At 39.2% G+C, this 144179-nt stretch overlaps 1 protein-coding gene, 3 non-coding genes and 3 pseudogenes across 4 annotated transcripts; 2 read left to right on the top strand and 5 right to left on the bottom strand.

The window, feature by feature from the left end:
• Positions 1-58577: 58577 nt before the first annotated feature.
• LOC148548424 (uncharacterized) lies at positions 58578-89679 on the bottom strand. The gene is made up of 3 exons (XM_088495615.1): positions 89556-89679; positions 89381-89482; positions 58578-59518 (listed from the first exon to the last, which is right to left on the bottom strand). Exons 1-3 carry the CDS (start codon positions 89677-89679, stop codon positions 58578-58580), a joined length of 1167 nt encoding a protein of 388 aa, XP_088351741.1.
• Positions 78298-78405, top strand: LOC148548425 (small nucleolar RNA R71). The gene has a single exon (XR_015897113.1). It is a non-coding gene; the product is annotated as a small nucleolar RNA R71 (small nucleolar RNA).
• Positions 89680-91626: 1947 nt separating the features above from the next.
• Positions 91627-92262, bottom strand: LOC148548423 (uncharacterized; annotated as a pseudogene).
• Positions 92263-96487: 4225 nt separating this feature from the next.
• Positions 96488-97802, bottom strand: LOC148548422 (uncharacterized; annotated as a pseudogene).
• Positions 97803-99492: 1690 nt separating this feature from the next.
• LOC107611129 (protein-tyrosine-phosphatase MKP1-like) lies at positions 99493-108718 on the top strand (annotated as a pseudogene).
• A 7151-nt stretch (positions 108719-115869) lies between these two features.
• On the bottom strand, positions 115870-115977 carry LOC148548421 (small nucleolar RNA R71). Its single transcript, XR_015897778.1, has one exon. It is a non-coding gene; the product is annotated as a small nucleolar RNA R71 (small nucleolar RNA).
• A 19140-nt stretch (positions 115978-135117) lies between these two features.
• Positions 135118-135225, bottom strand: LOC148548420 (small nucleolar RNA R71). The gene has a single exon (XR_015897543.1). It is a non-coding gene; the product is annotated as a small nucleolar RNA R71 (small nucleolar RNA).
• Between the last annotated feature and the right edge of the window lie 8954 nt (positions 135226-144179).

The following is a 144179-nucleotide window of genomic DNA, read 5'->3' as shown; positions in this document are numbered from 1 at the left end:
GGGTTGTCAACACAAACTTAAAGCAAGGCGTGATCCAGAAGGCAAGGGTAGAAAACCGACACTACCACTCAAAAGAGGTTGGACTCTGAAGTACCAAAAGCCCTAGAAAAGCACGATCTCATGGAAAGATCCGAACTCAAGCAGGGGCACTGTTCATACCCTGGGTCAAGCTGTCCGACCCGGGATGTTTAGCGACAAGCTGACCGACCTCTTCAGGTCAGACTATCCGACCTCCTAGAAAGTTGGCCCATGACCAACCTCTTGGAAGGTTGGCCCATTACCGACCTCTTTACAAAGAGCTCGGCCAAATCGCCGTAAGAGGCCCAAGCAGGCCCAAACGAAGGGACACAGCCCAATCTAAAGGCAGCCAAAGCCTAGAAAGATAAAGGCGGTTCCCTAGAAGATAAGATGACCTCACTCAAATATAAGATAAGATAAGATAAGATAACTAACTTATCTTATTTAAGAAGGTCACTCTACACCATTATAAATACACTGGAGCACCCAGGTATAACTCATACTCTGATTCTACTAAAAACCTGCTTAATACCCTTGCTAACTTAAGCATCGGAGTCCCTTGTAGGTACCCCCACCCTCCGGTGGCGAAGGATCAGCAGTGCAGCCAAGCTCAACAAGTCGGATACGATAGCTCCGGCCTCCACTCATAGCCGGACCCATCATCTCCGATCAGCACAGAAGATCTCGACCGAGATCGACCTACAATTTCAGGTAACCCTCGGAATAGTTACCTAATTCCCTTAGTCTAGGCCAAGGGTATAGAAAATTACTCTAATAGTAGTAGAAATATTTTATCAAACACCTAGAGTACAATAAGAGTAAACATTACAAAATACAAGAATTAATAAAAACCATAGCTAACACAAACAAGAAATCAACAATAGCAACTAAGATATACATAAAAAGACATGGAAACAAAAAATTGCATTAAAGAAAATAAAAATTCAACAAGGGTTCATGAAAGTAAAAATGGCAAAATAAGGAAATTAACAAGAAAATCCAAGAGGATTAAGACAATAGAACAATAAAATATAAAGAGAGTTGAACTAAAAACAAGAATTAAAAGTTGGATCTAAGAAAGTTTGACCTAAACTACCCTAAATTCTAGGGAAAAGGGAGAACTTCTTTCTCTAGAATTCTAACCTAAAGCATGATGAAAAAAACTAAACTATGACTACTCCCCCCCCCCCAAATTCCCTTTCAATTCTTGGGTTCAAAAGCATCAGAAATGAGTTTGATTTGGGCCTCCTTGAGCTCAGAAATCGCCCTCAGTGTTTTGCCTTTAATGAGGTCACATGCCGCTTGTCACGCATATGCATGGGTCACGCGTACACGTCGCTGGCAATTTCCTTCCCACGTGCACGCATGGGCCTCGTACACATGTCGCTGGAGATTTTGAAAATCCCATTTCTTCATGAATTTTCAATTTTTGCATGCTTTTTCTTCATTTCTTCAACCCAATCTTTACCTTCTAAACCTGAAATCACTTAACTAACATATCAAGGCACCGAATGGAAATAAAGTGAATTAAATTTATCAATTTTAAAGCCTAAAAAGTATGTTTTTACTCTTAAGCACAAATCAGGAGAAATTCACAAAACTATGCTATTTCATTGAATAAATGAGATAAGTTGATAAAATCCCCCAAAATTAACACAAGATAAACCACAAAATTGGGGTTTATCACCGACATACTATTGGCGATTTTCGACTCCAAAAATCTAAACCCTCATCTAGTGATGGGGGACCGGGAGAACGGTCGGTCCCACGTAGGTAAATCATCATCTTTATCTTTCCTTGTTTGCTTTCCTTGATTCCTATTCTTCCAGGGTTTTTGACACCCTATTTATTGACTTCGTTACTTGTGTTTTTTTGCGTAGTTTCCATGGCTGCCGAAAAAATACTATGGCTGCGTTGATAGCCAATTTTCTTGGTGGAAGTGATGACGAAGACTCCTCGGTGACTCATTCGGAGGTCTCGGGTCCCGATGTCATTGGAGAGGGCAGTGGTCGGTTTGTTGCAGAGGATCAAGGTGATTCCCAGCCTTCTGGGAACGCCCAAACCGAGTACCTTCCGGAGGACGTGGCTGTGGAGGAGCCGATTCAAGAGTGGGAGGTTGGTCCCAAGGCTGACTCCGATCTGGTCATTGTGCCCAACCCCAAGAAACGAAAGGGTCCCACGGGGAAGACTCTGACGGTGATGGAGAGGAACTTTGACGCCAGTCATTTTGTTGATTCTCAGATTCTCCCTAGGACTGAAGGATTCTTTCAAGAGGAGGACTTTGCTGCTTAGGTGAGGTAGACCTATCGTAACCTCCTCCGAGCCTGAGCCATTGCACAGAAGGTGGAGCCCGTTCTGGCTCAGTGCCAGGCTCTAGAGGGGAAACTTCGTGCCTCTTAGAAAGATATTACTGAGTTGAAAACCCAATATGCCGAGAAAGAGAAAAGGGCGAAGGAGGACGCTGATCAAAAAATTGGTGGAACGTGACCTCTCCATCTCCAAGGAACTGAACACTGCCCGGCGTCAAAGCTATTTCTTCTGAGGCCAATGTTAAAGAGCTAGAGAATAAATTAAAAGAACTGGAGAAAAAGCACAACGAGGTTGAGAGGTTGGCCCAGGCCACACATTAAGAGGTCGCTTCCTTGAAGAAGAAAAATAAAGACATTGTGAGGGATGCCAAGAAGGTCGTTAAGGCTACCGAGGACGAGATCAAGGCCCAGATTGCCGTCTTGGCTCCCGATCTGGATACCTCCCTGGTTGGGGCCTTCAAGATGGTTCAGGATGGCGAGATTGTAGACATTCCCAAGAAGTCGGGAACTCCTCAGTATTTTTAGTCACAGTTGTTTTGACTTGTCTTTCTGTAATTTTAATTTGTTGTTTTAACTTGTTGGGCTGATGCGATGCCCTTGTTTTGTAGTACTTTTAATTTGTTAGGCCAATGCGATGCCCTTCTTTGGTGATACTTATCACGACTTGCTTTATATTGTTCTTGGCCCGACTAGTTACCTTTGAAGAATATTTGTAGCTTTCTTATTTTCGAGCTTTATCGTTTGGCCGGTAGGCTGTATATTTTGCCTTTGTGGTATTCTTTGCTTCGGCTGAGGCTCCCAGGGTGATCAGTCTCGGTTAGCTGTGGAAGGGAAAAATAAAGATAAAACATGTAACTTTAAAATCAGTAAAATTACACAATGCAAGTGTTCATGGTATTTATAATGAAACGAGATAACAAAGTAAAATAGAAAAGCAATGAACAGTAGTGAATGAAGTATTTATAATGGAACGGAACAAGGAAACAAAGTAACGAGCGAGGTAAAAAAAAACAGTTAAACCGGGGTCGTCTTTTAAAGGTAGAATCTTTTCAAGTTCGCTGCGTTCTACGTTCTTGGCACCACGCTCCCATTCAAACTTTCCAACTTGTAGGCCCCTTTACCGAGTACTTCTCTTACTCTGTATGGGCCTTCCCAATTAGCCGCTAGTTTGCCTTCTCTCGGAGTAGGTAACCCAATGTCGTTTCGCCGCAGCACCAGGTCATCTGGTTTGAAGCTCCTTTTTAGAACTTTGGCGTTGAACCTTAAAGCTACCCTTTTCTTTAACGCAGTTTCTGTTAAATGGGCCATCTCCCTGGTTTCGTCGATCAAGTCCTTCTCCACTGCCTTATCAATGCCCCCAAGAAGTAGCCTTGGGCTCGGTTCCCCAATTTCCACAGGAATTACCGCGTCGACCCCGTAGGTAAGCCGGAAAGGCGTCTCCCCAATAGATGATTGCGCGTTGTCCTATATGACCATAGGACCGAGGCCAACTCGTTTGCCCACAAGCCCTTTTTCTGGTCTAATTGTTTCTTTAGGCCTTGGAGGACGATCTTGTTTGCCACTTCTACCTGGCCATTGCTCTGTGGGTGCCCGACTGAGGAGAACTTCTGTTTGATCTCCAATCATGAGAGGCCAAACTTTTTATCCATGAACTGTGTCTAGTTATCCGAGATAACGACCTCAAGGATTCAAAACTTGGAGACCACTTGCCTCTATATGAACTTCCAACAGTTTGCCGACGATATACTGGCCAATGACTCTACCTCAATCCACTAGGTATAGTAATCAACGGCCATGATTAGATACTTAACCTAACTGGGATCCACCGGGAACGAACCTAGGAGGTCAACTCCCCACTGAGCAAAAGGTCGGGAGGCCATCATTGAGGTTAACTCCACCGCTGGGGACTTGTGAAAGCTGGCATTCTCTTGGCATCTTCTACACTTCCTCACGAACTCTTGTGCATCCGACATCATGGAAGGCCAATAGTATCCAGCTCTAACAAGCTTCCTAGCCAACGCCTTTCCCCCAATATGGTGGCCACAACATCTTTCGTGGACTTCGCTCAAGACGTAGTCCGTTTGGTCGGGGCGCAGGCACTTCAGCAGGGGTTGATTAAGCCCTCGTTTGTATAGCTGATCCTGTATCACTACATACTTGGTCACCTCCCGTCTTACCGTTCTAGCATCCTTCTCGTCCTCAAGGAGCTCGCCGTTCTCCAAGAAACGGAGGATCGGATCTATCCATGAGGGAGGGCTCAGTGCTTGTGTTACGTAGAGAGTTACCGACGACTTCTTTACCAGCCCTTGAATCAAAGATCGGTTTCCCGTGCCTGGCTTTGTGCTTGCCAGCTTCGATAGGAGGTCAGCTCTCGCGTTTCTTTCTCTAGGTACATGTTGAATCATGACCTCTTCAGAATCTTTGCACAACTTTTTCACTTTTTCCAAGTACTTCTGGTGTAAGAAGTTACTAGCTTGATATGTCCCATTGACCTAGGAGGTAACGATTTGGGAGTCACTATTGACCTCAACTCACGATGCTCTGACTTCTTTGGCTAGGAGCAAACCCCCTATCAAGGCTTCCTATTCCGCTTGGTTTTTGGAGACTGGGAAGTCAAACTTAACTGATTGCTCATAAGTCATCCCAGCTGAGCTTTCGAGGATTATTCCTACCCCTCCGAATGCTTGGTTGGAGGCTCCGTCAACATGGAGCTTCCACTGTGTGCTCGTGTTCTCGGGAGCGTCACCAATTACCTTGACCAAGAAGTCTGCCGTCGCCTGGGCCTTGATCACGTGCCGGGGTTTTTAGTGTAAGTCTTATTGAGATAGCTCAACCACCCATGTCATCATCCGGCCTGCCAGGTTGGGTTTTTGTAACACTTGGCAAATGGCTTGATCGGTCCTGACGGTGATCGGGTGTCCTTGGAAGTATTGCCTTAACCTCCGGGAAGAGGTTAGTAAAGCATAGGCCAATTTCTCCAACTTGGTGTATCTTAGCCCCACTCCTTGGAGCGCCTTGCTAATGAAGTACCCCGGCTGTTGAATTTTATCCTCTTCTCGGACAAGGACTGCCGCCAAAGCTTGGTCTGTTACTGCCAGGTACAAGAACAATGTCTCCCCTTCTTTTGGCTTGCCGAGGACAGGGAGCGCTGATAGTATCCTTTTGAAATGACTGAATGCCTCTTCACAGGTCAGGGTCCATTCAAAAGCTATTACCTTTTTCATCAGATTGAAGAAAGGGAGGGCATTTGCCGCTGAGGCGCCAAGGAAACAAGATAAGGCGACAAGCCTCCCAGCCAACCTTTGCACATCCTTGTGTTCCCTAGGCTCGTCATTTGTAAGATGGCTTTACACTTGTCTGGGTTAGCCTCTACTCCCCTCTACGTTATCATGAAGCCAAGAAACTTTCCGGCCTCCATAGTGAAAGCGCACTTGAGGGGGTTGAGTATCATGTTATGCTTACGGAGAGACTCAAAGACGGTCTCTAGGTCTCTGACCATGTCACTTGGCTCTCTAGTTTTTACCAGAATGTCATCAACATTAACCTTAATCGATCTACTAATAAGGTCACTAAAAACCTTGTTCATCAGCCTCTGGAAGGTTGCTCCGGTGTTTTTTAGTCCGAACGGCATCACTTTGTAACAGTAAGTAACAGTGGGCGTTATAAACGCCGTCTTCTCCTTATCAAGTCGGTGCATGGGTATTTGGTTATACCCAAAGTATGCATCCATGAAGTTTAAGAATCACTATCCCGCTATTGCATCAACCAGAGCATCAATGTTTGGAAGGAGAAAAGAGTCTTTTGGACACGCTTTGTTAAGGTCCGAGTAATCGACACACATCCTCCACATCCTGTTGGCTTTCTTGACGAGCACCACGTTCGACAGCCAAGTCGAGTACTCAAGCTCCCTGATGAACCCGACATCTAAGAGGCTGGCCGTTTGCTTGGCTACCTCATTAGCTCTTTTCTGCGGCATTTTTCTTCTTCACTGTGCTATGGGCTTAGCATCCGGTTTTACAGCATGCCGGTGAGACATGAACTTGGGGTCCACCCTTGGCATGTCGGCAGGAATCCAGGAAAAAAGATTTTTGTTTGCTCTGATAGTTTCATGAGAGGTCCTTTTAGGTTGCAGGAGAGGTTTCTATTCACAAAAGTGAACTTTTCCTCCATGTTCCCAACTCGAAACTTCTCTAAGTCCCCCTTGGGTTCTGGCCTTGGTCTGTCGTCTATTCTTGCATCCAGATCGGCTAGGAAAATCCCAGATGCCTCCTTTGACTTCTTCCTCAGGGAAAGACTGGCGTTGTCGCACGCGACAGCCGTTTCTAGGTCTCCTCTGGTGGAACCAATAGTTCCGGCATCCGTGACAAACTTCATGGCCAAAAACTTGGTGTATATTACAGCAGAGAACTCATTGATTTTCTTCCTTCCTAGGATGACGTTGTAGGCTATGGAGTCTCTCAAGACAACAAACTCCATCATTACCATCCTCTTTCCTTCACCTGACCCTATACAGACCAGAAGGATAATTACCCCGTCGGGTTTTATGTAGTTGTCCCCAAGGCCTATCACCCCACGTTGATGGGTCTTGAGGTCGGTTTCTCTAAGTCCCAAGGCATCGAACACGTTTCTAAACATGATATTTGAGCCAGCGCCAGCGTCAACGAGAATTCGTTTGACTAGACCCATCCCAATTCTTGCCGTGATCACCACGGGTGGGTTTTTCTGAAGCTCGCGAAGCCATTGATCCTCCGGGCCAAAGGATATCCTCGGGGGGGTCCTCGGATTGAATCCTGTGGCTTCTTGATGACACGGCTAAAAATTTGGCGTCCTTTTTTGTTGCCTACTTAGACTTGGGGGCGCATCTCGCCCGATCACAACGTTGACAACTACCGTAGGGGCGTCGTCAGCGTTCTGAGCTGGCGTTTGCTTTGGTTTCACAACCCGGCTACGATCTTCCTCGGATCATTTGCGTTCCCTTCATCTCAACTCCCTTATGAATTGGAAGAACTCAGTTAGCTTCCCCTTGCGAATGGCTTGCTCCAAGGTGTCCTTTAAGTCAAAGCAGTCCTGCGTCTTGTGGCCATATCCTTTGTGATAGTCGCAGTACAAGCTTTTGTTCCTGTCTGTCCTGTCTTTCAATTGCCAGGGCTGTGAAGGGGGTGTAGTTTATGAATTTTCCCACCTGCGGAAATGACTTAAACTGTTTTGCTGGTGCCCCTTCCTTGAGGGCCTCTTTCAATCTTTTAACGTACCCGGCCTGACGAGTAGGTGGATTGGTCGGCTGCCATTTGTTGGCTGCAATAACTTGGCTAACCTCCTCATCGCCGATGTACTCTCTTGCCACATTCTGGATCTCTTGCATGGTCTAGACGGGTTTAGTGGTAAGGTATTTTCTGAAGCCTTCATTCAGCAAACCATTCGTCAAGCACAGGTTGGCTACCGAGTCGGTCAAGCCATCGATTTCCAAGCATTCGTCATTGAACCTATCCAAAAATTTTCAGGTCGGTTCCTCATTTTTCTGGGTTCCTAGAAGGTTGATCGGGTGTCTGGCCTTGGCGATCACGTGGTAAACTGTGCCAGGAAACTGCGACTTATATCCGAGAAGGCCGTAATGGACCCCTGCGGAAGCGCGTTGAACTAATAAATCGCCGGGCCTGCTAACGTTACCGGGATAGCTCGACACCTCACTGCGTCGCCGACACCTCACTGCGTCGCCGACACCTTACAGGTTCATCCTGGCCTCGAAAGTCGTCAGGTGTTCTTGGGGGTTTTGGGTGCCATCGTACCTCATGTCCGTCGACTTGTCGAAATATTTTGGTAGCCAGACATTAAGGATGGAGAAGTGGAAATGGGTAGCTCCCATGATGATGGGTTCTCGTCGTCTTCTCGATCTCTCTCAGTGGGTCTCTTCGTGCCCTTCGGATCTGTTCCGAGGGTTACCTGAAACTATAGGTTGATCTCGGACGAGATCTTCTCTGTGGGTCAGCGCTGATGTGTCCGACTCGTGGGTGGTGGCCGGAGCTGTCGCGTCCGACTTGTTAGACTAGTTGGTGATGCTGATCCTTCGTCACCGGAGGGTGGTGGTACCTGCAAGGGACTCCGATGCTTAAGTTAGCAAGGGTATTAAGCAGGTTTTTAGTAGAATCAGAGTATGAGTTATACCTGGGTGCTCCAGTGTATTTATAATGGTGAGGAGTGACCTTCTTGGAGATAAGATAGTTATCTTATCTTATCTTTATTTTTGAGTGAAGTCATCTTATCTTCAAGGGAACCACCCTTATCTCTATAGGCTTGGGCTGCCTTTGGATTTGGGTTGTGTTCTTCTGTTTGGGCCCTTTTGGGCCTCTATAGTGATTTGGCCGAGCTCTTAGAGAAGAGGTCGGATGTTCCTGACCAGAAGAGGTCAGTTGGCTTGTCGTCGATCATCCCGAGTCGGACATCTCGACCCAGGGTATGAACAGTGCCCCTGCTCGAGTGTGGTCTTCCTTTTGAGATCGAATCTTTCTCTAGAGAAGCCAAGCTCGAGCATTGTCGATTTCTTCCTTGTAGAGTTTCTGTTCATATCCTGGGTCGAGCTGTCTGACCCAGGATGTTTAATGACAGGTCGACCGACCTCTTCAGGTTAGGACTATCCGACCTCTTCTCAAAAAGCTCGGCCAAGTTACCAGAAAAAGCCCAAATAGGGCCCAAACAGAGGAACACGACCCAAATTCAAAGGCAGTCCAAGCCTATAGAGATAAGGACGGTTCCCTTGAAGATAAGATGACCTCACTCAAAGATAAGATAAGATAAGATAACTATCTTATCTCCAGAAAGGTCACTCCTCATCATTATAAATACACTGGAGCACCTAGGTATAACTCATACTTTGATTCTACAAAAAACCTGCTTAATACCCTTGCTAACTTAAGCATCGGAGTCCCTTGCAGGTACCACCCCCTCCGGTGACGAAGGATCAACATCACCCACAAGTCCAACAAGTCGGACACGGCGGCTCCTGCCACCACCCACAAGCTGGACACATCAGCACCAGCCAGCACAGAAGATCTCATTCGAGATCAACCCATAGTTTCAGGTAACCCTCGAAACATTAGCGCCATTGCCGGGGACCTGAAAGTCATCCCATCATCATGGTGGACAACCTTGACAATGACCACAACTCTAATTTAGAGAACAGAATGCCACATAAGAATACGGAGGTCACAATAGACGATACTCCTCAACCCAACAAAGACAAAATTTCTCCAAACACGGGAGCCATGGAGGCACTTCAGGATCGCCTAAAACAACTCGAAAAGGAGGTCGAATATCAACGGGAAGCCGAGAGAGACCTACGAAGGGAAATTAGACGATGACGCAAGTTAGAGGACAAGCTCCTAAAGCTCGAAGCGGATCTCAAGGCCAAAACTACTCGATCCAGCCACGAAGATAGCTCGTGTAAGGACCAAGACCCATTCACCAAAGAGATCATGAAGACCAAAATCCCAAAAGACTTCAAACCTCCCAACATGACTCTATACGATGGCACAGCAGATCCTAGCCATCATCTCAGTAATTTCAGAAGTAGAATGTACCTCACTGACGCCTCAGATGCAGTCCGCTGCAAAGCCTTCCCAACTACCTTAACAAAGACAACAATTAAATGGTTCGACAACCTGCCTCCTAGGTCTATCTCAAGCTTTGACGACTTAGCCAAGAAGTTTCTGGCCAGATTCTCCATTCAAAAAGACAAAACTAAGCACGCCCCAAGTCTATTAGGAATCAAGCAAGGAGATCGGGAAAGTCTCCGCAGCTACATGGAAAGATTCAATAAAGCATGTCTAGACATACAAAGTCTGCCAATGGAAGCAGCGATTATGGGTCTCATCAATGGCTTGCGAGAAGGACCTTTTAGTCACTCGATATCGAAAAAACAACCCACATCCCTAAATAAAGTGCAAGAACAAGCAGAGAAATACATCAACATGGAGGAAAACTCTCGACTGGGAGAGACCTCAAAGTTCGGATTCTCATACTCCTCCCGGGATAAGGACAAAGAGTCCAAGAAAAAAGAAGATCAGCATGGAGAAAAGATCAAGAAATACCATAATTACACTCCTCTTCGGGTGTCTCTTGTAGATGTCTACCGAGAAGTATGCCATACTGAAAAGATACCCCCAGCTTGCCCACTCAAAAGCAAGAGAGGAGGAGGAAATCGGACTGAATACTGTGAGTACCATCGAATCCATGGACATCCCACCAACGAATGCTTCGACTTAAAAAATGTCATAGAAAAACTGGTGAGAGAGGGAAAATTAGATCGGTACTTAGCCAGCAGGGCAGACGAAACAAGAAAAAGAAGAAAGGACGAAGATATCGGACGAACTGAACGACCACCTCGTACACCGAAGAGACTGATAAACCACTATTTTATGGTTTATCTTGTGTTTAATTGAATGGTTTCATCAAGTCTTCACCCACTTATTCATACTAATTGCATGATTTTATAACTCCTTCCTAATATTATTTTATGATTGAAAACTTGCTTCCTAAAGATCTTTAATTAGTATATTTTAATTCTCCTCTATACCATTCGATGCCGTGATCCGTGTGTTAAGTGTTTCAGGCTTCATAGGGCAGGAATGGCTTAGAGAATGAAGAGGAAGCTTGCAAAAATGGAAGGAACACAAGAAACTAAGGAGATGACCATCGAACACCGACGCACGCGCATGGCTCACGCAAGCGCGTGGAATAGAGAAAATCGCAACGACGCGAGCGCGTGCTTGACGCGTACGCGTGAATTGGAGTCTGCACGAATGACGCGAACACGTGGACGACGCGTACGCGTTATAAGGAAAATTGCTGAATGACGCAAATGCGTGGACGACGCGTACGCGTGACCTGCGCGATCTGCAGAATTAACAGAAAATGCTAGGGGCAATTTCGGGTCGTGTTTTGACCCAGTTTTCGGCCCAAAAACACAGAATAGAGCCAGGGAACAAGCAGAGACTCAACACACACACATAGACAGAGATACACATTCATATTAGGATTACTTTTAGTTTTAGATCTGAATCTAGAGAGAGAATTACTCTTCCTCTAGTTTCTCTTTACATTCCTAGTTATTGTTTCATGCTTTTGGATATTGAATAGTCATTACCTCCGTTGAAGACATTATTCTAGTTTGTTTCCTTACTTACTCTTTTATTTATTCCATATTCTTAATTCTTGTTTAAAGTGGTAATTGGATTATTTTCATGGATTATTAGTGAAAAGTATTATTTTATCTTTAATTAATTTATTATGTCTTCTTATATTTTTCTGAGTATTATATTCATGTCAATGGAGTAGATTCCATACTTGACATGGGGATTGATTAAAAGGAGACACTTGAGTTGGAAGGCTTAAGTGCTGATTAAATTGGAAGTTGTTGGCTAGTTCTGTATTCACTAACGCTAGACCTTCCCAAGGGAGAGGACTAGGATTTGCAAATAAGGATTAGCTCAATCACTTGAATTTCTTTTATTTAGTAAGGGTTAACTAAGTGAAAATAACAACCTTTTTGATACCACACTTAAGAGATCCCAACAAGGATAGGACTTCCAATTAACCATTCCCCCAGTCAAGGCTTTTTATTAGAATATTAATAATCATTCTTAGTTTTATTGCTTTAATTTATAATTATTTAATTGCTTATTATCCAAACTCAAACTCTCTTGAAAATTTCTGATTAATAAGTTAGCACCCTTTCCTGCAACTCGTTGGTAGATGACCTGGAACTCATACTCCCAGTATTATTATTTCTAAATTTCGTGACAACTTTTCTAAATTGACAAGGCGGATCTTAACTGAAAAAGAACTATACTCTCAACGCATTCTCTATATTGATTTCTTAATTGGCCGACTTCTGCCTGCACGTCAGTTTTTGGCGTCGTTGCCGGGGAGTTGCAATTGTGTGCTGAATTATTAATTAGTGTATATATTTTATTTTATTTTCATATTTTATTTCTATTTTTACCATGAGCTATATGTTTCTTTCATTGAATGATGCGTTCACTACCTGATTCGAGCTTAGCCGCGTTTGATCCTGAAATTGAAAGAACTCTTTCACATATTAGGTGAGCTCGACGCAGGATAGTCTCTGAGGGTGGTGAAGTGATTGTTATCGATTCACCAGTCTCATCTGAGGGCGAATCTGAACCGCCATCTGAGAACAAAACAAGCTCCTTTACTAGTGATTCAGCTAATTCACGTGCAGATAGAATGGCAGCACCTAGGAGGATTACTCTCCAGGAGGCTGGAGCCCCAGATTTTACACTGCTGCTGTATCAAGTGCTTCATCCAACTCTGGCTGCAGATTTTGAACTAAAGACTGCACTAATTAACTTGATGCCCAAGTTTCATTGCTTACCTGCTCAAGAGCCTATCAAGCACCTAAGGGATTTCCAGACAGCCTGTTCTACTGTTAGGCGTAATGGTGCAGATGAAACTTCTATTCTGTTAACCACCTTCCCGTTTTCTCTTGAGGGAAAGGCTAGGGAGTGGTACTACTCCCAACCTGAAGCGACTGTTACCAACTGGGATACGCTCAGGAGAGAATTTTTGGAAAAATACTTTCCAGCTGAAGTCACAGATAGACTGAGAAAAGAGATCTCCTGCATTGTTCAAGGAGAATTAGAGACTCTTTATGAGTACTGGGAGCACTTTAAGAACCTTCTAGATGCATGCCCCCATCACATGATCGACAAACTGGTGTTGATCAGCTACTTTACACAAGGCATGAAGCCTCAGGATAAAACTACACTGGATGGTGCTAGTAATGGTTCTATGAAAAAGTACAAGACCGCAGATGAAGCATGGCAACTGATCAGCGACTTAGTTGAGTCCACTAGGAATCACAGGCACAGGCACAGCCACTCAAAAGCTGTTCAGAGGTTTTCTCTAGCATTGAAACTACTGCTCTTACACATAGTATATGTGAAATGACCAACCTACTGAAGCAAATGCAGTTAAACCAACAACAACAAGCTTAGCCTCACCCACCACAACAGAGCCAACAGTTAGTCCCACAGAGAGTATGCGGAATCTATGTTGATTATAGTCATTATACTGATGAATGTTGATAAACCCCAATTTTGTGGTTTATCTTGTGCTTATTTTGGGAGATTTTATCAACTTTTCTCACATTTATTCAATGAAATAGCATGGTTTGTAATTCTCCCTAGATTTGTGCTTAAGTGTGAAAACATGCTTTTTAGGCCTTAAAATAGCTAAATTTAACTCACTTTAATTCCATTCGTAGCCTTGATATGTTTGTTGAGTGATTTCAGGTTCATAAGGCGAGTATTGGATGGAAGAAGTGAGGAGAAAAGCATGCAAAGTGGGAGAACTCATGAAGAAATGAAGGAACCGCAAAGTTGTCAAGTCTGACCTCTTCGCACTCAATCGACCATAACTTGAGCTACAGAGGTCCAAATGATGCAGTTCCAGATGCATTGGAAAGCTAACATCTGGGGCTTCGAAATGATATAAAATTTGCCATAGTTGCCTGACGTATAGAGGTGCGCACGTGCCATGTATGTGTGCACGCCGATGCAGCACATGATTCACTAAAAGTGAAATCGTGGCCAGCGATTTCGCAGCTCATTTTGGGCCCAATCCAACCCATTTCTGATGCTATTTCATGCAAAATTCAAGCTTGGGCAAAGGGGGAGCAATTGTTTGGAGTTTTGGCATCATGTAGTTTAGTTTCTAGAGAGAGAAGCTCCCTCTTCTCTCTAGAATTAGGTTAGGTTAATCTCTTCTAGATCTAGGTTCAATTACATGCTTTCATCTTGTTTCTTCTACATTTTCATGCTCTAGTAGTGTAATTCTCTTATTCTCTCTTGTTATTTTCCCTTTTTGCTCTCTTTTGTGATGATGAACTCTTGATGGATTTGGATCTCTTTTATGAAATTTATGTTTGATGTTCTTTTAATTGTTGATTTGAGTTGTTGATTTACTTTCCTTGCAATTAGTTGTTATTAGATTTTATTATTCTTGCAATTTATGATGTTTACTTTTATTGCACTCTACATGTTTGATGAAATATTTTCTTTAGTTTTTGAGTAGTTTTCTTGACTCTTGGCCTAGGCTAAGGGAATTGGATAAACTTGAGTCATTGGGTATAATGGATTGGTAATTTGAGAACCCTTGGTGATCAATTTGATACCCATTGACACTAATCCACTACTAAGTCAATTAGTAGATAGGTTGGGACTTATGAGTTGATGTGATCAAATCTATTTGACATACTTCAAGCTTAGGAGTAGATCTTACGTACTTAAGGCTTTTGGGAAGTAGACATAATGTATTGGCATCTCATAATTATCAATATTTGGTTTGTTGACAAGGATGGTGACCTCAATTTCCCATGTCTTAGCCAAGAGTTGTTTACCATTTCTTTATTAGTTCTTATCTTTTTACTTTCTTGCCATTTATTTTCTTGCCCTTTTATAAACAAAACCCATTGTTTTCTTCATAGCCAATAATTGACCATTTCATTGCAATTCCTTGTGAGACGACCCGGAGTTCAAATACTCCGGTTAATTTTCATTTGGGGTTTGTTACATGTGACAACCAAATTTTTGATTGGGAGAATTGTTTGTTGGTGTAGAACTATACTTGCAACGAGAATTCATTCATTTGTGTGAAATTCTATACCGACACAAGAATTCACTCATCAAATGTCTGCAGCTCCAACAAGAAGACAACACTGTGGCAGCTACTCATAACTTCTATGACCGCCCGAATCAATGATACAATCAACAAGGCGGCAATTACAACCAAGGTGGAAACTATAACCAAGGATGGCAGGATAACTCCAACCAGGGTTAGAGAGATAATTCCAACCATAGCTGGAGGGACAACTATAACAGAGGAGGCAGAGATAACAATGGAAACCAGAGGTGAAATAACAACAACAGACAGCAGAATCAAAACCAGCCTTACAGAGCACCTCACCTAAGACTATCTCAAGGATCCCAACATAACCAACAACAAGTTTCTCAAATCACCTAGCTTAATTCCTCATCAAATGACGAGATGCTTCGTTCTCTTGCACAAGGACAACAAGACATGCAGACACAGTTGAACTCCACTTTAAATGGTCTAAATGCCACTTTACAAGCTCTCGCCTCCAGGATAGATTCATTACCTAATTCTATTAACCAACCCTCAAGCTCCAGTAGAATTCCTTCTCAACCCCTACCTAATCCCAAAGGTGGCAACAATGCCATCACATTGAGGTCCGAAATCACACTGCAAGAAAGGAACCATGAAGAGCCAAGCCCACCAGAACACGCCCCAACTGAGAATGTGGTGGAAGTGGAAGATGCTGAAGAGGAAGAGGACGTACAAGACATAGTTGAAAAAGAAGCAGCTCAACCAAGGAACGGAGAACCAAAGGAAGCTAAAGCTGTACAAGACGCCATCCCTATCCCATTTCCACACCTTGCAAAGAAATCCAAGAAGCAGATGGAACTTGATCCCAAAATGGTAGAAATATTCAAAAAGGTTGAGGTAACTGTTCCCCTTTTTTATGTCATTCAGCAGGTACCTAAATACGCAAAGTTTCTAAAAGATTTATGCATTCATAAAAATAAAATTAATGAGTTAGAAACTATTCCTTTAGGTAGTTCTATATCTGCTTTAATGGGAGGTATACCTGAAAAATGTAGTGATCCAGGTCCATGCATTGTTAACTGTACCATTGGAGGTGTAATATTTTCTGATTGCATGTGTGACTTAGGAGCGTGTGTTAGTATAATGCCTTTGTCTATATATGATACCTTGAGGCTCCCTCCCTTAAAAAGGTCGGCAGCTCATTTTGTGTTAGCAGATAAGAGCATTATTACAGTAGTTGGAATTGCTGAAGATGTATTAGTGAGCATTAAAGGGCTCACATTTCCTATTGACTTCTATATCCTGGAAATACCCCCTAATGACTCAGGAAGACCATCCTCAATCCTGCTTGGAAGACCATTCCTGAAGACTTCAAAGTTCAAGCTGGATGCATTCTCAGGAACTTACTCCTTTGAAAAAGATGACAGAGCAGTGAGTTTCAATTTAAATGAAGCTATGAAGCACCCTCCGAAAGATCATTCTATCTTCCAGTGCAACATTATTGATGAAACTGTAGCTGAAGTTCACCAAGTAGAAATAGAAGAGAAGCACATGGAGCAAGGTCCAAGTGTGGGGACACCCTATGAACACAATGCGGACACTTTGCCATTATCTCTAGCCCCGAATGATCCAGAGCCCAGCCAAGAGCATAAATTAGAATTAAATCCCTCCCTCCACACCTCAAGTATGCTTACCTTGAGGATAATCAGAAGTTCCCAATTATCATTGCAAGGGAACTCACTTTTCAACAAGAAGAGCAACTGCTCAGTGTGCTGAGAAAACATAAGAAAGCAATTGGATGGAGCTTGCCGGATATAGTAGGCATCAGCCCTCAAGTTTGTAAACACAGAATATTCTTAGAAGAGGAAGCAAAGCCTGTCCTTCAGCCTCAAGGAAGATTAAATCCAACCATCTTAGAAGTTGTCAAGAAAGAAGTAACCAGACTACTTGAAGCAGATATCATTTACCCCATCTCAGACAGTGAATGGGTTAGTCCAGTACAGGTGGTGCCCAAAAAGTCTGGAGTCACAACAATAAAGAATGAGCATGGAGAGCTCCTGACAACTAGAGTGCAGAATTCCTGGAGAGTTTGCATTGACTATAGGCGTCCCAACCAAGCTACTCGCAAGGATCACTACCCCTTGCCATTCATTGATCAAATGCTTGATCGCCTGTCAGGTAAACCCCATTATTGCTTTTTAGATGGTTATACAGGCTACTTTCAAATTCATATAGCTCCTGAAGATCAGAAGAAGACTACTTTTACATGTCCCTTTGGAACGCATGCATATGAAAGGATGCCCTTTGGCTTGTGTAATGCACCGGCTACTTTCCAAAGATGCATGATGAGCATCTTTTCAGATCTTATTGAGAACTGTATGGAAGTATTTATGGATGATTTTAGCGTATATGGTGATTCATTTAACCTTTTCCTGGATAGTTTATCTAGAGTATTAGACAGGTGTGTTAGTACAAACCTTGTATTGAATTTTGAAAAATGTCACTTTATGGTAAAACAAGGAATTGTACTAGGACATGTGTCTAATACTGGTATTTCTGTAGATCCAGCAAAGGTAGATGTCATTTCTAGTTTACCTTACCCCTCCTCTGTGAGGGAAGTCTGTTCGTTCCTTGGCCACGCAGGTTTTTACAGGAGATTCATTAAGGACTTCAGTAAGGTAGCATTGCCTTTATCCAGACTGCTGCAGAAAGATATTGAGTTCGAATTCAGTGAAGATTACATGAAAGTCTTTGATAAGATGAAAATCGCCCTGAACCAAGCTCCAATGTGAGAGGACCAGACTGGAGCCAGCCATTTGAAATTATGTGTGATGCCTCCAACCATGCAGTAGGAGCAGCGCTGGCTCAGCGCAAAGGTAAAGACCCTTTTGTAATTGCTTATGCGTCTAAGACTTTAGACGCTGCTCAGTCTAATTACACTACTACCGAAAAAGAACTTCTAGCTATTGTTTTTGCTCTGGATAAATTCTAAGCCTATTTACTTGGTACCAAGGTGGTAGTGTACTCAGACCATGCAGCTCTAAAATATTTATTAGCTAAAAAAGAGTCCAAACCAAGGCTAATACGTTGGATACTGTTGTTGCAAGAATTTGATTTAGAAATTAAGGATAGGAGTGGTAACCAGAATTTAGTGGCAGTCCACTTGAGTCGCCTTGAGCACATTAAGCATGACTCTACCCCTATCAATGATACTTTCCCATTTGATAGTTTGCAAGCAGTATCTGAAGTAGTTCCTTGGTATGCACCTGTAGCTAATTATCTAGTTAGCCATACTTTCCCTCCCAATTTTACTAAGCATCAAAGGGACAAGCTGAAAAGCGAGTCTAAATATTTTATATGGGATGATCCATATTTGTGGAGGTGTGGTACTGATCAGGTAATTAGAAGATGTGTACCACAATCAGAATTCCAGTCCATTTTAGAGGCATGCCACTCTTCTAAGAGTGGAGGACATTTTGGCCCTCAAAGAACAGCTAGAAAAATCTTAGACTGTGGGTTCTGGTGGCCTACTCTTTTTAAAGATACTGCTAAATTTTGTAAATCTTGTTCCCCATGCCAAAGGTTTGGTAATATATCCAAGAGGGATGAGATGCCTCAACAGATTATGCTTTTCTATGAAATTTTTTATGTTTGGGGCATTGACTTCATGGGACCCTTTCCAAACTCTAATGGTTACCTTTATATATTGTTAGCTGTAGATTATGTTTCTAAAAGGGTGGAAGCAATTCCTACCCGTACTGATGATGCTAACATTGTTGTTTCCTTTGTTAGAAACCATATTATTTGTCACTTTGGATCACCACGAACAATCATGAGTAATCAAGGCACTCACTTTTGTAACAGGAGACTGACAGAATTACTGAAAAAGCATGTGATTGTTCATAAAGTAGCAACAGCTTATCATCCCCAAATCAATGGACAAGCAGAAGTGTCTAATAGGAAGATTAAACACATTCTAGAGAAGATAGTAAAACCTCATAGGAAGGACTGGAGTGCCAGGCTACAAGATGCACTCTGGGCATATAGAACAGCGTACAAGACACCCATTAGGATAAGCCCCTTCCGCTTAGTATACGGAAAGGCTTGCCACCTTCCAGTGGAAGTGGAACACAAGGCTTTCTGGGCTATGAGGGAGTGCAATATGAATTTTGAAGAAGTTGGTATTGAAAGGAAGCTGCAACTAGTAGAATTGGAGAATCTTCGCCTAGAAGCATATGACAATTCCAGGCGATACAAAGAAAAGATGAAGGCTGTCCATGACAAGCACATAAAAAGGAGAGAATTCAGACCAGGAGAGCTGAGGCTCATGCCAGGTAAACTAAGATCAAGATGGGAAGGTCCCTATAGATTAGAAAAGGCAGAGCCATACGGAGTTTTTCACCTCCGTCATCCTTCTAGCTCTAAATTCATCAAGGTCAATGGACATCGCCTGAAGCTTTACCATGGAGAAAAGATTAAGGATCACAAAGAACTAGAGGTTTTCCTCTTGGAAGACCCACCAACAGAAGTAGAATGAGCCTAAAGAACGTCCAACTTAAGGACGTAAAAGCAAAGTGCTAGGTGAGAGACAACCCACCATGGTATGATCGTTCAGTTTCAGTCTTAGTTTTATTTTACTTTATTCTATTTTTATTTTTGTTAATGACTCTTCTCATAATCTCTGCATATAGCCTGCATTTGCACTTGCATACTAATATATATATATATATATATATATGCACGCGACCGCGTCGCTGACGCGTCCGCGTCATAGATGCATTCGGAAGAAAAGAGAATTGAACAGAAAGTCATGCGAGAGCATGGCTGGAGGCGTGCCTTAAGCACAAATATGCCCACGCGACCGCGTCGCTGACGCATTCGCATCATGTTGAAAAATAGCCTCCCACGTGACCGCGTCACCCACGCGACGGCGTGGCCCTACAAAATTGACGTAAAGAGGTGTATGGCAGAGAGTTATGATGGAGCTGGGCTGGACTCGTGCTAGAAACACAAACCCTATCACGCGAACGCGTGCCCCATGCGTCCGCGTCGTATTTCAAAATATGGCCATTCACGCGACCGCGTCACCCACTCGAACGCGTCACTCAGATTTTTGGCAAAATGCGTATAAAACAGAGAGTTGTGCGTACGCGAGGCTGCACTCGTGCCAGTAGCACAAATCAGGCCACGCGATCGCGTCACCCATGCGTCCGCATCACATGCGACGCACAGCTTACACAGATCAGCGCCAAATATCTTATCATTTCTTTCCCCAAATCAACATCTTTTCCTATCCCTTCTTATTTCTTTCTTCTCCCTTCTTCCTTCTTTATTCTTTCTCACTTTTTACTTTCCCCCCTCATTATTTTTCACATCCATTATCAAGGTTCTTTTCTTTTCTTCTTCCTATTTTAGTTTTCCATTATTATTATTATTTTTATTTATGTTTTCTTCTTCTTTTTCTTTTTACTTTCATTATCTATATTTTCTTTTTTATTATTCCTATATTTGGTGTTCGAAATTTATTTGGGTGATTATTTTCTTTTACATTTTGCTTGTGGATTATTGTGGAATTGTTTGACAATTAGTATTACTTCTTAAAGGGTTGCTTGCATATTCAATTTAATATTTTCAATAACATATTTACCATGCATGCTAAGTGTTTGTGAAAAAGCCCGTATGGCATCATGCATTACTTTTATGTCATTCTACTACTCTAATGCCTGTTTTTCACAAAACTTCTTTTATATTTTATTGATTAAATATAATTGTCAATACAAACAGGTTGTTAGTTTGAAAGAGTTGATAATCTAACTTGAGCATTTGATGCTTGATCTATGCTACTCATGCCTTTGCCAGGATGCCAATAAACATGCATTTAATTGTCATCACCTGCACTTGCTATATTTCCAGTGATGAACTTTTTCACATGTAGTCATGACCATGTATTAATGACATCCTTCTTTACCGTGCATTGATTATCACGCATCCTGTCCTCTTCCTTGCTCTAACCCTTGAAGTTTTAAAAGTACTTACCCTTTCCCTTTCAGGATGGCTACCAAGAAGGGTAAAGAGAAAGCTACTCCCAAACCACCAGCAAGGAAAGGAACAAAAAGAGCACTAATGGCAGAGCCATCTTCAACAGCGATGAAACCCTCAACAAAACGAATCAAGAGGATCATCAAGGTCGATGAAAAAGAAAAAGCTTTTCCAGCAAAGGACACTGCGCGGTTCACTAACCGCTACTGTGAGCAGATGTTCCCTATCCTGGCTGAGAGGAATTATAACAATGAGCACCTTCTTATCCTCTCGACTAACATTACTGAATTTGTTGAGTCCCGCATTGAGCGTAGACAATGGGGATTCCTACAGAGACAGCCACGGCAGGTTAATCTATCATGGGTAGTTGAATTCTACTCCAATTTTCACATGCCAACCCTACAGTCTGTCTATGTCCGTCAGAAGCAAGTCCCCATAACTGAAGAAGCCATTCAGCACGCTTTAGATCTTCTCCCTGCTCCAGAAGGATTGGACGTATTGTAAGAAGCCTCACTCAAGCGTAGACATACCAATTTGACTGGGATGCCGTTCTCAGAGTTATCGCACAACCTGGCAGCATATGGATCTACGGATACCATCGGTCCCGACCTAAGGGCATATTGGCTTCAGCACTCACCTTGGAGGCTCGAGTATGGGCACAGATCATGTCCCATTACGTCTTTTCGAGCACTCATGAGTCCTCCTTCACTGCAGACATGGCTGTTCTACTCTGGTGTATCCTTACAGACCAGCACCTCAATTTACCAAGACACATTCGGCATGCTATGGAACACGTACAAATTGCGGGCAACTTACCTTTCCCCGCCTTGGTTTTAGATCTAGTCGCAGCAGCCGGAGTCTCCTACAGAGCCGAGGACACCAAAGCCATGATTCCACGGGATGATCAGTACGTCCCTAACGGGAAATATATCAAACCCCCAGCAGCCAATATCAACTGGAGCACAAAACTAGCAGAAGATATCCCTTCTTCTACCACATCACAAGCACCTTCAACAAATCAGCTACTCCTACAGATAATTCAAAAGTTAGACCGGCTTGAGCAGAAAGGAGAGCAGAGGGAGCGCCGTAACAAGCACCGATTTACATACCTCAAGGAGCTGATTATTGGTAACCACCCACCTAAAGAAGACCCAGATACCCCAGACTCCACTTCATTTACCAGCACAGGGAACCATGACGGTCCCAATGGTGGAGATGCTGCTACCAGCCCCCATTTGTTCCTGACAGATGGCACCGAGGACGGTGCAAAGCTTTAAGTGTGGGGAGGTCGGTCAATACCTAACTTCCGAAGGTAATTTCTCTTCCTTAACACCAATAAAATAGGATATTTATTTTATTTTTTTCTTCTTTTGTTAGGATAGGATAAATTGCATAATAATAGGTATTTGCATGCATGTTCTATTTGGTTGAAAAATTAATAAGTTTCTTTTTAAGACCCTATTTTTGAAAATTTTCACTAATTTAAATTAAAATTTTTGTGTTAAAATTGTTAGAAGTTGTAGTTGGAACATAGTCTAAAAAGCTAAGAACACACAACCTGTGAGATTTGAGCCTAATTACATGGTTACATTATTTAACCATAAATATTATTCTTGTGTGTTTACTTCTCTATGATTGTAATCTTTATTTTGTTCCATCCTATATGTCCAATGTTTAATGTGTTATATGCATGCGTATGATTGAGGCCATTAATTGTTTTATCTCACTTATCCCAAAATAGCCTACCCTTCCTTTTACCTTGTTAGCCACTTTGAGCCTTTTAAACCCCATTTATTCTATATTTTACCACATTACTAGCCTCAAGTGGAAAAACAATTAAATATTCTAATTGAATCTTTGGTTAGCTTAAGATAGAAATTGTGTGTCAATTAAGTGTGGGAAGATTGTGGGAACATGGGTTAATAAGGGAATGTGTCATGAAAAAATAATGAGAATTTGGGTACCTACTCATGTGAAACTAAAAAAAATTGAAAATCCATTTGCATTGATAATGTTATGTTTATTTTTATGCTAAAAAAAATCCAAAAATACTCAAGTAATTAAGTAATTAAATAAGGGGACAAAATTATTCCAATGCTAAGTTAAGTTAATGAAAAGATCAATGCATATGTGATAAAAATTAAAGGAAAAGTTTATGCATGAGTATGTAATGCAAATGTGAGAATTTTGGGTAGCTAGGCATGAACTTAAAGTATATAGAATGTGTATATAGGTAAGAGATTATGTTAATCAAGGATTCAATTTATAACTCACTTAGCCATATATATACCCTCACCTTTACCTTGGCCCCATTACAACCTTGAAAAGACCTCATGATGTTTGCATTGGTACATTAAATATTTGTTGATTGATTAGGTCAAGAACAAAGTTTAGAAAGCATGATTAGAGAAGAGTAGAGTGATTACCCTATACACTAGAGAGACTAGAGTGCATATACACCACCAGTGAGGGTTCAATGCTTCATTCTATGTTCCCTGCTTTCATGAGCTGTCTTCTTACAAGTTACTTGTCTTTACTGTATAGTTTGAATTAGTGGAGTTTGAGTTATTTTTGTCTTGAAAAATTTATATATTTTAACCAAGTAGACAGAATCATGTAGTTGCATTCATATACATAGGTTGCATTGCATTGCATGAGTCTTACTTTTCCCTACTGTATTATTTTATCTCCTTAAGCTAAGCATGAGGACATGCTAATGTTTAAGTGTGGGGAGGTTGATAAACCACTATTTTATGGTTTATCTTGTGTTTAATTGAATGGTTTCATCAAGTCTTCACCAACTTATTCATACTAATTGCATGATTTTATAACTCCTTCCTAATATTGTTTTATGATTGAAAACTTACTTTCTAAAGATCTTTAATTAGTATATTTTAATTCTCCTCTATACCACTCGATGCCGTGATCTGTGTGTTAAGTGTTTCAGGCTTCATAGGACAGGAATGGCTTAGAGAATGAAGAGGAAGCTTGCAAAAATGGAAGGAACACAAGAAACTAAGGAGATGACCAGCAAACACCGACGCACGCGCGTGGCTCACGCGAGCGCGTGGAATGGAGAAAATCGCAGCGACGCGAGCGCATGCCTGACGCGTACGCATGGATTGGAGTTTGCACGAATGACGCGAATGCGTGGACGACGCGTACCCATGACAAGGAAAATCACTGAATGACGCGATCGCGTGGACGACGCGTACGCGTGACCTGCGCGATCTGCAAAATTAACAGAAAATACTGGGGGCGATTTTGGGCCGCATTTTGACCCAGTTTTCGGCCCAGAAACACAGAATAGAGCCAGGGAACAAGCAGAGACTCAACACACACACATAGACAGAGATACACATTCATATTAGGATTACTTTTTGTTTTAGATATGAATCTAGAGAGAGAATTACTCTTCCTCTAGTTTCTCTTTACATTCCTAGTTATTGTTTCATGCTTTTGGATATTGAAGAGTCATTACCTCCGTTGAAGACATTATTCTAGTTTGTTTCCTTACTTACTCTTTTATTTGTTCCATATTCTTAATTCTTGTTTAAAGTGGTAATTGGATTATTTTCATAGATTATTAGCGAAAAGTATTATTTTATCTTTGATTAATTTATTATGTCTTCTTATATTTTTTGAGTATTATATTCATGTCAATGGAGTAGATTCCATACTTGACATGGGGATTGATTAAAAGGAGACACTTGAGTTGGAAGGCTTAAGTGCTGATTAAATTAGAAGTTGTTGGCTAGTTCTGTATTCACTAACGCTAGACCTTCCCAAGGGAGAGGACTAGGATTTGCGAATAAGGATTAGCTCAATCACTTGACTTTCCTTTATTTAGTAAGGGTTAACTAAGTGAAAACAACAACCTTTTTTACACCACACTTAAGAGATCCCAACAAGGATAGGACTTCCAATTAATCATTCCCCCAGTCAAGGCTTTTTATTAGAATATTAATAACCATTCTTAGTTTTATGCTTTAATTTATAATTATTTAAATGCTCATTATCCAAACTCAAACTCTCTTGAAAATTCCTGATTAATAAGTTAGCTCCCTTTCCTACAACTCGTTGGGAGACAACCTGGGACTCATACTCCCAGTATTATTATTTCTAAATTTCGTGACAACTTTTCTAAATTGACAAGGTGGATCTTAGCTGGTTAAGAACTATACTCTCAATGCATTCTCTATATTGATTTCTTAATTAGTCAACTTCTGCCTGCACGTCAGAGTCATGTCCACATGATACACGGAGGATTTGCAGGAGGAGGAATCTCCAAATCATCTCGCAAAAGACATCTTAAAGAAGTATATCATGTTGAGGGAGGAGAAGAAGCACCCGACATCCCCACTATCACTTTTACTACAGAGAACGTAGTTGGCATCATCTCAGGACATGACGATCCCATGGTCATCACTATCATATTGGCCAACGCTAATCTCCACCGCACACTGGTAGACCAGGGAAGCTCGGCCAACATCTTGTTCACAACCGCCTTCGACAAACTCGGCCTAGAAGAAAAAGAACTTAGAGCATATCCGAATAGCCTATTCAGGCTGGGAGACAATCCAATCCAACCACTTGGATACATCTCACTTCATACAACCTTTGGAAAAGGAAACCGATCAAGAAAACTCAACATAGATTACATCGTGGTCAACGTAAGTTCAGCCTACAATGCCCTAATAGGGCGGACAACATTAAATCAGCTCGGCGCAGTAGTCTCGACTCCACATCTGTGCATGAAGTTTCCAACCGCAGAAGGAATAGCTACGATAAAAGCAGACCAGAAGACAGCGCGTCGCTGTTATAATGAGAGTCTAAACCCTAGTGGCAGAGGAGAAGAATTCCATACCATCGAATTGATTTGTGTGTTAGAAAGAACATGTTCACCCGAGATGGTTTTCTTCTATTAGGATTTTTCATTTCCTATTAAGAAAAAACACAATCAACAAAAAAAAACTAGCAAATAAGACAACAAAAACACATTAATTCTACTTCCTCTTTAAGTATTTCAACAAATGTTTTCAATACTGTTGTATGTTGACTTGTATTCTTTGCTCTACTAGCTTTATTCTTCTTGCTTTGTTCTTTTAAAATCATAAAAAGATAATTGAATAATTAAGCCTAAAAATACACAAACAAAATTAGTTAGTATAACTAAATAGAATGTCAAGAAAATTACATGCAAATATTTAATATACCTTAATCATATAAAAACTCCAAAATTGTACAAGAATCTTCCAATAATCATGTGGAACGGCACAAGGACAATTCTTCATATTGTAAGCTAGTGCCATGTTCTCCTTAAAATATTGTTTTTTCAACCAACTTTTATATGTCCTCCAAGATGAACCTAAGGTTTTGAAAACCCACCCTTTATCAAGTACTCAAATGTCAAACTTTTCCTACACCATAATGATCATAGACATGATAATTAATATTTAGTTTTTAAAACCAATCAAGAAAGAAAAACACTTAAGCTAAAAGAGTAAAAACGTAACACAATGATAGCTTCTCACAAATCTTCCCAATTATCTTTAAGTCCACGCTAGCTTATGTTTGTCAACGGAGCAAGGTGTGCATTTCTAACCAAAGTCCCCAAATGACTGCTTAACTTGGCTCGATTACAACCAAATGGTTGATCACGCTTATTTAATCTAATTGCAGCTGATCCTCATAGCTTAAACCATGAGTTTTAAGACATTTTGACGGACCCCTTTTCCTCTTGGTTGTTGGTCCTGGAATCAATAAATAAAAAATAATTATGCAAAGAATAATACACATTTATTATTAGTATTAAACTAAACATAAAACATAATTATTACTTATCAATATCATTAGCTTCAGGTGTTAAAGCTGGTCTTATTTCAAGAATAAGAAAGTCAAAAAGAGAGAGGAGGAAATTTCTGAAATACATCTATTTATTCATTCAATCTAACCTTGTAAAAATGCAATTTCACCTAGATCAAAACATAGTAGAAAGCAGAGCACCTAAATCGTAGATATAGTAACTACCTAAAATATCTAATAACCATTTTCACACTATATAACAATAAAAATCACATATCATTAGTAAATCAATTACTCACAACACTCAAAATATATAAAAAAAATACAATAGAGGCACACTTACTATCATCATTGGCATGTGGTACTAAAGGTGTTTGTGAAGAGCTTGATGCACTGTCCTCTAGCTCACCAATGATATTAACCATAGACCCACCTTTCAATCCTCTATTTTTCTTCACAGTGGATATTAATTGAGATTGATGAGGACCTAATCTAATTTGCTCTTCTTGTTCATAGATGATATCTCTTATTGAGATGCTTGACCTTAAAGCTTTGTCTTTCTTGTTTGCCATAATCCTATAACAACTATAGAAGGTATGTAGGATAAAATCTCAAGGCCAAATATAGGAGAAGTACCTCCCCAAACTTTCTACCAAACAATTAGTAGAAGAGATCAAAGAACACTTGATAATACAAGTTTCTTTTACAATTTTGAGCCCACTCATTGGCATTTGTGCACAACAAAAGAGTAGAGAAAAAAGTGGTACCGGGCTTATGAATTGGGGTTCGGGATTTGGGTTCGATGCAAAAGAAGCATGAATCTTGTTCTAGCAGAACGAAGGATACTAGATGTACAAATTTCAGACCAAGCAGCTTCAATTCAAACAGGTCCAAACCTTCTATCTAGCCAACTGATAATTACATGACATTATTCATCAAAATCTGATTCTCCATCAGTTTCTTCAAATTCACTGTATTCCTACCAATCATCAACAAAAAAAACTATTTTCATAACAAGGTAAACTACACATATTTTGCTTCAATAGTTTTTCTACTTAGTAGTATGAAAGGTCCACTGGTTAAGCATTAAAGGGAACATTATGCTGGGTGCATCAAAATTCAAATAATTGAACTAGCTGGATAACACAGGCATTTACCATTCAGTTATGATAAAAGTCTATCCAAACCTGATTAAAATATAATATATACAAAATTCCACATACATGACATTATATATTTTATATATAATGCCTAAAAGATAAGTTTGAGATAAATAAGGCTTCAAACCAATTTTCCAAAGCTACATATCTACCATTCAAACAGAAAAGTATGCACTCAAAAGTACATGATTTCCATTAAGTACATCTTCAATATAATTATCATTAAAAGATATTAAGAAACAGCTGACTTCCATGGGATGGAGATTAACCAATAATGCCTAGTATTTTTTTATCAAGTGTTCATCTTCATCATCATCATTATACAAATTACAAATGACCAACTCCATAAGGAACTATAACTTTTGATTAGATTATACACTTAGGACTCATCATTGTATGCAAGATGACAAAAAATACACCAAAACATAAGCAATTAGTCTTGGATCAATTGTTCATTACAACACTAAACGAAATGACAGCATCCATAACAAAAGATAACCTTTGACCAGATTATACACTCATCATATTATACAAAACAAAAAATCCAGAAAAGAAACTGTTCACACCCTGGGTCGAGCTATCCGATCCGGGATGTTCAATAACAAAGCGACCGACCTCTTTAGGTCAGGCTATCCGACCTCTTCTCAAAGAGTTTGGTCAAATCGACAGGAAAGCCCAAAAAGGGGCCCAACTTAAGGAATACGACCCAAATCCAAAGGCATCCCAAGCCTATAGAGAGAAGGGCAGTTCCCTTGAAGATAAGCTGACCTCACTTAAAGATAAGATAAGATAAAGATAAAATAACTAACTTATCTTATCGAAGAAGGTCACTCCACACTATTATAAATACACTGGAGCACCCAGGTATAACTCATACTCTGATTCTACTAAAAAACCTGCTTAATGCCCATGCTAACTTAAGCATCAGAGTCTCTTGCAGGTACCCCCACCCTCCGGTGACGAAGGATCAGCAGTGTAGCTAGATCAACAAGTCGGACATGACAGCTCCGGCCGCCACTCACCAGCCGGACACGTCATCACCGACCAGTAAAGGAAATCTCGTCCGAGATCGACCTCCAGTTTCAGGTAACCCTCGGAACATTGGCACCATTGCCGGAGAACCTGAAAGTCATCCCATCACCATGGCGGACGACCATGACAACGACCACGATTTGGATCTAGAAGATAGAACACCGCACAAAAACGCGGGAAATACGCTGAAAGATACCCCGGAATCTAACGGGGACAAAAACTCATCAAATCCGGGAGTGATAGAAGCGCTTCAAGATCGTTTAAAGCAACTTGAAAAAGAAATCCAGTACCAACAAGAAGTTGGGAAGGATCTACAAAGAGAGGTAAGGCGACGCCGAGAATTAGAAGATAAACTTCTAAAACTCGAAACCGATCTCAAAGCCAAAGCTACTCGGTCCACCCCTGAGGATAACTCTCGCAAGGATCAAGATCCATTCACTAGGGAAATCATGAAGACCAAAATCCCCAAGGACTTCAAATTTCCGGATATGACTTTGTACGATGGCACAACAGATCCCAACCATCACCTCATCAATTTTAGAAGTAGAATGTACCTCACCGACGCCTCAGATGTAGTTCGCTGCAAAGCTTTTCCAACAACTCTCACAAAGACAGCAATTAGATGGTTCGACAACCTACCTCCAAAGTCCATCTCAAGCTTTGATGACTTAGCCAAAAAGTTCCTGGCCAGATTCTCCATCCAAAAAGATAAGGCTAAACACGCCCCCAGCCTATTAGGAATCAAGCAAGGAGATCGGGAAAGCCTTCGCAACTACATGGAAAGATTCAACAAAACATGCCTAGACATACAAAGCCTACCAACAGAGGCCGCCATCATGGGCCTCATCAATGGCCTAAGAGAGGGACCTTTTAGCCAATCTATATCAAAGAAGTACCCCACATCTCTGGACGAAGTGCAGGAACGAGCGGAGAAATACATCAACATGGAAGAAAATTCTCGACTAGGAGAAACCTCAAAATTCGGATTCACCTACCGAGACAAAGATAAAGAGTCCAAAAAGAAGGAAGATCGACAAGGGAAAAAAATTAAAAAATATCATAATTACACCCCTCTTAGGGTGTCCCTGGTGGATGTTTACAAAGAAGTCTGCCACACAGAAAAAATACCCCCAGCTCGACCACTCAAAGGCAAAAGAGGAGGAGGAAATCGGAATGAATATTGTGAATACCATCGAGTCCGTGGACACTCCACCAACGAATGCTTCGACTTAAAAAATGTCATAGAAAAATTAGTGAGAGAAGGAAAACTAGATCGGTATCTGGCGACCCGAGACGATGAGCAAAGAAAAAGGAGAAGAGATGAGGAGGTTGGATGAACCGAGCGATCACCTCGAACACCAGAAAGACATGTCCATATGATACACGGAGGTTTTGCAGGAGGAGGAATCTCCAAATCATCTCGCAAAAGATATCTCAAAGAAGTATATCATGTCGGAGGAAAGGAGGAAGCACCTGACATCCCCGCAATTACGTTTACCAAGGAAGATGCATCCGGCATCATCTCAGGACACGACGATCCCATGGTCATCACCATTATACTGGCAAATGCAAATCTCTATCGCACACTGATAGACCAAGGGAGCTCCGCCGACATCTTATTCAAAACTGCCTTTGACAAGCTCGGCCTGGAAGATAAAGAACTCAAAGCATATCCAAACAGCCTGTTCAGACTGGGAGACACTCCAGTGCAACCACTGGGATACGTCCCGCTTCACACAACCTTTGGAAAAGAAAACCAATCCAGAACACTCAAAATAGACTACATCGTGGTCGACGTGAGTTCAGCCTACAACATCCAAATAGGTCGGACAACATTAAATCAACTCGGCGCAATAGTTTCAACTCCACATCTATGCATGAAATTCCCAACTGCAGAAGGGATAGCTACGATAAAAGCAGATCAGAAGATGGCGCGCCGCTGTTATAACGAAAGTCTAAACCTCAGAGGCAGAGGAGAATAATTCCACACAATCGAACTTGGTGGAGTTCAGAGGCGAGAAGAACTCCGTCCACAACCTGAAGGTGAAATAGAGAAAGTCCAGATCGGAGACATCCCGGACAAAACAACCAATATTGGCACGACTCTAAAAGGAGACATAAAAGAATCACTCGTACAGTTATTACGAGACAACGTCAACCTCTTTGCGTGAAAGGCTGCAGACATGCCAGGCATAGACCCCGAGTTAATGTGTCATAAGCTAGCAGTCTACCCTGGGTCTCGGCCAGTACAATTGAGGCGTAGAAAGCTCAGACCCGAAAGATCCCAAGCTGTGGAAGAGCAGGTAAAAGCTCTACTAGAGGCAGGATTCATAAGAGAAGTGAAGTACCCACTATGGTTAGCTAATGTAGTCTTGGTGAAAAAATCAAATGGGAAGTGGCAAATGTGCACCGACTATACAAATCTCAACAAAGCCTGCCCAAAAGACCCTTATCCATTTCCAAGTATCGACACTCTGGTAGATGCTTCCTCCGGATATAAATATCTCTCGTTTATGGATGCATATTCCGGATACAATCAAATCCCCATGTATCCACCCGATCAAGAAAAAACCTCGTTTTTAACACCAAAAGCGAATTACTGATACATCGTGATGCCTTTTGGTCTCAAGAACGCGGGAGCTACTTATCAAAGGCTAATGAATAAAGTCTTTTCAGATCATATCAGAGAAGTCATGGAAGTCTACGTGGATGACATGTTAATAAAGACACAAAGTGAAGAGACATTATTGTCCGACCTGGTCCAGGTGTTCAACACTATAAGGAAGCATGGCATGCGACTTAATCCTGCAAAATGCACCTTTGCAATAGAAGCAGGCAAGTTCTTAGGTTTTATGCTCACACAAAGAGGAATTGAGGCAAATCCAGATATATGCCAGGCTATACTCAACATGAAGAGACCAACTTGTGTCAAAGAGGTTCAACAACTCAACGGGAGACTAGCAGCCTTATCCAGATTCCTAGCGGGATCAGCGATAAGATCTCTTCCCTTCTATGCTACTCTAAGGAAAGGAAAGAAGTTCGAATGGACAACAGAGTGCGAACAAGCCTTCCAAGATTTCAAAAGATTTCTAGGATGGCCACCTATTATATCTCGGCCACGAGAAGGAGAACCACTCATATTATACCTCGCGGTAGGGAGTCGGGCAGTAGCCTCAGCACTAGCTCAAGAAGAGGACAGTGGGCAACAACCCGTATACTTCATCAGTAAAGCATTACAAGGATCCGAGCTGAACTACCAAAAAATAGAAAAGTTTGCCTATGCTCTCATACTAACATCTCGACGACTTCGCCTATACTTCCAAGCTCACACTATTAAGGTTCGGACCAACCAGTCCATAAAAGGGATATTGCAGAAAACAGATCTAGCAGACAGAATTTTACAATGGGCAGTCGAGTTATCCGAGTTTGACCTCCAATATGAAGCTCGGACAGCCATAAAATCACAGTACTTAGCCGACTTCATTGCAGAATTTACAGACACCCCGGAAACCCCCACAGAATGGAATCTCTACGTGGACGGTTCCTCGAATAAGACTGGAAGCGGCGCAAGTGTGATAATTGAAAGTAATCAAGGAACCCAAATCGAACTCTCTCTCAAATTCGGGTTTCCTGCCTCAAACAACCAGGCGGAATATGAGGCACTACTAGTTGGTTTAAAGCTGGCTAAAGAGGTCGGAGCTCAAAGACTCATTATCTTCAGCGACTCACAGGTGATCACTTCACAAATAACGAGGAGCTACCAAGCCAAGGACCCCAATATGAAAAAGTACCTGGGCAAAACCAGGGAATAGCTCGGACAATTCCGGGAATATGAGATCCGCCACATACCCTGCGAGCAGAATGCCCGAGCTGACGCACTCTCAAAACTAGCCAGCACCAAACCAGGATGCAACAATAGAAGCCTCATCCAAGAAATACTACAGAACCCGTCAATCTCGGAAGAGGAAAAAATCCTAGCCATAACAGGTCTAGATCAAGGATGGATGACTCCTATAATTAACTACCTCAAAACAGAAACTCTTCCTACAGATGAGAAGGAGGCAAAAAGGTTAAAACGGGAGGCACAATACTACACTATCATAAACAATACTCTATACAAAAGAGGAATTTCAATACCATTGTTAAAATGTGTACCGACTTCCAACACGAAAGATGTTCTAGAAGAAATACACAGTGGCATCTGTGGCAATCATCTCGAAGCACAAGCGCTCACCAAAAAAGTACTCCGGGCAGGATTTTATTGGCCAACTCTACAAAAGGAGGCCACAGAGTTCGTAAAGACATGTCCACCATGTCAAAAACATGCCAACTTTCACATCACCCCGCCAGAGGAGCTCATAAGTGTAACCTCACCTTGGCCATTTGTAAAATGGGGACTCGACCTTCTCGGACCTTTTCCTCAGGGATCGAGACAAGTTAAATTCCTCATATAGGGGTAGACTATTTCAAAAAGTGGATCGAGGCAGAACCCCTAGCTAACGCCACTTCTCAAAGAAGTCAAAAATTCCTATATAGGAACATTGTCACAAGGTTTGGGGTTCTATACTCCATCACCACAGACAATGGCACATAATTCACAGATGCAGGCTTCAAAAAATTAGTAGCCGACTTGAACATAAAGCACCAGTTCACTTCCGTCGAACATCCCCAAGCCAATAGACAAGCCGAAGCTGCCAACAAAGTCATATTGGCTGGGCTAAAACAGAGATTACAAGACGCAAAGGGAGCTTGGGCCGAAGAGCTCCCACAAGTCCTATGGGCATATCGAACAACGCCACATTCCACCACAAAAGAATCACCCTTCCGATTAGCATACGGGACGACGGCAATGATCCCAGTGGAGATCGAGAAGGGTCGCCTAGAGTGGTCCATTACAATGAGGAAGTCAACTCCCAACTTCAAAGGGAAGAGCTTGACCTACTTCCTGAAATCCAGGAAAGAGCTCGGATAAAGGAAGAAGCACTAAAACGTCGAATGGCTTCCAGATATAATCAAAAGGTAGTGCCAAGAAGTTTCACTGAAGATGATCTCATCCTAATCCGAAATGATATTGGAATAACTCGACCTGGAGAAGGAAAGCTGGCAGCAAACTGGAAAGGACCCTACCGAGTCATCAAAGTACTTGGGAAGGGCTACTACAGACTATCCGAACTGGATGGGCGAGAGCTTCCTAGGTCGTGGCATGCCTGCAACCTAAGAAGGTACTATAGCTAGAGACGGTAAAAGATCTCAGCATAAGATGCACTCTTTTTCCTGAAAAGGTTTTTTAATGAGGCACCAAGTTGAGATCCAGAAATTATCCGACTCAAAAGGATAAAAACTCCGTATGTACATATTTTCATTTTCTTTCAAAATATATTAGACGTTCTACAAGTTTTCAAGATGCATTAATCTGAAACATTCATCGTCCGATTATAAAGCAACAAATTGGCAGAAAGTGAAAAACAAATTCACTGCACGATCACAATAAAGACCAACAGAGATGAAAACCAAATTCATCTAAAGGTCGACTAAACGAGGATTGAACTCACCTTCTACAAATCGGCAAAGATGAAAACAGAATAATGCAAGAAGTTATCGAAAGTGATCCAGAGAAAAGACCTGACGAGGTCTTAATGGATTGCTAAATAATAACTTAAAGACTGGCCGACGTTAAGAAGTCGGACCAAGTCAAACCAAGTTATAAGTAAACCCTGGAAAGAGGTCTGGCCAACCCTATAAAAGAGGATTACTTTAACTTAGAAGGGCTCGACATGACGAAGTTGGCCCAAGACATAAAAGTTATAAAATTAATCTCTGAAAGAGACATGAACAATGTCCAAGAAAGAGGATTACAAAAATAACTTAGAAGGGCTCGACATGATGAAGTCGGCCCAAAACATAAAAGTTATAAAAGTAATCCCTGAAAGAGACCTGAACAAGGTGCAAGAAAGAGGATTACAAAAATAACTTAGAAGGGCTAGACATGACGAAGTCGGCCCAAAACATAAAAGTTATAAAAGTAATCCCTGAAAGAGACATGAACAAGGTCCAAGAAAGAGGATTACAAAAATAACTTAGAAGGGCTCGACATGACGAAGTCGACCCAAAACATAAAAGTTATAAAAGTAATCCCTGAAAGAGACCTGAACAAGGTCCAAGAAAGAGGATTACAAAAATAACTTAGAAGGACCCGACATGACGAAGTTGGCCCAAAACATAAAAGTTATAAAAGTAATCCGTGAAGGAGACCTGAACAAGGTCCAAGAAAGAGGATTACAAAAATAACTTAGAAGGACCCGACATGACGAAGTCGGCCCAAAACATAAAAGTTATAAAAGTAATCCCTGAAGGAGACCTGAACAAGGTCCAAGAAAGAGGATTACAAAAATAACTTAGAAGAACTCAACGCGAAGAAGTCGGTCCAAAACATAAAGCTACCAAAATAATCCCTGAAAGAGACCTAAAAAGGGGTCCAAAAAAGAGGATTATCAACAATAGCTCGGACAAAACCAACATAATGAAATCGACGACCTTAGTGTTATACAACGAAAAGTTCCAGCACTACCAAAAACCTAAAAAAGGCACCAAGATAAGATAAATATCGACATGATATTAAAGGCGTGGAGATATAATAAAAACAAGTTCAAAGAGGCTACCCAAATCAGCCCCAAGAACTTGGAAGCTATTTTTTGTTTTTCAAAATAAGGTTGCTAAACAAACAACTAAAAAGTGTCAACAGTCAGCAAAACATCAATTCCAAAATAAAGAGTTTAATAGCCCACAAGCCGGGCAATATACACAAACAAAGAGAAATTTCAACTAAGATCTGAAGCCTTCTCGGTAGCATCAGCACGAGGTGAAGGAGGGTGAGCTTGGAGAGGCACTGCATCCACTGTGTCATCATCCCTATTCAAAATTTGGCAATCAGGATCTAATTCTGGAGGAACTGTAGAAGTCGACACTTTGGCAGCAGGCGCAGAGAGAGGTTCGACATCATCATCATCTGGGTCGTCAGGGACAATCTTACCATCTCTCACAATATTGTCCAGGCTGAAGAGAGTAAGGTCGACCTCAGGAGCAAGAACTCGAACCTGCTCCTTCAAGTTCTCATAAGCAGCATTTACGCTGCCAACAAGGTGACCCTGGAGCTCGGAGTAATCAACTCGGGCAGACTCCAACTCCTCCCTCAGACGCATTACCTCCTGATAGGATGTGACGTAACTGTCTTTATGCCTCAATGCCGTGTCCTCGGCCAACCTCACGGAAGCCGCCAAGGCAAGAGAGCTAGCCTTCTCGCTCTTCAGCTCCTTCTCCAGTTTGGTCACTTTCACTTCAAGCTCCTCCTTCAAGCCCTTCACCCGATCAAACTCCTGTTTAGCCTCCTCCATGAAGGCTTTGGTAGCATGAAGGGAAAGATTTTAGGCAGTTCGATACAGGGCAGCTCCCATATGTGCCATCTTAATGCTGCTCCAAGTTATAAAATCTAAATGGCGAAGGAGTGATACATCATCCATAGGGAGGGCACCATAAGGACCGATCTGCTGATCGACAAACTCCACCGCATTAAAGTTAGGAGCATCAAGGTTGAAAGGTTCAATTGTTTTTTGTTTTTTGTTGGGAGGAGCACCAGAGATAGCGACAGAAGTCTGTGGAGGGTCGGCCAGACGAACCCGAGGAGTAGGGATCACCTTCTTCGGCCTAGGTGAACTTGGCACGGGCGGCTTCACCTGAACTTGAGAAGATCCCTCTCCTGCCACCTTGGCCGATATATTTTGAGCAGCAGTAGCCTTCCTTGCCTTTTTGAAGGCCTTCATAGAGTCATTATTTTTAGACATCTCTGAAAAACAGAATCAACCACAGTAACGGGTTACAAACACAAAAAGATGAAGCAAAGCTAAAAACAAGTATAAAAACAAGTCAAACAGTACCCAAAGCAGTTCGAACCAGGGACGGGTCCCCCAGAAACCTTTTTGTATCAAGGTGGGGCGGTTCCCCCCATATATCTTCAAGAACAATTACAAAAGCCCGTTCAACCTCGTCAAGCATCTCCAATTACGAGACACTGACACATTCTTTTGCCATTCTAGAGGAAAAGCAGGCTCATCATTCCCATCAAGAAAAAAGGGGCGGGCCCCCTTAACAGCTCGAGCTTTAAAGAAATAGTTCTTAAAATCCTTAAAGGACTCATCATACATGGCAAAAACTTTATGTCCCTGGGCAGACCTAAAAGAAACCCAAGAAGCTTTCTTTTTGGAAGAAGCCCCAGGCTTGGCCGAAACAAAAAGATAAAGGAAAAGAGTTTGAGAAGGTGTTACGCCTAACTCCTGACAAAGCAGCTGAAAGATCTTGACAAAACCCCAGGAATTCGGGTGAAGATGAGATGGGGCAACGTTACATGACCACAACAAGTCGGTCTCAAAAGCAGTAAAGGGAAAAGTAATGTCCAACTGGCTGAAGAAATACTCATAGGCATAGAAGAAGGGACGCTCCCCCGCAACCGAGGTTGGAAAACAAACCCTCTCGTCAGAGTCGGGTGCTACAAGCTCATAATCCCTCTCCTGGGCACCGCTTCCACAAATCCTATGATGTTTTCTCAGCTCTACACAAAACTCAGCATCCACCATAGAGACACACATTAAGACAAGGGAGTCCAGCCAATCGGACATCCCCTCAGAAACTTTAGAAGACATCTCTATAATATTTTTGCGAGAAGACATGGCTAAACTAGTCCTACAAACAAGAAAAGAAGATTGGATTACTAAAAAATATCTCGGACGAAATCAGAATAACTCGGCCAACATAATCCAGTACAGTACAAGCAACAAAAGGAAATCCCAAGACCCATACCAAAATGATCTAGGGGCATCCTTTGGAGGCAGTTGACAGGACAAGGACTCAGGAAAACCTACAAGTCTACATCTCTACACATCTTAACAGGAAGATAACACTCTGAGAAGAAATCCACGAGCTACAAATCAAATAAAGTCATCAAAATAACTACCTCCCAAATTCACAGTCGCAGACGGAACTACCAAGCAACGAAAGTATCAACAAGGAGTCATCAAAGACGCCACCTTTTTCAGAAAATAAACACCCCAAACAAACAAGCCACTAGAGAAAATCATTAATTTCTACAAAGGATCATCAGTAAAATCATCAACAGAGCGAAAGTCATCAAAAGGAGCAACCTTCTGGGCAAAGTAAAATAGGTTCATAAAAAACTAGAAAAACATGCAGCACAACGACAAGTGAGCATGACAATGTAAAAAGATTCAAGCTTTCCAAACATGCATTCAAAACCAAAACTTTACCAAAGAACCGAAGGAAAAAACAACAAAAGAAGCACAAAGAAAGAAAAACCAACCTGAACGAAGGAAGAAGCTTCGAAGGAGAGTGAAGATAGAAAGATAGAATCGCCCAGAAAATCGGCAAATGACGCCGCAACGCAAGAAAGGCAAAATGTAGGCGAAAACAGAAAGCGAGAGAGTGAAGGGAGAGGTTACAAAGAAAAATGAAGAAGAGAAACCGTTTCTGATTGCAAAATTCAAAATAAAAAGCCAAGGGAAACGGGGCAATTAAAACCAATTAATGAAGGTATTAAACTCTCACACGTTCCCAAGAACAGAGCGCTGATATAAAAGCGCGCACTTTCAGAGGAAAACGTTCCACATTCAAAAAATTTCTACAAGGAAAGAAATCGACAAATGCTCAAGTTTGGCTTCACTAGAGAAGGATCGAAGTCAAGGACTCGACCTCAAAAAAAAAATCGAGCTCAAGTAGGGGCACTGTTCACACCCTGGGTCGAGCTATCCGATCCGGGATATTTAGTAACAAAGCGACCGACCTCTTTAGGTCAGGCTATCCGACCTCTTCTCAAAGAGCTTGGTCAAATCGACAGGAAAGCCCAAAAAGGGGCCCAACTTAAGGAATACGACCAAAATCCAAAGGCATCCCAAGCCTACAGAGAGAAGGGCGGTTCCCTTGAAGATAAGCTGACCTCACTCAAAGATAAGATAAGATAAAGATAAAATAACTAACTTATCTTATCTAAGAAGGTCACTCCACACTATTATAAATACACTGGAGCACCCAGGTATAACTCATACTCTGATTCTACTAAAAAACCTGCTTAATGCCCATGCTAACTTAAGCATCAGAGTCTCTTGCAGGTACCCCCCACCCTTCGGTGACGAAGGATCAGAAGTGTAGCTAGATCAACAAGTCGGACACGACAGCTCCGGCCGCCACTCACCAGCCGGACACGTCATCACTGACCAGTAAAGGAAATCTCATCCGAGATTGACCTCCAGTTTTAGGTAACCCTCAGAACAGAAACACTGCATGAAACTGAAACAATTCATATAACTTGCACTACTGCACAAATATTGTCAAAATAAAAAATCAGGTTTCATCCATAACATAAAATTTATGTTAGAGAGGCATCAAGCTTAGTTTTGCTCGATTGAAAGGTCAGTATTGCCCATTAGGAAACAAGGTGCTAAAAGAATCTTACAACTCTCTAACGGAACCTTTGAATGCCATTTTACGATATTCTGCAGATGAGTTGGTGGTGTTTTCATGATGAGAAATAGGGGATGGTGAGATAACAGTAAAATGCAACAAATAAACACATTCAAGAATTGAATTCAAAAATTGGAAAGACTTGAACAGAGAAATAACGATTCAAGAATTGAATTTTAACACAGTACCGATTCAAATTGTTTCTATACCAACAACTAATCACATTAAAGTATTTTGGGTACACAGGGACATTCCAATTTGGTAAAAGGAAAGTAAAGTATCATAAGTAGCCAAGTATGTGGTGTCAATCTTAACTAATATAACAATATTCACACACAGGCCTCCCATTTTTCCCAGTTAGATTTTATTGGCTTCACCTACTCTAGAAGCCGTTTTGGTATGAATGGATCATATAATTCCTAGATTTCTATCACACAATCCTAATACTAGTACTACTCTCTTCCTATTTCTCACTGTAAAATCATGAGGACCAAGATCACATACAATCGGGTCCCAACTCTCAAGTATAGGACACAGGGCTGAACAAAAATAGAATACATGAAATAATGCAGCCAGCATGTGACAAGATTACATGTGGCACTCAATAGTGATAATGATAAAAAAATTATTTTCGTTTAATTAAAAAAATAAGATAAATTAAGCACTACTAATCTTTATTTTATCATTTTAACAACTAGATAAAATAAGCAGAATAGATTATTCATTTGGATCTTTTCTATTTGTCATTGTTCGATCGGCATGAAGAACATAATGAAGCAGCCATTTAAGAACATGGTAAACAGAAAAAATAGTAACAGAATCTACAACCCAATAATGGCGATTCGCAATGTCCGAACCGCCTCGGTAGCGACTAAATCATCGTAGAATATCCGCCTTGGTGCTATAGCCTCTTGTGTAATCTTATTCTTCAAGGGACCGAAATTCTCTTCCCCTTAAAACAGAACAATATAGAAAACATAATCAATTATATAACATAATTCAAGTATTAAAAGACTATAAGCAATTAAACTTCACTTCATTTCTATAGACTACTCAAATAACTAATGCCTAATTATTCAATAATCATGAATAAATTTTCTTCTGCATTTTCCTAGTATCCTATTTTTAAGAAGTTGGTTAATTCAACTCTAAATCTAATATTTTTATGCAAAGAAGAAAAAAGAAGGAATGACAAGAGATGTTGGTGTTCAAAGCACACCTCAATATCTTAGTTCAAGCAGTCCTAGCCCTGCTTCAACACCTTCAATCATAGAAAGGGCAAAAATAAAGGTGCAGATTCACCTAATTCAAATGCCAAAACAAAATCTTAGGAAGAGGTATGTGTATGTGGTATGAAGTTTTAGTAGAATTTTCTTTTGCATTAATTACACTTCAATTAACAGCTCAAACAATTTAGGATTATGATTCCTTTATCTTTGATCATTAAGTTAGCAATGAAATTAGTGAAGAGTATTTTAGTGTTTAAACTTTAAATAATGAAGATACTAATTAGTCTATAGTATTTCCCTTTATGCAGGTGTTGGTCAATTTAATTTTTAATTTTCTGTATTTAGTATTTCTAACTTATTAGTGGCTTTCTCTTTTTCTGACAACTCATTACTTACTACTACACTGTCTTCATCATTAGTCTCAAGCAAGCATGGTTTACAAGACCTGAATTTGTATAAGTTGAATTATTATATCAATTTGATGTAGGATTGAATGTAAAATTAGCATTAACTAAAAAAAATATGATCCAAAATGTCCAAAAAATGAGTCCAAATTATTTCAATTCTCAGTAATAAATAACAGCAGAATGAACTTGCTTACTCGAAAGGGCCTAAATTCCCAAACTGAAGAAAACAAGAAAGAAGATAATGGAAATTTAACTTACAAGTAGAAAGTGATTGAGGAGGCAAAATGAGATCCAGAGATTCAAAGTGCTGAGAGATTGAGAAGGAGATAGAACAAGATGGAGAGATTCAGAGCACTGAGAGTGAGAGTGAGAACATGCGATGCTTACAGAGATCTTCCGGCATGGAGAACTGGTAGCTACCGGTGGGCTTCCTCTTAAATTTTCCCCTTCTCATCGCAATTCTGATTCAATCACTCACGTACACTACGATCAGATTAGAATATTGCTACTCTTCTTCTGCAAGTAACTTTTTGGAACAAAATTAAAAAGAAATCGGAACAAGCATAAAACAAAAATGAAACAATCAGAATCGAGAATAATCAAACCCTAGAACTAGATTGAGATTGAGAAAGGTTTGAAGGAGAATAAATCACGATCCAAAGAAAGAGAGGAAGAGATTGTGATGCTAATGGTTTTTTGATTCTTGATTTCAAAGGAAATAATGATTGTGAGAACCGATTGGAAGCAATGAGTGAGAAAACACACAATGGTTCATGAGAGAGTTTTTGGGAGAGTATGAACCAATAATTAACTATATTTATTATCGTTTTATTATAAATGTTTTCTAAAATATATTTTTATCTACATTGCTAACATTTAAACAAATGTTAAGAGACAAACATAACTAAATATATAAAATGTAGTAGTGGGTACCTTCATTAGGATCTCTAATACGACTTGGTGCGAAACTTAAGCTAATAATCAGCTTCCTCCTATTGATCCTTCCAAAGCCTTGGATATCCCAGGATTGTCCGTAAGAGTTATGGACAATGGACAATCTAATATGTTTCATTGTTGTCTCCAATTTTGTAGTAATAATTATTTTCAATTTGTAATGGATCTGCCGAGTGATGTTTGGTTGTGCTGCTATTTCATAATTATCTTTTGCTATTTGGTTCAACCCACTAGCCACTTTTGATCATGGAACATGCCCGAAGACTAGAATTGTATATATTCTTTCTGGGTCATACTTAATACATATATTATTGTTGATTTGAATACTGCAGTATATATAAAAGCACTATATATTCTAATTCCACTCTTTTCACCGAAAAAGAAATAGCAAACTTATATAGTAATGGGTGTAATGATCTTACAACTTTTGATTATGTGCATATTTTATAATTCATGCAACTTTTAGGCTATATGGGACTTCTTGTGATTTTGTTTAATTGTTTTTTTTATTTTGTTCAATTGCTTTGGTGATAATTAGGAAAATGAAAGAGCAGTACCTATTGTTTTGTCTAATTGGTTGTGCACAGTACTTATTATTCTGCTAATAATTTTTAGGGTTTTTTACTGTTTGTCGCTGTAAAAGTTCTGTAATGGACTTGAAATGACAAGTGGCTATTCTATTGTTGACAATAGCGGTTACTATTGTCCTATACAAGATTTTTCTGTGCTACTAGAAGAAATGTAAACAAGTTTAGGAGGATTTTATTCAACTAGATTGGAGACTAAGAAATGTTTTAAATCCCGCTAGAGAACAAGACAATTTCAGTAAGTATTTAGGCTTTATATCTTAAAAATTTGATACTTTATATTTATCATATCCTTCACTGTTTTAAATTTTCAGACAACTACTGGGAATTTATTGCAAGTTCTTCTCTTGAAGCATTGGACCATATCAACATGAAGGGGCAGAGTGAATTCTTCTCTCTCCGCAGGATTTAGTGAATTGCATTGTTAAGATGGAAGATGACAAGATGGATGGATTTTAAATAGAAAATACATTCCATTTGATAAACAAAAATTGCATGGTGTTCGAAGAAGATTGTCCATACGTAGGAGTAGTCCAAGAAGACTACATACACTAGTTTTTCAAGGTAAAATCCACCTTAAGGAAACTCTTGTATGTAGTCTTCTTGGACTATTCCTACGTATGGACAATCTTCTTCGAACACTATTCAGTTCTCGCTTATCCAAAGGAATATATCTTCTATTAAAAATTCATCCATTTTTTCATCTTCCATCTTATGCAATTCACTAAATCCTACCGAGAGAAAATCGACTCTGCCCCCTATACGGTGCAATACTTCAATAGAAGCACGTACAGTAAATGCTTAACAATTGTCTTAAAACGGTAAAAAATATGATAAATATAAGAAATCAAATTTGTAAGATATAAAGTCTAAATACTTAACGAAATTGTCTTGCTTTCTAGTCGGATTTAAATTATTTTTTAGTCTCCAATATAGTTCAATAATATCCTCTTAAATTTGCCTACATTTCTTTTAGTAATCCAAAAAACTTGTATATAAGACAACAGTGACCACTATTGTCAATATAGAATAGCTACTTATCTTTTCAAGACCATTACAAAACCTATAGCAACAAACAATAAGAAAACCTAAAAATTATTTACAGACTATACACAACAAATTACACAACAATAAGTACTGCTCTCAATAAAACTCGCTTTCAACTTCACTTTAAAAAGTCTTCCCAAAAAGATTCAAAACTATTTTTACTTTGCAATCGAAACAAAATCACTTATTTTGGACCAATTACTTTAAAATTCATTAAAAACACCCCAAAACACAATCCTTTCATTGGTTAATCAAAATCAATTAAAATAATTCTTAAATCCAAATTTTTTAAATAACATTTCGAACAAAGTCTCTAATTTTTTTAAAAATTTCAACATCTCTTCTAAAATTGGGACTATGTCACCCTTCAAGGATTACAACCAAACCAAACCAGATATCTCTCAACTGTCCAAATCATTTCCAATAAATTATTATCACAACAACACCAACTCAACTCAAGGAAATCATCAAAATCCAAAATTCAAGCAACCAATCCCATCAATCACTATAATTCAGCTGCAACACGTTCAAACACTCGATAGTCATTTTATCACACTCAACTCATGATTTTTCAATCCCACAACAAACATAGTGTTATCAGGCAACCACTAAGCAAACATTCTCATTCAATCAGTAAATCAAGTAAGTAAACAATCACATTTATCCAAAACAATTCAATTCAATCCATGAGACTCACGTAATCATAACAATACATTTTTTTGTATAAATATCGACTTGTAGTAATAATTATTTTCAATTTGTAATGGATCTGCCGAGTGATGTTTGGCTGTGCTGCTATTTTATAATTATCTTTTTCTCTTTGGTTTAACCCACTAGCCACTTTTGATCATGGAACATACCCGAAGACTAGAATTGTATATATTCTTTTTGGGTCATACTTAATACATATATTATTGTTGATTTGAATACTGAAGTATATATAAAAGAACTATATATTCCAATTCCACTCTTTGCACTAAAAAAGAAATAGCAACCTCATATAGTAATGAGTGTAATGATCTTACAACTTTTGATTATGTGCATATTTTATAATTCATGCAACTTTTAGGTTATATGGGACTTCTTGTGATTTTGTTTAATTGATTTTTTGATTTTGTTCAATTGCTTTGGTGATAATTAGGAAAATGAAAGAGCAGTACCTATTGTTTTGTCTAATTGGTTGTGCATAGTACTTATTATTCTGCTGATAATTTTTAGGATTTTTTACTGTTTGTCGCTGTAGAAGTTCTGTAATGAAATTGAAATGACAAGTTGACAAATTCAGATCAGGAAGTTTATTCATAAAGAAGATAACAAAAATCACAACTTTCAGAGTCTTACATTTTTTAACATGATTTCTTATAGGAGAAGTAACAGACATATTATTATATGTAGCATTTTTAAATAACTTATGACCGTCAAACATAGGTGCATAATCATATTGTTTTATCAATTTTTAGCAAATTGATGGTGGTTTGATATCTAGTGATTTGGGAGTAAAATCTACTCTTCTTTGCAGGCACCAGTTTTCTAAAAGTGCATCAAAGCGTCTTCGATTAGACCGGAATTGGGAAAGAAAAACAAATTAAAATTGATAAATCAAAGAAAAAGAATAAAAGGAAGGTTTTCGAAAAGAAAACATATTGAAAACAGTAAAATTTATGTTGAATTTAAAGGAAAACGATAAAATGCCTTTGACTGGATCAAAAGACTTTAAATTAAAAATAAACAATGCAGAAATATAAATTGGACAAAGATGAAGATAAAGAATACTTGGAAAATAAATTTACTTAAAACATAAACTTTACAGAAAGATAAACTGAAAGAATGAAAAGATGGAAGGAACCCTACAGAAAAGTTACTCGATTGCAGACTCAGGAATTTCTTGGGATGTGAGTATGCTTGAGTGTTTTCTGGGTAAAAGTTCCAACTTTTATTCCTTAACACTTCTTAGTATTTATAGACTAATCTTACATAACTGACAATTAATTTACAATTAATTACAATTAAATACAAAATTACAAATTTGAAATGCAATCCCTCTTGGTAACCGTTCCCGCTGCGTGATTGTAGATATTCCCCATGATTTTCTCGTGTAATAGAAGCCACTAACTTTCTCACTTCTATGACAATTCGACCAGCTCATCAAAAATCTTACTCAATTTCTCGAATTGAATCTCCTATTTGATCAGACCTACTCGATTAATAAAACAATCGAAATCCAAATCAGTGCCAATTACTTCCAACCTCATGCTCATGTGTATATCTTCTCGAGAGACCATACCTGACTCATTCCGAATCAATTCATTCTTATCGAAAATATTTTTTCGATCAACACATATATCATAGAATCAAGCATAGTAAGTGTAGAAGAGGATTTTGGAACAAAGAATTTTTTACAAAACAAATTATTTTCATCAAATTACACATGTCCAGAAATAAAGACCTTACCAAGTTACCATTAGGTGATAAGAATTTATATCCTTTATATTTTGACGAATATCCTATAAAATTACATTTATGAGACCTAGATTCAAGTTTGTTTTTATTATATGCATAATCTAAAGGTAACATCAATGTTCTGAAAACCGGTTCGAACCGGCTGGTCGGACCGGTCGAATCATGAACCGGACTGAAAAACGGTTCAGACATTCATCAAAACCGTGAAATTCAAAAACCGGAATTGAACCGACGAACCGGCCAGTAACCGGTCGGTCGAACCGAACTATGACCCGGCCGGTTTTTTAGATGGCAACAAAACGTTGTCGTTTTTTGTTCTGAATCCCTAAATCACCAAAACTCCAGATGCTGAGATCCCTAAATCACCAAAACGCCTTCCCTTCGCTGCTTCAGTGGTTCTCATTCTTCGAGCAGGCTTCGCTGAAGCTGCTTCCAACGCTTCACTGAGTCACTGTCACACTCACACCGTCATACGGGTCGAGGGCTCGCCGTCAAGCCACCGCCTTCGAGCCACCACAGAGCCGTCGAGAACTGAGAAGTGAGAAAACTTCACTCACACACGGGTCGAGCCACCGCCGTCGAGCCACTGCCGTCGAGCCACCGCCGCAGCCGTCGAGAACTGAGAAGGTGCCTTTGCTGTCTCCCACCGCCTCACACTCACTCTCCATGTTGCATGTTCTGCCTTGAAGGTGCCTTTGCTGTCTCATTGTCTCCCACTCTCCTTGTTTTATTTTTCTTTGAACTGTGTAGTGTGATTACTCAAACTGGATGATTTTACTTTGAATTGAAACTGATCTATAATTCAGCATGATGAACACCGAAACTGTGAATTTTGAAATTCTGTCTCCCTATTTTATTTTTTCTTTGAACTGTGCAGTGTGAAACTGTGAACTGATTCAAGATTCAACTGATTGGAGGGAGCTAAATTGTACTGTGATTTATTGACTAGTGAGTGATTACTGAAACTGAACTGTGATTCAACATGATGACTGATTGTTGTTTACTGATTAGTGATTAACTGATTACTGAAACTAAACTGATTTTGGTTTGTTTACTAAAGTGGATTTTGTTGTTTGTTGAATAATTGTGAATAATTTTGAATAATTTTGGATGTTGTTTGTTTACTGAACTGATTTTGCTCTTCCTTTTCTTCCTGTTGGCGCTCTCCCTCTTCCGTTTCTCTTCTCCTTCCCATTCACTCTCGCCTCCAATCCAGTAACTATCTAACTAACTACTCTCCAATTTTGTTCCACTTATTTATTTATTATCATAATTTGATTGCATGATTGTACTTTGATATTATTTAATTGAAGTTAGAACTATGCTTTTGGATTGTTCATATTCTTAATTTGATATGGGATTAGGTGAAATTTGTGTTGATTTTTTGCCTTTATTCTATTTGCTACTTCAGCTTCTGCAAATGGAGATATTGGGGTTGAATTACCTGGTGATCAAGCAAAGATTATATTCATGGGGACTGGAACTAGTGAAGGGATACCTAGAGTTAGCTGCTTGACTAATCTTCAGAAAAATTGTTTGGTACAATGAAGAAAAAAACAATCTTTGTGGAAAAAATAATTAAGATTTTGCTGCAATGGAAGTGAATGTTCAGGGTTTTGTTAAGATTTCTATATTTCATGATTGTTGTAGGTATGTTCAAACTTCAAAGGCTGCACAGCCGGGCAATAAGAATAGGAGACTTAAACATATAAAGATTGCTCAGCCGGGCAAATTGGTAGAATGTTTTTTAACATATAAAGACTTGCTGGAATACGTACTGGATTACAGTAAGCAGACAAGAGATGATTTAGTTAAATTGTTTGGGATATTTTGATGCAGCAATGAATCATATTAAAACTTTAGACCTATGCAGGTAGTAATTAGAATAAGTGAGGTAACGGTTGAGAACTTAGGTTGGGAATATAAGGTGCTCCTAATGGTCTTTAGGGACATGTAATTACAACTTTAAGGTTTATATTAGACTATAATTATGTTTTAATGTGTTTATTTATATTTTATTTATTATTTTATTAGAAAACGATTTTTTCGATTCAACCACAGTCGAACCGGTTGAATCTATAAACCAGTTAACTAGTAGCTAAAACGGTTCGATGACCGGTTCCGTTTTCAACACTTCCAAAAACTCTTAGCATATAATAATTCGATTTGTATGAGAATAACAATTCATAAGAAAATTTATTTGACAGATTCAGATTAGGAAGTCTATTCATAAGGAAGGTAGCAAAAATCACAACTTCATCCCAATATATAAGTTGCGTGGAGGTTATATAAAATATGGTGAATGATACGGTGTAAATTGATAAAAATATCTATATCTATAAAAACCGCGTGGCTTAGTTTTTAAGTGACAAGTGGTGACTTATATGCTGATTTTACCAAATTCAAATCCAAAAACTGTTATACCTTAATTGATAACTGACAATACATAAAGTAATTTGTCTGCTTAAAATGTAATTAACCATTAGAGTTAATTTTTTTTAGATACTGAACCAAACAAAAGTTGGACCAATCATAAATTTTATCTAAAAGTCTAAAACAACTAAATGTTAGCTTTCTTCACTTTTTTTTTGTCGTTATCTCTTTTTTTTTTTCAACATTTTATTTTACTTTTTTACATTTAAATATAACAAAATAAAAATTTGTTTTGACCAAAAAATAAAAATCTATCGACATCCTCTTCCTAAACTAGGCAACCTCTTTTTATTTCATCTCTTCTGTGTATGTTATTAACTATTAAGATTATGTCTATTATAATTATTTAGAATTTTAAATATTATTTATAAAAGAATTCTAATTTTCAAGTAAAATAAAATTTATGTGATATAAAATAATTATTTCTATTAAATAACTTGGTCTCATTTTTATTAAATAATAAGTCTTTTAATAACTATTAATTGGTACACTATTAATGAAATATTCTTCTCAAAAAAATTTGGTCAAAGATTTAATTAAGTTCTTAATTGTAAGTACTCTCAATTTTTAAAAAAATATTTCGTTAATTCTAACATTTTTATATTGGTAAGGACCTAATTATAAAATTAAAAACAGTATAAGAACCCAATTAAAAAAAATATAGACTTAATTACAAATTTGATGAAATTATAAAAACTAATAAAATAATTAAACCATAATTAAATTAATTCTTCAAAAAAATTATAATATTATATGTGTATAGAAAAAAATTATTTATTTTCATAAATACAAAAATCAATTTAATAGTGAGTTATTTGTCTTCTGATAAAACAATTTTGGTGCATTATCATTTCAGCTCATCACATTAGTGGTATTTAGTGTACCAATCAATAGTTATTAAAAGACTTATTATTTAACAAAAATGAGACCAAATTATTTAAAATTGTACCAAATTATTTACAGAAATAATTGTTTCATATCAAATAAATTTTATTCTACTTAAAAATTAGAATTCTTTTGTAAATAATATTTTAAATGCTAAATAATTATAATAGATATAATCTTAATAACATAAACAGGAGAAATGAAATAAAAGGAGGAGGTTGTCTAGTCTAGGAAGAGGACGACGATAGATTTTTATTTTCTGATCAAAATAAATTTTATTTTGTTATATTTAAATGTAAAAAAATAAAATAAAATGTTGAAAAAAAAAAAAGAGATAACAACAAAAAAAATGAAGAAAGTTAATATTTAGTTGTTTTAGACTTTTAGCTAAAATTTATGATTGGTATGATTTTTGTTTGGCTTAATATAAAAAGAACGTAATTCTAATTGTTAATTACATTTTAAGCAGACAAATTATTTCATGTGTTGTCAGTTATCAATTAAAGATATAACAGTTTTTAGACTTAGGCTTGGCAAAAATAGCATACAAGTTACCACTTGTCACTTAAAAACTAAGCCACCCTATTTCTATAGGTATAAATATTTTTATCAATCTATACCATAGCATTGACCATAAAATATAGCTTAACTCATTTCAATTAAGTGTCTATGATTTCTTTTAGCTAATTTATTTTGCTCAGGTGTATATGGGCATGAAAATCTATTATGTATGCCTTTTTATGTGAAAATTCAATAAAATAGTTTGAGGTATATTCAATTCTATTGTCAATTTGAAGTTCTCTAATCTTATAGTTTGTTAAGTTTTCAATATATGCATTTTATTGAAGAAAAACATGATATACTTCAAATTTGTTAACTAACAAAAATGTACAAAAATACCTAGTGTAAGCATCTATGAAAGTAACATAATACCTATAACCTAAATGCGAAATAATTGGTGCATGGCTCCAAACATCTGAGAACACAAGCTGTAAAGGTGAGTGAGACTCAGTAATAGAGCCAGTAAATGGCATCTTATGCATTTTGGTATTTGCACAATTTTCACAAACTCTAAATAACAACTCCAAATTAGTATTATTGATATCTTTCAAGGAAATGTTACACTGTTTTAAGGCTAATTATTTAATTCTGGTGGTTGAGTGCCCAGCTTCTTATGCCACAAATCAAAGAAAGAATAATGCAAAGAATATAAAGAAGGAAACATATTATCAGATGTTGATTGAGGAACACAGATATTGATAAATTTGTACAGTTCTCTATTTTTAAACCCCTACAAAAGAATCTTTTGAGTGAATTCACATTTTACAACACAATATGATACATGAAATTGAAAATAGACTTTATTATGTTTTGCAAATTTCTTAACATTAATTAAATTATTTGTTATTTCAGGTGTATGTATAAATTTTTGTAGTGAAAATCATCTCTTAGAGTCTATAGAATATAACAACGCATGATCAATATGTGTAATAAGGATACTAATAAAATTGTGAAAGAATAGGAAAATAAAAGAATTGTGAAAGAAGAAGATGAAGAAATTTTATTGATTGTTGATTGAATGAATTGTAAACTATGAAGGTAAAACTAAGTATATATAAAGTATTGGCCTATGAAAGATAAAAGTAGATAAAGATAAGATAGAGATAAAGACAAAGATAACTATAAGATAAGATAAAGAGAAAATTATAATTTAATTTGTGTATTCTGTTGGGCTGAATTTGTGGGCCGTGAGACGTCTTTATTGTTGTCATGGGTTAAGGTGGAAGAGTGGTTTAATACGCCCCCAGAAGCTGGAGGATGAAAGATGTCAAGAACACTAAGCTTATGCAGATTAAGATGGAAGGGTCGAGGAGACAAAGGCTTGGTGAAGATGTCAGCTAGTTGCCCAGAAGAGGGAATTAGGAGAAGTTTCATCACTCCAGCTTGAGCTTTTTGTCAAACCAAGTGACAATGAACCTCTAAATGTTTAGTTCGTTCATGAAAAACCGGGTTAGCAGCAATATGAAGAGTACTCTGATTATCACAATATAAAACTGGTGGGCGGATAGGAGAGATGCGTAAAAATTGTAACACATTTAGTATCCATTGAACTTCACAAGTTGTGTTGGCAAGTGCACGATATTCTGCTTCCGTGGATGAGCGGGCAACGGTGGTTTGTTTCTTGGTCTTCCAAGAGACTAAAGAACTGCCTAAGAAGAAACAATAACCTATTAAAGATCGCCTAGTGTCAGGACATCTGGCCCAATCAGAGTCACTGAAGCTGAGAAGCTGAATTTCTGATTCCCTTGGAAAGAAAAGTCCTTTGCTGGGACTAGTTTTCAAATATCGTAACACATGTTTGGCAGCTTGAAGATGAGATTTAGTAGGAGATGCCATGAATTGACTTAATTGTTGAGTGGCATACATGATGTCCGGTCGAGTAGTGGTAAGATAGATAAGACGGCCAACCAAACGACGATATACAAAAGGGTCGGATAGCAGGGGGTTTTTGTCATGATATAGTCTTGTGGTACTATCCATTGGAACAGAGGCAGGTTTAGCACCTAATAAACCAGAATCCTCCAAAAGATTAAGACAATATTTTCTCTGAGATAAGCAAATTTCCTTCTCTGATTGAGCAACCTCAATACCCAAAAAATATTTTAATGGGCCCAAGTCTTTAATTCGGAAGTGTTGGTGCAAAATAGACTTAATGGCAGCAAGTTCAGAAATAGAATTACCAGTGAGAACAATGTCATCAACATAGACTAAAAGGATAGAAATTTGATCACCAATAAATTTGACAAATAAACTATAATCAGATGAGGTCTGCTGATATCCATGAGATAGCAAAAGATGAGAAAGTTTGTCATACCACATACGACTAGATTGCCGTAAACCATACAGTGACTTTAGTAGCTTACAGCATTGATTCGGTTGAGGAGATATAAATCCGGGTGGCAGAGTCATATAAACATCCTCAGAAAGATTCCCATGTAAGAAAGCATTATTGACATCCAACTGATATATAGGCCAATGCTTCATAGAGGCCAATGCCAAAACTAATCTGATGGTGGCAGGCTTGACAACAGGGGAAAAAGTTTCCAAGAAATTAACACCTTTAGTTTGAGTGAACCCTTTAGCCACAAGGCGTGCTTTATATCGATCAACTGAACCATCAGGCTTGCGTTTGATGCGATAGACTCATTTACAACCAACCGGCTTAACCCCTGCAGGGCAATCAACAAGACGCCAAGTTTTGTTCAGCTCAAGAGCATCCAACTCATGTTTCATAGTACTACGCCAATTAGAGTATTGATTGGCGTCCTTAAAAGACTTTGGCTCAACGTCAGAATGTAAAGATAAAAGAAATTTTTTATGTGAAGATGAAAGAGAAGAAAAAGACATGACTGAAGATAAAGGATACTTGCACTTTGAGGGAGATTGATTTGTAAAGATGAGAGAGGAATTACACAAGTAATTAGAGAGATATACTGGAGGTCGGTGAGGCCGGTCGGAATGACGAGGATGGGGTTGCTCAGGCGGTGAAGAAGGTGACGGGGGATGAGAAGGTGATGGTGGACTGGTGTCTAGTGTTGAAAGTGATTCGATGGTCATGGGTTCAACTTGGTTAGGAAATGATAGTGAGGAAGAAGGAGAGGTTGTTGGAGAAAATAAAGAACTAGGTGGAGTTGGGTCAATGGGTATAGGTGAGGGTTCAACTGGAAGACTAACTGAATCTTATTTTTGAGAAGGTGTGTTTGGCAATGTTGGGCTGAGTGTCTAGAATTGGACATTTTTTGTGACTAAGGAAAAGATCTTTTCATAAAAAATCATGTTTCTAGAAATTTCAATTCTTTTATCTTCTAAAACATAAACAATATACCCTTTAAAACCAGATTGAAAGCTAATAAATACAGCCTTTTTGGCTCTTGGATCAAATTTTGATCTGTTTGCCATTTGGGTAGAAACAAAACATAAGCATCCAAAAATTTTAAGGTCATGATAATTTGGTGGATGATTGAATAAAATCTCAAATGGTGTTTTAAAATTAATTGCGGATGATGGAACTCTATTAAGTAAATAAACAGCATGTCTAACAACATAAGACCAAAAAGATGATGGTAAATTAGATTGAAACATAAGAGCACGAGCTATATTCAAAATATGTTGATGCTTGCGTTCTACCCTTCCATTTTGTTGAGGAGTTTCAACACAACTACGTTGATGAATAATGCCCTTTGAAGCATAAAAATTAGGTAAAATAAATTCTGGTCTATTATCAGAATGAATAATTTTGACTTTGGAGTTGAATTGTGTTTCAATTAAAGTAATAAAATTTTTTTATTTGATTTTGTACTTCTCCTTTTGATTTTATTAAAGTAACCCATGTAAAACGGCTAAAATCATCAACAATAGTAAAAAAATAATTATGATTATGAATAGAATTTTGTCGAAACGGACCCCAAATATCAAAGTGTAATAAATCAAAACTTGCATTGGCTTTGTTAAAACTTTGAGAAAATGAAAGTTTCTTTTGTTTAGAAAGATGACAAATGTCACAAGCCTCGTCATGATGCATAGAGATAAAAGGAAATTGTTTATGTAAATGATTAAGTCTTTGCCCAGAAAGGTGTCCTAAACGAAAATGCCATATATTGGAAGGTGTAATGGGTGGAGATTGGATGGAATTTATGTAGTGTGTAGTGGATGAATTTTTACCGACATTGGGTTCAAAGACATATAATCCCTCTCTCATTCTGGCCAAATCAATCGTCCCCAAATTGTTACTCTGTAGAGTGCAAGAAGAAGATGAAAAAGTGAGTTCACATATGAGTGCTGAAGTAATTTTTGAAACAGAAATAATATTAAAGTTGAAATGAGGTAAATAAAGAACATCATGAAGAACCAAGGATGGTGAAAATTGAACGATGCCTTTATAAGAAACAGTAGTTCGAGAACCATTTGGTAAATGAACAATAATAGGAGAAATTTGTGTGTAAGAAATAAACCAAGACAAATTTGATGCAATGTGATTGGTGCACGAAATTGTGATCATCAATGGCGCCAACAGCTTGGTACGCACAATTGTAATCTCAACTCTTTGTCACAACTCTGCACAACTAACCAGCAAGTGCACTGGGTCGTCCAAGTAATAAACCTTACGTGAGTAAGGGTCGATCCCACAGAGATTGTCGGCTTGAAGCAAGCTATGGTCATCTTGTAAATCTCAGTCAGGCGGATTTAAATGGTTATGGAGAATTGATAATTAAAATATGAATAAAACATAAAATAAAGATAGAGATACTTATGTAATTCATTGGTAGGAATTTCAGATAAGCGTATGAAGATGCTTTGTTCCTTCTGAACCTCTGCTTTCCTATTACCTTCTTCCAATCATTCATACTCCTTTCCATGGCAAGCTGTATGTTGGGTTTCACCATTGTCTATGGCTACCTCCCGTCCTCTTAGTGAAAATGTTCCAAATGCGCTGTCACCGCACGGCTAATCAGCTGTTGGTTCTCGATCATGTTGGAATAGGATCCATTGATCCTTTTGCGTCTGTCACTACGCCCAACACTCGCGAGTTTGAAGCTCATCACAGTCATCCCTTCCCTGATCCTACTCGGAATACCACAGACAAGGTTTAGACTTTCCGGATCTCAAGAATGGCCGCCAATTGATTCTAGCCTATACCACGAAGGTTCTAATCTTAGATTAGAAACCCAAGAGATACACATTCAAGCTTGTTTGCATGTAGAACGGAAGTGGTTGTCAGGCACGCGTTCATAGGTGAGAATGGTGATGAGTGTCACGGATCATCACATTCATCATGTTGAAGAACGAATGGATATCTTAGAACAGAAATAGGCTTGAGTTGAATAGAAAAACAATAGTACTTTGCATTAATTCATGAGGAACAGCAGAGCTCCACACCTTAATCTATGGTGCGTAGAAACTCCACCGTTGAAAATACAAAAGTGATAATGGTCTAAGCATGGCCGAATGCCCAGCCTCAAAGGTCTAAGGACTAAACGTCCAAAGATGAAAATACAATAGTAAAATGTCCTATTTATAGATAACTAGTAGCCTAGGGTTACAGAAATAAGTAACTAATGCAGAAATCCACTTCCGGGCCCACTTGGTGTGTGCTTGGGCTGAGCATTACAGCTTTCATATGTAGAGTCTTTTCTTGGAGTTAAACACCAGCTTTGGTGCCAGTTTGGACGTTTAACTCCAGCTTTTATGCCAGTTCTGGCGTTTTGACGCTAGAATTTCTATGCTGACTTGGAACGCCGGTTTGGGCCATCAAATCTCGAGCAAAGTATGGACTATTAAATATTTCTGGAAAGCTCAGGATGTCTACTTTCTAACGCAATTGAGAGCGCACCAATTAGGCTTTTGTAGCTCCAGAAAATCTACTTCGAGTGCAGGGAGGTCAGAATCCAACAGCATCTGCAGTCCTTTTTCAACCTCTGAATCATATTTTTGCTCAGGTCCCTCAATTTCAGCCAGAAAATACCTGAAATCATAGAAAAATACAAAAACTCATAGTAAAGTCCAGAAATTTGATTTTTAATTAAAAACTAATAAAAATATAATAAAAACTAACTAAAATATACTAAAAACATACTAAAAACAATGCCAAAAAGCGTATAAATTATCCGCTCATCACAACACCAAACTTAAATTGTTGCTTGTCCCCAAGCAACTAAAAATAAAATAGGATACAAAGAATAGAATATACAATGAATTCCAAAAACATCTATGAAGATCAGTCTTGATTATATGAGCGGGGCTATTAGCTTTTTGCTTCTAAATAGTTTTGGCATCTCACTTTATCCCTTGAAGTTCAGAATGATTGGCTTCTATAGGAACTCAGAATTCAGATAGTGTTATTGATTCTCCTAGTTCAGCATGTTGATTCTTGAACACAGCTACTTTATGAGTCTTGGACGTGGCCCTAAGCACTTTGTTTTCCAGTATTACCACCAGATACATAAATGCCACAGACACATAACTGGGTGAACCTTTTCAGATTGTGACTCAACTTTGCTAGAGTCCCCAATTAGAGGTGTCCAGGGTTCTTAAGCACACTCTTTTTGCTTTGGACCATGACTTTAACTGCTCAGTCTCAAGTTTTCACTTGACACCTTCACGCCACAAGCACATGGTTAGGGACAACTTGGTTTAGCCGCTTAGGACAGGATTTTATTCTTGTTGGCCCTCCTATTCACTGATGCTCAAAGCCTTGAATCCTTTTTATTTTACTCTTGCCTTTTGGTTTAAAGGGCTATTGGCTTTTTCTGCTTGCTTTTTCTTTTTCTTTCTTTTTCTCTTTTTTTTTTCTTTTTTTTTCTGCAAGCTTTGCTATTCACTGCTTTTTCTTGCTTCAAGAATCATTTTTATGATTTTTCAGATTATCAATAACATTTCTCCTTTTCCATCATTCTTTCAAGAGCCAACAATTTTAACATTCATAAACAACAAATTCAAAAATATGCACTGTTCAAGCATTCATTCAGAAAACAAAAAGTATTGCCACCACATCAAAATAATTAAACTGTTTTAAAATTCGAAATTCATGTACTTCTTGTTCTTTTGTAATTAAAAACATTTTTCATTTAAGAAAGGTGATGGATTCATAGGACATTCATAGCTTTAAGGCATAGACACTAAGACACTAATGATCATGTAATAAAAACACAAACATAGATAAACATAAAGCATAAAAATTCGAAAAACAGAAAATAAAGAACAAGGAAATTAAAGAACGGGTCCACCTTAGTAATGGCGGCTAGTTCTTCCTCTTGAAGATCTTATGGAGTGCTTGAGCTCCTCAATGTCTCTTCCTTGCTTTTGTTGCTCATCTCTCATAATTCTTTGATCTTCTCTAATTTCATGAAGGAGGATAGAATGCTCTTGGTGTTCCACCCTTAGTTGTCCCATATTGGAACTTAATTCTCCTAGGGAGGTGTTAATTTGCTCCCAATAATTTTGTGGAGGAAAATGTATCCCTTGAGATGAATCTCTCCATCTCCCATGACTCGGAGGTGGAAGCTTTTGCCTTCCCTTTCCTCTTTCAAGAGGTTTCTCCGGCCTTAGGTGCCATAAATGGTTATGGAAAAACAAAAAGCAACGCTTTTACCACACCAAACTTAGAAGGTTTGCTCGTCCTCGAGCAAAAGAAGAAGGAAGAGAGTAGAGGAAAATGAAATAGAGGAGATGGAGGGGGGTTAGTGTTTCGGCCAAGGGGGAGAAGCAGTGTTTAAGATGTGTGAAAATGAAGAGGTGAAGATGGGTTTATATAGGAGTGGGGAGAGGGTAAGGTTCGGCCATGTATGGGTGGGTTTGGGAGGGAAAGTGGTTTGAATTTGAATAGTGAGGTAGGTGGGGTTTATGATGGATGGATGTGGATTGGTGAAGGGTTTATGGAGAAGAGGGTAGGATTTTGATAGGTGAGGGGTTGTTGGGGAAGAGATATTGAGGTGATTTGTGAAGGATATTTGGGGAAGAATATTATGAAAAGGTGTGAAGAAGAGAGAGAGTGAGTTGAGGTTGGTGGGGATCCTGTGGAGTCCACAGATCCTGAGGTGTCAAGGATTTCTCATCCCTGCACTAATTAGGCTTGCAAAACGCCCCTTGCTGCCAATCCTGGCGTTAAACGCCAGGTTGCTGCCCATTTTTGGCGTTTAACGCCAGCCTCTTGCCCTTTTCTGGCGTTAAACGCCAGTCTGGTGCCCATTTCTGGCGTTAAACGCCCAGAATGGTGCCAGACTGGGCGTTTAACGCCCATTCTGCTGCCCTTACTGGCGTTTAAACGCCAGTAGGCTTCTCCTCTACGGTGTGCTATTTTTCATTCTATTTTTCAGTTTTTTTTTTTTGCTTTTTCAATTGTTTTTGTGACTTCACATGATCATCAACCTACAGAAAACATAAAATAACAATGGAAAATAGAAATTTAACATAGATAAGTAAAATTGGGTTGCCTCCCAACAAGCGCTTCTTTAATGTCAGTAGCTTGACAGTGGGCTCTCATGGAGCCTCACAGATACTCAGAGCATGATGATGGCCTCTTAACACCAAAATTAGAGTTTGGTTGTGGCCTCCCGCCACCAAACTTAGAGTTTGAATGTGGGGGTTTTGTTTGACTCTGTATTGAGAGAAGCTTTTCATGCTTCTTCTCCATGGTTACAGAGGAAGATCCTTGAGCTTTAAACACAAGGGAGTCCTCATTTACTTGAAGGACCAATTCTCCTCTGTCAACATCAATTACAGCTTTTACTGTAGCTAGGAAGGGTCTGCCAAGGATGATGGATTCATCCATACACTTCCTAGTATCTAGGATTATGAAATCAGCAGGGATGTAGTGGTCTTCAACCTTTACCAAGACATCCTCTACAAGTCCATAAGCCTGTTTCCTTGAATTGTCTGCCATCTCTAGTGAGATTCTTGCAGCTTGTACCTCAAGGATCCCTAGCTTCTTCATTACAGAGAGAGGCATGAGGTTTATGCTTGACCCTAGGTCACACAGAGCCTTCTCAAAGATCATGGTGCCTATGGTACAAGGTATTGAGAACTTTCCAGGATCTTGTCTCTTCAGAGGTAATTTCTGCCTAGTCAAGTCATTCAGTTCTTTGGTGAGCAAGAGGGGTTCATCCTCCCAAGTCTCATTACCAAATAGCTTGGCATTTAGCTTTATGATTGCTCCAAGGTACTTAGCAACTTGTTCTTCAGTAATATCTTCATCCTCTTCAGAGGAAGAATACTCATCAGAGCTCATGAATGGTAACAGGAAGTTCAAAGGAATCTCTATGGTTTCTGTATGAACCTCATATTCCTTTGGTTCCTCAAAGGGGAACTCCTTACTGGTCAGTGGACGTTCCCTGAGGTCTTCCTCACTGAGAATCACTGCCTTTTCACTCTCTCCAGGTTCGGCCACACCAGGTAAGGTTATGGCCTTGCACTCTCTTTTGGGATTCTCTTCTGTATTGCTTGGGTGAGTGCTAGGAGGAGTTTCAGTAATCTTCTTACTCAGCTGACCCACCTGTGCCTCCAAATTTCTAATGGAGGACCTTGTTTCATTCATGAAACTTAGTGTGGTCTTAGATAGATCAGAGACTATGGTTGCCAGGCCAGAATGGCTCTGTTCAAAATTCTCTGTCTGTTGCTGAGAAGATGATGGAAAAGGCTTGCTATTGCTAAATCTATTTCTTCCACCATTATTGTTGAAGCCTTGTTGAGGCTTCTGTTGGTCTTTCCATGAGAGATAGGATGATTTCTCCATGAAGGATTATAGGTGTTTCCATAGGGTTCTCCCATGTAATTCACCTCTGCCATTGCAGGATTCTCAGGATCATAAGCTTCTTCTTCAGAAGATGCTTCTTTAGTACTGTTGGATGCAGCTTGCAATCCATTCAGACTCTGAAAAATTATATTGACTTGATGAGTCAATATTTTGTTCTGAGCCAATATGGCATTTAGAGTATCAATTTCAAGAACTCCCTTCTTCTGAGGCGTCCCATTGTTCACAGAATTCCTCTCAGAGGTGTACATGAACTGGTTATTTACAACCATTTCAATGAGTTCCTGAGCTTTTGCAGGGGTTTTCAGATGAAGAGATCCTCCTGCAGAATGGTCCAATGACATTTTTGACAACTCAGACAGACCATCATAGAATATACATATGATGCTCCATTCTGGAAGCATGTCAGCAGGACACCTTTTGATCAATTGCTTATATCTTACCCAAGCTCCATAGAGGGACTCACCTTCCTTCTGTCTGAAGGTTTGGATTTCCACTCTAAGCTTGCTCATCTTTTGAGGTGGAAAGAATTTGGCCAGGAAAGCACTGACCAGCTTTTCCCAAGAGTTCAGGCTTTCCTTAGGTTGTAAATCCAACCATGTTCTAGCTCTGTCTCTCACAGCAAAAGGGAAAAGCATAAGCCTGTAGACCTTGGGATCAACTCCATTGGTCTTGATAGTGTCACAAATTTGCAAGAATTCAGATAAGAACTGATGGGATCTTCCAATGGAAGTCCATGAAACTTGCAATTCTGTTGCATTAGAGAAACTAATTGAGGCTTAAGCTCAAAGTTGTTTGCTCCAATGGCATGAATTGAGATGCTTCTTCCATAGAAATTGGAAGTTGGTGCAGTGAAATCACCAAGCACCTTCCTTGCATTGTTGTTGTTGGGTTCGGCCATAGTTGTTTTCTCTGTTTCGAAAATTTCAGTTAGGTCCTCTTTAGAGTATTGTGCTTTAGCTTCTCTTAGTTTCCTCTTAAGAGTCCTTTCAGGTTCAGGATTAGCTTCAACAAGAATGCCTTTGTCCTTGTTCCTGCTCATATGAAAGAAAAGAGAACAAAAAAGTATGGAATCCTCTATGTCACAGTATAGAGATTCCTTCATGTGAGTAGAAGAAGAGGATAATAGAAGAAGGAGAAGAGAAAAATTCGAAAATTAATAAAAATATTTTTTTGTTTTTATTTTAAATATTAATTAGAATTCAAAAAAAGAAAAATTAAATTAAATTAAAATTTAAAACAATTAGTTAATTAAAAAGAATTTTGAAAAAGGGGGAAGGAGTTTTCGAAAATTAGAGAGAGAAAATTAGTTAGGTGATTTTGAAAAAGATATGATTGAAATAGAAGATTTTTAAAATCAAATAGAAAGACAGGTAGTTAATTGAAAAAAAAGATTTGAAAATCAAATTTGAAAAGATAGGAAGTTAGAAAAGATTTTGAAAATTGATTTTTGAAAAAGATATGATTGAAATGATTGAAATTATTTTGAAAAAGATTTGAAAAGGAAATTAAAAAGATTTGATTTTTGAAGAAGATTTTGAAAAATTTTAAGCAAGAATTCAAAAATATAAAAAGGAAATTGAAGAAGATTTGATTTTGAAAAAGATTTGAAAAGATAGAATTTTTAAATTGAAATTTATGAGTAAAATAAGGAAAGATATATTTTTTTTTTTGACTTTTTAATGAGGAGAGAGAAGAACAACTAAATGATGCAAAACATAAAAATTTAAGATCAAAACTAATAATGCATGCAAGAACACTTAGAATGTCAAGATGAACACCAAGAACACTTTGAATGTCAAGATGAACACCAAGAACTTATTTTTGAAAATTTTTTTGTGAAAAGAAAAACATGCAAGACACAAACTTAGAAATTTTCAATTTAGACTCTAATAAATCTAAAATGCATATGAAAAATAAGAAAAGACACAAAACAATAAAAATTAAAGATCAAACATATAAAATCATCAAGAACAACTTGAAGATCATGAAGAACACATGCATGAATTTTTGAAAATTTTTAAGAAAAGTTAAAAAGATGCAATTGACACCAAACTTAAAAATTGACACAAGACTCAAATAGAAAACACAAAATATTTTTGGTTTTTATGATTTTATTGAATTTTTTTTTGGTATTTTTTTCGAAAATAAGAAATAAAAAGCTTAAAATTAAAATAAAATTACCTAATCTGAGCAACAAGATGAACCGTCAGTTGTCCAAACTTGAACAATCCCCGGCAACGGCGCCAAAAATTTGGTGCACGAAATTGTGATCATCAATGGCGCCAACAGCTTGGTACGCACAATTGTAATCTCAACTCTTTGTCACAACACCGTACAACTAACCAGCAAGTGCACTGGGATGTCCAAGTAATAAACCTTATGTGAGTAAGGGTCGATCCTACGGAGATTGTCGGCTTGAAGCAAGCTATGGTCATCTTGTAAATCTCAGTCAGGCAGATTTAAATGGTTATGGAGAATTGATAATTAAAATATGAATAAAACATAAAATAAAGATAGAGATACTTATGTAATTCATTGGTAGGAATTTCAGATAAGCGTATGAAGATGCTTTGTTCCTTATGAACCTCTACTTTCCTATTACCTTCTTCCAATCATTCGTACTCCTTTCCATAGCAAGCTTTATGTTGGGTTTCACCGTTGTCAATGGCTACCTCCCGTCCTCTTAGTGAAAATGTTCCAAATGCGCTGTCACCGCACGGCTAATTAGCTGTTGGTTCTCGATCATGTTGGAATAGGATATATTGATCCTTTTGCGTCTGTCACTACGCCCAACACTCGCGAGTTTGAAGCTCGTCACAGTCATCCCTTCTCTGATCCTACTCGGAATACCACAGACAAGGTTTAGACTTTCCGGATCTCAGGAATGGCTGCCAATTGATTCTAGCCTATACCACGAAGGTTCTAATCTTAGATTAGAAACCCAAGAGATACACATTCAAGCTTGTTTGCATGTAGAACGGAAGTGGTTGTCAGACACGCGTTCATAGGTGAGAATGGTGATGAGTGTCACGGATCATCACATTCATCATGTTGAAGAACGAATGGATATCTTAGAACATAAATAGGCTTGAGTTGATTAGAAAAACAATAGTACTTTGCATTAATTCATGAGGAACAGCAGAGCTCCACACCTTAATCTATGGTGTGTAGAAACTCCACCATTGAAAATATAAAAGTGATAACGGTCTAAGCATGGCCGAATGGCCAGCCTCAAAGGTCTAAGGACTAAACGTCCAAAGATGAAAATACAATAGTAAAAGTTCCTATTTATAGATAACTAGTAGCCTAGGGTTACAGAAATAAGTAATTAATGCAGAAATCTACTTTCGGGCCCACTTGGTGTGTGCTTGGGCTGAGCATTGCAGCTTTCATGTGTAGAGACTTTTCTTGGAGTTAAACGCCAGCTTTGGTGCCAGTTTGGGCGTTTAACTCCAGCTTTTATGCCAGTTCTGGCATTTTGACGCCAGAATTTCTATGCTGACATGGAACACCGGTTTGGGCCATCAAATCTCGGGCAAAGTATAGACTATTATATATTTCTGGGAAGCCCAGGATGTCTACTTTCCAACGCAATTAAGAGCGCACCAATTGGGCTTCTGTAGCTCCATAAAATCTACTTCGAGTGCAGGGAGGTCAGAATCGAACAGCATCTACAGTCCTTTTTCAGCCTCTGAATCAGATTTTTGCTCAGGTCCCTCAATTTTAGTCAGAAAATACCTGAAATCACAAAAAAACGCACAAACTCATAGTAAAGTCCAGAAATGTGATTTTTAATTAAAAACTAATACAAATATAATAAAAACTAACTAAAATATACTAAAAACATACTAAAAACAATGCCAAAAAGCTTATAAATTATCCGCTCATCAGTGATCTGTGGCACCAGAATCAGTGATCCAAGTATTCAAGAATGAATCTCGATTTGAAGAATTGTTAATAGTAGAAAAGGTATTGAAAGAACAAAGATAATGAGTAGTTGGATTTGGCAAAAGCTCAAGTTGGTTCGAAGGACGAGCTTCTTCATTGAAAGGAAGTGCCATGAAAGAAAAGTGTTGGACTGACGAAAGGTCCAAAAGAGGCTTCGGATGAAGTTGTTGGTGTGCCCTTTCTCCTTGATCCATGGATATCAGCAGAGCTCAAGAGGAGCTCCGATACCATAATAAAATTGTGAAAGAATAGGAAAATAAAAGATTGTGAAAGAAGAAGATGAAGAAATTTTATTGATTGTTGATTGAATGAATTGTAAACTCTGAAGGTAAAACTAAGTATATATAGAGTATTGGCCTATGAAAGATAAAAGTAGATAAAGATAAGATAGAGATAAAGATAAAGATAACTATAAGATAAGATAAAGAGCAAATTATAATTTAATTTGTGTATTCTGTTGGGCTGAATTTGTGGACCGTGAGACGTCTTTATTGTTGTCATGGGTTAAGGTGGAAGAGTGGTTTAATAGATATCTTTTCCATTGCTAATTTGCATCTGATCAGGACCATTGTATTCTGATCTAGAGAGCAAATTTGAAGGATTATGTGTTATGTGGTATGAAGCACATGAATCGGAATACCAAGAAGGGTCAGTGATGGAAGAAGGGGCAACAAATATGCTGATGGATTGTGAAAAGATGATGCTGGTGGTGGTGGAGTAGAAGTTGTAGGACTGCTTTGTGATACTGAAGAGGGTGATGAATTAGTGCCAAAGGAGTCAAATCTTGATTATTGATGTTGAGAAGATAGTAGTATTTCTTAGTTAAATATGTGAAAGAAGTGCCAAGCAATATGGCCAATTCTTCTACATATTTGACACGGTGGTTTTAGAGATTAGTAGAATGATCTACCATCTCTTTAGAATCTACCACCATTTCTACCTCCTCTATGCCCTCCATTGCCATGATTGAAATTTGGTATGGTAGGATATGATGATCGAGTAAGATTGGCTTGAACCATTGTAATTTTTGTTTTTCTAAACTTTTCGTGTATCCTCATGTGTTAACAAGAGAGTTTGAACCTCACATAGGGTAAATGTTTCTAGTTTTGCATTGATTGTTGTAACAAGCATTTGATAGTCTTCATTAATCCTTCTAAAATAATTTGTATTTGCTTTTCAGTTTTGACGTATTTTTCAAGAGTTGCTAGAAAATCTACAATTGTTTTGATCTTGGAAATGTAATCTGATGCTGAAAGACCTTATTTCTTATTCCTTTCAACTGATTTTTCAATTGTTTAATTCTGAATTTTGTTGACTCTTGAAAATAATCTGGTATCTTTTTCAAGATTTGATAACTGTAGGTGCATCCCACCATTTTTGGTTTGAAGACCGAATCCATCGAAGTCAATAACCATGATATAAGATTTTGATCATCTTGAATCCATTGAGTGTATTGTTAAGATTCAATATATGTTCTTTGATATTTTTATTTTTATAATGTTGTGGAATCTTTTTTTTGTGTAAATGATCTTGTAAACATTGTCCTCTTATGGCTGTAAGAGCTTGTTATTCTCATATCTTGGGATTATTCTCACAAAGTTTATCCTGAATCGGATTGAATGGCCTTTGAGTAAGAAACTGTGTTAAAATTAAATTGTTGAAGATGCTATTGTTTGAATTGACAGCCATGTTTATTGAAGATGGAGATTCATTAGCATGAGATGCTATGGATCAATAAGAACTTTGGCTCTGGTTACCATAAAAGAAACATGAAAACCTGATAACTTGAAGAACAAGGAACTTGTTCTTTAGAGAATGCATAAATAGAAATGACGCATAAAAGAGTGAAAAAAGTATTTTGAACTGAACTAAAGAACATTGAAATACATGAACTACTCTATTACAAATAATAAGGAGTTCTATTTATACATAATGCTAGCAGAGTAGCTATAACTCGATACACACGACAACAAACTTAAGGGGTTGTTTGGATTTATAGGAAATGAAGTGGGGAAAATGAGAAGAAAGAAAAAGGGCGAAAAAGTGAAGTTTTTGTTGTTTGGATGGGGAATGAAAATTTGGTGAAAAGAAAAAATATGAGATGGTTCCATAAAAAAATTTTCTCTCCATAGATGAGATGAAAATAGAAGGAAAATGGATAAAAGTTAGTGAAATTACAAATTCATCATTTGATTAATAAAGAAAACAAAATACTTAAGGATATTAATATAATTTTAAACTATTATAATTTTTTCTCTTTCACTTTTCTTTCCATCCAAACACAAAAAATTTTTCGGTCTATATTTTCTTTCTATCCATTTTTTCTTCATCCAAACAACACACAAATAACTATTTTTTCTTCCAAATTCTTTTTTCTCATTTTCTTTCCTCTTATTTTCTTTCCTTTCATTTTCTTTCCTATATCCAAACAAAGTGTAACTAATAGTTAGCTAATTCTAACAGAATCTGTTTTGAACTCTTTACTATTTTAGGTCGTGCTACTGTATAGATGGAAGTTCATACAGATTTACAGATATTTTTTTCTATGCATCTTTTGTTAACGCGTGTTGTCTCTATTTTACAAAATGGAGCAGGTTTTCAGCAAATTGCGGGCGCTCATGGAATGGTCGGCCGAGCCGAGTTGGTAGCATGAATTAGAACGTGATTTAATTGTGCTGGGTTCCGTAGGTGCCTGCTTCGCAAGTTGGGCCTTGTTGGTCGTTCCAAAAAAGAAATAGATGAAATGGATGCAGGTCAGGTCTTCAGATCACTCTTCTCCTCTCGTGAAAGTGATGAGCGGATAATTTATACGCTTTTTGGCATTGTTTTTATGTAGTTTTTAGTATGATTTAGTTAGTTTTTAATATATTTTTATTAGTTTTTAAATAAAAATCACATTTCTGGACTTTACTATGAGTTTGTGTGTTTTTCTGTGATTTCAGGTAATTTCTATCTGAAATTGAGGGACCTGAGCAAAAATCTGATTCTGAGGCTGAAAAAGGACTGCAGATGCTGTTGGATTCTGACCTCTCTGCACTCAAAGTGAATTTTATGGAGCTACAGAAGCTCAAATGGCGCGCTCTCAATTGCTTTGGAAAGTAGACATTCAGGGCTTTCCAACAATATATAATAGTTTATACTTTTCTCAAAGATAAACGATGTAAACTGGCGTTCAACGCCAGTTCCATGTTCTTTTCTGGCGTTAAATGCCAGAAACAGGTTACAAGTTGGAGTTAAACGCCCAAAACAGGCTACAACCTGGCGTTTAACTCCAGAAACAGCCTAGGCACGTGTAAAGCTCAAGTCTCAGCCCCAGCACATATTAAGTGGGTCCCGGAAGTGGATTTCTGCACTATCTATCGTAGTTTACTCATTTTCTGTAAACCTAGGTTACTAGTTTAGTATTTAAACAACTTTTAGAGATTTATTTTGGATCGGATGACATTTTTAGATCTGAACTTTGTATCTTAGATGGTATGAGTCTCTAAACTCCATTGTTGGGGGTGAGGAGCTCTGCTGTGTCTCGATGAATTAATGCAACTATTTATGTTTTCTATTCAAACACGCTTGTTTCTATCTAAGATATTCATTCGCACTTCAATATGATGAATGTGATGATCCGTGACACTCATCACCATTCTTAACCTATGAACGTGTGCCTGACAACCACCTCCGTTCTACCTTAGATTGAATGAATATCTCTTGGGTTCCTGGCTCATGAGTCTGATCACCTCTCCTGACAACAGAACTTTCAGATCCGTGAGACCAGAGTCTTCGTGGTATAAGCTAGAATCCATTGGCAGCATTCTTGAGATCCAGAAAGTCTAAACCTTGTCTGTGGTATTCCAAGTAAGATCCGGGAAAGGATGACTGCAACGAGCTTCAAACTCGCGAGTGTTGGGCGTAGTGACAGACGCAAAAGGATCAATGGATCCTATTCCTTCACAAGTGAGAACCGACAGATGATTAGCCATGTACATGGACCTTTTTCACTGAGAGGACGGATGGTAGCCATTGACAACAGTGATCCACCAACATACAGCTTGCCATGGAAGGAGCCTTGCGTGCGTGAAGAAGATGACAGTAGAAAAGCAGAGATTCAGAAGACAAAGCATCTCCAAAACTCCAACATATTCTCCATTACTGCATAACAAGTACTATTTAATTTATGCTTTTTACTCTTCATAAATATAATCACTCTTATCATTGATTTCCTGACTAAGAATTACAAAATAACCATAGCTTGCTTCAAGCCGACAATCTCCGTGGGATCGACCCTTACTCACGTAAGGTATTACTTGGACAACCCAGTGCACTTTCTGGTTAGTGGTATGAGTTGTGAAAAGTGTGATTTACAATTCGTGCACCAAATTTTTGGCGCCGTTGCCGGGGATTGTTCGAGTTTGGACAACTGACGGCTTATTTTGCTGCTTAGATCAGGAAAAATTTCTCTTTCTTTTTGGTTTAGAGTCTTCTATTATTGTTTCTGGTTAAAATTTTAAAATCATTATTTGATTTTTCTAAATTATTTTCGAAAATCTTCAAAACCAATAACTTCATAATTTAGTCTTCTGTTTGAGTTTAGTTTCATATTTTAAGTTCGGTGTCCTTTGTGTTCCTATTTTCCTAAATTTTCTTTTATTTTATTAGTCTCTCTTAGTGTTCATTTTGATATTCAAAGCTTCCTTGTTTGTTTTCCTTGTTTTGATCTAAAAATTTTAAGTTTGGTGTCGTTTTTACTATTTTTCTCTTTCTTCATTAAATTCAAAAATATTTTCCTTTTTTATTCTAATTGATTTTCGAAATTTTCCTTTAAAAATTCAGATTTTTATTTTAAAACTTTATATTTTGTCTTATCTTAGTTTTAAAAATTCAAAATTCAAATCTTTTTTTGAAAATCATATTAAAAAATTTTCGAATCTTTTCAATTAATTAGTTAATTCAATATTCAAATTTCTTTTTAATTCACTTTTTTTTAATTTTCAAAATCTATATTTTGTCTTATAATTATTTTACTTTATTTTATTTCATTTTTTCGATTATTTTTAATTAAATAAAATAAAAATAAAAATATATTTTACTTGCAATTCACAACATCTCCCTTTCTCCATCATGGATCTAAGTGGAAATGAACAGTCAAGAAGGACTCTGGGGTCATATGCTAACCCCATTACTACTGCATATGGGAGTAGCATCTGTATACCTCCCATCAAAGCAAGCAGTTTTGAGCTAAATCCTCAGCTCATTGTCATGGTGCAGCAAAATTGCCAATATTTTGGTCTTCCACAGGAAGAACCTACTGACTTTCTGGCGTAGTTCTTGCAAATTGCTGACATAGTGCGTGACAAGGAGGTAGATCAGGATGTATACAGGCTGTTACTATTTTCGTTTGCTATAAAAGATCAAGCTAAGAGGTGGTTAAATAACCAACCCACAGCAAGCATAAGAACATGGGCACAGTTATCAGACAAATTCCTAAATCAATATTTCCCTCCAAAAAGGATGACACGGCTAAGGCTGGACATCCAAGGCTTTAAACAAGAGGATGATGAATCTCTTTATAATGCCTGGGAGAGGTACAGAGGGATCCTAAGGAGATACCCCTCTGAAATATTTTCAGAGTGGGTGCAATTAGACATCTTCTACTACGGGCTTACAGAGAAAGCTCAGGTATCTCTAGACCACTCAGCTAGTGGATCTATACACATGAGAAAAACTATTGAAGAGGCTCAAGAGCTTATTGATATAGTTGCTAGAAATCAGTATCTATAGATAAGTAGTGGGTCCTCCATAAAAGAAAAAGCCGAAGCAGTATCTACCAAACTTGGTCTTCCAGAACAAGTTGCTGAATTCAATCAACAATTGTGTTTTCTAACAAAACAGCTAGCAGAATTTAAGGAGATGCTACAAGACACTAAAAATACTAATAAAAATATGGAAGCACAATTGAATCAGACAAAACTGCAATTATCAAAGCAGATAATAGAAGAGTGCCAGGCAGTTCAATTAAGAAGTGGAAAAACATTAAATACCTCACTTCAGAGCAGCAGAAAGCCAAGAAAAGAACAACTGACAGAGGATGAGCAAAATATTATCCAAAATCCCTCTGAGGGCAGTAAGAGCCCAGAGAGGAATAACTCTGGCGTTCAAACGCCAGGAACAGGCAAGGAGCTGGTGTCAAACGCCCAATGGAAGCTCAGATCTGGCGTTTAAATGCCAGAAACAGGTAAGAAGTTGGCGTCCAATGCCAATCCAGCTTCCAACCCTGGCATTTAAACGCCAGTGAGGGATCAGACACACACAAGTGCTGATAGCAACCCCTCTAAAAAGGCTTTTCCAACCACCTCTGTAGGAAATAAACCTGCAGCAACTAAGGTTGAGGAATACAAAGCCAAGATGCCTTATCCTCAAAAACTCCGCCAAGAGGAGCAGGATAAGCAATTTGCCCGCTTTGCAGACTATCTCAGGACTCTTGAAATAAAGATTCCGTTTGCAGAGGCACTTGAGCAAATACCTTCTTATGCCAAGTTCATGAAAGAGATCTTGAGTCATAAGAAGGATTGGAGAGAAACTGAAAGAGTTCTCCTCACTAAAGAATGCAGTGCAGTCATTCTGCAAAGCTTCCCAGAAAAGCTTAAAGATCCCAGGAGCTTTATGATACCATGCATATTAGAGGGTAATTGCACCAAGACAGCTTTATGTGATCTTGGGGCAAGTATCAACCTAATACCTGCATCCACTATCAGAAAGCTTGGTTTAACTAAAGAAGTCAAACCAACCCGGATATGTCTCCAACTTGCTGATGGCTCCATTAAATACCCATCAGGCATGATTGAAGACATGATTGTCAGGGTTGGGCCATTCACCTTTCCGACTGAATTTGTAGTGCTGGAAATGGAAGAGCACAAGAGTGCTACTCTCATTCTAGGAAGACCTTTCCTAGCAACTGGACGAACTCTCATTGATGTCCAAAAGGGGGAAGTAACCCTGAGAGTCAATGAGGATGAGTTTAAGTTAAATGCTGTCAAAGCCATGCAGCATCCAGACACACCTAAAGACTGCATGAAAGTTGATCTTATTGACTCTTTGGTAGAGGAGATCAACATAGCTGAGAGTCTCGAATCAGAGCTAGAAAACATCTTTAAAGATGTCCAGCCTGATCTGGAGGATTCAGAGGAAATAAAAGAGCCTCTGAAAATTCCTTAGGAAGAGGAAAAACCTCCTAAACCCGAGCTCAAACCACTACCACCATTCCTGAAATATGTATTTCTGGGAGAAGGTGACACTTTTCCGGTGATCATAAGCTCTGCTTTAAATCCACAGGATGATGAAGCACTACTTCAAGTGCTAAGGACACACAAGACAGCTCTTGGGTGGTCCATAAGTGATCTTAAGGGCATCAGCTCAGCAAGATGCATTTACAAGATCCTATTGGAGAACAATGCTAAGCCAGTGGTTCAACCACAGAGGCGGCTAAATCCAGCCATGAAGGAAGTGGTGCAGAAAGAGGTCACCAAATTACTGGAGGCTGGGATTATTTATCCTATTTCTGATAGCCCTTGGGTAAGCCCTGTCCAAGTTGTTCCCAAGAAGGGAGGTATGACAGTGGTTCATAATGAAAAAAATGAACTGGTTCCTACAAGAACAGTTACAGGGTGGCGTATGTGTATTGACTACAGAAGGCTCAACACAGCCACCAGGAATGATCACTTTCCTTTACAATTTATAGACCAGATGCTAGAGAGACTAGCAGGTCATGAATATTACTGCTTTTTGGATGGTTATTCAGGCTATAACCAAATTGCAGTAGATCCTCAGGACCAAGAGAAAACAGCATTCACATATCCTTCTGGAGTGTTTGCCTACAGAAGGATGCCTTTTGGTCTGTGCAATGCACCTGCAACCTTTCAGAGGTGCATGCTCTCTATCTTCTCTGATATGGTAGAGAAATTATTGGAAGTCTTCATAGATAACTTTTCAGTATTTAGAGACTCATTCAGCTCCTGCCTTGACCATTTAGCACTTGTTCTGAAAAGATGCCAAGAGACTAACCTAGTTTTAAACTGGGAAAAATGTATGGTGACTGAAGGAATTGTCCTTGGGCATTGGTGCACGAAATTGTGATCATCAACAATGGCGCCAAAGGACTTAGAGCTCTTAAACATGAATCACACTTTATCACAATTCCGCACAACTAACCAGCAAGTGCACTGGGTCGTCCAAGTAATACCTTACGTGAGTAAGGGTCGATCCCACGGAGACTGTCGGCTTAAAGCAAGCTATGGTCACCTTGTAAATCTCATTCAGGCGAATTCAGATGGTGATGGAGAATTGATAATTAAAATATAAATAAAACATAAAATAAAGATAGAGATACTTATGTAATTCTCTGGTTGGAATTTCAGATAAGCTTATGAAGGTGCTTTGTTCCTCCTGAACCTCTGCTTTCCTATTGCCTTCTTCCAATCATTCATACTCCTTTCCATGGCAAGCTTTATGTTGGGCATCACCGTTGTCAATGGCTACTTCCCGTCCTCTCAGTGAAAATGTTCCAAATGCGCTGTCACCACACGGCTAATCATCTGTCGGTTCTCGATCATGTTGGAATAGGATCCATTGATCCTTTTGTGTCTGCCACACGCCCAACAATCGCGAGTTTGAAGCTCGTCACAGTCATCCCTTCCCAGATCCTACTCAGAATACCACAGACAAGGTTTAGACGTTCCGGATCTCAGGAATGGCCGCCAATAATTCTAGCCTATACCACGAAGGTTCCAATCTTAGATCAGAAGCCCAAGAGATATACATTCAAGCTTGTTCATGTAGAACGGAAGTGGTTGTCAGTCACGCGTTCATAGGTGAGAATGGTGATGAGTGTCACATAATCATCACATTCATCATGTTCTTGGGTGCGAATGAACATCTTAGAGAAGAAATAGACTTGAGTTGAATAGAAAAACAATAGTACTTTGTATTAATTCATGAAGAACAGCAGAGCTCCACACCTTAATCTATGGTGTGTAGAAACTCCACCGTTGAAAATACGTAAGAACACAAGGTCTAGGCATGGCTAAATGGCCAGCCTCCCAAAGAGGGTTCAATCATCAAAACATGATTCTAGGATGATCAAAAGATGAAAATACAATAGCAAAAGGTCCTATTTAAAGATAACTAGTAGCCTAGGGTTTACAGAAATCAGTAATTAATGCAGAAATCTTCTTCCGGGCCCACTTGGTGTGTGCTTAGGCTGAGCGTTGAAGCTTCCATATGTAGAGACTTTTCTTGGAGTTAAACGCCAGCTTTTGTGCCAGTTTGGGCGTTTAACTCCAGCTTTTGTGCCAGTTCCGGCGTTAAACGCCAGAATTCTTGAGCTGACTTGGAACGCATGTTTGGGCCATCAAATCTCGAGCAAAGTATGAACTATTACACATTTCTGGAAAGCGCAGGATGTCTACTTTCTAACGCAATTGAGAGCGCATCAATTGAGCTTCTGTAACTCCAGAAAATCCACTTTAAGTGCAGGGAGGTCAGAATCCAACAGCATCTGCAGTCCTTTTTCAGCCTCTGAATCAGATTTTTGCTCAGGTCCCTCAATTTCAGCCAGAAAATACCTGAAATCACAAAAAAACACACAAACTTATAGTAAAGTACAGAATTGTGATTTTTATTTAAAAACTAATAAAAATATAATAAAAACTAATTAAAATATACTAAAAATAATGCCAAAATGCGTATAAATTATCCGCTCATCACAACACCAAACTTAAATTGTTGCTTGTCCCTAAGCAACTGAAAATCAAATAGGATAAAAAGAAGAGAATATACAATGAATTCCAAAAACATCTATGAAGATCAGTATTAATTAGATGAGCGGGGCTTTTAGCTTTTTGCTTCTGAACAGTTTTGGCATCTCACTTTATTCCTTGAAGTTCAGAATGATTGGCATCTATAGGAACTCAGAATCCAGATAGTGTTATTAATTCTCCTAGTTAATTATGTTGATTCTTGAACACAGCTACTTTATGAGTCTTGGCCGTGGCCCTAAGCACTTTGTTTTCCAGTATTACCACCGGATACATAAATGCCACAGACACATAACTGGGTGAACCTTTTCAGATTGTGACTCAGCTTTGCTAGAGTCCCCAATTAGAGGTGTCCAGGGTTCTTAAGTACACTCTTCTTTTTGCTTTGGATCTCAACTTTAACCACTCAGTCTCAAGTTTTCACTTGACACCTTCACGCCACAAGCACATGGTTAGGGACAGCTTGGTTTAGCCGCTTAGGCCAGGATTTTATTCCTGTGGGCCCTCCTATCCACTGATACTCAAAGCCTTGGATCCTTTTTATCACTCTTGCCTTTTGGTTTAAAGGGGTATTGGCTTTTTCTGCTTGCTTTTCTCTCCTTTTTTTTATCTTTTTTCTACAAGCTTTTCACTGCTTTTTCTTGCTTCAAGAATCAATTTTATGATTTTTCAGATCATCAGATAACATTTCTCCTTTTCCCATCATTCTTTCAAGAGCCAACAATTTTAACATTCATAAACAATCAAATTCAAAAATATGCACTGTTCAAGCATTCATTCAGAAAAACAATAGTATTGCCACCACATCAAAATAATTAAACTATTTTGAAATTTGAAATTCATGCACTTCTTTTTCTTTTTCAATTAAAAATATTTTTCATTTAAGAAAGGTGATGGATTCATTTTCATAGCTTTAAGGCATAGACACTTAGACACTAATGATCATGTAATAAAGACACAAACATAAATAAACATAAAGCACAATTTTCGAATAAAAAAACAGAAAATAAAGAACAAGGAAATTAAAGAACGGGTCCACCTTAGTGATGGCGGCTTGTTCTTCCTCTTGAAGATCTTATGGAGTGCTTAAGCTCCTCAATGTCTCTTCCTTGCCTTTGTTGCTCCTATCTCATGGTTCTTTGGTCTTCTCTAATTTCATGGAGGAGGATGGAATGCTCTTGGTGCTCCACCCTTAGTTATCCCATGTTGGAACTTAATTCTCCTAAGGAGGTGTTGATTTTCTCCCAATAGTTTTGTGGAGGAAAATGCATCCCTTGAGGTATCTCAGGGATTTCATGATGAGGAGTTTCCTCATGCTCTTGTCAATGAGTGGGATCTCTTGTTTGCTTCATCCTTTTCTTAGTGATGGGCTTGTCCTCACCAATGAAGATGTCTTCCTCTATGTCAATTCCAGCTGAATTGCAGAGATGACAAATGAGATGAGGGAAGGCTAACCTTGCCACAGTGGAGGACTTGTCCGCCACTTTGTAGAGTTCTTGGGATATAACTTCATGAACTTCTATTTCCTCTCTAATCATGATGCTATGAATCATGATAGCCCGGTCTATAGTAACTTCAGACCGGTTGCTAGTGGGAATGATTGAGCATTGGATGAACTCCAACCATCCCCTAGCCACGGGCTTAAGGTCATGCCTTCTTAGTTGAACTGGCTTCCCTCTTGAATCTCTCTTCCATTGAGCGCCCTCTTCACAGATGTCCATGAGGACTTGGTCCAACCTTTGATCAAAGTTGACCCTTCTAGTGTATGGGTGTGCATCTCCTTGCATCATAGGTAAATTGAATGCCAACCTTACATTTTCCGGACTAAAGTCTAAGTATTTCCCTCTGACCATTGTAAGCCAATTCTTAGGGTCCGGGTTCACACTTTGATCGTGGTTCTTGGTGATCCATGCATTGGCATAGAACTCTTGAACCATTAAGATTCCAACTTGTTAAATGGGGTTGGTGAGAACTTCCCAACCTCTTCTTCGAATCTCATGTCGGATCTCCGGATATTCGCCCTTTTTGAGCTTAAAAGGGACCTCGGGGATCACCTTCTTCTTGGCCACAACTTCATAGAAGTGGTCTTGATGCACCCTTGAGAGGAATCTCTCCATCTCCCATGACTCGGAGGTGGAAGCTTGTGCCTTCCCTTTCCTCTTTCTAGAGGTTTCTCCGGCCTTTGGTGCCATTAATGGTTATGGAAAAACAAAAAAGCTTTAGCTTTTACCACACCAAACTTAGAGGGTTGCTCGTCCTTGAGCAAAAGAAGAAAGAAGAGAGTAGAAGAAGAAGAAATAGAGGAGATAGAGGGAGCTTAGTGTTTCGGCCAAGGGGGATAGGTAGTGTGTATGTTGTGTGAAAATGAAGGAGTGAAGATGGGTTTATATAGGAGTGGAGGGGGGTGATATGGTTCGGCCATTATGGGTGGGTTTGGGTGGTAAAGTGGTTTGAATTTGAATGGTGAGGTAGGTAGGGTTTTATGAAGGATGGATGTGAGTGGTAAAGAGAATGGTGGAATTTGATAGGTGAGGGGTTTTTAGGGGAAGAGGTATTGAGGTGATTGGTGAATGGGTGAAGAAGAGAGAGAGAGGTGGGGTAGGTGGGGTCCACAGATCCTGAGGTGTAAAGGATTTCTCATCCCTGCACCATGTGGCGTGTAAAACGCCCCTTGCTGCCAATCCTGGCATTAAACGCCAAGCTGCTGCCCATTTCTAGCGTTTAACGCCAGCTTCTTGCCCATTCCTGGCGTTAAACGCCAGTCTGGTGCCCATTTCTGGCGTTAAACGCCCAGAATGGTGCCAGACTGGATGTTTAACGCCCATTCTGCTACCTTTACTAGCATTTAAACGCCAGTAAGTTTCTCCTCCAGGGTGTTCTATTTTTCATTCTGTTTTTCCTTCTATTTTTGCTTTTTTAATTGTTTTTGTGACTTCACATGATCATCAACCTACAGAAAATATAAAATAACAAAAGAAAATAGAAATTTAACATAGATAAGTAAAAAAAATTGGGTTGCCTCCCAACAAGCGCTTCTTTAATGTCAATAGCTTGACAGTGGCTCTCATGGAGCCTCACAGATGTTCAGAGTAATGTTGGAACCTCCCAACACCAAACTTAGAGTTTGACTGTGGGGGCTCTATTTGACTCTGTATTGAGAGAAGCTCTTCATGCTTCCTCTCCATGGTGACAGAGGGATATCCTTAAGCTTTAAACACAAGGGAGTCTCCATTCACTTGAATGATCAATTTTCCTCTGTCAACATCAATCACAGCTTTTGCTGTGGCTAGGAAGGGTCTGCTAAGGATGATGGATTCATCCATACACTTCCCAGTCTCTAGGATTATGAAGAGAGCAGGGATGTAGTGGCCTTCAACCTTTACCAAGACATCCTCTACAAGTCCATAAGCCTGTTTCTTTGAATTGTCTACCATTTCCAGTGAGATTCTTGCAGCTTGTACCTAAATGATCCCTAGCTTCTCCATTATAGAGAGAGGCATGAGGTTTATACTTGACCCTAGGTCACACAGAGCTTTCTCAAAGGTCATGGTGCCTATGGTACAAGGGATTGAGAATTTTCCAGGGTCTTGTCTCTTCAGAGGTAATTTCTGCCTAGTCAAGTCATCCAGTTCTTTGATGAGCAATGGAGGTTCATCCTCCCAAGTCTCATTACTAAACAACTTGGCATTTAGCTTCATGATTACTCCAAGGTACTTAGCAACTTGCTCTTCAGTAACATTTTCATCCTCTTCAGAGGAAGAATACTCATCAGAGCTCATGAATGGCAGAAGTAAATTTAATGGAATCTCTATGGTCTCAGTGTGAGCCTCAGATTCCCATGGTTCCTCATTAGGAAACTCCTTGGAGGCCAGTGGGCATCCATTGAGGTCTTCCTCAGTAGAGATTACTGCCTATTCCTCCTCTCCAGGTTCGGCCATGTGAGACGTGTTTATGGCCTTGCACTCTCTCTTTGGATTCTCTTCTGTATTGCTTGGGAGAGTACTAGGAGGGAGTTCAGTAATTTTCTTACTTAGCTGACCCACTTGAACCTCCAAATTTCTAATGGAGGACCTTATTTCAGTCATGAAACTTTGAGTGGTTTTGATTAGATCAGAGACAATGGTTGCTAAGTCAGAGTGGCTTTGCTTAGAATTCTATATCTGTTGCTGAGAAGATGATGGAAAAGGTTTGCTATTGCTAAACCTGTTTCTTCCACCATTATTGTTGTTGAAACCTTGTTGAGGTCTCTGTTGATCCTTTTATGAGAGATTTGGATGATTTTTCCATGAAGGATTATAGGTGTTTCCATAGAATTCTCCCATGTAATTCACCTCTTCTATTGCTGGGTTCTCAGGATCATAAGCTTCTTCTTCAGAGGAAGCTTCCTTAGTACTGCCTGTTGCTGCTTGCATTCCAGACAGACTCTGAGAAATCATATTGACTTGTCGGGTCAATATTTTATTCTGAGCCAATATGCCATTCAGAGTATCAATCTCAAGAACTCCTTTCTTCTGAGTTGTCCCATTATGCACAGGATTCCTTTCAGAAGTGTACATGAATTGGTTATTTGCAACCATTTCAATGAGTTCCTGAGCTTCTGCAGGCGTCTTCTTCAGATGAAGAGATCCTCCAGCAGAGCTATCCAATGACATCTTGGATAGTTCAGACAGACCATCATAGAAAATACCTATGATGCTCCATTCAGAAAGCATGTCAGAAGGACATCTTCTGATCAATTGCTTGTATCTTTCCCAAGCTTCATAGAGGGATTCACCTTCCTTCTGTCTGAAGGTTTGGACTTTAACTCTAAGCTTGCTCAATTTTTGAGGTGGAAAGAACTTTGCCAAGAAGGCATTAACTAGCTTTTCCCAAGAGTTCAGGCTTTCTTTAGGTTGTGAATCCAACCATGTCTTAGCTTTGTCTCTTACAGCAAAAGGAAAAAGCATAAGTCTATAGACTTCAGGGTCAACCCCATTGGTCTTGACAGTGTCACAGATTTGCAAGAATTCAGCTAGGAATTGATGAGGATCTTCCAATGGAAGTCCATGAAACTTGCAATTCTGTTGCATTTGAGAAACTAATTGAAGCTTAAGCTCAAAGTTGTTTGCTCCAATGACAGGGATTGAGATGCTTCTCCCATAGAAGTCGGGAGTAGGTGCAGTAAAGTCACCAAGCACCTTCCTTGCATTGTTGGCATTGTTGTTTTCGGCTGCCATGGTTTCTTCTTCTTTGAAAAGCTTTGTTAGGCCCTCTAGAGAGAATTGTGCTTTAGCTTCTCTTAGTTTTCTCTTCAAGGTCCTTTCAGGTTCAGGATCAGCTTGAACAAGTATGCCTTTATCTTTGTTCCTGCTCATATGAAAGAGAAGAGAACAAAAAAGTAGGGAATCCTCTATGTCACAGTATAGAGATTCCTTGAGGTGTCAGAGGAGAAGAAGAATAGAAGGAGGAGGTAGATAGAAGAGAATTCGAACATATAAAGAAGGATAGAGTTCGAATTGCACCTTGAGGAGGAGTGTTAGTCCCTTAAATAGAAGGATGTGAGAAGAGGGGAAGAATTTTCGAAAATAAATTAAGAAGATTTTGAAATAATAAAAAGAAATTTGAAAATTTGATTGAGATTTTCGAAAATTAAGATTGGGAAAGAAATTAAGTGATTTTTGAAAAAGATTTTGAAATTAGAAATAAAAAAGATATGATTGAGAGTTAATTTTGAAAAATATGTGATTGAAAAGATATGATTGAGAAGATATGATTGAAAATCAAACTAAAAAGAGAAAGTTTTAAAATTAAAGTTGATTTACTTGACTAACAAGAAATTAGAAGATATGATTCTAGAATTAAAACTTTTGATCCTTTCTTAATAGGCAAGTAACAACTAGAAAATTTTGAAGTAAATCATTAATTATAACAAGGATTTTCGAAAATAATAAAAAATGGAAAGAAATTGATTTTGAAGAGATATGATTGAAAAGATATGATTTGAAAAAGATTTGATTTTGAAAAATTATGAAAATTTGAAAAATATTTGAATTAAAAACAAAATCTTCCCTCTAGTGTAACGCCTAAAATGCTACCTTTTTGGGCGTTAAACGCCCAGCCAGGTACCATGGCTGGCGTTTAAACGCCAGTTTTCCTTCTTCACTGGGCATTTTGAACGCCCAGCTACTGTTTGATTCCTCTGCTGAATGTTCTGAATCTTCAATTCTCTGTATTATTGACTTGAAAAGACACAATTTTGAAAATATTTTTGAATTTTTAATGATGAGAAACAATCAAAATACAACTAATTTTAGAAAACTCAAATCAAACAATGCATGCAGGACACCAAACTTAAAAATTTTCATATAAGAGACACTAACAAATTGAGAATGCATATGAGAAACAACAAAACACACAAAACAAGAGAATTTAAAGATCAGAGCACTGAAATCATCAAGAACAACTTGAAGATCAATGAAGAACATATTTCATGTATTCAAAAAATGCAAGAAGAATAAAAACATGCAATTGACACCAAACTTAAAAATTAATACTAGACTCAAACAAGAAACATAAAATATTTTTGGTTTTTATGGTTTTATAAATTTTTTTTGTGATTTTTGAAACTTATATAGAAAAGAAAATAAAGAGAATCAAAACTTTTAATAAGAATTCCAGGAATCATGCAATGTTAGTCTAAAGCTTCAGTCTAAACAGATTAGACATGGTTGGCCAAGCTTCAGCAGGACATTACATTCAGCAGCTAAATTGATGAGAATCAATCAGCTTTTGTGATGATAAGAACATCACCTTGAAACTCTAGAATTCATTCTTAAAATTCTGAAAAGTACCTAATCTAAGCAACAAGATGAACCGTCAATTGTCCAAACTCGAACAATCTCCGGCAACGGCACCAAAAACTTGGTGCACGAAATTGTGATCATCAACAATGGTGCCAAAGGACTTAGAGCTCTTAAACATGAATCACACTTTGTCACAATTCCGCACAACTAATCAGCAAGTGCACTGGGTCGTCCAAGTAATACCTTACGTGAGTAAGGGTCGATCCCACGGAGACTGTCAGCTTGAAGCAAGCTATGGTCACGTTGTAAATCTCAGTCAGGTGAATTCAGATGGTGATGGAGAATTGATAATTAAAATATAAATAAAACATAAAATAAAGATAGAGATACTTATGTAATTCTTTGGTTGGAATTTCAAATAAGCGTATGAAGGTGCTTTGTTCCTCCTGAACCTCTACTTTCCTATTGCCTTCTTCCAATCATTCATACTAATTTCCATGGCAAGCTTTATGTTGGGCATCACCGTTGTCAATGGCTACTTCCCGTCCTCTCAGTGAAAACGTTCCAAATGCGCTGTCACCGCACGGCTAATCATCTGTCGGTTCTCGATCATGTTGGAATAGGATCCATTGATCCTTTTGCGTCTGTCACACGCCCAACAATCGCGAGTTTGAAGCTCATCACAGTCATCCCTTCCCAGATCCTACTCAGAATACCACAGACAAGGTTTAGACGTTCCGGATGTCAGGAATGGCCGCCAATAATTCTAGCCTATACCACGAAGGTTCCAATCTTAGATCAGAAGCCCAAGAGATATGCATTCAAGCTTGTTCATGTAGAACAGAAGTGGTTGTCACTCACGCGTTCATAGGTGAGAATGGTGATGAGTGTCACATAATCATCACATTCATCATGTTCTTGGGTGCGAATGAACATCTTAGAGAAGAAATAGACTTGAGTTGAATAGAAAAACAATAGTACTTTGTATTAATTCATGAAGAATAGCAGAGCTCCACACCTTAATCTATGGTGTATAGAAACTCCACCGTTGAAAATACATAAGAACACAAGGTCTAGGCATGGCCGAATAGCCAGCCTCCCAAAGAGGGTTCAATCATCAAAACATGATTCCAGGATGATCAAAAGATGAAAATACAATAGCAAAAGGTCCTATTTATAGATAACTAGTAGCCTAGGGTTTACAAAAATCAGTAATTAATGCAGAAATCTTCTTCCGAACCCACTTGGTATATGCTTGGGCTGAGCGTTGAAGCTTCCATGTGTAGAGATTTTTCTTGGAGTTAAACGCCAGCTTTTGTGCCAGTTTGGGCGTTTAACTCCAGCTTTTGTGCCAGTTCTGGCGTTAAACGCCAGAATTCTTGAGCTGACTTGGAATGCCTGTTTGGGCCATCAAATCTCGGACAAAGTATGGACTATTATATATTGCTGGAAAGCCCAGGATGTCTGCTTTCCAACGCAATTGAGAGCGCGCCAATTGGGCTTTTGTAGCTCCAGAAAATTTACTTTCAGTGCAGGGAGGTCAGAATCCAACATCATCTGCAGTCCTTTTTCAGCCTCTGAATCAGATTTTTGCTCAGGTCCCTCAATTTCAGCCAGAAAATACCTAAAATCATAGAAAAACACACAAACTCATAGTAAAGTCCAGAATTGTGATTTTTAATTAAAAACTAATAAAAATATAATAAAAACTAATTAAAATATACTAAAAACATACTAAAAACAATGCCAAAAAGCGTATAAATTATCCGCTCATCAGGCATAAAATTTCAAACAAGGGAATAGAGGTGGATCAAGCTAAAGTGGAAGTAATTGAAAAATTACCACCACCTGCCAATGTTAAGGCAATCAGAAGCTTTTTGGGGCATGCAGGATTCTATAGGAGGTTTATAAAGAATTTTTCAAAAATTGCACAACCTCTGAGCAATCTGCTAGCTGCTGACATGCCATTTGTGTTTGACACAGAGTGTCTACAGGCGTTTGAAACTCTGAAAGCTAAGCTGGTCACAGCACCAGTTATTTCTGCACCAGACTGGACATTACCATTTGAACTAATGTGTGATGCCAGTGACCATGCCATTGGTGCAGTACTGGGACAGAGGCATAACAAGCTTCTGCATGTCATTTATAATGCTAGCCGTGTTTTAAATGATGCCCAGAAAAATTACACAACCACAGAAAAAGAATCGCTTGCAGCGGTTTATGCCATTGACAAGTTTAGATCATACTTAGTAGGATCAAAAGTGATTGTGTACACTGACCATGCTGCTCTTAAATATCTACTCACAAAGCAGGATTCAAAACCCAGGCTCATAAGATGGGTGTTGCTTCTGCAAGAGTTTGATATAGAAATAAGAGACAGAAAAGGGACAGAGAACCAAGTGGCTGATCATCTGTCCCGGATAGAGCCAGTAGAAGGGACGTCCTTTCCCTCTATTGAGATCTCTGAAACCTTTCCGGATGAGCAACTGTTTGCCATTCAGGAAACACCATGGTTTGCAGACATTGCAAACTATAAAGCTGCAAGATTCATACCCAAGGAGTACAGCAGGCAACAAAAGAAAAAATTAATTACTGATGCAAAGTACTACTTGTGGGATGAACCCTATCTCTTTAAGAGATGTGCAGACGGAATAATCCGTAGGTGTGTGCCTAGAGAAGAAGCATAGAAGATCTTATGGCATTGCCATGGGTCATAATATGGAGGCCATTTCGGAGTTGAGCGAACAGCCACCAAGGTCCTCCAATGTGGCTTCTACTAGCCTACCCTCTATAGAGATTCCCGAGAGTTTGTACGTAACTGTAACAGTTGCCAGAGGGCTGGTAATCTACCTCATGGTTACGCCATGCCTCAACAAGGAATCTTGGAGATTGAGTTGTTTGATGTATGGGGTATTGACTTCATGGGGACTTTCCCACCATCATACTCAAACACATATATTCTGGTGGTAGTAGACTATGTATCTAAATGGGTAGAGGCAATTGCAACACCCACTAATGATACTAAGACAGTGCTGAAATTCCTCCAAAAACATATCTTCAGCAGGTTTGGTATCCCTAGAGCACTAATCAGTGATGGGGGCACTCACTTCTGCAATAAATAGCTCTACTCTGCTATGGTCCGATATGGAATTAGCCACAAAGTAGCAACCCCATATCATCCACAGACAAATGGGCAGGCTGAAGTCTCTAATAGAGAACTAAAAAGAATCCTGGAACGGACTGTAATTACTCGTAGAAGGGATTGGGCAAGAAGCTTGGATGAGGCTCTGTGGGCATACAGAACAGCATTCAAGACTCCTATAGGGACCTCTCCATACCAGCTTGTGTATGGTAAGGTCTGTCATCTGCCCGTGGAACTAGAGCACAAGGCCTACTGGGCAACCAGATTCCTAAACTTTGATGCTAAATTAGCTGGAGAAAAAAGATTACTCCAGCTGAATGAGCTAGAGGAATTCAGACTCACTGCTTTCGAAAATGCCAAGCTTTACAAAGAGAAAGCAAAAAGGTGGCATGACAGAAAGCTGTCATCTAGAGTCTTTAAACCAGGACAGAAGGTTCTGCTGTTTAACTCTAGGCTCAGGCTATTCCCCGGGAAACTGAAATCCTGGTGGAAGGGACCATATGTGATTACAAGTGTGTCACCATATGGCTATGTGGAGCTTCAAGACATTGATTCTAATAAGAAGTTCATTGTTAATGGACAGAGAATCAAGCATTATCTTGAAGGCAATGTTGAGCAAGAGTGCTCAAAGCTGAGGCTAGATTAAAAGCTCAGCAAGGTCCAGCTAAAGAGAATAAAAAAGCGCTTGCTGGGAGGCAACCCAATGTTATTTAACTATATCTAATTAGTTTCCATTGCTATTTTATGTTTTCTATAGGTTGATGATCATGAGAAGTCACAAAAACTACTGAAAAATCAAAAACAGAATGAGAAACAGCATTAAAAATAGCTCACCTTGGAGGAAGAGCTTACTGGCGTTTAAACGCCAGTAAGAAGCAACAAGCTGGCGTTTAACGCCAGAAAGAAGCATCAAGGTGGCGTTAAACGCCAGAAACAAGCACCAAGTTGGCATTCAACGCCAAGAAAGGGGAAAAGCTGGCATTTAACGCCAGAAACAAGCAGCAGTCTGGCGTTAAACGCCAGGATTGCATACTAAGGGCGTTTTGCATGCCTCAATAGAGCAGGGATGCTAAATCCTTGACCCCTCAGGATCTGTGGACCCCACAGGATCCCCACCTACCTCACTATTCCAATTCAAACCATTCCCCTCCCATACCCACCCATTCACACTTCTCCTTCTACTCCCTTCTATCTTCTTTTGCTCGAGGACGAGCAAACCTTTTAAGTTTGGTGTGGTAAAAGCATTGCTTTTTGTTTTTTCCATAACCATTTATGGCACCTAAGGCCGGAGAAACCTCTAGAATGAGGAAAGGGAAGGCAAAAGCTTTCACCTCTAAGTCATAAGAGATGGAGAGATTCATCTCAAGGGTCCATAGTTCAGTGGTAGAGCATTTGACTGCAGATCAAAGAGCTATGAGGGAGGAGCAACAAAGACAAGGAAGAGACATAGAGGAGCTCAAGAGCACCATTGGTTCTTCAAGAAGAGGAAGACGCCACCCTCACTAAGGTGGACCCGTTCCTTAATCTCCTTGTTCTTATTTCTCTGTTTTTCGTTTACCATGCTTTATGTTTATTTATGTTTGGGTCTTATTACATGATCACTAGTATCTAAGTGTCTATGTCTTAAAGATATGAATGTCCTATGAATCCATCACCTTTCTTAAATGAAAAATATTTTCTGAAAAAGAAAAAGAAGTACATGAATTTCGAATTTTAAAATAGTTTAATTATTTTGATGTGGTGGCAATACTTTTTGTTTTCTGAAAGAATGCTTGAACAGTGCATATGTCTTTTGAATTTGTTGTTTATGAATGTTAAAATTGTTGGCTCTTGAAAGAATGATGAAAAAGGAGAAATGTTATTTGATAATCTGAAAAATCATAAAAATGATTCTTGAAGCAAGAAAAAGCAGTGAAGAACAAAGCTTGCAGAAAAAAAAAGCGAAAAAAAAGAGAGTAAGAAAAAGAAAAAGCAAGCAGAAAAAGCCAAAAGCTCTTTAAACCAAAAGGCAAGAGAAAAAAGCCAATAGCCCTTAAAACCAAAAGGCAAGGGTAATAAAAAGGATCCAAAGCTTTGAGCATCAGTGAATAGGAGGGCCTAAAGGAATAAAATCCTGGCCTAAGCGGCTAAACCAAGCTGTCCCTAACCATGTGCTTGTGGCGTGAAGGTGTCAAGTGAAAACTTGAGACAGAGCGGTTAAAGTCGAGGTTCAAAGCAAAAACAAAGTGTGCTTAAGAATCCTGGACACCTCTAATTGGGGACTTTAGCAAAGCTGAGTCACAATCTGAAAAGGTTCACCCAGTTATGTGTCTGTGGCATGTATGTATCCAGTGGTAATACTGGAAAACAGAGTGCTTAGGGCCACGGCCAAGACTCAAAAAGTAGCTGTGTTCAAGAATCAACATACTGAACTAGGAGAATCAATAACACTATCTGAATTCTGAGTTCCTATAGATGCCAATCATTCTGAACTTCAAAGGATAAAGTGAGATACCAAAACTGTTCAGAAGCAAAAAGCTAATAGCCCCGCTCATCTAATTAAGACTGATCTTCATAGATGTTTTTGGAATTCATTGTATATTCTCTTCTTTTTATCCTACTTTGTTTTTAGTTACTTGGGGACAAGCAACAATTTAAGTTTGGTGTTGTGATGAGCGGATAATTTATACGCTTTTTGGCATTGTTTTTAGGTAGTTTTTAATATGCTTTAGTCACTTTTTATTATATTTTTATTATTTTTTAAATAAAAATCACATTTTTGGACTTTACTATGAGTTTGTGTATTTTTCTGTAATTTCAGGTATCTTCTGGCTGAAATTGAGGGAGCTAAGCAAAAATCTGATTCAGGCTGAAAAAGGACTGCAGATGCTATTGGATTATGACGTCCCTGCACTCAAAGTGGATTTTCTGGAGCTAAAGGAGTCCAAATAGCACGCTTTCAATTGCGTTCGAAAGTACACATCCAGGGCTTTCCAGTAATATATAATAGTCCATACTTTGCTCAAGGATAAATGATGTAAACTGGCGTTCAATGCCAGTTCCATGTTGCATTCTGGCGTTAAACGCCAGAAACAGGTTACAAGTTGGAGTTAAACACCAGAAACAGGTTACAACCTGACGTTTAACTCTGGAAACAGCTTAGGTACTTGTAAAGCTCAAGTCTCAGCCCCAGCACACACCAAGTGGGCCCCAGAAGTGGATTTCTGCACTATCTATCTTAGTTTACTCATTTTCTATAAACCTAGGTTACTAGTTTAGTATTTAAACAACTTTTAGAGATTTATTTTGCATCTCATGACATTTTAGATCTAAACTTTGTACTCTTTGATTGCATGAGTCTCTAAAATCCATTGTTGGGGGTGAGGAGCTCTGCTGTGTCTCGATGAATTAATGCAATTATTTCTGTTTTCTATTCAAACACGCTTGTTCCTATCTAAGATGTTCATTCGCGCTTCAATTTGATAGATGTGATGATCCGTGACACTCATCACCATCCTCAACCTATGAACATGTGTCTGACAACCACCTCTGTTCTACCTTCGATTGAATGAGTATCTCTTGGATTCCTTAATCAGAATCTTCGTGGTATAAGCTAGAATCCATTGGCAGCATTCTTGAGAATCTGGAAAGTCTAAACCTTGTCTGTGGTATTTCGAGTAGGATTCAGGGATTGAATGACTGTGACGAGCTTCAGACTCACAAGGGTTGGGCGTAGTGAAAGACGCAAAAGGATTAATGGATCCTATTCCAGCATGAGTGAGAACCGACAGATGATTAGCCGTGCGGTGACAGCGCACCTGGACCATTTTCACTGAGAGGACGGATGGTAGCCGTTGACAACGGTGATCCACCAACACACAGCTTGCCATAGGAGGAACCTTGCGTGCGTGAAGAAGAAGACAGGGGGAAAGCAGAGATTCAGAAGACAAAGCATCTCCAAAACTGCAACATATTCTCCATTACTACATAATAAGTATTTAGTTCATGCTCTTTTATTTTTCGCAATCCAAACTGATAATTATAATTGATATCCTGACTAAGAATTACAAGATAACCATAGATTGCTTCAAGCCAACAATCTCCGTGGGATTCGACCCTTACTCACGTAAGGTATTACTTGGACGACCCAGTGCACTTGCTGGTTAGTGGTACGAGTTGTGAAAAGTGTGATTTACAATTCGTGCACCATCTATCCTATTGGCTCGTGATATCACTTGTCGGTTCAAAATGCTAACCCGATACATCCCCGGGATGTTGCCTTTCTGCCACGACAAGGGATATAGTGACCTGTTCACTCTTTCTTTATCTAGCTTACGCCCCGCGAGTTATAGTGCCCGGCACACTCTTTCGAGTTATAGTGCCCGAGTTCACTCTGGCAACAGAAAGGTTATGTGAGTGGGAGACTACCACAACCCTCACATCTCAACGTAGGCTGGAGACTGCCTTGGCCCCTATGCCAGCACCGCTACCTCGACAAGCGGGAGACTGCCACATCCCTTGCCAAAGGCGCATAGCAACTTTCCAAATTAATGCATGTCGCGTGAGCGGCAGACTGCCACAGCCCTCACATCCGAACATAGGCGGGAGACTGCCACAGCCCCTACAACGGTGAACAATGCATTCCACAACCACACACTCGAACTCATCATCAGTTTTCAATTTCTCAAATCAATTTTCTTTAAAATCCAAACCCATTATTTTTTATAACAATCTCCAAAAACGTCAGCAACTTCAAAGTCATACCAAAATGGAAATCTCTTTGAAAAGACTCAAAATCATTCACTCTTAAAATCAGTCGTGTAACTATTTTAAATCAGGGGTTATAAAATAACCATCATGGCAAAGTCTCAAGATTTTAAAGGGGAACCCACCAAAGTTCAATTTCTTAAATTCATTAAAGATCCATAAAAATCATTGCTTCCTATATTAAATCAACCAAATAAGGTTCCTAAATCAAATCAAAACCAAAGTCAATCCCAGTTTCATCCTTGAAACTAATTCTTTAACTTTTTCCAAAATGTCGCAAATGAAGTTATTCAATCAAGGTCCAATTTCCTTTAAAATCACTAAAAGCTCCTCTGAACGAAATCCTTAAGTCCAACTAAAAACAAAAGCCCTTTTTTATATTTAAAATCCATATTCGAACATAATACTTTTCTTCAGTGATTTAAAATCGCAAAGTAAGTCTTTTCTAAATAACTGGAACTCAGGACATATAGTTTTCTTAAATAAATTCAACTCGAAAACATAACTATTTCTTAATAAATCAAATAATACAATTTCTCAATTCCAAACCTTTCTAAATAACCTTTGAAACAAAGTCTCAGATTTTTTATAGGAATTTCGACAGCACCTCCCCTAAAACTTGGACTTTTCCACCCTTTTTGAGTCCCAACCAAACCATTCTGTAACCCTTTTTAACGGGCCCAAAATCAAATCAGTTCAAAAGCAAGCTAAATGCAACCTTTCATATCATTTTCATATCTCAAGGAAACCGATTCAAAATCAAATCATTATCAATTGATCAAACTCATTTCCAGAACTTTAAAGAGACAATTCAGCAACAGTCCATTTATCAAAACCAAACAATAATCCAATCAAACATATAATCAGATTCATCCAATAAGACTTATACAATCACTAAAAGTATATATTTCTCACATTTATATCCATTTATAACAATTCCAAAATATAAACATAAGTTCTTAGAAAAACACTTCTACCTGACAAATCAAAACCACAACCCAAATGCGTCAACGCAACCTTTTCTCTCAACCCGAAATCAACGGCAGCCGCAACCTCAAATTCGTTAACCAAACACAATAGAATACTAACGCGAGAATTTTTCAAAACATAATTACTTACTGAAATAACAAAACAAAGCAGCTGCAACTCCGAATCGACCTGGTAGTAGCTCCGACAATAACTTCAAGCGATTGCAGCGAGCAAAAACCCCGGTGACAGCGACTGTAACAATCACACCGCGTCAATAATCTTTCCGGAATCCAAAAGAACGGAAACCAAACTTAAAACCCCTTACTGCCAGTGGTCATCGGCGATGGCAACGGGGTTTCGAACGGCAGAGGAGGTGTAGAGCTTGGCGGTGCACCTCCATCAGCAGCGACAGGGCTCGCGACAGCAGCAGGGTGCAGAGGCAGTGGCATAGGATATTAATTTGAACTCTAATTAAATCCTTAAAAATGGTTTTAAAATATTATTTGTTGTACCAAAATACTAATTAATTTAAAATCAAATACTTTAATTGAAATTATAAGATAATAAAAATTAATTTCTTTTATTTTTAAACTTAAAATATTGAATTATAAAAATATCAACTATTTAAATTAAATCATATAAAATTTTTATTATTTTATAACTACTAACGTTAAATTTAAATATAGAAAGTAACTTAATAATTATAAAATTAAATAAGGATATTAATTTATTTCAAATTTAATTAATTAAAATTTATTTTAATTATTTTTAATAAAGTAATTTTTAAAATTAAAATCACAAATAAATAATTAAATTTAAAATTAATTTATAGTAAACCTTTTCAAAAGTTTTAGGTTTTATAGGATGAGCCTGATCCTCTGATTTATGGCCGTAGTTGTAGAAATACTTAGAAGACGATGTCTAGTCAAACTTTTACTGAAAATAAAACTGGTTTGCACTCAGATGAAAAGCATGAATACAGATTGTGCCACAAAAGGGACAAACTTTTCGTTAAACTTAATCCCAAAGATAGCTGGTGGCATGAATAATTTCGAGCCATCTGTCGATCATATTGTTGATATGAATCCAACACAAGCAAGAGCGAGATGAATACATGATGGGTTACAATGTTACATGATACTTAGCAATATTAGCAACTTTGTTAGGAGTAGTAGTTAAAATAAAATAAACAAATAAAGTATTAATATATTTTTAATTAAATTTTGACTTATTTCAATATAAATTTTTTGTCATGATTTTAACCTTAGATGAATTCGTATTTTTATTGTATGTTATGCGAATATTTAGGTATTATTTTAGAAAGGATGAGATATATCCTTGCTTCCATTTAGTAGAGAACTGAAAATTGTATCTTTACTAGTGCAATGATCAATTGCGATACATAATTCTTTTTGAGAGATTCTCACTTACCATATATTCCCTTAAAAAAATTATTTATATTATTATTTAGTATTTACTTCGAAAAATAATTATTTATATGATTAACTATTATTTATTTTGGAAAATAATTATGTTCATAATTAATTATTATTCACTTCAAAAAATAATTATCTATATGATTAATTATTATTTACTTTGAAAAAATAATATTAATATTAAATAAAATGTCATAAAAGATAAATAATAGAGAATTTCACTAGTTAAACTTACAGATTATTTGTAGACCTAAACATAAGGGAGGATTGAACTTTAAAGATTTAAAAGCCTTCAATATTACAATGTTCGCAAAACAAGGCTGGAAACTTCTCAATAGATCCAATTCATTAATTAACAAGGTGTACAGAAACAAGTACTATAGGTTCACTAATTTTCTGAGAGCAGATATCAAAAATAATCCATCATGGGGTTGGAAGAGCGTCTTTGAAAAAAGGGTTTTAAAAAGTGACAAAAAATAGATTTAGAAATTTATTTAATAAAAAATTGATTGACAATAATAATATTTTTCTCAATTTAAAGATTGTTACTTGTTTTAAAGATTAATAATTTAATTATTTATATAAGATAATTTTTTACTCTATTTTTTAAAATGCAACTACTTAAAATGCAATTACGAATTATGTTTATAACTTATTTTTTGAACATGGCCTTGGGCTAGAGAACTGACCCGGCTAAACAGACAGAACCTATTCGCCCTGCAACCCAACCCACTTGAAGCCCGACCCTACTGGATCCTAGTCCTGTCTTCTTCGATTTCTTCTTTCAGGGATCTCCCATTGTTACTAGAGCTTCCTTTAAAATACTTGAGACTTGGTGCATGGACCTGAGGCCGAGATCCACCTTCCTCGATGCCGTTGTCAACCCAAATATGGAGGTTTTCCTTTTGAATTAGGCCGCCGCACTGTGCCGAAGATGCGCCTCTCTGAAAAAGTGAATCACTACTCCTCGCCATCAATGTCGGGTCCTATACCTGTAACTCGTTTCCTCCCGCCATACGCCATACCTCGAACCACTCTGCTTTCCTTGGGCTGCATTTGGGTCTGCCCTGAAGCTCCTAGTGTTTCTGTAATGTGATAGTCCCTGCCACTCCTCTGCCTCCACACCTTCCGCGAAGCAGTAAGTCCCTCGGCGCCCCCACCTCAGTCCCTGTTTGCTATGTCGATTATTTTCTTGTGGATATCGTTGTTAGGCTGGTGCATTGCTGTGGGTCAAAACCGTTCCTTCCCTTCAGCTTCTTGCCTGTCTTGGATTTTCGTTTCCACCCTCCTAGGTAACCCCTCTTCTATTTGAACTCCTTGATGACTAGTTGAAACTAAAACCTTGTTGACTTGATTCTATATACATTGATTATGCTGAAGTGTTGCGAATCTTGCTTTTGTTTTGATTGTATTCCTGACTTGAATAGGTGGGTTAATTGTCCATTGTCTCCATAGTTCATTCCCGGCTGCCATCGCCACCAGTTGGTAAGCTAATTTGTTGCCTTCCCTTGGAGTCCAGGTAGCTCCCACATCTAGAGCCTCATCTAGCAGTTGGAGAATGTCTCAGATGATTGCATCTGCTTCTGCTATAGGCATTTTTGCCTTAATTGCTTGAACCAGAGGTAAGCAACTCTGTTTCAATTATAACTTATAACCATGATGTTATGATTACTGGTCCAATAAAGGAGCCGAATTTATATTCATTGTTGGAGGCATATAAATGAGCCCACCAATATTGACAACAAAAATATAATATAATAGAGCCAACTAGTTATTTACCAAAATAAATTTCCTAAACACTAAACGGTATTTGCAATGTAATTGGCTCTCCAACTAACTACCTCCCATCAGCCAATTCAACAAGTTGCAAAATTTTCTCTAAACTTCTCTCCCTGAGTTTATATCTATACGCTATATAAATTTTATTTTTTTATTCTTTATTGCATTTATACTCACATTATAATTTTATTTATTTTTGTATCTCTTATACAATTATAGTGGAGAATTAAAATTGTCTATTGAAGTTATCATTTATATAAATTTTTTATGTATTATACAAAAATAATTCCTTTGTGTATTATACAAAAATAATTAATAAAAATGTAAAATTTCGTGGTTGGAGAGATTTGGTCTCTCATCAATCTCTGTCAGATGAGTCCGAAGGTGAAGCGTGAAGAACTTGGAGAAGAGAGTGAGAGAAAGATGAACAGAGGAGAAAGGTTAAAGTGAAGAAGAAACTGCTAGTGAATTAGAATTTGGATAATTAGAATCTGCAGAAAAAGAGAATAAAAGAAGATGAAAAAGAGGGATTTTGGCAAAGATGAAAGTTGTGTTTATTTATCATCTATTTCTGCATTACATGCTTATCTTTATATAGTTACGCAAGAGCTAATTAACTTAATCTGCCTAACTAACTTTGCTAGCTGGAAACTCTAACTGACTATACTAATAGCAGCAATTAACTAACTAATTCTAAGTCTGTTATATCAGGTTACAGCCTCCCTTAAACTAGGACTATGAATATCCAAAATGCCTAATTTGGAAATGTTGCTTGAGAAGGGACCAGGGGCTAAGGCCTTACTAAGGAAGTTAGCCAACTGGTTCGATGAAGAAACCGGCATGAGATGTGTAAGACCTGAGAGGTGTTGGTTTCGAGCAGTGTGGCAATCAACCTCGATGTGCTTAGTACTCTCGTGGAAGATAAGATTAGTGGCAATGTGGATGGCTGATCTATTGTCACAGAAAAGTGTGATAGGCTCTGTCTGTGGCATCCCCAAATCATTCATGATGTAAGATAGCCATTGAGCTTGGCATGTTGCCAGGGCCAGAGCTCTGTACTCAGCTTCTGAGGATGACCTCGCAACAGTGTTCTATTTCTTGCTTTTCCAATTAATGAGTGACTTTCCAATATAGAAGCAATGGCCAGTGATAGATTTTTTGGAATCTGCACACGTTGCCCAGTATGAATCCGAGAATCCTGTGAGTTTAAGATCATTGGCAACCAGGAAGAACAGACCAACTGAGGGACATCCTTTTAAATATCACAGCACCCTGTGAGCAACTTGTAGGTGTACATCTATAGAATAATCAATAAACTGACTATGTCTTCCCATTGCATAAGCTAAATCTAGCCTTGTGTTGGTCAGGTACAAGAGTCTACCAACTAGTTGTCTCTATGGGGTTCGATCTTCTAATGCATTGCCGCTCTCCCTTGACAATTTTGATGCAGAAGTATAATCCATTGGAGTGCTAGCTGGCTTGCACTCTAAGAAGCCGAAGTATTTGAGGATGTCTAAGGCATACTTGCATTGACAAAGATGGATCCATTTTGATGAGCGGGCCACTTCCATGCCTTAGAAGTACTTCAAGTCCCCCAAATCTTTAATTTTGAATTTTTGATCAAGTAGCTGCTTGATTGAATCAATCTCAACAAGATCATTGCCTGTCAGGACCAAGTCGTCCACATGAACCATGATGATTGTAACCCTCTGAGCTGTGATTTTGGTGTACAGAGAATGATCCAATTCTGATTTGGAGAAACCAACCGAGCCCAATGTTTCAGTCAATATCAAATTTCACTGCCTACTAGCTTGCCGCATGCCGTAGAGCGATTTCTGCAATTTACACACTGAGTTCGCTGCTAGTTCAGATTGTTGAAGTCCTGGCAGAAGCCTCATATAGTCTTCATGTAGGTCACCGTGTAAGAAAGCAGTATTCACATCTAACTGCTTGATACGCCATTGTTTTGCAGCCGCCAAGGCTAAAACCACTCTCAAAGTTGACATTCGAACCACTAGGTTGAATGTGTCAATGAAGTCGACACCTTTAATTTGTGTGAAGCCCTTTGAAAACAACTTGGCTTTGTATCTTTCGATGGTTTCATCAGGGAGGAATTTAATCCTGAACACCCACTTGCAGCCTATAGCTTTCTTGCCATGAGGGAGTGTTGTAATTTGCCAAGTTTAATTCTTCTTCAAAGCCTCAAGTTCACTTTGTATAGCTTCTCTCTAGCGAGGGTGAGTAGCATCTTCCTCATAGTTACTAAGTACAACGTTTTCATCAACAGCCAAAGAAAAAACCTTGTGTTTTGGATTGAGTGCGAAATAGGATACCTGTAAAGAGGATGAGCAGAGCTAGAAACTGAATTGTTCACTTTACAATGATAGTCTTTGAGATAGGCTGGTAACCTTTTAATTCTTGTGGATTTTCTAAGTTCAAGTAGTTGTGGATTTTGATGCGATGGATGTGATGTAAGATTTTCTGTTTCTTCAGCAGTGTGAGCTGAATGTGCATGTTCATTTATGGTGTGATCAACAAATTCAGAATGCAAATTTGATAGTGTTTGAAAATTTTGATAGTTTTAATGATGTGCAAGTGGAACATGAGTTTGAGGCATGTGTGGTTGATGCAAACTAGGAGCAAATGAGTCAGTGTAATGAGAATCATAAGTGAAAGGATCAAAGTCGTAATTTTGCTATGAAATTTCAGTGTGACTGTGAAGATCAGAATCATGGGCACAATATGAAAAGTGATTCTCATAGAAAAAAACATCTCTAGATATGAAAATTCTTTTGGTTTTCACATCAATGAGTGTGAATCCTTTTGTTCCTTCTTTAAAACCGAGAAAAGAACATTTTTGTGCTCTTGGGTCTAATTTAGTTCTTCCATTTGTAAGAGTTGATGCATAGGCGGGACATCTAAAAACCTTTAAATTGGACAGATCAGGTATTTGGTTGAAAAAAAGCTCAAAAGGTGATTTGTCATTGAGAAATTGGCTTGGCAATATATTGATGATATGCACAGCATGCTTTACAGCAAAATTCGAAAAACATTTAGGCATAGATGAGTGGAATAGCAATGCTCTAGCCACCCTCAAAATGTGTTGGTGTTTTCTCTCCACTATCCCATTTCGCTGTGGAGATTCAACACATGAAGTGTGGTGCACAATGCCTTGGGATGCATAAAATGATTGCATAGTAAACTCAGGACCATTGTCAGTCCTTAGGCACTTGACAGTGTGATTGAATTGAGTTTGAACAAATTTTATAAAGGTTTTAACTAAGTCAAAAGTTTCTGACTTTGCTTTCATACAAAAAATCCAGGTGTATCTACTTTTGTCATCAACTATGGTAAAAAAATATTTGTGAGCATTAATGGAAGGGACCGAAATTGGTCCCAGATATCAAGATGAAGCAAATCAAAACAAGCATTAGATTCAGAATTGCTATAAGAGAAAGGTAAGTGTTTTTTCTTTGCTAAATGACAAGAGTTACATGGGTTTATTTGCTCATTACAATCAATGAAGGGATAAGTTTTCTGCATTACATGCAACATATTTGGAGGGATATGCCCTAATCTAGAATGCCAAAGTGCATTTATTTGAATTGATGGTGCAGTGCAAGTTGCAGTGCTATTATTGGTTGAAAGTGCTATTATAAAAGTGAGCGACAACTTTCCTGAATTATGCATGCTATGATTATTGTGTGTTGCAGAAACAAAATTAAAAGGTTGGCTATCCATTGTATAGAGACCGTCAGCACATTTAGCTACTCCAATCCTCTTCAAAGTAGCTTGGTCTTGAATCTCATAAATTTTATCATCAATTAAGATTTGACACTTCAATCCATCAGTCAATTTTAAAACAGAAATCAATTTGAATTCAAAAGTTGGAATGAATAGCACATTTGAAAGAAATAATTGATGAGAAAATCTAATGGTGCCAATGATGCAACTTTTCGTGTGGCTGCCATTAGGCATTCTAACAATTATAGGATTTACTTTGTAGTGTGAATAATAATCATTCATGTCAAAAGTAACATGATCAGTGGCCCCTGTGTCTATGACCCAGAATGGGGGATTTTGCAGTAACAAAGGATGAAATGTTACTACTGTATTTTAAAACAACAGTTTTACCTTGATTCATGGGAGTAGTGTTTGGAGGGTGTTGAACCTGGGTTGTGACTTGAGGTTGCTGTTGAGCCTCTTGTCCTTTGAGAAATTTGATAATTGCTTCCTTTTGGAGTGAATTGAGATCATAACTTGGCTCCTCAATAGCTTCCTTATGGCAATTGCCCAAACTAACTTGGTTGAGATCATCATTTCTCTTCTCAGCATGTGGGTCAGCAGTGGTAAAATTGATGCTACCAGTTTGTCGTTGCCGTAGATGGGGTGGCAAGCCATGCTTTTTGTAGCATGTATCAATGGTGTGTCCTTATTTGTCATTGAATGTGCATTGCATTCTAGTACCTCTGCCTCTATCATTTCCTTGGCATCTCCCTCTACCTCTGTCTCTCCCTCTATTTCTGTCATCAGTTGGTTGATAAGGAGGTACTGCTTTGTTAAAAAAGATCTTTGAATCTTGGCAATCATTGAATTGTCTTTCCTGTTGTGTCAGCATGGAGAAGGCAGTGTCTATATCAGGCATGGGAGTCATCACCATTAGTTGCGATCTGACAGCAGTATACTGGTCATTGAGACTTCTCAAAAATTTTTTTGTGTAATCCTCTCTTCTGAATTCTCGTATCACAGTCCACATGTGCATGATTGTTCACAATGAGTGCACTTTGGAATTGGCCTGAAATTATTCAAGTCTTCCCAAATTGATTGTAACTTCGTGTAGTAAGCAGTTATAGTAGCATCTCCTTGCCTGAGTTGGAAGAGCTCTTCTTGTAACTCAGCAACTCTGAACTTGTCACCTTGATAGTACCTCCGTTTCAATTCTTTCCACAAATATGAGGCGTTGTTGTTCCAAATTACAATTCCTGAGATTTTTGGGCTGAGGGACACAGTTATCCATGACACCAAATAGGTGTTGCACTTCTCCCAGGTTTCAAATAGTGGATCGAGTTCGTTCGGTTTTCAATAGATCCATTGATAAATTTCAACTTATTCTTTGATTTCAGAGCTAAAAGCATGCCTCGACTCCACGAAATATAATTGCTTATATTCAATTTAATAGGTATGAGAGGATTACCCAGACTTTCACTTAGATGGATGAAATAGGGGCTCGCTGGATCTTGCATCGGATTTACAGTAGTTCTTGCTACATTAGCTTGAATTGCAGAGATCTGACTCAAAAAATTTGCAATTGATTGTGCGTCCATAGGAATGGCTGGATTCGATTGATTAGTGGTCATCGTCGATTGAGGAATTGATGTAGATTCAAGAAATTGAGAAATTGAGAAAGAATTAGGTCTAACAGCTTCAAAACGAAAAGCAAGCAAAAGAGGAAGGTAATCGATGAATTCGATTTGGTTTTAGATTCAGATCTTTCACCCTCAGTCTCGTTGATCAGAGCTGTGATCTCTCCTCCACGCTCACCGCACCATGTGAAATTTCGTGGTTAGAGAAATTTGGGCTCTCATCAATCTCTGTCAGAGGAGTTCGAAGTGAAGGATGAAGAACTTGGAGAAGGGAATGAGAAAAAGATGAATAGAAAAGGAAGGTGCAAGTGAAGAAAAAGCTGTTAGTGAATTGGAATTTGGAGAATTGGAATCTGCAGAAAAAGAGAATTAGAGAAGATTAGAAAGAGGGATTTTGGTGAAGATGAAAGTTGTGTTCATTCATCATCTGTTTCTGTATTACATACTTATTTTTATATAGTTACACAAGAGCTAATTAATTTAATCTGTCTAACTAACTTTGCTAGCTGGCAACTCTAACTGACTATACTAACAGCAACAATTAACTAACTAATTCTAAATCTGTTATATCAGGTTACAAAAAAAAATAATTTAATAGGTACGAAGTATCTTATAAAGTACTAGTGTGTGTATATATATATATATATATATATATATATATATATATATATATATATATATATATATATATATATATATATATATATATATTGCAATAGCCAAAACATTGAGATGAGAAGAAAATAGGTTTAGATTAATATAATTGCAAAATTAAAAGGTAATTCATTTGTGCAGAGGTATCAACATATTTATGTAAATGACATTACGTTTTAAAATTAGAAGAATCAAATTTTAATTTAATTTATGCATGCCAAAACTCAACTGAAATGATACACATGTTAATTAGGGTATTTGTGAATTGTGATAATAAGGTTGTTTAAAATTGTTTAATAGATGCTTAAATTATATCTTAGTTTATATCAAATTTATTTTTAAAAAATTAACTAAAGAGTAAATTATTGAAATGGTACTAAAAAATTTGTATCATTGATAAAAATAATTCTAAAAGATGTTAACGATAAATAAATTTTCGAAAAATTTAAAAATGGTACAAAAAAACAAAATATTAAATATATATTTTAAAAAAAGATTTTAGAGATCATATTTTGATACAAGATTTCGTAAGTATTACTAGAAAAATAACAACTTTTTATTCTTAAATTTCGATAATTTTATGCCAAATAAATTAAAAAAAAATTATTATGAATGACCTTTTTTTAAAAAAATAAAAAAAAAACTTTATAGATTAAATTTTGTTTTGCATTTTTTTGTGCACCGTCTAAGTCTTTATTTAAATTTTGCTAAAAAAATTCGAATCAAATATATAAATCGTTTGTTAAATATAAAATTTTTTTGTCACTTATAAAAAAGATAATATTTATTGATTATTTTTATTATATTATTTAATTGTTTAGAGAATATTTTATCAATCTTTTGAGTATGGCTTTTATAGGTAACTCTTTAACTGAATCATCCAATAGCTTCGTTTGGTGACTTGGGTCCCTACATCATCAAGGGGACGTCTGTGGTGGCCAAGGCTTTTGCGTGGCTAAGGTGACAGAATCAACACGGGAATAACACGTGGCAAGTTTGGACAAGTCTTGGGCGTCTGCTGATTTCCGTAATGACAAAAAATCGACTAATTAATCAAGGTAGATACGTGAATGAGTAAAACTAACATGATTAAGCATTATTTAATCTCTCTGGTAAAAATCATTGCATTGCTTAGCTATTTCAAAAATTAGAAAGATTGGTGCTAGAATAGAAACAAAATTTACGTTTTTTTTCAAATAATATTAAAAAATAGGTAAGGTTCTGCCAGGTGCATTGCTGTGGGTGGCTAAAAACTTGAATAAGAAACCGAAAGTTTCATATTGGGCTTCGTTGAGGAGATTGTTTGTCGGCAGCGATAGTCGGTGTTGGGCCTGCACGTCACCGATAGGAGCAGTCGTGGTCTTCGTCCTTTGAGAAACGAGAAAGAAGGGTTCAAGGTCTAGCAGAGGCGTTGATATCGGAAGGAAGTCTGTGGCAGGAAACCACAACGACGTGTTGAGGTAGGCCTTGAAGGACTAGAGAAGAGACCGCCACTGCCCCACTAAAGACCTATTTTGGCGAGCGACGCCGCACTTTATCTCCATTGTTACCGCAGCTTACATTAATAACGTGAAGATTAAGGAACGACAAAATTTCATTTTTTCCAATAAAAACGAACCACGTATTCAACTCCTATTCAGTGGTCAACTCTTGGCTATTTTTGGCCTTCTTAGACTTAGCCACCCTAGAACTACCCTATCATCAAAGCAACAAAACTAAACTATTCAAGCAGAACCATTTTTTATCAAGAAAATACATTGTGTATTGACAAATAAAAATAAAAAAATCACTTAGAATCATGGTTGTAAGAACCGGATTGGACCAATCGGTTTGACCGGAAAATCGGTAAACTAGACCCCTAACTGATCCGGTTAATCAATATGATAGGACAAAGAATAGAATCGTAGAGAATCGGGTTAAATCGGCCAGTTCTGACAAAAATTAGAGAACCGGAGGTTTTTGTTCACTCGGCCGGTTCGGAAGTTTTTTTTTAATGAGTAAAGGACAAATAGGTCCCTGACCATTTTTTTTTTTCGGATATTTTCGTCCTCAACGAAGGGAAAATACATTCAACTCCCTCACCCCCGGAAAACATGGACATTTCAATCCTTCCGTTGAGTTCAGGCGTTTGAACTGGATGGAAAAGTCTGACCTGGCAAAGGTGACGCTGACCTGGCCGTTACGGAGGCCACATGGCAGGGATTAATTCGAAATAGGACATAAAAGTCCCTGCAACGAAAACGACGCCGTTTTTGTAACCTCTCCCAATCTTTCAAATTTCTCTGCCTTTTCTTCTTCCTTCGTCCTTTTTCCCTTCCATTCTTCTTCCTCGGCCCCTGCCTCCATCACTGTCGCACAGCCGCGCCTCCGTCAGCCACCATCAACGCCGGCGACCTCCTCCTTCTTCTCGCACAGGCACCGCTTCTAGCAATAACCCATCCGGTGAGGCGGATCCAAATTCCTGCGGCGAAGACACTGTCACCGGCCAGAATCGCAAGTTCTGTCCGCCGCCACTTACGCCGCGATCGCAGCAGAGTTCCAAGTCCCGGTCGAGCCTGCTGCCCCTCCAGCCGTTTCGATAGCCCGGCGGAGCCTCGATGAGTGGCCGCAGGCGAACTCTGATGACATTGGGAAGTGGTTGCCCCCACAGCCACCGTTGACCCCCGGTGGCGGCATGAGAGGTAACCCTGGTGAAAGGTTAAAACTTGATCTCTCCTCAATTCGGATGAACAATGATAGGAATTGCAATAATGGCAGTAATGGTAGTGGTAATAATAATAGTTGTAACAATAATGGTGTTAGTGAACTCTTGAAGAGGGATAGAATTGCATTTTTTGATAAGGAGTGTTCAAAGGTTGCTGAACATGTTTACCTTGGTAGTGATGCTGTTGCTAAGAATAGGGATATATTGAAACAGAATGGGATCACTCATATCTTGAACTGTGTTGGTTTTGTGTGCCCCGAGTATTTTAAGGCTGATTTTGTGTATAGAACATTATGGCTTCAGGATAGTCCTTCAGAGGATATTACTAGTATCTTGTATGATATGTTTGATTACTTTGAGGATGTTAGGGAACAAGGTGGTAGGGTGTTTGTGCACTGTTGTCAAGGTGTGTCTAGGTCTACTTCGTTGGTGATTGCATACCTCATGTGGAGGGAAGGACAGAGTTTTGATGATGCTTTTCAGTTGGTGAAGGCTGCAAGGGGTATTGCCGATCCGAATATGGGGTTTGCTTGCCAGTTGTTGCAGTGCCAGAAGAGGGTGCATGCAGTTCCTCTTAGTCCTACCTCTTTGCTTAGGATGTATAGGATGGCTCCACACTCGCCTTATGATCCTTTGCATCTCGTCCCCAAAATGTTAATGGATCCTTCGCCTTTCGCATTGGACTCTAGGGGAGCTTTTTTTGTACATATTCCCATTGCAATATTTGTTTGGATTGGTATGAAGTGTGATCCCATCATGGAAAGGGATGCTAGAGGTGCTGTTGGTCAGATTATTCGCTATGAGAAAGTGAAAGGACCTGTTAAAGTGATTAGGGAAGCTCATGAACCTGCTGACTTTTGGGAAGTTTTCTCAAGGTTCTTGCCTTTGATGGATAAATCTTACAGTAAAGTAGAAAGTTTCAAATCAAGTACTAAGGTTCAGCCTGGTGAGAGGAAAGTGCGGAGTCTATGATGTTGATTATGAAGTTTTCCAAAAAGCTATTATTGGAGGTTTTATGCCACCATTTCCATCATCAGAGGATTAACATGAAACCCATCTTCCTGCAAGAGAGAGTAGTTGGAGTGCCTTAAGGCGTAAAGTTTCCTCTTCTCATATGAAGGAGATTGTCATAGCCCCTAAGTCATCCCTCCCAAGGGTTTATTCCGATTCCATGTTGTGTATTCATTCAACAAAAACTTCATCTCCATCCTCATCATCTATATCATCATCTTCGCCCTCGTATATCTCTCTAGATTCTGTTTCTTCGCCCTCGTATATCTCACCTTGGAAGGAGGGTGAGAAGAGAGAGAGACTAATAAGAGTAAGAGAGTGAGAAAGGGAAGAAGACGCGAGAAAAGAGGAAGGAGGAGGTCGCCGGCGTTAATGGTGGCTGACAGAGGCGCGGCTGTGCGGCGGTGATGGAGGCAGGGTCCGAGGAAGAAGAATGGAAGGGAAAAAGGACGTAGGAAGAAGAAAAGGGCAGAGATTGGGGGAGGTTACAAAAACGGTGTCGTTTTCCTTGTGGGGACTTATATGTTCTGTTTCGAATTAATCTCTGCCACGTGGCCTCCGTAACAGCCAGGTTAGCGTCACCTTTGCCAGGTCAGACTTTTCCGTCCAGTCCAAACGCCTGAACTCAACGGAAGGATTGAAATGTCCACGTTTTTCGGAAGTGAGGGACTTGAATGTATTTTTCCTTCGTTGAGGACGAAAATGTTTGCGAAAGAAAAGGTTATGGACCTATTGTGAGAAGCTTAATAGGGGGTAGAGGAATTCATTGGTTTAAGCTTCATTTGGCTAGAAAAGGAGGAGATATTAAGTCATGTCGAAAGGTGCCAACTGCAGTGAGACACCAATTCCATCAAAGCATTGAAGAGCTTCGGAGCAAGAAAAGAAAATCTCAAGAACAATATGCAGAAAGTTATAATGCTTGTGATGAAGTTTAAAGAGAATTTGACGAGATCGAACGTAATGAGATGCAACAACAACAAAAATCCAGAGTTCCAGCACCTAGCTCTAGAAAAGGAAAACAAATGAAAGGATTACAATCCTATTTTCCATCAGCAACAACACCCGGAGCTCAAGCAACTATCAAAAGTGTTCTTCAAAGCAAAGAAATTGTGGAGAAGTATGATATTGCTATTGCAAAATAGATGATGGATGCCTCAGTTCTATTTAATGCGGTTAGTTCAGCTTATTATCAGCCAATGATTGATGCTATTGCAAGCATGGGTGCAGGGTATAAAGGGAAAAATTATCCAAGAGTCCGTGGGTATTTGTTGAGTAAATTGGTTGAGGATGTGAGGAAAATGATTGATGGTTATTATAAGATTTGGAAACAAACTGGATGTACTATCATGGCCGATGGATGGACTAATCGTTGTAGGTGTACTTTGATTAATTTTTTAGTTTATTGTCCTAAAGGAACTTAATAAACCCCAATTTTAGGGTTTATCTTGTGTTGAATTTGGTGGGTTTTATCAATGTTTTTCACACTTGTTCATATAAATTGCATGTTTTTTTTATTCCTTCTTAATTATGCCCCATAGTTTAAAACTTGCTTCTTTAACCTTAAAAATGCTAAATTTTAATCCTCTCCTATTACCATTCGATGCCGTGATATGCTTGTTAAGTGATTTCAGGATCTATAGGGCAAGAATGGCTTAGAAAATGGAAAGGAAGCATGCAAAAATGGAAGGAGCATGAAGAATAGAGATTTGGAAAGCTGACCCCGACGCGCACGCGTAGCATGACGCGTACGCGTGAAAATTGCGAAATTTGGCTGATGCGCATGCATGACCCTCCGCGTGTGTGTGGCTTGTGAAGAGCTCAGGCGAAGCGCATGCGTGACCGACGCATACGTGTGACGCTCAGCACGTGACTCATTTATGGAAAACGTGGCTGGCGATTTCTGAGAAGCTCCAGGCCCAAATCCAATTGGATTTTGAATGGGGAAAGGCCAAGAGTTGATGGGAGAAAGGAGGCAAGGAAGCATACACATACTAGGCATAATTTTAGCTAGTTTTTGGTCCTTTGTTTCTAGAGAGAGAAACTCTTGCTTCTCTATAGGCTTAGTGTTTTTTGATCATTTGCATTGTTGAATTTCTGAATTGGAGTTGTTGATTTTAGTTTTCTTGTTCTAACTCTAGTTTTTCTAGTTATAATTTTGCTTAGATCTTGTGTTAGTATTGTGTTCTTCTCCTAGTTCTTCTTTCATTTTCCTTTTTATTAACCTTGTCGATTTTGAACTTTCATTAATGCATTGATGTTTACATGCTCTATAATTTTAGTTGGGTTGATATTATTGTTAATTGTTAGTTGGTAGTTTCAATTTCTCTTTGATTTTGCAATTTGGTTATATCTTTAGTTATTGCCTACCAAGTGTTTGACAAAATGTTTTTATTAATTATGGAGTAGTTTTCTATACTCTTGGCCTAGGCTAAGGGAATTGACTGATCTTGAGTCAATGGGTCTAAGTGGATTGATGATTTGGGAACCCTTTTTGGTCAATTTGATATCCATTAACACTAACCCACTACTAAGTTCATTAGTAGATAGGTTGGGACTTATGGATTGATGTTGATCAAGCCTATTTGACATACTTCAAGCATATAAGTAGACTTGATAGGATTGGTCCCTCGTAATTGTCAATATATGGTTAGTGGACACGGATGGAGATCTCAATTTCTATGCCTTAGCCAAGTGTGCTTTTGCCATTCATACATGAAAATCCAAAATTCTAATTACTCAATTCTTGCTCTAGTTGCTTTTATTTGTTTATTTAGTTCTAGAATAGAATTAGATTTATACATTGTCTTCTTAGATCATCATTTACTTAACTTTTACATTAATTGTCTTGAATTAATTTCTTGCAATTTAAGATTCTTGCTTGTTAAGTTTTGTTAAGTTTAAATTCTTGCTTAAATGTCTTTCAACCCTGGAATTCTAGCTGACTTTGATACACATACTTGCCCATTCTCTTGAGGACGACCCAGGAGTAATACTCTCGGTTAATTTTTATTGGGGTTAAACTTGTGACAACCATATTAAACTTTGATTGAGAGTTAGTTGTCGGTTTGGAACTATACTACTAAGTGATTTTCATTGAAAATTTCTAGACCGATGATTAGCTCGACATCAAGTTTTTGGCGCCGTTGTCGGGGAATGGTTGCAATATGTGCCTTAATGTTGGTTATGTTAATATGTGGATATTGTGAATAGTTCACTTGTTTTAGTTAGGTTGTTTTTATTCTAGGTCTTTTTAATGCATGAGCTTATGGTTTCTGTTCCGTGGGTTACCTGAAACTGTAGGTCGATCTCGGACGAGATCTTCTGTGCTGATCAGAGATGACATGTCCGGCTTTGAGTGGCGGCCGGAGCTATCGTATCTGACTTGTTGAGCTTGGCTGCACTGCTGATCCTTCGTTACCAGATGGTGGGAGGTACCTGCAAGGGACTCCGATGCTTAAGTTAGCAAGGGTATTAAGCAGGTTTTTAGTAGAATCAGAGTATGAGTTATACCTGGGTGCTCTAGTGTATTTATAATGGTATGGAGTGACCTTTTTAGATAAGATAAATTAGTTATCTTATCTTATCTTTATCTTTGAGTGAGGTCATCTTATCTTCAAGGGGACCTCCCTTATCTCTATAGGCTTGGGATGCCTTTGGATTTGGGTCGTGTTCCTCTATCTGGGCCCTTTATTGGGCTTTCCTGGCAATTTGGCCGAGCTCTTTTAAAAGAGGTCGGATAGTCTGACCTAAAGAGGTCGGTCGCTTTGTTGCTAAACATCCCGGGTCGGATAACTCGACCCAGGATATGAACAGTGCCCCTGCTCGAGCTCGGTCTTTCTTTCTGAGGTCGAGTCTTAGTTTTAGGACTTCGATCCTTCTCTGGTGAAGCCGAACTCGAGCATTTTATCGACTTCATCTTTGTAGAGTTCTCCTTTTTTGAATACGGAACGTTTTCTTTTGCTTCTTTTTAAAAGCGCGTGCTTTTGTATTAGCGCTCTTAGCCTTGGGAATATGCGAGGGTTTAATACCCTCATTAATTGGTTTTTAATTGCCCCGTTTCTCTTAGCCTCTCTATTTTGAATTTTCACACTCAGAAAAATGGTTTCTCTTCTCCGTAACTTCCCATTTCTTTCTCTCTTTCTGTTTTCGCCTGGAGTTTGCAGTTTTCGCGTTTCTCCCTGTGACATTGCTTGGTTATTGTTAGTGCTTTTTTTGGCTGCGGAAGGGCGATTTCGGCTTCCATTTCCCATCTTCAACTTTCTTTCGAAGCTTTCTGCTTTTTCCAAGTTGGTTTTTCCTTACTTTCTTTGTCGCTTGCGTTATGTCATTTCTGTTTTTGGCTTTTTGGAAAGTTTGAACCTTTTGTATCACCGTGCATCTGCTTGTTTACTGTTGTGGGGTTTTTCTTGCTTTTGAAATGGTCCTTCTGTACTCTAGGGTTCATACCGTTTATTTTTTCTTCTTTTACGAATTGCATGAACCTGCTTTCTTTCTCAAAAGATATCTCCTTTTGATGTTTTTCACCTATGTTGATAGTTTTCTTTGCTGGTGAATTTTGTAGAAGATAACGATGCTTTTTATTTTCCCAAAAAAGATTGTGTCTTTGATACCTTCTTCTTGATACGTTTTGTTATTTGGTTGCTTCGTTTGTTGACTATGACTGAGACTGTGGGTCTTGGAGGGTAGTTATTTTGATGGCTCATGGTTTTCTATTTAGAGTATCGTCTTAGTTGAAAAAGGATCGTTATCTTCCTGTATCGAGGTGTAGGCATGTAGGTTTTCCTGAGTCCTTGTTCTGTAACTGCCTCCAAAGGATGCCCCTGGATCTTTGGTGTGGGTCCTGGGGTTTCCTTTTGTTGCTTGTACTGCGCTAGATTATGTTGGCCGAATTGTTTTGATTTCATCCGAGATGTTTTTTAGTAATCCAATCTTCTTTTCTTATTTGTATGACTAGTTGGCCATGTCTTCTTGTAAAAATATTATAGAGACATCTTCTAAGGTTCCTGAGGGGATGTCCGATTGGTTGGACTCCCTTGTTTTAATGTGTGTTTCTGTGGTGAATGCTGAGTTCTGTATGGAGCTTAGGAAACATCACCGCCTCTGTAAGAGTAGAGATCAGGAAAGGAATTATGAATTGGTAGCACCTGATTCCAAGGAGAGGGTTTGCTTCCCTGCTCTGACCCAGGGGGAGCGCCCTTTCTTTTATGCTTACGACTATTTTTTCAGCCAGTTGGATGTAACCTTTCCCTTCACTTCTTTTGAGACCGATTTATTGTGGTCGTGTAATGTAGCTCCGTCTCAGATCCATCCGAACTCCTGGGGCTTTATCAAGATTTTTCAGCTTCTTTGCCAAGAGCTGGACGTTACTCCTTCTCAAACTTTTTTTCTTCATTTATTTGTTTTAACTAAGCCTGTAATTTCTTCAAAAAAGAAAGCCTCATGGGTTTCTTTTAGATCTGCACAAGGGTATAAGGTTTTTGCCATGTATGACGAGTCCTTTAGGGACTTCAAGAATTAGTTTTTCAAGGTCCGAGCAGTTGAGGGAGCTCGGCCCTTTTTTCTGGAAGCGAATGATGAGCCAGCCTTCCCCTTGTGTTGGCAGCAGAATGTAGTGGTATCCCGTTATACGTGGGAGATGCTTGACGAAATTGAGCAGACTTTTGTAATTGTTTTGGAGGACATTTGGGGGGAACCTCCTCATTTGGACACTAAAAAATCTTTGGGGGACCCATCCTTTGTCCGAACTGCATTGGGTATTTACTTGATATGTTTTGTTTCTTTTTTTTGCTGCCTTCTTCTTTTTCTGGTTTGTAAAACTGTTGATTTTCATTTTTCAGAGATGGCCAAGAATAATGAATCGATGAAGGCTTTCAAGAAAGCGAGAAAGGCTACTGTGGCTCAGAACATCTCGACCAGGGTGGATGGGGAAGGATCCTCTCAGGTTCTGCTGAAGCCATCTGTGCTGAGCTCGCCTGGACCGAGGAGAACGATCCCTACTCCTCGAGTCTGTGTAGTTGATCCTTTGCCATCCTCTACCACTGTTTCTTACCCTCCGGTCGTTCCTCCTTCCAAAAGACCTCGAACTGTTGAACCCTTCAATCTGGATGCGCCTGATTTCGACGCTGTTGGGTTTGTCGACCAGCAGATCGGTCCTTATGGTGCCCTCCCTATAGATGATGTATCTCTTCTTCGCCATTTAGATTTTATAACTCGGAGTAGCATTAAGATGGTACATATGGGAGCTGCCCTGTACAGAACTGCCCAAGATCTTCCACTTCATGCCACCAAAGCCTTCATGGAGGAGGCTAAGCAGGAGTTTGACCGAATAAAGGGTTTGAAGGAGGAGCTTGAAGTGAAAGTGACCAAGTTGGGGAAGGAATTGGAGGGTGAAAAGGCTAGTTCTGTTGCTTTGGTGGCTTCGGTGAAGTTGGTTGAAGACACGGCATTGAGGCATAAGAAAAGTTATGTCACGACCTACAAGGAAGTGATGCGTCTCAGGGAGGAGTTGGAGTCTGCCCGGGCTTATTATGCCGAGCTCTAGGGTCACCTTATAGGCAGCATAAATGCTGCTTATGAGAACTTGAAGGAGCAGGTTCGGGTTCTTGCCCCCAAACTTGACCTTACTCTCTTCAGCCTAGACAATGTTGTAAAGGATGGCAGAATTGTCCCTGACGACCCTGATGACGATGATGTTGAACCTCCTCCTGTGCCTGCCACCAAGACCTCTGTTATGCCGACTTCTTCAGTTCCTTCAGTTGAGGCCAATCACCCCGAGTCAGAACCTGATTGTCAAATCTTGCACCGGGATGATGGGACTGTGGATGCGGTGCCTCTTCAGACTCGTCCTCCTTCACCCCGTGTTGATGCTGCTAAGAAGCCTTTGGATCCTCAATGATTTTTCTGGATGTTTGTGTGGATAGCCCAGCTTGTGAGCTTTTGAACTCTTTATATTTTGTAAATGGTGGTTCTGGATTTGCTACTTTCCTAGTTGCTTGTTTAGCAACTTTATTTTGAAAAACAAAGTAGTTTCCAAGCTTTTGGGGCTGGTTTTGGTAGCCTCTTTGAGCATGTTATTATCATGTCTGTTTTCATCTATCTTGGTACCTTTTTTAGGTTTTTTGGTAGTGTTGAAGCCTTGTTACTCGACCTCTCTGGATTGCCTTTGTGTTTCATACTTGTGGCTTGATTCCTTTGAGGTTGTGGATGTTTGGATCCAACTGGTATGTCGGCTTCCTCATTTTGGACTGAAGTTATTTCTAGTAATCCGTTTTGTTTGGACCTTTGTGAGGTCTCTGCTAGGAATTACTTTCATAACTTGTTTGTGGGAGGCCGATTTCATCATGTCGGTCTCTTCTAAGTTATTTTTATAATCCTCTTTCTTGGACCTTGTTCAGGTCTCTTTCAGGGATCACTTTTATAACTTTATATTTTGGGCCGACTTCATCATGTCGGACCCTTCTAAGTTATTTTTGTAATCCTCTTTCTTGGACCTTGTTCAGGTCTCTTTCAGGGATTACTTTTATAACTTTATATTTTGGGCCGACTTCATCATGTCGGACCCTTCTAAGTTATTTTTGTAATCCTCTTTCTTGGACCTTGTTCAGGTCTCTTTCAGGGATTACTTTTATAACTTTATATTTTGGGCCGACTTCATCATGTCGGACCCTTCTAAGTTATTTTTGTAATCCTCTTTCTTGGACCTTGTTCAGGTCTCTTTCAGGGATTACTTTTATAACTTTATATTTTGGGCTGACTTCGTTATGTCGGTCCCTTTGAAGTTATAGTAATCCTGTTTTATAGGGCTGGCCAGACCTCTTTCCAGGGATTTACTTATAACTTTGGTTATTGCGACTGATCCGACTTCTTTACGTCAGCCAGTCTTTAAGTTATTTTTTAGCAATCCATTTTATTAAGACCTCGTCAGGTCCTTTCTATGGATCACTTTCGATAACTTGCATTATTCTGTTTTCATCTTTGCCGATTTTGTAGAAATTGGGTTTAATCCTCGTTAGGTCGACCTTTTAATCAATTTGATTTTCATCTCTGTTGGTCTTTATCGTGATCGTGCAGTGAATTTGATTTTCACTTTCTGCCGATCGGTAGCTTTATAATCGGACGATGAATGTTTCAGATTAATGCGCCTTGAGAATTTGTAGAAGATCTAAACAGATTTTATTCAAAATAAAATGCAAATATATACTGGTGGGAGTTTTATCCCTTTAAGTTGGGCAATATGTAGGTCTTGGCTTGGCGCCTCATTAAAAAACTTTTTCGGGAAAAAGAGTGCGCCTTATCCTAAGATCCTTTATTATCCTTAACTATAGTACCTTCTTAGGTTGCAGGCGTGCCATGACCTAGGAAGCTCTTGCCCATCGAGTTCGGACAGTCTGTAGTAGCCCTTTCTAAGTACTTCTATGACTCGGTAGGGTCCTTTCCAGTTTGCTGCCAGCTTTCTTTCTCCAGGTCGAGTTGTTCCGATATCATTTCGGATTAGGATGAGGTCGTTTTCAGCAAAACCTCACTGCACTATCTTTTGATTGTATCTCGAAGCCATTCGACATTTTAATTCTTCTTCTCTGATCCGAGCTCTTTCTTGGACTTCTGGAAGTAGGTCGAGTTCTTCCCTTTGAAGTTGGAAGTTGGCTTCTTCATTATAGTGGATTACTCTAGGCGACCCTTCTTCAATCTCCACTGGGATCATTGCCTCCTGATGACTAGAATTCACACCCCCTTCAAAATTGGTGAATTAGTCCTTTTGGCAAGCGCACCAAAATTATCGTCAAGTAATAACCCACAGTGGAGTGGGATCGTATCCACAGAGATTGGCAAATTTGAGCAGTTTTAATCAATTGATGAATTAGTCAAGCAGATCAATAGGATTGTAGAGTGCAGAATTGTAAATGACATAAATGTAAATGACTAGAATATAAAGAAAAGTAATAAAATGCAGAAATATAAATGGCAGAAAGTAAATGGCAGAATCATAAATGACTTGAATGTAAATGGGAATGGAGAATTGCTGAATGTAAAAATAAGCTGTAAAGAAATGGATAGATAAGAATGGGGAAATTCATTGAGATTGGGAGATGTTGTCTCTTTAAATTGAATCTAGCTTATATCCCCTTCAATCATGCAACTCATTAACCTCTTGGCAATCATGATTGATTGAGCTTCAATCCCTTGGTGTCACAATCTCTTAGATCTTGATCAATAGCCAATTCCTTGGTCTAATTGCTCATGAAGAGAGATATGCTTGGTCCCTGATTATACCACACACCATTATAGGTCCAAGTAGAGGGAGGATTATATGTCACATATCCAAACACCAAAACCCAGATTCTACTCTAGTGTGAGAAGGGATTTCAAGCATGGTTTCATGTTTCCTTTTCCAAGGTTCCCATGAAACCCAATTGCATTAAATCTCTTTCCCATAATAATTGAATACTAAGCATTAAGAATGAAATTCCTTCTAGCAAATCAAAGAGAAGATGAAGAGAAGAAGAATTTCACTAATATCAATCCATCAAGTACAACAGAGCTCCCTCTCTCAATGAGAGGGAAGTTAGTTACTCATTAATGAGCGGATAATTTATACGCTTTTTGACATTGTTTTTAGTATGTTTTTAGTAGGATCTAGTTACTTTTAGGGATGTTTTAATTAGTTTTTATGTTAAATTCACATTTCTGGACTTTACTATGAGATTGTGTGATTTTCTGAGATTTCAGGTATTTTCTGACTGAAATTGAGGGACTTGAGCAGAAATCAGATTCAGAGGTTGAAGAAGGACTGCTGATGCTGTTGGATTCTGACCTCCCTGCACTCAAAATGGATTTTCCGGAGCTACAGAACTCGAAATGGCGCGCTTCCAATTGCGTTGGAAAGTAGACATCCAGGGCTTTCTAGAAATATATAATAGTCCATACTTTGGCCAAGAATAGATGACTTAAACTGGCATTCAACGCCAGCTTTCTGCCCAAATCTGGCGTCCAGCGCCAGAAAAGGAGCCAAAACCAGAGTTGAACGCCCAAACTAGCACAAAAACTGGCGTTCAACTCCAAGAAGGACCTCTACACGTGCAACACTCAAGCTCAGCCCAAGCACACACCAAGTGGGCCCCGGAAGTGGATTTATGCATCAATTACTTACTCATGTAAACCCTAGTAGCTAGTTTATTATAAATAGGACCTTTTACTATTGTATTAGACGTCTTTTTGACCATCTTAGGATCCTGGATTGTATTTTGATCCTGTGATCACGTTTTGGGGGCTGGCCATCTCGGCCATGCCTGGACCTTTCACTTATGTAATTTCAACGGTAGAGTTTCTACATTCCATAGATTAAGGTGTGGAGCTCTGCTGTTCCTCAAATATTAATGCAAAGTACTACTGTTTTCTATTCAATTCATCTTGTTTCGCTTCTAAGATATTCATTTGTACTTCAATCTGAATGTGATGAACGTGACAATCATCATCATTCCCTATGAACGCGTGCCTGACAACCACTTCCGTTCTACCTTCGACTGAATGAGTATCTCTTAGATCTCTTAATCGGAATCTTCGTGGCGTAAGCTAGAATGATGGCGGCATTCAAGAGAATCCGGAAAGTCTAAACCTTGTCTGTGGTATTCCGAGTAGGATTCAATGATTGAATGACTGTGACGAGCTTCAAACTCGCGAGTGCTGGGCGTTAGTGACAGACGCAAAAGGAGTGTGAATCCTATTCCAGCATGATCGAGAACCGACAGATGATTAGCCGTGCTGTGACAGAGCATGTGAGCATATTTTTCACTGAGAGGAGGGGATGTAACCACTAACAACGGTGATGCCCTTGCATAAAGCCAGCCAGGGAAAGAAGTAAGACTGATTGGATGAAGATAGCAGGAAAGCAGAGGTTCAGAGGAACAAAAAGCATCTCCATTCGCTTATCTGAAGTCCCTACCAATGATTTGCATAAGTACCTCTATCCCTATTCTATTATTTATTATTTGAAAACATCATTATCATTTTATATCTGCCTAACTGAGATTTGCAAGGTGACCATAGCTTGCTTCATACCGACAATCTCCGTGGGATTCGACCCTTACTCACGTAAGGTATTACTTGGACGACCCAGTGCACTTGCTGGTTAGTTGTATCGAAGTTGTGAACCATGGTATTGGTACCATGTTTTTGGCGCCATTGCCAGGAAAAGAAAGAGCCATGAATTTTACATAATCAAAGTGAAATCACGATTGCGCGTATCAAGTTGCTCACGTTGCCAGGGATTATTCGAGCCTGGACATCACAATTTCGTGCACCAAGTTTTTGGCGCCGTTGCCGGGGATTGTTTGAGTTTGGACAACTAACGGTTCATCTTGTTGCTCAGATTAGGTAACTTTCTTTTTGTTTTCTTTTCAAAAATTTTTCAAAAATCTTTCAAAAATTTTTCCTTTGTTTTCGAAAATAATAAAAATGTTTTCAAAAATAAATTATTCTATGGCTTCAAAATTTTTAAGAATGAATTCTAGTGTTTCATGAAGCATGTGAAGCCTGGCTGGCTGTAAAGCCATGTCTAATTCCTTTGGGAATGAGTATGTCAGGCGTGTCATGTCTGAATTACATGCTGAAGCTTGGCTGGCCATTGGCCATGTCTAGTGTTTTGGACCGGAGCTTTCATTGAAAGCTTGGCTGGCTCATGAGCCATGTCTAATTCCTGGACTGAAGCTTTAGACTAAGAATGCAAGATTCCTGGAATTCATGTAAAAAAAAAAATTTTTGGAATCCTTATTTTTTCTTTTTCATATAATTTTCGAAAAAAAATCCAAAAAAATTAGAAAATCATAAAAATCAAAAACATTTTTTGTGTTTCTCGTTTGAGTCTTGAGTCATATCATAAGTTTGGTGTCACTTGCATATGCATCTTGCATTTTTCGAAAATATCATGCATTCATAGTGTTCTTCATGATCTTCAAGTTGTTCTTGGTAAGTCTTCTTGTTTGATCTTGATGATTTTCATGTTTTGTGTCTTTTCTTGTTTTACATGTGCATTTTTCGTGTCGTAGAGTCTAAACATGAAAGATTTCTAAGTTTGGTGTCTTACATGTTTTCCTTGCATCAAAAAATTTTTCAAAAATATGTTCTTGATGTTCATCTTGACATTCAAAGTGTTCTTGGTGTTCATCTTGACATTAATATCATTCATGCATGCATTCATTGTTTTGATTCAAAATTTTCATGCATTGAGTCTTTTTGTTGTTTTTCTCTCTCATCATAAAAAATTCAAAAAAAAAAAAACAAAAAAATATCTTTCCTTTTTCTCTCATCAAATTCGAAAATTTGAGTTGACTTTTTCAAAAATTTTTAAAATCAACTTGTTTCTTATGAGTCAAATCAAATTTTCAATTTGAAAATCTTATCTTTTTCAAAATCTTTTTCAAAAATCAAATCTTTTTCAAAATTCTTAGTTATTTTCGAAAATTCCAAAAATATTTTTCAAAAATCTTTTTCTTATTTTTATATCAAATTTTTGAAAATAACATAATCAATTAATGTTTTGATTCAAAAATTTGAAGTTTGTTACTTGCTTGTTAAGAAAGATTCAAACTTTAAGTTCTAGAATCATATCTTGTGATTTCTTATGAATCAAGTCATTAATTGAGATTTTAAAAATCAAATCTTTTTCAAAACTAATTTCTAAAATATCTTCTTATCTTACCTTTTTCAAAAAGTTGGTTTCAAAATATCTTTTCTAACCTCCTAACTTCTTGTCTTTTCAAAATTTGTTTCAACTAACTAACTAACTCTCTCTCTCTAATTTTCGAAAATATCTTCCCTCTTTTTCAAAAATTTCTTTTTAATTAACTAATTATTCTTATTTTTATTTTTAATTTTAAAAAAATTTTCGAAAAATACTAACATTTTTCAAAAACCATTTTCGAAAATCACTAACTCTTTTTCAAAAATATTTTTCGAAAATTCTCCCTCTCCCATCTTATTCTATTTATTTATTCATTTACTAACATCTCATCTCACATCTCAACCCTCCTCACAGTTGTGTTTCTTCCATTACATTACATTCTTTGTCTCCCCCTCTTCTTCTACTCACACAGGGATCCCTATACTGTGGTATAAAGGATCTCTATTATTATTATTATTTTTCTGTGCCCTCTTCTTTGTCATATGAGCAAGAGCAAGGATAAGAATATTCTTGTGGAAGCAGATCCAGAACCTGAAAGGACTCTGAAGAGAAAATTAAGAGAAGCTAAATTACAACAATCCAGAGATAACCTTTCAGAAATTTTCGAACAGGAAGAGGAGATGGCAGCCGAAAATAATAATAATGTAAGGAAGATGCTTGGTGACTTTACTGCACCTAATTCCAATTTACATCGAAGAAGCATCTCCATTCCTGCCATTGGAGCAAACAACTTTGAGCTGAAACCTCAATTAGTTTCTCTGATGCAGCAGAACTGCAAGTTTCATGGACTTCCATCTGAAGATCCTTTTCAGTTCTTAACTGAATTCTTGCAGATATGTGATACTGTTAAGACTAATGGAGTAGATCCTGAAGTCTACAGGCTCATGCTTTTCCCTTTTACTGTAAGAGACAGAGCTAGATTATGGTTGGATTCTCAATCCAAAGACAGCCTGAACTCTTGGGATAAGCCGGTCACGGCTTTCTTAGCCAAGTACTTTCCTCCTCAAAAGCTAAGCAAGCTTAGAGCTGATGTTCAAACCTTCAGACAGAAAGAAGGTGAATCCCTCTATGAAGCTTGAGAAAGATACAAATAGTTGACCAAAAAGTGTCCTTCTGACATGCTTTCAAAATGGACCATCCTGGATATATTCTATGATGGTTTATCTGAGCTATCAAAGATGTCACTGGACACTTCTGCAGGTGGATCCATTCACCTAAAGAAAACGCCTGCAGAAGCTCAAGAACTCATTGACATGGTTGCTAATAACCAGTTCATGTACACTTCTGAAAGGAATCCTGTGAGCAATGGGACGCCTATGAAGAAGGGAGTTCTTGAAGTTGATACTCTGAATGCCATATTGGCTCAGAATAAAATATTGACTCAGCAAGTCAATATGATTTCTCAGAGTCTGAATGGAATGCAAGCTGCATCCAACAGTACTCAAGAGGCCTCTTATGAAGAAGAAGCTTATGAACCTGAGAACCCTGCAATAGCAGAGGTGAATTACTTAGGTGAACCTTATGGAAACACCTATAACTCATCATGGAGAAATCATCCCAATTTCTCATGGAAGGATCAAAAGCCTCAACAAGGCTTTAATAATGGTAGAAGAAACAGGTTTAACAATAGTAAACCTTTTCCATCATCCACTCAGCAACAGACAGAGAACTCTGAACAAAATGCTTCTAATTTAGCAAATCTAGTCTCTGATCTATCTAAGGCCACTGTGAGTTTCATGAATGAAACCAGATCTTCCATTAGAAATTTAGAAGCACAAGTGGGCCAGCTGAGTAAAAGGATCACTGAAATCCCTCACAGTACTCTCCCAAGCAATACAGAAGAGAACCCAAAAGGAGAGTGCAAGGCCATTGACATAAGCACCATGGCCGAAACTACAAGGGGAGTGGAGGACGTGAATCCCAAGGAGGAAGACCTCCTGGGACGTCCAGTGGTCAATAAGGAGCTTCCCTCTGAGGAACCAAAGGACTCTGAGGCTCATCTAGAGACCATAGAGATTCCATTGAACCTCCTTATGCCCTTCATGAGCTCTGATGAGTATTCCTCTTCTGAAGAGAATGAGGATGTTACTGAAGAGCAAACTGCCAAGTTTCTTGGTGCAATCTTGAAGCTGAATGCCAAATTATTTGGCATTGATACTTGGGAAGTTGAACCTCCCTTGTTCATCAATGAACTAAGTGATCTGGATCAACTGACATTGCCTCAGAAGAGACAGGATCCTGGAAAGTTCACAATACCCTGTACCATAGGCACCATGATCTTTAAGGCTCTGTGTGACCTTAGTTCAGGAATAAACCTCATGCCCCTCTCTGTAATAGAGAAACTGGGAATCTATGGGGTGCAAGCTGCTAAAATCTCATTAGAGATGGCAGACAGTTCAAGAAAACAGGCTTATGGACAAGTAGAGGACGTGTTAGTAAAGGTTGAAGGCCTTTACATCCCTGCTGATTTCATAGTCCTGGATACTGGAAAGGAAGAGGATGAATCCATCATCCTAGGAAGACCTTTCCTGGCCACAGCAAGAGCTGTGATTGATGTTGACAGAGGTGAAATAGTCCTTCAATGGAATAAGGACTTCCTTGTGTTTAAAACTCAAGGATCTCCCTCTGCAACCATGGAGAGGAAGCAGAAAAAGCTTCTCTCAAAGCAGAGTCAACCAGAGCCCCCACAGTCAAACTCTAAGTTTGGTGTTGGGAGGCCACAACCAAACTCTAAGTTTGGTGTTGAACTCCCATATCCAAACTCTAAGTTTGGTGTTGGAGAGTCTCAACAAAGCTCTGAATAACTGTGAGGCTCCATGAGAGCCCACTGTCAAGCTATTGACATTAAAGAAGCGCTTGTTGGGAGGCAACCCAATTTTAATTTATCTAACTATATTTTTCTTAGTTATATGTCTTTATAGGTTCATGATCATGTGGAGTCACAAAATAAATATAAAAATTGAAAATGGAATCAAAAACAGCAGAAGAAAAATCACACCCTGGAGGAGCATCTGTCTGGCGTTCAGCGCCAGAACAGAGCATGGTTCTGGCACTGAACGCCCAAAATGGGCAGCTTCTGGGCGCTGAACGCCAGAACAGGCATGGTTCTGGCGTTCAACGCCAGAAATGGCACACAAATGGGCGTTGAACGCCCAAAATGGCCACCAACCTGGCGCTGAACGCCCAGAGTTGTGTGCAAGGGCATTTTACATGCCTAAATTGGTGCAGGGATGTAAATGCCTTGACACCTCAGGATCTGTGGACCCCACAGGATCATCTCAGGATCTGTGGACCCCACAGGATCATCTCAGGATCTGTGGACCCCACAGGATCCCCACCTACCTCCACTCACTTCTTCTCACCACTCTCTTTCACACAATCTCATAAACACTCTTCCCCAAAAACCCTTCACCAATCACCTCAAACTCTCTTCCCCATCACCTCTTCACCACTCACATCCATCCACTCTTCCCCATAAACCTACCTCATAAACTCCACCTACCTTCAAAAATTCAAAACCAATTTCCCACCCATATGGCCGAACCTTAACACCCCCTCCCTTCCCTATATAAAGCCCTCCATTCTTCATGAAATTCACACAACACACCCCTCTACACCCTTCTTGGCCGAAAACACTTCCCACTCTCCCTCTCCTCCATTTCTTCTTCTTCTTCTATTCTTCTTTTCTTGCTCGAGGATGAGCAATATTCTAAGTTTGGTGTGGTAAAAGCATAAGCTTTTTGTTTTTCCATTACCATTGATGGCACCTAAGACCGGAGAATCCTTTAGAAAGGGGAAAGGAAAGACAAAAGCTTCCACATCCGAGTCATGGGAGATGGAAAGGTTCATCTCTAAAGCCCATCAAGACCACTTCTATGATGTTGTGGCCAAGAAGAAGGTGATCCCCGAGGTCCCTTTCAAACTCAAAAGAAATGAGTATCTGGAGATCCGACATGAAATTCAAAGAAGAGGTTGGGAAGTTCTAACAAATCCCATCCAAAAAGTCGGCATCCTAATGGTTCAAGAGTTCTATGCTAATGCATGGATCACCAAGAACCATGATCAAAGTAAGAACCCGGATCCAAAGAACTATATTACAATGGTTCGGGGGAAATACTTAGATTTTAGTCCGGAGAATGTGAGGTTGGCGTTTAACTTGCCCATGATGCAAGGAGATGAACGCCCCTACACTAGAAGGGTCAACTTTAATCAAAGGTTGGACCAAGTCCTTATGGACATATGTGTAGAAGGAGCTCAATGGAAGATTGACTCCAAAGGCAAGCCGGTTCAACTAAAAAGATTGGACCTCAAGCCTGTAGCTAGAGGATGGTTGGAGTTCATTCAATGCTCAATCATTCCCACTAGCAACCGATCTGAAGTTACTATAGACCGGGCCATCATGATCCATAGTATCATGATTGGAGAAGAGGTGGAAGTTCATGAGATTATACCTCAAGAACTCTACAAGGTGGCTGACAAGTCCTCCACCATGGCAAGGTTAGCCTTTCCTCACCTCATTTGCCACCTATGCAATTCGGCTGGGATTAACATAGAGGGAGATATCCTCATCAAAGAGGACAAGCCCATCACTAAGAAAAAGATGGAGCAAGCAAGAGAGCCCACTCATGGAGCTCAAGAGGCGTATGAAGCTCATCACCATGAGATCCCGGAGATGCCTCAAATGCACTTTCCTCCACAAAACTATTGGGAGCAAATTAACACCTCCCTAGAAGAATTGAGTTCCAATATAGAACAACTAAGGGTGGAACATTAAGAGCACTCCATCATACTCTATGAAATAAGAGAAGATCAACAAGCAATGAGGGAGGAGCAACAAAGACAAGGAAGAGACATAGAAGAGATTAAGGACATCATTGGTTCCTCAAGAAGGAAACACCACCATCACTAAGGTGGATTCATTCCTTGTTCTTACTTTCTCTGTTTTTCGTTTTCTATATTATGTGCTTGTCCATGTTTATGTCTTCATTACATGATCATTAGTAGTTAGTAACTTTGTCTTAAAGTTATAAATGTCCTATGAATCCATCACCTCTCTTAAATGAAAAATGTTCTAATTCAAAAGAACAAGAAGTACATGAGTTTCGAATTTATCCCTGAACTTAGTTTAATTATATTGATGTGGTGACAATGCTTCTTATTTTTTGAATGTATGCTTGAACAGTGCATATGTCTTTTGAAGTTGTTGTTTAAGAATGTTAAATATGTTGGCTCTTGAAAGAATGATGACTAGGAAACATGTTATTTGATAATCTGAAAAATCATAAAAATGATTCTTGAAGTAAGAAAAAGCAGCAAAGAACAAAGCTTGCAGAAAAAAAAATAGGCAAAAAAAAATATAGAGAAAAAAAAAAAGCAAGCAGAAAAAGCCAAAGCTCTTAAAACCAAGAGGCAAGAGCAAAAAGCCAATAACCCTTAAAACCAAAAGGCAAGGGCAAATAAAAAGGATCCCAAGGCTTTGAGCATCAGTGGATAGGAGGGCCTAAAGGAATAAAATCCTGGTCTAAGCGGCTAAACCAAGCTGTCCCTAACCATGTGCTTGTGGCGTGTAGGTGTCAAGTGAAAACTTGAGACTGAGCGGTTAAAGTCAAGGTCCAAAGCAAAAAAAAAAAAGAGTGTGCTTAAGAACCCTGGACACCTCTAATTGGGGACTTTAGGAAAGCTGAGTCACAATCTGAAAAGGTTCACCCAATTATGTGTCTGTGGCATTTATGTATCCGGTGGTAATACTGGAAAACAAAGTGCTTAGGGCCACGGCCAAGACTCATGAAATAGCTGTGCTCAAGAATCATCATACTGAACTAGGAGAATCAGTAACACTATCTGAACTCTGAGTTCCTATAGATGCCAATCATTCTGAACCTCAATGGATAAAGTGAGATGCCAAAACTATTCAAGAGGCAAAAAGCTATAAGTCCCGCTCATTTGATTGAATCTATGTTTCATTGATAGTTTGGAATTTATAGTATATTCTCTTCTTTTTATCCTATTTGATTTTCAGTTGCTTGGGGACAAGCAAGAATTTAAGTTTGGTGTTGTGATGAGCGGATAATTTATACGCTTTTTGACATTGTTTTTAGTATGTTTTTAGTAGGATCTAGTTACTTTTAGGGATGTTTTCATTAGTTTTTATGTTAAATTCACATTTCTGGACTTTACTATGAGATTGTGTGTTTTTCTGAGATTTCAGGTATTTTCTGACTGCAGTTGAGGGACTTGAGCAGAAATCAGATTCAGAGGTTGAAGAAGGACTGCTGATGCTGTTGGATTCTGACCTCCCTGCACTCAAAATGGATTTTCTGGAGCGACAGAACTCGAAATGGTGCGTTTCCAATTGCGTTGGAAGGTAGACATCCAGGGCTTTCCAGCAATATATAATAATCCATACTTTGGCCAAGAATAGACGACGTAAACTGGCGTTCAACTCCAGCTTTCTGCCCAAATCTGGCGTCCAGCGCCAGAAAAGGAGCCAAAACCAGAGTTGAACGCCCAAACTGGCACAAAAACTAGCGTTCAACTCCAAAAAGGACCTCTACACGTGCAACACTCAAGCTCAGCCCAAGCACACACCAAGTGGGCCCCGAAAGTGAATTTATACATCAATTACTTACTCATGTAAACCCTAGTAGCTAGTTTATTATAAATAGGACCTTTTACTATTGTATTAGACGTCTTTTTGACCATCTTTGGATCCTGGATTGTATTTTGATCCTGTGATCACGTTTTGGGGGCTGGCCATCTCGGCCATGCCTGGACCTTTAACTTATGTAATTTCAACGGTAGAGTTTCTACATTCCATAGATTAAGGTGTGGAGCTCTGCTGTTCCTCAAAGATTAATGCAAAGTACTATTATTTTCTATTCAATTCATCTTGTTTCGCTTCTAAGATATTCATTCGTACTTCAATCTGAATGTGATGAACGTGACAATCATCATCATTCCCTATGAACGCGTGCCTGACAACCACTTCCGTTCTACCTTCGACTGAATGAGTATCTCTTAGATCTCTTAATCGGAATCTTTGTGGCGTAAGCTAGAATGATGGCGGCATTCAAGAGAATCCGGAAAGTCTAAACCTTGTCTGTGGTATTCTGAGTAGGATTCAATGATTGAATGACTGTGACGAGCTTCAAACTCGCGAGTGTTGGGCGTTAGTGACAGACGCAAAAGGAGGGTGAATCCTATTCCAGCATGATCGAGAACCGACAGATGATTAGCCGTGCTGTGACAGAGCATGTGAGCATACTTTTCACTGAGAGGAGGGGATGTAGGCACTGACAACGGTGATGTCCTTGCATAAAGCCAGCCATGGAAAAAAGTAAGACTGATTGGATGAAGATAGCAGGAAAGCAGAGGTTCAGAGGAACGAAAAGCATCTCCATTCGCTTATCTGAAATCCCTACCAATGATTTGCATAAGTACCTCTATCCTTATTCTATTATTTATTATTCGAAAACATCATTATCAATTTATATCTGCCTAACTGAGATTTGCAAGGTGACCATAGCTTGCTTCATACCGACAATCTCCGTGGGATTCGACCCTTACTCACGTAAGGTATTACTTGGACGACCCAGTGCACTTGCTGGTTAGTTGTATCGAAGTTGTGAACCATGGTATTGGCACCATGTTCTTGGCGCCATTGCCAGGGAAAGAAAGAGCGATGAATTTTACATAATTAAAGTGTAATCACGATTTCGCGTACCAAGTTGCTCACATTGCCGGGGATTATTTGAGCCTGGACATCACAATTTCGTGCACCACTCATAGATCAAAAAGTACTCAAAAGTGAAGTGTAAAAGTGGATCTAAAACTGACTGCTTGACCCCCTTCTTCAGTACTCCTTGGGGGTATTTATACTACTCCTAGTAAAATAAAAGAATAACAAAAGTGAAAAAGGAAAATTACATTTTGGAGGGAAAAGAAAACACTCAATTAGCATGACTTCTCAGCTGGCGTGTGGCTGGCGCTTTTTTGGCGTGTCACGTGCCCTTCATTTCCAGCTTGGCGTGCCACGCCTACTCCTTCAAGTGGCACGCTCGTCCCTCTCTCAACCTTGGCGTGCCATGCCTTCGAACTCAAGTGGCACGCCATAGTGGATTTCTTGTGTGGCACGCCCCTTGCCTTTCTCACTTCTCTTTGCCTCTAAAAACTTGTACTGGTGTGCCACGCCCAAGGTTTGGCATGCCACGCCCTTGCTTCATGCTTGGCTAGGCTTCTCTGAAAAGTTGAACTAGCGTGGCACGCCCAGGGTCTGGCGTGCCACGCCCCTTTTGTGAGTGAGTGGTTCCTCTGTTTGGCGTGACATGCCACGAACTTAAGTGGCACGCCCCAATGCTTCGCTCTGAATGACACTGGCGTGCTACGCCTTGTTGCTCAAGTGGCACACCTAAGTGAAGAATGGTGAGTGGCGTGCCACGCCTTCGATACCAAGTGGCACGCCCCATATAATTGGCCTCCTTCATCCTCTCTGGAAACTTATACCAGCGTGCCACGCCTAAAGCTGGCATGCCACGCCCATGATCTTGTCTTGGTTCCAGTAGTTGGCGTGCCACGCCTCAGTCTTCAAGTGGCACGCCATAGTGAAATGCTAAGGTTGGCGTGCCACGCCTTCGAACTCAAGTGGCACGCCCAGTCCTTGCTTTTGGTCCTTTGTGCATTGGCGTGCCACGCCTGGTTGCTCAAGTGGCACGCCCAGTCTTCAATTGCCTTCATCCCCTTCTCTGGATTGTTGTACCAGCGTGCCACGCGATGCTGCTCAAGTGGCACGCCCATGGATTTGTGAACTCTTCAAGCTTGGCGTGCCACACCTGGGTTCTCAAGTGGCACGCCCAAGTGACTTGGGGCTGGCGTGCTACGCCTTCGACACCAAGTGGCACGCCATAGTGAAGGTTCTTCTTGGAATGGTGAGTTGGCGTGCCACGCCCCTTTGCTTCAAGTGGCACGCCCATAGTAATTGATGGGCCAGGCGTGCCACGCCCAACCTGGCGTGCCACGCCCAACCTGGCGTGCCACGCCCTTTGTGTCCTCCATTGTAGCTCTCTGAAATTTTGTATTAGTGTGCCACACCCAGTCTCTGGCGTGCCACGCCAGTGCATTTTTGTGGCGTTTGCTTCAAGTGGCATGCCAGTTTCACACGCCCAGCTTCTTGTTTGTCTTCTACCCAATTTTTGATGCTTTTCTCACCTGAAATTCAACACAAATCATCTCAAAGTAGTGTACCATAGTATTCATCAAATAATGCATGAATTGTACTGATCAAATGAGATTTATGCTCTTTTATGGCCTTCTTTATGCAAGAAAGAAGGGTAGATGATGCAAGTCATCACAACACCAAACTTAAGTTTTGCTTGTCCCAAGCAAATCAATGTGAGTAAACCTTTATAACTTGAGGCCTTGGCTTTGAGTGATTACAATACAACTAAGAGTAAGACTAAGTGTTCAACACATGTATGAATGTTTTAATGTCATGGGAAGCTCTTGGCTCCTTGAGGGTTCTTTCAAGTATAGGCCTTAGGGGTCCTTTCTATTGATTGTCACCTTGAAATAGTAAGGATTGTTTTGCTTTCTTGACCACGACTCTAAGTGTTTTGTCTCAATTAGCACTCCCAAACCAGTTGGTTTTAGGGTACTAGGTGTTGAGACACCCCTAAGAATTTACTTGCCCATGTCTCTTCTTGACACATCTTCACCACAAGCATCTACTAAGATCTTTAATTCTTTTTGAGCTTTTTAACGTTTCTTTTTTTTTTCTATCCCAGAGTTGATGCTCTGAGCCTTGGGTCTTTATTGCTTACTACCTCTTGGTTCTATGGATATTCAAGGAACACCCTTTGGCCTTCCCTGGTTATACCTTCTAGGACTAGTTGCTCTTCCATGATTCATTTTCTTTTTAGTTCATCCAAGGTTCTACACTTAGTTTCTTATTTCTTAGTTTGTTTGATAATCCATCTTGGTCTTGGTCTCTCTCACTATTTTTGCACAACTCACAATGACTCTTATAGAGGCAAACTCTACTTTTATTTTTGTTGAAATGAAGACTTGAAATACATGGCATTTTCTTTCTTGAAAAGAAGAACTCATAAAGACTTCAAACAGGAATTTAAAACTAAGCATAAAGCATAAACTATCCTAGCATGACTATTTATTCAAAAAGTAAATAAAGCAAAAACTTAAACAAGATTTCAGAAGTTGGAAAGTGTCAACCATGGGACTTAACAATCTTGAGCAGCTTCATCTTTAGTTCATTGGCCCCTTCCCTTTGTCCTTCTTCTTGGAGGGGAAAGAACCACCTTCATCTAGCTTTGAGGAACCTTCTTGTGCTTTGGTGTCCTTGGGCTTCCAAAATCCTGCCCTTCTCATATAATTCCTTTCATCCTCCTTATGTTTGGCTAGAATTTCCTCTTGTCTTGCACTTAGCTCTTCCATTCCTTGCATGAAGGTTGGGTATCCTGGGTTTAGAGCGGCTACGGCGTTACACAAGTGATTCAGCTTCGCTTGTGTGTTGATGTTATATTGCCTCCTGGATATGGTTCTGGCATCATAGAGATGTCTGAATTCGGCCAAGTTCCTCTGTTGCCATTTGCCTTGCTCGACTATTTTGTCCAGTGCACTTCGCACATTTCCCCAGTCAAATTGTTCTTGCTGCTCCTTCCTCATATGCTCCCAATTCCCTTGGAGTTGTTGAATATTTTGGTTGACTTGGCTCCATTGTTGTTGTTGAGTTTCCTTGAGTTGGTTGACATCTTCCCTCAAGTGGTGTAGATCTCCCTTCATTTGGTGTACATCTCCTTGCAATTGCTCCCAATTGAATCCCTCTTAAAATTGCTGATATTGGTATTATGGTGGTGGTTGAAGTGTCAGGAATTGAGGTTGCTCTTCTGCCTCCTCTTCTTGTTGTTGTTGTTGTTGTTCATGGGCATGAGCTCTTCGTTCTCTGGCCCTGTGGAGTGGGTGAACAGCCACCACCTTGGCCATCTTTTTGGTAGTTATGAACTTGTCTTGCTTTACAAGCACTTCATCAATGATCTTTTTAACTCCAGCCTCATCACATAGCCTCTGTATAATGCTGGAGAATGCCAACCTTGTGTTGTCATTGGTGCTTTTTAGCACTTTGTTGATGTTGTTGGCAATCATTTCCCCCACGTTGATGTTCTCTCCTTTCATGATGCTGTAGATGAGTACAGCTCTCTGCTTGGTCACCTCTGAAGTGTTGGATGTGGGGATTAGGGATCTCCTCACAAATTCTAGCCACCCTCTAGCTTGGGGGCTCAAATCTCCTCTCTTTAATTGATTGGGTATCCCATCCTTGTTATTGATCCAACGCACATGCATCACATAAATCTCATTCAGGATTTCATCAAACCCAGGGTCTTGCTGCTTCATTCTTTCTTCATAGCTCCGAGTGGAGCTTGTCCTCTTCACCATTAGCATTCTTTCTATGCTAGAGGGACTGTAGTCAATGGACTTCCCCCTTACATAGCTAATGTAGCCATATTGTTGCCCTGGTTGAGGCACTGCGTTGGCATAGAATTCCCTTACCAAGCTCTCTACCACTTTCCTTGGTGGGTTGTATAGAAGTGACCAACCTCTATTGTTGATCTCAATATTGATTTCAACGTGCTCGTTCTTCCCTAATTGGAACCCAACTTCTAGAATGATCTCCTTCTCACTCACCCAACCATAGAATTGATTTTGGTTGAATGCGGAGAGAAACTTGTAGTCATTGAAGGAACTTGAGGATCCAGAGGTTGGTTCCTTGACTTTTCTTTTCTTTGAGGCTGAGCTTTTTGGTGGTGCCATGAGGTTGAGAGAGTGTGTTTGAGAGTGAAATGGGGGTTGCAAGAAAGAGCAAGCAAAATAAGGTTTTGCTCCAACACCAAACTTAGGACTTGATTGTCCCAATCAAGAAAAAAAAAGAAAGAAAGAAAGTATGGAAAGAGATGGTAAAAGATGAACAGAGAAAGGAAGGTGAGGGTTGTATGCTCTTCGTGTGTGATTGGGGTTGTTGAAGTGGAATAGGAGATGGTGAAGTGAGGTTTTTATAATGGGTGAATGTTGTGGTGGGAAGGGTAGGAAATAAAAAGGGTTAAATGTTTTCCCACTTGGGGAGTGGCGCCAAGGGTGGGAAGAGGCGCCAACTCTTTTCTCACTGTGTCTTCTGCGTGTGTTGAGTCCCAAAGTGTAAGTACACTTTGATTTCCTTGCTTTGTGAGTTGATTACCATGTGGGCTCCATCTTCTCTCCTGAAATGAAACAAACCATTAGTAATGACAAAAGAACCCTTTCACATTCCTTCTCATCAAGAGTGAATTGGATTGCAACTGATGGGTGTCCCTTGGGACACCAAACTTAATTCTTTGGCATCTTAATAAATTAGTTTCATCATTGTGTATTTAATGTGTTCATAAGAGTGGAATAACATCAATCTTTTCATTTTCCTTTTGATTCCAATTCCTCTGAACTCATTAAACAACATTCATGTTCTTACCCAAAGCATTAAGTGCTTTCAAACTAGGTGACTTGGGCTACTAGATGATTCTTGGTGGTGGCCACACCAAACTTAATCCTTGGGCTTACTCTTCAAATCAAGATATAAATTGTTTGCACACCTAGATTAAGTTGGTGAGAGGCCACACCAAACTTAGCAATTTATCTAGTCCTCAGTCCATTCACTCATCATGATCTATGCTTTCATCAAGTTGTAATTCCAGAAAAAAAATGTAAAGAAAATCTAGCTACCAAAGCTAAAATCAACTTTCTAATCTGCAATTGTAAACTGTTCACACCCTGGTTCGAGCCATCCGATTTGGGATGTTCAGTAATAAAGCGACCGACCTCTTCAGGTCAGGCTATCTGACCTCTTCTCAAAAGAGGTCGGTCAAATCGACAGAAAAGCCCAGTAAAGGGCCCAAACAGAGGAACACGACCCAAATCCAAAGACAGTCCAAGCCTACAGAGATAAGGGCGGTTCCCTTGAAGATAAGCTGACCTCAACTCAAAGATAAAAGTCAGATAAGATAACTAACTTATCTTATCTAACAAGGTAACTCTACAACCATTATAAATACACTGGAGCACCCAGGTATAACTCATACTCTGATTCTACAAAAAACCTGTTTAATACTCGTGCTAACTTAAGCATCTGAGTCTCTTGCAGGTACCCCCCACCCTCTGGTGACCAAGGATCAGAAGTGCAGCCAGTCCAACAAGTCGGACACGACAGCCCCGGCCACTACCCACCAGCCGAACCCGTCATCTCCGACCAGTATAGAAGATCTCGTCCGAGATTGACCTACAGTTTCAGGTAACCCTCGGAACATTAGCACAATTACCGGGGAACCTGGAAGTCATCCCATCACCATGGCGGACGACCATGACAACGACCATGATTCAGATCTAGAGGATAGAACACCGCACAAAAACGCGGACACGACGCCGAAAGATACCTCGGAATCTAATGGAGACAAAAACTCTTCAAATCCGTGAGTAATAGAAGCGTTTCAAGATCGTTTGAAGCAACTTGAAAAAGAAAGCCAGCATCAACGAGAAGTTGGCAAGGATCTACAAAGAGAGGTAAGGCGACGTCGAGAATTAGAAGATAAACTCCTACAACTCGAAGCCAATTTCAAAGCAAAAGCTACCCGGACCACCCCTGAAGACAATTCACGCAAAGATCAAGATCCATTCACTAGGGAAATCATGAAAACTAAAATTCCTAAGGACTTCAAACTCCCGGATATGACTTTGTATGATGGCACTACAGATCCTAACCATCACCTCAGCAACTTTAGAAGTAGAATGTACCTCACCGACGCCTCAGATGCCGTTTGCTGCAAAGCTTTTCCAACGACTCTCACGAAGACAGCAATCAGATGGTTCGACAACCTACCTCCAAAGTCCATCTCAAGATTTGATGACCTAGCAAAAAATTCCTGGCCAGATTCTCCGTCCAAAAAGACAAGGCTAAGCACGCCCCCAGTTTACTAGGGATCAAGCAAGGAGATCGGGAAAGTCTTCGCAACTACATGGAAAGATTCAACAAAACGTGCCTAGATATACAAAGCTTGCCAACAGAGGCCGCCATCATGGGCCTCATCAATGGCCTACGAGAGGGACCTTTTAGCCAATCTATATCAAAGAAATACCCCACATCTTTAGATGAAGTGCAAGAGTGAGCGAAGAAATACATCAACATGGAAGAAAACTCTCGGTTAGGAGAAACCTCAAAGTCCGGATTCCCCTACCGAGACAAAGATAAATAGTCCAACAAGAAGGAAGATCGACAAGGGGAAAAAATTAAAAATATCATAATTACACCCCCCTTTTGGTGTCTCTTGTGGATGTGTACAAAGAAGTCTGCCACACAGAAAAAATACTCCCAGCTCGACCACTCAAAGGCAAAAGAGGAGGAGGAAACCGAAAGGAGTATTGTGAATACCATCGTGTCCGAGGACATTCCACCAACGAATGCTTCGATCTAAAAAATGTCATAGAAAAGTTAGTGAGAGAAGGAAAACTAGATCGGTATTTAGCCACCCGAGACGATGAGCAAAGAAAAAGGAGAAGGGATGAGGAGGTCGGACGAACCGAGCAATCACCTCGTACGCTAGAAAGACATGTTCGTATGATACACGGAGGATTTACAGGAGGAGGAATCTCCAAATCATCCCGCAAAAGATATCTTAAAGAAGTATATCATGTCGGAGGAAAGGAGGAAGCGCCTAACATCCCTGCAATTACGTTCACCAAAGAAGACGCATCCGGTATCATCCCAGGACACGACGATCCCATGGTCATACTGGCAAACGCCAATCTCCACCACACACTAATAGACCAAGGGAGCTCCGCCGACAACTTATTTAAAACTGCCTTCGACATGTTCGGCTTAGAAGAAAAGGAGCTTAGAGCATACCCGAACTGCCTGTTCGGACTGGGAGATACCCCAGTACAACCACTGTGATACGTGTCACTACATACAACCTTCGGAAAAGGGAACCAATCCAGAACACTCAAGATAGACTACATTGTGGTCAACGTGAGCTCAGCCTACAATACCTTAATAGGTCGGATAACACTAAATCGACACTATAAAAAAGCATGACATGCGACTCAATCCGGCAAAATGCACCTTTACAATAGATGCAGGCAAATTCTTAGGTTTTATGCTCACACAAAGAGGAATTGAGGCAAATCCGGATAAATGTCAGGCCATACTCAACATGAAGAGCCCAACTTATGTCAGAGAGGTACAACAACTCAACGGGAGATTGGCAGCCTTATCCAGATTCTTAGCGGGATCAGCGATAAGATCTCTCCCCTTCTATGCTACTTTAAGGAAAGGAAAGAAGTTCGAATGGACAATAGAGTGCGAGCAAGCCTTCCAGAATTTCAAAAGTTTCCTGGGACGACCACCTATCCTAACTCGAGCACGAGAGGGAGAGCCACTCGTATTATACCTTGCGGTAGGAAGTCAGGCAGTAGCCTCAGCACTGGATCGAGAGGACGACAAAGGGCAACAACCTGTATACTTCATTAGTAAAGCGTTGCAGGGATCCGAGCTAAACTACCAAAAAATAGAAAAGTTTGCCTATATTCTCATACTGACATCTCGACGACTTCGCCCGTACTTCCAGGCTCACACCATTAAGGTTCAGACCAACCAGCCCATAAAAGAAATATTGCAGAAAACAGATCTAGCAGGCAGAATTTTACAATGGGTAGTCGAGTTATCCGAGTTCGACCTCCAATATGAAGCTCGGACAGCCATCAAGTCACAGTACTTAGCCGACTTCATTGCAGAATTCACAGATACCCTGGAAACCCCCATTGAATGGAATCTCTAAGTGGACGGTTCCTCGAATAAGACTGGAAGCGGCGCAGGTGTGATAATCGAAAGCAACCAAGGAACCCAAGTTGAGCTTTCCTTCAAATTTGAGTTCCCGGCCTCAAACAACCAGGCGGAATATGAAGCGTTACTAGCTGGTTTGAAGCTGGCTAAGAAGGTTGGAGCTCAAAAATTCAACATCTTAAGCGATTCACAAGTAGTCACATCGCAAATAATAGGAAGCTACCAAGCCAAAGATCCCACCATGAAAAAGTGATGAGCGGATAATTTATACGCTTTTTGACATTGTTTTTAGTATGTTTTTAGTAGGATCTAGTTACTTTTAGGGATGTTTTCATTAGTTTTTATGTTAAATTCACATTTCTGGACTTTACTATGAGTTTGTGTGTTTTTCTGTGATTTCAGGTATTTTCTGGCTGAAATTGAGGGACTTGAGCAGAAATCAGATTCAGAGGTTGAAGAAGGACTGCTGATGCTGTTGGATTCTGACCTCCCTGCACTCAAAGTGGATTTTCTGGAGCTACAGAACTCGAAATGGCGCGCTTCCAATTGCGTTGGAAATTAGACATCCAGGGATTTCCAGCAATATATAATAATCCATACTTTGGCCAAGAATAGACGACGTAAACTGGCGTTCAACGCCAGCTTTCTGCCCAAATCTGGCGTCCAGCGCCAGAAAAGGAGCCAAAACCAGAGTTGAACGCCCAAACTGGCACAAAAGCTGGCGTTCAACTCCAAGAAGGACCTCTACACGTGCAACACTCAAGCTCAGCCCAAGCACACACCAAGTGGGCCCCAAAAGTAGATTTATGCATCAATTACTTACTCATGTAAACCCTAGTAGCTAGTTTATTATAAATAGGACCTTTCACTATTGTATTAGACGTCTTTTTGACCATCTTTGGATCTTTGGATTATCTTTTGATCTATTGATCACGTTTTGGGGGCTGGCCATCTTGGCCATGCCTGGACCTTTCACTTATGTATTTTCAAACGGTAGAGTTTCTACACTCCATAGATTAAGGTGTGGAGCTCTGCTGTTCCTCAAAGATTAATGCAAAGTACTACTGTTTTCTATTCGATTCATCTTGTTTCGCTTCTAAGATATTCATTCGTACTTCAATCTGAATGTGATGAATGTGACAATCATCATCATTCCCTATGAACGCGTGCCTGATAACCACTTCCGTTCTACCTTAGACTGAATGAGTATCTCTTAGATCTCCTAACCAGAATCTTCGTGGTGTAAGCTAGAATGATGGCGGCATTCAAGAGAATCCGAAAAGTCTAAACCTTGTCTGTGGTATTCCGAGTAGGATTCAATGATTGGATGACTGTGACGAGCTTCAAACACGCGATTGTTGGGCGTAGTGACAGAACGCAAAAGAATCAATGGATTCTATTCCGACATGATCGAGAACCGACAGATGAATAGCCGTGCTGTGACAGGGCATGTTAGCATATTGTTCACTAAGAGGAGGGGATGTAGCCACTGACAACGGTGATGTCCTTGCATAAAGCCAGCCATGGAAAGGAGTAAGATTGAGTGGATGAAGATAGCAGGAAAGTAGAGATTCAGAGGAACAAACGCATCTCTACATGCTTATCTGAAATTCTCACCAATGAATTACATAAGTATCTCTATCTTTACTTTTTATTAATTAATATTCGAAAACCACATAACTGTTTTATATCCGCCTGACTGAGATTTACAAGGTGACCATAGCTTGCTTCATACCGACAATCTCCGTGGGATTCGACCCTTACTCACGTAAGGTATTACTTGGACGACCCAGTGCACTTGCTGGTTAGTTGTATCGAAGTTGTGAACCATGGTATTGGTACCATGTTTTTGGCGCCATTGCCAGGAAAAGAAAGAGCCATGAATTTTACATAATCAAAGTGAAATCACGATTGCGCGTATCAAGTTGCTCACGTTGCCAGGGATTATTCGAGCCTGGACATCACAATTTCGTGCACCAAGTTTTTGGCGCCGTTGCCGGGGATTGTTTGAGTTTGGACAACTAACGGTTCATCTTGTTGCTCAGATTAGGTAACTTTCTTTTTGTTTTCTTTTCAAAAATTTTTCAAAAATCTTTCAAAAATTTTTCCTTTGTTTTCGAAAATAATAAAAATGTTTTCAAAAATAAATTATTCTATGGCTTCAAAATTTTTAAGAATGAATTCTAGTGTTTCATGAAGCATGTGAAGCCTGGCTGGCTGTAAAGCCATGTCTAATTCCTTTGGGAATGAGTATGTCAGGCGTGTCATGTCTGAATTACATGCTGAAGCTTGGCTGGCCATTGGCCATGTCTAGTGTTTTGGACCGGAGCTTTCATTGAAAGCTTGGCTGGCTCATGAGCCATGTCTAATTCCTGGACTGAAGCTTTAGACTAAGAATGCAAGATTCCTGGAATTCATGTAAAAAAAAAAATTTTTGGAATCCTTATTTTTTCTTTTTCATATAATTTTCGAAAAAAAATCCAAAAAAATTAGAAAATCATAAAAATCAAAAACATTTTTTGTGTTTCTCGTTTGAGTCTTGAGTCATATCATAAGTTTGGTGTCACTTGCATATGCATCTTGCATTTTTCGAAAATATCATGCATTCATAGTGTTCTTCATGATCTTCAAGTTGTTCTTGGTAAGTCTTCTTGTTTGATCTTGATGATTTTCATGTTTTGTGTCTTTTCTTGTTTTACATGTGCATTTTTCGTGTCTTAGAGTCTAAACATGAAAAGATTTCTAAGTTTGGTGTCTTACATGTTTTCTTTGCATCAAAAATTTTTCAAAAATATGTTCTTGATGTTCATCTTGACATTCAAAGTGTTCTTGGTGTTCATCTTGACATTCATATCTTTCATGCATGCATTCATTGTTTTGATTCAAAATTTTCATGCATTGAGTCTTTTTGTTGTTTTTCTCTCTCATCATAAAAAAATTCAAAAAAAAAATATCTTTCCCTTTTTCTCTCATCAAATTCGAAAATTTGAGTTGACTTTTTCAAAAATTTTTAAAAAATCAACTTGTTTATTATGAGTCAAATCAAATTTTCAATTTGAAAATCTTATCTTTTTCTAAATCTTTTTCAAAAATCAAATCTTTTTCAAAATTCTTAGTTATTTTCGAAAATTCCAAAAATATTTTTCAAAAATCTTTTTCTTATTTTTATATCAAATTTTCGAAAATAACATAATCAATTAATGTTTTGATTAAAAAATTTGAAGTTTGTTACTTGCTTGTTAAGAAAGATTCAAACTTTAAGTTCTAGAATCATATCTTGTGATTTCTTATGAATCAAGTCATTAATTGAGATTTTAAAAATCAAATCTTTTTCAAAACTAATTTCTAAAATATCTTCTTATCTTACCTTTTTCAAAAAGTTGGTTTCAAAATATCTTTTCTAACCTCCTAACTTCTTATCTTTTCAAAATTAGTTTCAACTAACTAACTAACTTTTTGTTTGTTTCTTAACTTTTTCAAAACTACCTAACTAACTCTCTCTCTCTCATTTTCGAAAAAATCTTCCCCCTTTTTCAAAATTTCTTTTTAATTTATTAATTATTTTAATTTTTAAATCTTAATTTTCGAAAATTACTAACTTTTTTCAAAAACTATTTTCAAAAATCACTAACTCTTTTTCAAAAATTATTTTCGAAAATTCCTTCTCTCTCATCTTATTCTATTTATTTATTCATCTACTAACATCTCATCTCACATCTCAACCCTCCTCAAAGTTGTGTTTCTTCCATTATATTACATTCTTTGTCTCCCCCTCTTCTTCTACTTACACATGGATCCCTATACTGTGGTATAAAGGATCTCTATTATTATTATTATTTTTCTGTGCTCTCTTCTTTGTCATATGAGCAGGAGCAAGGATAAGAACATTCTTGTGGAAGCAGATCCAGAACCTGAAAGGACTCTGAAGAGAAAATTAAGAGAAGCTAAATTACAACAATCCAGAGATAACCTTTCAGAATTTTTCGAACAGGAAGAGGAGATGGTAGCCGAAAATAATAATAATGTAAGGAAGATGCTTGGTTACTTTACTGCACCTAATTCCAATTTACATGGAAGAAGCATCTCTACTCCTGCCATTGGAGCAAACAACTTTGAGCTGAAACCTCAATTAGTTTCTCTGATGCAGCAGAACTGCAAGTTTCATGGACTTCCATCTGAAGATCCTTTTCAGTTCTTAACTGAATTCTTGCAGATATGTGATACTGTTAAGACTAATGGAGTAGATCCTGAAGTCTACGGGCTCATGCTTTTCCCTTTTGCTGTAAGAGACAGAGCTAGATCATGGTTGGATTTTCAACCCAAAGATAGCCTGAACTCTTGGGATAAGCTGGTCACGGCTTTCTTAGCCAAGTACTTTCCTCCTCAAAAGCTGAGCAAGCTTAGAGCTGATGTTCAAACCTTCAGACAGAAAAAAGGTGAATCCCTCTATGAAGCTTGGGAAAGATACAAACAGTTGACCAAAAAGTGTCCTTCTAACATGCTTTCAGAATGGACCATCCTGGATATATTCTATGATGGTTTATCTGAGCTATCAAAGATGTCATTGGAAACTTCTGCAGGTGGATCCATTCACCTAAAGAAAACGCCTGCAGAAGCTCAAGAACTCATTGACATGGTTGCTAATAACTAGTTCATGTACACTTCTGAAAGGAATCCTGTGAGCAATGGGACGCCTATGAAGAAGGGAGTTCTTGAAGTTGATACTCTGAATGCCATATTGGCTCAGAATAAAATATTGACTCAGCAAGTCAATATGATCTCTCAGAGTCTGCATGGAATGCAAGCTGCATCCAACAGTACTCAAGAGGCATCTTCTGAAGAAGAAGCTTATGATCCTGAAAACCCTGCAATAGCAGAGGTAAATTACTTAGGTGAACCTTATGGAAACACCTATAACTCATCATGGAGAAATCATCCAAATTTCTCATGGAAGGATCAAAAGCCTCAACAAGGCTTTAATAATGGTGGAAGAAACAGGTTTAACAATAATAAACCTTTTCCATCATCCACTCAGCAACAGACAGAGAACTCTGAACAAAATACTTCTAATATGGCAAACTTAGTCTCTGATCTGTCTAAGGCCACTGTAAGTTTCATGAATGAAACAAGATCTTCCATTAGAAATCTGGAAGCACAAGTGGGCCAGCTGAGTAAAAGGATCACTGAAATCCCTCCTAGTACTCTCCCAAGCAATACAGAAGAGAATCTAAAAGGAGAGTGCAAGGCCATTGACATAAGCACCATGGCCGAACCCAAAGAAGGAGAGGAGGACGTGAATCCCAAGGAGGAAGACCTCCTGGGACGTCCAGTGATCAATAAGGAGCTTCCCTCTGAGGAACCAAAGGACTCTGAGGCTCATCTAGAGACCATAGAGATTCCATTGAACCTCCTTATGCCCTTCATTAGCTCTGATGAGTATTCCTCTTCTGAAGAGAATGAGGATGTTACTGAAGAGCAAACTGCTAAGTTTCTTGGTGCAATCATGAAGCTGAATGCCAAATTATTTGGCATTGATACTTGGGAAGTTGAACCTCCCTTGTTCATCAATGAACTAAGTGATCTGGATCAACTGACATTGCCTCAGAAGAGACAGGATCCTGGAAAGTTCACAATACCCTGTACCATAGGCACCATGATCTTTAAGGCTCTGTGTGACCTTGGTTCAGGAATAAACCTCATGCCCCTCTCTGTAATAGAGAAACTGGGAATCTATGGGGTGCAAGCTGCTAAAATCTCATTAGAGATGGCAGACAGTTCAAGAAAACAGGCTTATGGACAAGTAGAGGACGTATTAGTAAAGGTTGAAGGCCTTTACATCCCTGCTGATTTCATAGTCCTGGATACTGGAAAGGAAGAGGATGAATCCATCATCCTAGGAAGACCTTTCCTGGCCACAACAAGAGCTGTGATTGATGTTGACAGAGGTGAAATAGTCCTTCAATGGAATGAGGACTCCCTTGTGTTTAAAACTCAAGGATCTCCCTCTGCAACCATGGAGAGGAAGCAGAAAAAGCTTCTCTCAAAGCAGAGTCAACCAGAGCCCCCACAGTCAAACTCTAAGTTTGGTGTTGGGAGGCCACAACCAAACTCTAAGTTTGGTGTTGAACTCCCATATCCAAACTCTAAGTTTGGTGTTGGAGAGTTTCAACAATGCTCTGCATATCTGTGAGGCTCCATGAGAGCCCACTGTCAAGCTATTGACATTAAAGAAGCGCTTGTTGGGAGGCAACCCAATTTTTATTTATCTAACTATATTTTTCTTAGTTATATGTCTTTGTAGGTTCATGATCATGTGGAGTCACAAAATAAATATAAAAATTGAAAACGGAATCAGAAACAGCAGAAGAAAAATCACACCCTGGAGGAGCATCTGTCTGGCGTTCAGCGCCAGAACAGAGCATGGTTCTGGCGCTGAACGCCCAAAATGGGCAGCTTCTGGGCGCTGAACGCCAGAAATGGCACACAAATGGGCGTTGAACGCCCAAAATGGCCACCAACCTGGCGCTGAACGCCCAGAGTTGGGTGCAAAGGCATTTTTACATGCCTAATGGGTGCAGGGACGTAAATCCTTGAACACCTCAGGATCTGTGGACCCCAGAGGATCCACTCAGGATCTGTGGACCCCACAGGATCCCCACCTACCCCCACTCACTTCTTCTCACCACTCTCTTTCACACAACCCCATAAACACTCTTCCCCAAAAACCCTTCACCAATCACCTCGAACTCTCTTCCCCATCACCTCTTCACCACTCACATCCATCCACTCTTCCCCATAAACCTACCTCATAAACTCCACCTACCTTCAAAATTCAAAACCAATTTCCCACCCAAACCCACCCATATGGCCGAAACCTTTCCCCCCCTCCCTTCCCTATATAAAGCCCTCCATTCTTCATCAAATTCCCACAACACACCCCTCTACACCCTTCTTGGCCGAAACACTCCCCACTCTCCCTCTCCTCCATTTCTTCTTCTTCTTCATCTTTTCTTTCTCCTCTTGCTCGAGGGAGAGCAAAATTCTAAGTTTGGTGTGGTAAAAGCATAAGCTTTTTGATTTTTCATTACCATTGATGGCACCTAAGACCGGAGAATCCTCTAGAAAGGGGAAAGGGAAGACAAAAGCTTCCACCTCTGAGTCATGGGAGATGGAAAGGTTCATCTCCAAAGCCCATCAAGACCACTTCTATGATGTTGTGGCCAAGAAGAAGGTGATCCCTAAGGTCCCTTTTAAACTCAAAAGAAATGAGTATCTGGAGATCCGACATGAAATTCAAAGAAGAGGTTGGGAAGTTCTAACAAATCCCATCCAACAAGTCGGCATCCTAATGGTTCAAGAGTTCTATGCTAATGCATGGATCACCAAGAACCATGATCAAAGTAAGAACCCGGATCCAAAGAACTATGTTACAATGGTTCGGGGGAAATACTTAGATTTTAGTCCGGAGAATGTGAGGTTGGCGTTTAACTTGCCCATGATGCAAGGAGATGAACGCCCCTACACTAGAAGGGTCAACTTTAATCAAAGGTTGGACAAAGTCCTTATGGACATATGTGTAGAAGGAGCTCAATGGAAGATTGACTCCAAAGGCAAGCCGGTTCAACTAAGAAGATTGGACCTCAAGCCTATAGCTAGAGGATGGTTGGAGCTCATTCAATGCTCAATCATTCGCACTAGCAACCGGTCTGAAGTTACTATAGACCGGGCCATCATGATCCATAGCATCATGATTGGAGAAGAGGTGGAAGTTCATGAGATTATACCTCAAGAACTCTACAAGGTGGCTGACAAGTCCTCCACTATGGCAAGGTTATCCTTTCCTCACCTCATTTGCCACCTATGCAATTCGGCTGGGATTGACATAGAGGGAGATATCCTCATTAAAGAGGACAAGCCCATCACTAAGAAGAAGATGGAGCAAGCAAGAGAGCCCATTCATGGAGCTCAAGAGGCGTATGAAGCTCATCACCATGAGATCCCGGAGATGCCTCAAATGCACTTTCCTCCACAAAACTATTGGGAGCAAATCAACACCTCCCTAGGAGAATTGAGTTCCAATATGGGACAATTAAGGGTGGAACATCAAGAGCACTCCATCATCCTTCATGAAATAAGAGAAGATCAAAAAGCAATGAGGGAGGAGCAACAAAGACAATGAAGAGACATAGAAGAGCTCAAGGACATCATTGGTTCCTCAAGAAGGAAACTCCACCATCACTAAGGTGGATTCATTCCTTGTTCTTATTTCTTCTGTTTTTCGTTTTCTATGTTATGTGCTTATCTATATTTGTGTCTTCATTACATGATCATTAGTAGTTAGTAACTTTGTCTTAAAAGTTATGAATGTCCTATGAATCCATCACCTCTCTTAGATGAAAAATGTTTTAATTCAAAAGAACAAGAAGTACATGAGTTTCGAATTTATCCTTGAACTTAGTTTAATTATATTGATGTGGTGACAATGCTTCTTGTTTTCTGAATGTATGCTTGAACAGTGCATATGTCTTTTGAAGTTGTTGTTTAAGAATGTTAAATATGTTGGCTCTTGAAAGAATGATGACTAGGAGACATGTTATTTGATAATCTGAAAAATCATAAAAATGATTCTTGAAGCAAGAAAAAGCAGCAAAGAACAAAGCTTGCAGAAAAAAAAAATAGGCGAAAAAAAAATAGAAAGAAAAAGAAAAAGCAAGCAGAAAAAGCCAAAAGCTCTTAAAACCAAGAGGCAAGAGCAAAAAGCCAATAACCCTTAAAACCAAAAGGCAAGGGAAATAAAAAGGATCCTAAGGCTTTGAGCATCAGTGGATAGGAGGGCCTAAAGGAATAAAATCCTGGTCTAAGCGGCTAAACCAAGCTGTCCCTAACCATGTGCTTGTGGCGTGTAGGTGTCAAGTGAAAACTTGAGACTGAGCGGTTAAAGTCAAGGTCCAAAGCAAAAAAAGAGTGTGCTTAAGAACCCTGGACACCTCTAATTGGGGACTTTAGCAAAGCTGAGTCACAATCTGAAAAGGTTCACCCAATTATGTGTCTGTGGCATTTATGTATCCGTTGGTAATACTGGAAAACAAAGTGCTTAGGGCCACGGCCAAGACTCATAAAGAAGCTGTGTTCAAGAATCATCATACTGAACTAGGAGAATCAATAACACTATCTGAACTCTGAGTTCCTATAGATGCCAATCATTCTGAACCTCAATGGATAAAGTGAGATGCCAAAACTATTCAAGAGGAAAAAAGCTATAAGTCCCGCTCATTTGATTGAAGCTATGTTTCATTGATAGTTTGGAATTTATAGTATATTTTCTTCTTTTTATCCTATTTGATTTTCAGTTGCTTGGGGACAAGCAACAATTTAAGTTTGGTGTTGTGATGAGCAGATAATTTATACGCTTTTTGACATTGTTTTTAGTATGTTTTTAGTAGGATCTAGTTACTTTTAGGGATATTTTCATTAGTTTTTATGTTAAATTCACATTTATAGACTTTACTATGAGTTTGTGTGTTTTTCTGTGATTTTAGGTATTTTCTGGCTGAAATTCAGGGACTTGAGCAGAAATCAGATTCAGAGGTTGAAGAAGGACTGCTGATGCTGTTGGATTCTGACCTCCCTGAACTCAAAGTGGATTTTCTGGAGCTACAAAACTCGAAATGGCGCGCTTCTAATTGCGTTGGAAAGTAGACATCCAGGGCTTTCCAACAATATATAATAGTCCATACTTTGACCAAGAATAGACGACGTAAACTGGCATTCAACGCCAGCTTTCTGCCCAAATCTGGCGTCCAGCGCCAGAAAAGGAGCCAAAACCAGAGTTGAACGCCCAAACTGGCACAAAAGCTGGCGTTCAACTCCAAGAAGGACCTCTACACGTGCAACACTCAAGCTCAGCCCAAATACACACCAAGTGGGCCCCGGAAGTGGATTTATGCATCAATTACTTACTCATGTAAACCCTAGTAGCTAGTTTATTATAAATAGGACCTTTCACTATTGTATTAGACGTCTTTTTGACCATCTTTGGATCTTTGGATTATCTTTTGATCTATTGATCACGTTTTGGGGGCTGGCAATCTTGGCCATGGCTGGACCTTTCACTTATGTATTTTCAAACGGTAGAGTTTCTACACTCCATAGATTAAGGTGTGGAGCTCTGCTGTTCCTCAAAGATTAATGCAAAGTACTACTGTTTTCTATTCGATTCATCTTGTTTCGCTTCTAAGATATTCATTCGTACTTCAATCTGAATGTGATGAACGTGACAATCATCATCATTCCCTATGAACGCGTGCCTGACAACCACTTTCGTTCTATCTTAAACTGAATGAGTATCTCTTAGATCTCCTAACCAGAATCTTCGTGGTGTAAGCTAGAATGATGGTGGCATTCAAGAGAATCCAGAAAGTCTAAACCTTGTCTGTGGTATTCCGAGTAGGATTCAATGATTGGATGACTGTGACGAGCTTCAAACTCGCGATTGTTGGGCGTGGTGACAGAACGCAAAAGAATCAATGGATTCTATTCCGACATGATCGAGAACCGACAGATGTATAGCCGTGCTATGACAGAGCATGTTAGAATATTGTTCACTGAGAGGAGGGGATGTAGCCACTGACAACGGTGATGCCCTTGCATAAAGCCAGCCATGGAAAGGAGTAAGATTGAGTGGATGAAGATAGCAGGAAAGCAGAGATTCAGAGGAACAAATGCATCTCTATACGCTTATCTGAAATTCTCACCAATGAATTACATAAGTATCTCTATCTTTACTTTTTATTAATTAGTATTCGAAAACCACGTAACTGTTTTATATCCGCCTGACTGAGATTTACAAGGTGACCATAGCTTGCTTCATACCGACAATCTCCGTGGGATTCGACCCTTACTCACGTAAGGTATTACTTGGACGACCCAGTGCACTTGCTGGTTAGTTGTATCAAAGTTGTGAACCATGGTATTGGTACCATGTTTTTGGCACCATTGCCAGGGAAAGAAAGAGCCATGAATTTTACATAATCAAAGTATAATCACGATTGCGCGTATCAAGTTGCTCACATTGCCAGGGATTATTCGAGCCTGGACATCACAATTTCGTGCACCAAAAAGTATTTGGATAAAAGCAAGGAACAGCTCGGACAACTCAGGGAATATAAGATCTGCCACATACCCCGTGAACAAAATGCCTGAGCTGACGCACTCTCAAAACTAGCCAGCACCAAACCAGGGGGCAACAATAGAAGCCTCATCCAGAAAATGCTATAGAACCCGTCAATCTCGGAAAAGGAAAAAGTCCTAGCCATAACAGGTCAGGATCAAGGATGGATGACCCCCATAATTAACTACCTTAAAACAGAAACACTCCCGACAGATGAAAAGGAGGCAAAGAGGTTAAAACGGGAGGCTCAGTACTACACTATCATAAACAACACCCTATATAAAAGAGGGATTTCAATACCACTATTAAAATGTGTGCCGACCTCCAACACAAGGGAAATTTTAGAGGAAGTACACAGTGGCATTTGTGGTAATCATCTCGGAGCACAAGCTTTCACCAAAAAAGTACTCCGGGCGGAATTTTATTGGCCAACTCTACAAAAGGAAGCTACAGAGTTTGTAAGGACATGCCCACCATGCCAGAAACATGCCAACTTTCACATCGCCCCACTAGAAGACCTCATCTGCGTAACCTCACCTTGGCCATTTGCAAAATGGGGACTCGATCTTCTCGGACTCTTCCCCCAGGGATCGGGACAAGTTAAATTTCTCATAGTAGGGGTAGACTATTTCACAAAGTGGATCGAGGCAGAGCCCCTAGCCAACGCCACTACTCAAAAAAACCGGAAATTCCTATATAGGAACATTGTCACAAGGTTCGGGGTTCCATACTCCATCACCACAGACAATGGCACTCAATTCACAGACGCAGGCTTCAAAAAATTAGTAGCCGACTTAAACATAAAGCACCAGTTCACCTCCGTCGAACATCCTCAAGCCAACGGACAGGCCGAAGCTGCCAACAAAGTCATATTGGCTGGGTTAAAACGGATATTACAAGACGCAAAAGGAGCTTGGGCTGAAGAGCTTCCACAAGTCCGATGGGCATATCGAACGACGCCACATTCCACCACAAAGGAATCACCCTTCCGATTAGCATACGGAACGGAAGCAATGATCCCAGTAGAAATCGAGGAAGGGTCGCCTAGAGTGGTTCATTACAATGGAGAAGCCAACTCCCAACTTCAAATGAAAGAGCTCGACCTACTACCTGAAATCTAAGAAAGAGCTCGAATCAGGGAAGAAGCACTAAAACGTCGAATGGCTTCCAGATATAATCAAAAGGGTGCCAAGAGGTTTCGCTGAGAATGATCTCATCCTGATCCGAAACGATATTGGAACAACTCGACCTGGAGAAGAAAAGCTAGCAGCAAACTGGAAAGGACCCTACCGAGTCATAGAAGTACTTGGGAAGGGCTACTACAGACTATCCAAACTCGACGGACGAGAGCTTCCCAGATCATGGCACGCCTGCAACCTAAAAAGGTACTATAGCTAGAGAAGGTAAAAGATCTCATCATAGGATGCACTCTTTTTCCTGAAAAGATTTTTTAATGAGGCCTCAAGTTGAGATCCAGAAATTGTCCGACTTAAAAGGATAAAAACTCTATATGTACATATTTTCATTTTCTTTTAAATAAAATATATTAAACATTCTACAAAGTTTTCAAGACGCATTAATCTGAAACATTCATCGTCCGATTATAAAGCGACAGATTGGCAAAAAGTGAAAAACAAATTCACTGCACAATCACGATAAAGACCAACAGAGATGAAAATCGAATTCATCTAAAGGTCGACTAAACGAGGATTTAATCCACCTTCTACAAATTGGCAAAGATGAAAACAGAATAATGCAAGAAGTTATCGAAAGTGATCCGGAGAAAGGACCTGACGAGGTCCTGATGGATTACTAAATAATAACTTAAATGACTGGCCAACGTTAAGAAGTCGGACCAAGTCAAACCAAGTTATAAGTAAACCCTGGAAAGAGGTCTGGCCAACCCTATAAAAGAGGATTACTTTAACTTAGAAGGGCCCGACATGACTAAGTCGGCCCAAAACATAAAGTTATAGAAGTAATCCCTGAAAGAGACCTGAACAAGGTCCAAAAAAGAGGATTACAAAAATAACTTAGAAGGGCCCGACATGACAAAGTCGGCCCAAAACATAAAGTTATAGAAGTAATCCCTGAAAGAGACCTGAACAAGGTCCAAGAAAGAGGATTACAAAAATAACTTGGAAGGGCTCGACATGACAAAGTCGGCCCAAAACATAAAGTTATAGAAGTAATCCCTGAAAGAGTCCTAAACAAGGTTCAAGAAAGAGGATTACAAAAATAACTTAGAAGGGCGCGACATGACAAAGTCGGCCCAAAACATAAAGTTA

The sequence above is a fragment of the Arachis ipaensis genome, chromosome B8 (assembly GCF_059453495.1).
Source record: "Arachis ipaensis isolate K30076 ecotype BB chromosome B8, ASM5945349v1, whole genome shotgun sequence".
In the NCBI taxonomy this organism is placed as follows: Eukaryota; Viridiplantae; Streptophyta; class Magnoliopsida; order Fabales; family Fabaceae; genus Arachis; species Arachis ipaensis.
Note: the sequence above shows the minus strand (reverse complement) of the source record. Positions and strands in the feature narration are given on the sequence as shown.

Excerpts from the sequence above, each read along its gene's own strand:
- LOC148548424 (XM_088495615.1), bottom strand. The coding sequence starts at position 89,679 with ATGCCACTGCCTCTGCACCCTGCTGCTGTCGCGAGCCCTGTCGCTGCT. Across the intron at positions 89,483-89,555 it reads ATCGCCGATGACCACTGGCA|TCGCTGTCACCGGGGTTTTT; the intron begins GTAAGGGGTTTT and ends TGATTGTTACAG. Across the intron at positions 59,519-89,380 it reads TGCTTTGTTTTGTTATTTCA|AAGAGAATCCCAAAAGAGAG; the intron begins GTAAGTAATTAT and ends CAAGCAATACAG.